This window comes from Schistocerca gregaria, chromosome 3 (genome assembly GCF_023897955.1).
Source record: "Schistocerca gregaria isolate iqSchGreg1 chromosome 3, iqSchGreg1.2, whole genome shotgun sequence".
NCBI classification, from domain to species: domain Eukaryota; kingdom Metazoa; phylum Arthropoda; class Insecta; order Orthoptera; family Acrididae; genus Schistocerca; species Schistocerca gregaria.
The window spans coordinates 774390513-774534691 of record NC_064922.1 but is presented as its reverse complement, the minus strand read 5'-3'; the positions used below and the strand labels follow the sequence as shown (position 1 = coordinate 774534691).

At 42.9% G+C, this 144179-nt stretch overlaps 1 protein-coding gene across 1 annotated transcript; it reads right to left on the bottom strand.

Moving 5' to 3' along the window:
• Positions 1-26930: 26930 nt before the first annotated feature.
• On the bottom strand, positions 26931-129210 carry LOC126354147 (uncharacterized). Its single transcript, XM_050003557.1, has 6 exons — positions 128892-129210; positions 112285-112379; positions 85602-86333; positions 71989-72040; positions 36833-37101; positions 26931-27212 (listed from the first exon to the last, which is right to left on the bottom strand). Exons 2-6 carry the CDS (start codon positions 112357-112359, stop codon positions 27159-27161), a joined length of 1182 nt encoding a protein of 393 aa, XP_049859514.1. The 5' UTR covers positions 112360-112379; positions 128892-129210; the 3' UTR covers positions 26931-27158.
• Positions 129211-144179: the final 14969 nt, after the last annotated feature.

Sequence of the window (144179 nt, the reverse complement as noted above, 5' to 3'; positions counted from 1 at the left end):
ACGTAGCCCAGGCCGTCAGCTGCGGCGTCCTCCATTAGGCCAGCTGCCGTGCTGGCTTTGCCGGGACTTCCGGACCCCGCGTGAAGGCCATCCCTGTAGTCTTCGAAAGAGACCGCCACTACACCAGATCTCAGCGACGTGGAGGTTCCCTGTGTTGCAACAGAATGATCGATTTGTGAAATACGTTACGTGGTCGATTATTATTGGTCCTATCCGAGGCGCTTGGGCGGTGTTCTCACAAGACATCTACTGCCGTGTGCGGGATATTATCGCAGTGTTAAAGTGTTAAGAATCGAACGGGGAGAGGCGACAGTCGGGACTGGTTGGAGAGTACCATGGAGTGTGCAACGAGAGAAGGGACTTGGGAGTGTGCCTGCAATAGAGATCAGAAACGGGGCGAGTACGAGTCCAATATTCGAGTTGCATAGTTCATAAATAAAGGCGCCGCTGTCACATCAGCTTCCCCAGATCAAGGCGCCCCTGTTTCATCAGAATTGATGGGCTTCATTCGTTCGCGTTCTAGTTATGCGAGTATGACCAGTCTGAGAACTGTGGCGATGCGCTCGGTTCATACTCATCGGCTCGTTCTCTCTTATCGAAGCACGCAGCAGTGTAAGACTATTCGTGATTTTTGCTTGAATAATAGGAGGGAAAGGAATGGAAAGGAAAGAAGAAAGGAAAGAGATAGGAAGGAAATCATGACTCTCAGCCGCACAGGGCATTGCGGAAATGTAACGGCGAGAGTTGAAAACGTGCTCGGCCGGGACTATAGTCCGAATGCTCCGATTCTTTGGAACTGTTGTATTAACCGCCTCAGCCATCCGTACGCACACTCTGCCAGACCCAAATTCCAGAATTCCCTCTCGCTGCATCGCAACGATCCCAGAAAATTAATCCCTTATTCCCAGATTTCGGATTGACATAGGAGTTCGGACGTTGGTTGTGCATCTGCACATCCGTTCATCAAACAGCCGTCGCGACCATAGAGTTATAGGTGCACTACTGGCCATTAAAATTGCTACACCACGAAGATGGCGTGCTTCAGACGCGAAATTTAACCTACAGGAAGAAGATGCTGTGATATGCTTTTCAGAGCATTCTTACTAGACTGGCGCCGGTGGCGACACCTACAACGTACTGACATGAGGAAAGTTTCCAACCGATTTCTCATACACAAACAGCAGTTGATCGGCGTTGCCTGGTGAAACGTTGTTGTCATGCCTCGTGTAAGGAGGAGAAATGCGTACCATCACGTTTCCGACTTTGACAAAGGTCGGATTGTAGCCTATCGCGTTTGCGGTTTATCGTATCGCGACATTGTTGCTCGCGTTGGTCGAGATCCAATGACTGTTAGCAGAATATGGAATCGGTGGACTCAGGAGGGTAATACGGAATGCCGTGCTGGATTCCAATGGCCTCGTATCACTAGCAGTCTAGATGACAGGCATCTTATCCGCATTGCTGTAACGGATCGTGTAGCCCCGTCTCGATCCCCGAGTCAACAGATAGGGACGTTCGCAAGACAACAACCATCTTCAAAAAAGTTCGACGACGTTTGCAGCAGCATGGACTATCAGCTCGGAGACCATGGCTGCGGTTACCCTTGACGCTGCATCACAGACAGGAGCGCCTGTGATGGCGTACGCAACGACGAACCTGGGTGCACGAAAGGCAATACGTCGTTTATTCGGATGAATCCAGGTTCTGTTTACAGCATCATGATGGTCGCATCCGTGTTTGGCGAAATCGCCGTGAACGCACATTGGAAACGTGTATTCGTCATTGCCATACTGGCATATCACACGGGGTGATGGTATGAGGTGCCGTTGGTTACACGTCTCGGTCACCTCTTCTTCTCATTGACATCACTTTCAACACTGGACTTTACATTTCAGATGCATTACGACCCGTGGCTCTACCCTTTATTGGATCGCTGCGAAACTCTACATTTGAGCAGGATAATGCATGTTGCAGGTCCTGTACGGGCCTTTTTGGATACAGAAAATGGTTGACTGCTACCCTGGCCAGCACATTCCCCAGATCCCTCACCAATTGAAAACGTCTGGTCAATGGTGGCCGAGCAACAGGCTCGTCACGATAAGCCAATCACTACTCTTGATAAACTGTGGTATCGTGTTGAAGCTGCATGGGCAGCTGTACCTGTACACACCATCCAAGCTCTCCTTGAATCAATGCCCATGCGTATCAAGGTCGTTATTACGGCCAGAGGTCGTTGTTCTAGGTACTGACTTCTCAGGATCTATGCACCCAAACTGCGCGAAAATGTAATCACATGTCAGTTCTAGTATAATGTATTTGTCCAATGAATACCCGTTTATCATTTTATTTCTTCTTGGTGTAGCAATTTCAATGGCCAGTAGTGTATAAGCGGCCGAGGCCGTTAGCATAGCCGTTCCAGAGCAGCGGAGCGATCGGGTTAGAGGATGGGATAAATTGTCAATTCTCGCCGTTGCAAAGCCGGAGTGCCTCATGTGGCTGGAAGTCATTATTTCCTTCCTACCTCATTCACATTCCTTTCATCCCGGCTATTCATGTATACGCATCATTGCGAGTGGTGTATGTTGTGTCGGACCATGTCAGATTATGGAAGATGTAAGACGAAAATTAGTTGATACAAAGTATACAACTGTAAATGTGTTTCGTACTGTAGTCCACTCTTCAGACGAAAAACATGCCAATTTTGCCGAACGCAAACAAAATTATTGAATTGCTTATTCGACCTCCATTATGAGAAAATATTTAGAGTGATTCACCTGCCCCGCATTGTCGTAGCTTGCCTTCTTAAAAAAAACGAGAGGTATTTTCATGTTGTCTCACTCGCTACGCGCAAACTACTAATCTCACAAAAAGAAATAAGCAGTACCTTTTTGTAGGAAATTTAATCAGCTAAATATTGTACTGGCATACGTTTTCGCTGGGGGTCATGGATTTCTAGCTATTCAAGAGAAACCTACAAAAGTGCCCTTATAATGCACTCAGGATTTTTAGTGTTTTCACCATGGCACTTCCTCTTACCACTGTACTCAAATTTCCGACTAGACGAAGTATTCACGATATTCAACGTGTTGTGGGCTCTCCTGATTGTGCTGTTACGCCACCAGGATAGTTCGCAATTTCGACGACATTATTAATTTAAATTTGAATTCTGGAAACGTTACACTAAACCTAATTATCGGACAATTAGATCCAATTACTTTTTTAGTCAGGAGGCCTGACGAATACAACAATGTAATTATGTATTTTATTCTGTTCAAATGGTTCAAGTGGCTCTGAGTACTATGGAACATCTGTGGTCATCAGTCCCCTAGAACGTAGAACTACTTAAACCTAACTAACCTAAGGACATCACACACACCCATGCCCGAGACAGGATTCGAACCTGCGACCGCAGCAGTCGCGCGGTTCCGGACTGAAGCGACTAGAACCGCTTGGTCTTTTATTCTGTTAAAACTCACAAAACACTTAGGTACAATTTACAAAAAGTCACTTTTAAAATTTGTAAGTTCTCGATTAAGATGATGGCGTAACAAAACTAGTCAATGAAGACTAAAAAAGTCGAATGTGGGAAATAATTCGTGCAGTCCCATATATTTGTTTAGTGGTAGGAGGGAGGTTCATGAACAACATACTAGTAATCCTGATGGTGGGTTTAAGTGTGGGAGTCGGGTTTCGTTCGAATGTTACTTTTGTATGTTTTCTCGAATGACTCGAAAACTACAGCCTTCAACGGGAACATATTCCAGTAAAAAATTATACTGGATTAAATTTCTTACGAAAATTTCGTGTTCGTTTTTTCTGTACGACTAATAGCTCGCGCGTAGCGAGCGAGAGAATATGAAACTCTCGGGCGTGGTTCATGAAGACCAACTATAACACTGCGGGCTGCGTAAAACGGCAGCGGTATGGGCAATTGAATCACACCGAAAGTGCTGCACGATCGAAAAAAAGCATGCTGTTCTGTATTCAGTAGCTCACGACAACCTGCGTTTATGGGCTAACAGCGAGTTGTGTAGCTCATCATTCATCCCCGCCGTACTTCATTTTAATAATTAACCACCATTTGCAGATTGCACGTCTTCCTCACAAGTTTTCTAGACTTTTTCTACGTAAATGTATATGTAAACGAAACAATCTTCACTGGTAACGGACCAGTGCTTATATTAGTATACGAGGTCTCTTAGAAAAGTAGCCGACCTTCGGCCGAAAAAAAATGACTTACTTTGAGTGTTGGACACCTAATCACTCTCAAAGTAGTTCCCTTGGATTCCACACACTTCTCACTGCGGTGCCGCAATTGTTGGAAGCAAGCCGAGAAAGCCTCTTTCGGAATAGAGTTTACTTCGGCTGCGGTTGTTGCCATAATGTGCTCTCCTGTTTGAAATCGCGTTCCTTTCTATGGCCTCTTGAGTTTGGGTAACAACGAGAAATCGTAGGGGGGCATATAAGGAGAAAAGGAGTCTATTTAAGCACAGGAATCTGGTTTTTCGCCAAAAAGTCTGAATCAGAGGCGAGGAATGTGCTGCAGCATTGTCGTGATGGAGAGCGCATTTCCTGTTGACCGCACAGAATTATGTAGGCGGTGGAGGACACTCCTTAGAGGTGTTTGGTGACTGACTTGTGGTGCATACTTTTGTTGTACCACATCGCGGGGGTGAAAAAACCAGTCAACATTGTTTTGACGTTGCTGCGCACTTGGCGGACCTTCTTTGGTCTTTGTGTCGAGGAATGTTTCTACAGTGACAACTGGGATTCGGTTTCCGGGTCGTACCTGCATATCTAGTACGCGTCACTAGTGATTACGTTCACGAAGTATAAGTCACTGTTTGTGGAGTCCATAATGTCTTGTAACACTTCAACACGAAGTTGCCTTTGCTCCTCTAAGAATAGTTCAAATGGCTCTGAGCACTATGGGAGTTAACATCTTAGGTCATCAGTCCCCTAGAACGTAGAACTACTTAAACCTAACTAACCTAAGGACAACACACAACACCCAGTCATCACGAGAAAATCCCTGACCCCGCCGTTTGATCCTCTGTCAGCAGATTCGGCACGAATGTCGCCGACACTCTCTTCATGGCCGATTCTTCGGTCACAATGGAATGTGCCGCAGGGTGCTGATGTCCACCTCTTGAGCAATTTCTCTGATAGTCACACGACGGTCCCGCATCACCATAGTGTTCACTTCGGCAGTGATCTGGTCGTTACGGCATATTGATGGGCGCCCGGAGCGTGGCTCGCTTTCCACCGACGTGCACCCTTCTTTAAACCGGTTGTACCAACCCTTAATCTATAAAATCAGAATTTAAGAGAGTTTTGGAAGCATTAAGATCAAATAAGGTGGATAGGATAAATAAGATTCCATTAGAATTTATAGAATCATTGGGGAAAGTGGCAACGAAACGCCTTTTCACCTTGGGGCGCAGACTGTATGAGTATGGCGATATGCCATCTGACTTTCGGAAAGAAAGCACCATCCACACAATTCCGAAGGTTGTTAGAGAGAGACAGGGTGCGAGAATTATCGAACAGTCGGCTTAACAGCTCATGTATCGAAGATGCTGACTAGAATAATATACAGAAGAATGAAAAAGAAATTTGAGGATGTGTTGGATGATGATCAGTTTGGCTTTAGGAAAGGTAAAGGCACCAGAGAGGCAGTTTTGACATTGCAGTTGATAATGGAAGCATGACTAGGGAGAAATCATGATACGCTCATTGAGTTTCTTGACCTATAAAAAGCGTTCGACAGTGTCAAACGGTATAAGATGTTCGAAATTTTGAGAAAAATTAGGGTAAGCTACAGGGAAAGACACGTAATATATAGTATGTGCAAGAGCCAAGAAGGAACAATTATAGAGGAAGACCAAGAACTTAATGTTCGCATTAAAAAGCATGTAAGACGGGGGTCAGGTATTTCTTATCTACTGTTCAACCCCACATCCGAGACACAATGACGGAAACAAAGGAAAGGTTCAGGAGCGGAATTAAAATTGAAGAATATCGCTGATAAGATTCGCTGATGGTATGCTGTCCTCAGTGAAAGTGAAGTAGAATTAAACGAAGTGTTGATTGGAATGAACTGTCTAATAAGATCAGAATATGAATTGAAAGTAAGTCAAAGAAGAAAGTAATGAGAAGTAGCAGAAATGAGAACACCGAGTAACTTACCATCAGGGTTGGTGATCTCCAAGCAGATGAAGTTAAGGACTTCTTCTAACTAGGCAGCAAAATGACCCATAACGGACAGAGCAAGGGGGAGATCAAAAGCAGACTAGCACTGGCAAAAAGGGCATTCCTGGCCAAGATAAATCTACCAGTATCAAATATAGGCCTTAATTTGAGGAAGGAATTTTTGAGCACAGCATTGTACGGAAGTGAATCATGGGTTATGGGAAAACCGGAACAGAAGAGAACGGAAGCATTTGAGCTGCGGGGCTGCAGAAGAATGTTGAAAATTAGCTGACCAGATAAGGTAAGGAATGAGGAGGTTCTCCGCAGTATCGGCGAGGAAGGCAATGTATGGAAAACATTGACAAGAAGAAGGGACGGAATGGTAGGAAATGTGTTAAGACATCAGGAAATTACTTCCATGATACTAGAGGAAGCTGCAGAGAGTAAAAACTGTAGAGGAAGGCAGAGATTGGAATGGAAATACATCCAACAAATAACTGAGGACATGGGTTCTAAGTGATACTCTGTGATGGAGAGGTTGCGTCAAATCAGTCAAGAGACTTAAGGGGAAAAAAAACGTCAGTGGCAAGCGAGGTAAAGATTCAGGTCAGTGCTGGACATGCGTAAATGCGTGGTAACCAATATTTTTCAAAGAACGCTTGCACATTCCAAGCCTTATATGGCCAGATTTCTTGTTTAAGTATGGCCATTCAGATGCCTGAAGAAGGAAATCTGTCGACAGCAGTTCAGAGTACGTTCAATACGTGGGAAGCGAGAATTGTAATCCATGTCTTGTCATTTGCTCGGTAAGCCACTAACCAACTGTACCATGTTAGACTCAACTGCCTAGGTTGGCTCTATCAGGTTTAAATCAGAGATTGGCTATACTTCCTGGTGCCTCGAGAAAAGGCAGTCACAGAAAAGGCAGTCACTCGCTCACCCTGGGGGCCATTGCCCCAAGTTGTGGATGAGGTTTGTTTAAGGGCGCGCATGCACTGAACGATAGCGACCTTCTCGACTGTTGAGGCGGGGGTCTGAAGTTACTTCTTCGATTATAGTTAGCTAATGAAGAGGGACGCACGGAGTGAATTCAGTTGCGACACGTATGTGCTTCAAATAAAGACAGATATTTTGATTTTGTTGTAGTTATATCGCCTTTTTGTAGTTGTCAGTCACACATTGTGCACCCACCGGTCTATTTAAACCTTCACGGATTTGGCGATTCATTGTGTTCCCCTGATTCTGTATAGGGACTGACGATGTATCAGTGTACGTCGTTAGTAGGCAGTTTTCCGATTATTTTAAGTTATCTGTTGCTATGAACCTGACTGTCCACTGCATTTTAATGTTGTTTTACAGTTACAGGGTTTGTATGAATGTGTCGTTGATGCACGGCTATCTTGTTGACTTGTAGATGACACTCTACTGTCATGCTGTGCTAAGAAGCCATGGTTTCCTGTTTGTAATAGTGAGTTGTTTCAGGGTAGTCTGTGACATTTCCTTATATTTGTTCGAGTTGACATTCACACTCTGAGAAACACGATAAGATAGAATGAGCGCTTGGGATCCAACTGACTGAAGTTACCGCTGACCTCACGATTCCATGTAAATTTAGATTTGGTACCCATCTGTTTGAAATTGTTAAAATGAGCATGTAGTTTTTGTAAAACAGAGTTAAACTGAAATTTTGTTGGATTTTAAAGAAAAGTAGCGGTTACCATTTTAAGAAGTTCTATTAGAGAGAATTTTTGTTAATATTTTATTTTTAATTTCTAAATCTGAGTAAAAATTGGGAATATTTGTTCCACTGGCCGTTAATCTTATGCCTTATTTCTTGTGATTAAATGCAGCAGAATTTTATTGAGTCAGAGTGTTTAAAACATTATTGCTGATCTCAGTTTGATTTCAGTTGTTGGGACAATTGGAGTGTTTGAGTAAAATTGTACTTTTGTACTGATCTTGACTCAAGTTATTACTAGTAATAAATGAAAAAGTGTTCAAATGTTAAGCTGAACTCAGTCGATTCCGCCCTTTTATCCTGTCAATCCAAGCCAGCACGCTACAATGTAGGTTGGAAAAGTCTGTTAATTGTCTAGCAGGTAACACCAAGTCATGGAGAGTTTATTACAAACCTATCACAGTTGCAGTGCATATATTTTGGCGACTAGTTTGAAACCGACTAGTTCATCCACGAGCCTGGCCAACTGAGGCTGCACTGAAATTAGCAATACAAATGGTTCAAATGGGACTTAACTTCTAAGGTCAACAGTCCCATAGAACTTAAAACTACTTAAACCTAACTAACCTAAGGACATCACACACATCCATGCCCGAGGCAGGATTAGAACCTGCGACCGTAGTGGTCGCGCGGCTCCAGACTGTAGCGCCTAGAACTTCTCGGCCACCATAGCCGGCTTAGCAATACATACATCACACAGTGACAGTAGATAAATATGCTCACTATCCAAGTCAGAATTCTGGTAGATTCTGACTAAAATGATACTATTTCTCTACAATATTTTTCTTGCAGATGCAATGCTAAATACAGTATGACAGATTTTATAAATTTGAGCTATCCTCGTGGTGTACGTTACTGAATTTTCTACTACTAACGCGACTAAATAGGGCAGATGGCTATCTTTCAGTACGGTCTGCAGTCGCCAGCCTAATCCAAACGATAAACTCATGCAATAAGAGATGAAAGTTACTTCGCACTGAAGTTTCGACCCACAATAAAGAGACTTTTTCGTTTTAAATTCGTATGTTATTTGTCAGAAAATTTATGATCTGTGAAATAAAATAAACGAATTACAGTTTTGTCTTAGTTGCTGTCGTCGTGACTGAAGCTTAAGCAGAAGCTTAGTAGCAGGAAGATGGCAGGAAGTATAACTCAGGTCATCTTTCGAAGGAACCGTCCTAGCTTCCGTGTAGAAGATTTTAAGGAAATATTAGTAAGGTTAAATTTGATTAATTATGTGCTTCCGGGGATACAGCCGAACCGTAGTTTCCACTTTTGCACAGTGTTTCGACTGCCTATGCAGTGAACTTCTTCAGATGCTGTTAGCTAGGAGTACGTGTACTCGCTCTCTCGACCGAACCGAGCTTGAAACTCATCCGCATACCCAGAAGCGCACCATTAATCAGTCATACCGAGAAGGTCTAAATCTGGATGGTGACCTTCATACCACGAATCCATTGTTATATCGGAAAGAGAATTGTTGCCATTGCGAATAGAACTCTCGGCTTTTGCCATTCCATTCATGCGACAGGAGACGCCGTGTTGAACAGCCTCAGGTACCCATCAGTAAACACTTCTGGGCTAAATTGCCGTGGTCGATCTGTAGAACTTCTTCTCCCTAACGTTTCGTTCTCAACTACGGAGAACATCTTCCGAGGTGAGTCGACGAATGGCTGCTAGGAGATTTTTTTTTTCTTTATTGTAATTTTAATCACCTCATACAAGGCGGGCTGGCAGCAGCATATTACCCTGCTCTTCAGCCTTGAGTGGTACAATAATATGACATATAGGTGGCACAGACAATACAATAAAAACGGCGGGCAAAAAATGTAGATACAAAAAACAATAAACATGAGGCCGTTCATGCTGGACGAGAAAAAACACTAACACTTGTTGACACAGCGCACGTAACACGGATGACTGCGACGGCACATGTGAACAATGGTGGCGTGACGGCGAAAGAACACTGAACACAAAACGAAGGCACACACACGAGACACTGATGGCGATGATCTCCGGCGCGCGAATGTTCACTGAGCGTGTGCAAGTCCGGGGACCTGCCAAGCGAGGGGGAGGAGGAAGGGGAGTGGGAGAGGGGAGGACAGATGCCATAGGCAAGGGAGATAGGGGGAGGGGAGGAAAAAATGGGGGAGCCCAGGGGAAGAGGGGTGGAGGAAGGGGATGAGGAAAAATAAAAGAGAAGGGAGGGAGGATGCCAAGAGGAGAGGACATGGGAGTGGGGGTGGGGAGGATCAAAGTTGATAGGAGGGGTAGATGGAGGGAAGGAGGACATCATCAGGGAGGGGGAGCCGGCGGAAGCCACCTTGGGAGAGGGTAAGGAGGATGGAGAGATTGAGACCGGGTGGGACGTGGGAATACAGGTGCGGCAGCGGGTGGGGGTGGGAGAGGATGGGCGATACAAGAGGGTGAGGAGGGTCGAGTTTGCGGGAGGTGTACAGGATCCGTACCCTTTCAAGGAAAAGGAGGAGGTGGGGGAAAGGAATGAGATCGTACAGGATCCGTGTGGGGGAGGGGAGACGGATGCGATAGGCTAGGTGGAAAGCACGGCGTTCAAGGATTTGAAGGGATTTATAAAAGAGGGGGGCGGGGGCTCCAGGCTGGATGGGCATAGCAGAAGATAGGGCGGATGAGGGACTTACAGGTGTGGAGGACGGTGGAGGAGTCCAACCCCACGTACGGTCCGAAAGGAGCTTGAGGAGATGGAGTCGGGAGTCTGCCGTGGCTTGGATTGTCCAGAGATGGGGGTCCAGGAGAGGCGACGGTCGAGGTTGACGCCAAGGTACTTGAGGGTGGGAGTGAGGGCGATAGGACGGCCATAGACAGTGAGATAGAAATCAAGGAGGCGGAAGGAAGGGGTGGTTTTGCCTACAATGATCGCCTGGGTTTTGGAGGGATTGACCTTGAGCAACCACTGGTTGCACCAAGCGGTGAACCGGTCAAGATGGGATTGGAGAAGGTATTGGGAGCGCTGCAGGGTAGGGGCAAGGGCAAGGAAGGCGGTGTCATCGGCAAACTGGAGAAGGTGGACGGGGGGTGACGGCGGCGGCATGTCCGCCGTATACAAAAGGTACAGAAGGGGGGAGAGGACGGAGCCCTGGGGCACACCGGCGGAGGGAAAAAAGTTGCAGGAATCCGTGTTATGGATGGTGACGGTGTGAGAGGAAGGAGCCAATCAGATGGACGTAGTTAAGGGGAAGGACGAAGGTTTCGAGCTTGAAGAGGAGACCGGAATGCCATATGCCGTCATTCTCGTTCGAGGTCCAGGGAAGGAGATAGCGGAGCGACGGGAATTAAGCTGGTCAGAAAGAAGATGAGTGAGGTGAAGGAGTAGGTCGTCGGAAGAGAAGGATGGCCGAAAGTCACACTGGGTAACCGGAAGGAGGCAGCGCTGGCGGAGATGCTGGTGGATGCGGCGGGTGAGGATAGATTCAAGGTCCTTGCTGAAGACCGAGGTAAGGCTGATGGGGAGGTAGGGAGAGACGGTGGACGGCGGTTTGCCAGGTTTAAGGAACATCAGCATATGGGAGGTTTTCCACAGGTCGGGGTAGTAACCGGTGGACAGGACTACATCGTAGAGCCTGGCCAAGGTGGATAGGAAAGAGGCAGGAGCTTCACGAAGGTGACGATAGGTGACACGATCGTGACCAGGAGTGGTGTTGCGTTTTGTGTGGAGTATAGCAATGAGATCCTGTGTAGTGATTGGGGTATTGAGTTGCGTGTGTGCAATCTTGTCCAAGTACTGGAAACCAGGTGTGAGGGGAGGGACAGAGGTGTCAGTTCGATCGCGGACATCTGGGAAGAGGGAGTAATCGAACTGGGGATCATCGGGGATGGAAAAGACATCAGACAGGTAGGAGGCAAAGTGATTGGCCTTACTAAGGGTGTCAGGGAAGGGGTGATTATCACGGAGAAGAAGATAGTAGGGGGAGGGTTTAGTTCCGGTAAGGCGACGGAAGGCTGACCAGAAGTTGGACGAGTTGATAGGTAGGGTAGCATTTAAACAGGTGCATGTCTGTCGCCAGTCCCGGCGTTTCTCGCCAGTGAGCAAATTACGAATGTGTCGTTGAAGTTGCCGGTGGCGTCGTAGTGTGTCCGGGTCAGGCGTGTGCAGGAAGGCACGGTAGAGACGGCGGGATTCACGGAGGAGGATGACGGCCTGTGGGGGTAACGTAGGACGGTGGGGGTGGATAGCGACAGTAGGGACGTGGGGCTCCACGGCCTCAGACAAGGTCTGCTGGAGAAAGGAGGCGGCATGGGTTACATCGTCAGGGTGACGGTAGGTGAAGGGGTGACTATCGACCTGGGTGGAGAGGGTATCCCGGTAGGTATTCCAGTTGGCACGGGAATAGTCATGGATGTACTTGGGGGGAGGGGGGTCATGACGAGGGTCGGGGCGGGGGCGACGACAGTCTGAAACGGTGAGGAGGACAGGGAGATGGTCGCTACCAATAGGCTCCAGGACATCCACCGTTATGCAGCCAAGGAGGTTGGCGGAGGAAAGGACAACATCAGGAGTGCCGCCAGCAATTGAGCAGCCAGTGCTAAGTAAATCTAGAGCACTAGCCTGGGGAGGGGCCCCCCACTCCACACTCCCCCTCCATCCCCACCACGGGTGTGCAATACAGCGCAGTATTGTGCATGCGCAACTCATGCGCTGCAGGTCACAGAGATGCCCAGAGGTTCCTCACACAGAGAGCATCCCAGAGTGCCCTTGAGAGCTAAAACACCAAGAAGAATCGCTTCTCGGCTTTTGGCAAGATCAATGTGTAGTTTTTTTTTTTTTTTAGATAAGGAATAAGGAAAGGAAAAACTTTGTTCAACTATGATAATAAACAAAAATATCACCCTGCAAATCAAATCTATTTTGAAACAGGCCTTCAACCTTGACCCAAATATAAATACCCTCACTGGCTGCAACACGCCGACTATTCCTGGTACGAAGACACAACGGTTTGTCACTCACGACATAAGAAGTACCATAATTCCTATTAGGTACCTCCCCAATACTCCATGTCCTGAATGCAATAATGTCTCTCTCGGGAAAAGCTTCAAGGCCACCCAACGAAGCATCACCAGTACGAACAAAGGCTACTGTCAGCCAACCAGAACCACTAAAAACTTCGGTAGTCTTAACACTAAAATCAAATCTGGCCCCCACAAAAGTAATTGGATCGACCTATTTTTATCGGAGGAGTGAGTCTGACATTGTACACAATCCTGGATGAGGCACCCCACCGAAGGTGCATCACTACCGTGGTAACGGCGACTGGGAAACCCATATGGTGGAGAACGGCCGTAAGGAACGAATGGTCAACCCTATCAAAAGCTTGACTAAAGTCCAAAGACGCAATTTCCCCTGAGAGGCGTTGTGTCTGGGTAACGGCTATCATATTCCTGTAGCGGCATAAAGCTGTGCTGATATTATTATCCCCTCCCAAAGATGCTTGATCTGGCGACACAACATATCGGGCAACGCTATTAAGTCGAGCCGCCAAAAGGCGAGTGAAGATTTTCATGTCACTGTTAAGGAGGGTGATGGGCCGACAATCACTGATATTGTTGCCACCATGCGGTTTATGTACAGGAATAATAATGCCTTCCATGAAAGCATCCGGCACAAGTACTTCCGGAGACATCAGTTCCCTACAGATGGAGGTGAAGGTGGACTCTAACAAATCACGGTAGGTGCGACAAAATTCGAGGGGAATACCGTCGGGTCCTGGGGAGCGATTGATGGTTCCTGCCGGATCGCATCGCGGACTTCATCATCAGTCACCTCTGACATCAAGTCAGTCGCCTCATCTCCTGGGATTCCACCGAAGTTGAGCTGTGAGACTTCCTCGATCAACTCTGGGGAATATGGAATTGCGGCGTAGAGCTGTTGGGCGTGAAGCACATTCCCTATTGCAGATTGGGTTACGTAGCGACGCCCTACTTGGTCTGTTAGGACGTGAATCGATTTTCGGGGTCGATTTTGGTGGTCTTGGATGATATGGTACATCGACGGATGTTCATGAGGCATGCGATCAGCAGTACGAGATCGTACTATTGCTCCTTCCAAATGCCTTCGCATGAGATTGGAGATTTGGGCCTTAGCATGGTTCATCCTTGTATGGCGCTCAGGGGTAGCTGGCATCGTGGAGCGTTCTCGTAGCATCCTGTAGTAAACGTCCATGGAGCTCTTCACCACTGAACCACAGCGCTAGCTCAGCTGCGCTGCGTATCCCTGTGCGCCTCACGGCCCATCCACATTACCATCGAGCGCCACATATCCGCAGTCCCTGTCAATTTCCTTTGTATTCGCTACTTTGAGATTCCTACAGGACGTCGGAGGTATTTGCGCATCCACACCGAAGAAGATGGTTTCATTGCACAGCTAGGCGCGTCAATTATACAGGAATGCATGGTGTCTGTTCTTTCGGAAAACAGACACCACGCCTTCATATATAAATAAATACTTGAAACGTGATTTATCGAACATGCCGAGAGTACGTGCAATCCCAATACCGGAACTCTGATTTCTGTTATCGTCAAAACCGTAAATACACGAGGAGCTCTGCATTTTAGAGAACTTCAGTTATTATGAAACATACAGTCCGCCTCAGGTAGCTGAGTGGTCAGCGAGACAGAACGTCACTCCAAAGGGCCCGGGTTCGATTCGCGGCTGAGTCGGAGATTTTTCTCCGCTCAGGTACTGGGTGTTGTGTTGTCCTAATCATAATCATCATTTCATCCCCATCGACGGGCAAGTCGCCGAAGAGGCGTCAAATCGAAAGACCTGCACCAGGAGAACGGTCTACCCGACGGGAGGCCCTCGTCACACGCCATTATTATGAAAGAGACACCTACCACAACCCGGGAATGATAACTGCGGGAGAATAGGGAGCAGGATCTCAGTCAGAGCTGACAAAAAAAGTATTACTACGGAGCTAGCCAGCCTGACAGCTTACCTGGTGTCGAATAAGTTGAGAAAATAGAGTTTTACGGTCATTTTGAGCAACTTTTATCATTCGTTATTTATTAGTAGACAGTTCATCAGTCCCATTACTGTATTTCGTATTATGTCACTTTCAGATCTAATTGTTTGTTTGAAAATGACGTCCACGTGGTGAAGCGAATTTCTGAAGAATTTTTGACAGTAGTACCAATGTATGGAGTTCATCGAACTATTACAGTGTGAACTAAAGCTCCACCGACAATATTTCAGAGATTGTTCAGCGGTACCCACTCCCACTTCACAGAGTGGACAGTCACAGAGTAATAATGTAGTTATTATTTAATCGGTTTGTAGCAGCAGTCATTCTTGTTTCTGTGAAAGTATCTTCATAACAGTGAAAAAAACCTGTAATACGCAATAACAGAAATGTGCAACACACAACGCGGAGCAACAACCCTCAAAAGAAAGAGTACTATGAACTGGTTGTCGTCGATAAGATAAATGGCCTAAGAAATCGAAATACAATAGATCTGTAAAGGACCGCAAAAATAGTCAGAGGGGTTCCCTAAAACACATCTGAAAGTTTGTCAGTGAAGTTCTCGATAATGCTGTATAAATCACTTTACCTGCAGCTGAGCTCATTAACGTCCGTTTGTGCAGTGACACTAGATATCGGAGGTAGCAGATTCGAATCCTGATGGTGGAGTAAGCTCCAGGACAACAACTTTAGCACTGATGTGCTGGAGTAAACTACAAGATTCTCGACTCGATCTCAAGAAGTGAAACCATTTGCGGCTGTAGATGATGAACCATTCAGTTAGGAGCATAACGTTAGGCATCACCTTGGCGCTATTTTAACAGAACAGACCTTGTGTCTGCAACGTGCTTATCTTTCTGTATTGTCTCTCCCCATCACAATCTGAGAAGACTTGGACGATGTGAGTAACATGAATAAAGAAACAAACAATAACACATGTGCTAGTGACAAATACAGACGTATACAGTGTGTGAGGGGTGTAGGTGCTGACACTTGTGTAGTTGACCGAGGATAGTGTACTGAATAACATTACATCAATATTACCATATTTGCGGATTAATATTTGTAGTTATTACAAGTTTTATATTTTCAGATCGGATAGTACGCCCAAATAAATGCGGCATAGAAAGCCATCAATGTTAAGTTTATACCTAGCAGCAGGTCATAAACACATGAAAAAAAAGTTTTGCATCACCCCGGTTCCCAGAACTCCTGAAGATAGACTTTGACTGTGGATGTTGTATCATAAACACAGTTACTTTCACTGTTCAGAGATGTCAGTAAACACGCCCAAAGATGTAAACAACCATGCATGAGCAGCGCCTATGAGACGTAGGGGGTCCGACATCCGATCAGTTCTAGTCATTCCACCAGGAAGGAGGTTCGCGGCTCGTGTTGTCTGTAGTTCAAACAAGCTTACACGGTCAATACCGCGGTTCGATCGCTTTCGCATTGGTACTTTGAGCCAGAAAGGGCCCTCAACAAGGAAAGTGTCCTGGCGTCTCCGAGTGAACCAAAGCGACGTTATTCGGACATGGAGAGACAGGAAATGTCAATGACATCCCTCTCTCAGGCCGCCCATGGGCTACTACTGCAGCGGATGACCGCTATCTACGGATTATGGCTTGGAGAAACACTGAACAGTAACGCCACCATGTTGGATAATGCTTTTCATGCAGCCGCGTGATGTCATGTTACGGCTCAAACTGTGAGCAAAAGGCAGCATGATGCGCAACTATACTCCCGACGTCCTAGGCGAGGTCCATCTTTGCAACCACAACACCATGCAGCGCGGTATAGTTGAGCCCAACAACATGCCGAATTGACATCTCCGGATTGGCCTCACGTTCTCTTCACCGATGAGTGTTGCATATGCCTTCAACCAGACAATTGTTGGAGACATGTTTGCAGGCAACCCAGTCAGGCTGAACGCCTTAGACACACTGTCCAGCGAGTGCAGCAAGGTGGAGGTTCCCTGCTGTTTTGTGGTGGCATTATGTGGGGTGACGTACGCCACTGGTGGTCATTGAAGGCGCCGTAACGGCTGTACGATACGTGAAAACCATTCTCCGACCGATTGTGCAACCATATCGGCAGCATAATGGCGAAGCATTCGTCTTCATGGATGACAATTCACGCCGCCCCCCCCCCCCCCCTCGCGCACATCTTGTGAATGACTTCATTCAGGATAACGACATCGCGCGACTCAGACATCAATCCTATCGAGCATGCCTGGGATAGATGGAAAAGGTCTGTTTATGGACGACGTGACCTACCAACCACTCTGAGGGATCTACGGCGATTCGCCGTTGAGTGGGACAATGTGGACCAACAGTGTCTTGAGGTGCTTGTGGACAGTATGCCACGACGAATACAGGCATGTGACATTGCAAGAGGACGTGGTACTGGGTATTAGAGGTAGCGGTGTGTAAAGCAACCTGGACCACCACCTCTGAAGGTCTCGCTGTATGGTAGCACAACATGCAATGTGTGGTTTTCATGAGAAATAAAAAAGGCGGAAATGATTTTTATGTTGATCTCTATTCCAATTTTCGATACAGGTTCAGGAACTCTCGGAACCGAGGTGATGCAGAACTTCTTTGATGTGTGCATATCCAATTGTGGATGCGTGGATAGAAAACGGGCGGTTTTCACTGCCTGCGTCGTTAACTTTGCGATCTATGTACAGCGAAGCAGAAAATATCAGGTCGTAAAGTTTGTAACGCGTTTGTGAGAAGACTGTTCGACGCAGAGGAAAAACTATCAACGTACTGATGTGTGTATATATTAAGACACATAAAAATATCTGTATTTATACCCATCAAACACTTCATTTGCGGCCTAATACAAATAAACGGACATAAAGCAACCATTCTACTATAAATATGAACAATATAAGAAACGAACATTTGTGTGAAAACTCCCCAGCTTTTGCTCCATCTACTGTACTATAAGGCCAGGAAAGAATTTCCTACATATATGACTTTGTCTGTAAGATTTAATTTTGAAAAGTGCTAGCGTAAACAAATAAACTTTATCAGAGGTTAAACATAGCTGAGTAGAACATATTAGATATTCCGGAAAAGCTGAAGTACAGAAACTCGTGGAAACAATACTTTATTAAGCGATTGACACATTAAAACGGGCTAAAATGTTGATGAATTGGCACTGTGTGACGTCGAACATAGAAAAGCTAGTCAAGGATTTCTGCAAAACATTCGGTGAGCTACAGTGCTGCAGTAGCTAAAATACGGGATGGTAGCGCTGTTGCTATCTCCGGCTCGCTCTTTTCTTGTTATAAACACGACGGCTGACAGTCTGGCAGGGATGTCTGTAGACTTTATCGAATAATATTAACAGCATGAGGCTACTAACAGTAGGCAGAATCTCTGACACTACGTCGAAACACTCTGACCAGACGGGGTTGCACCACTGCTCAAGGGCGGGGCGCTTAGAATCACAAATGTAATAACACAATGTGAAGAAGAGTGAAGTAACGTTTTGTAGCTCAGAGCATTTGCGTGCTTCCGAGAACGCACACATTGCACATTGCAAGTGTAGTCCGGCCTAGCAACCAGTGCTCGTGTCGGAGTGAGCTTGGAAACGCTGACAGGACAAGTATATGGCTAACCTACACGTTCCGCTCCGGTAGGACTGCTCCAGAAGTACAGCTATAAGCGTATAAGTAATTGAGTGTAGTGACTCAAGTGCTGTCTGCACCTTGAACCGGAGAGAAAGGAGGGCCTTTGCATTTCAGAGAAACCATGGCTACCACTGAGTGATGTATATCGGCCGGTAACATGTCTCATGTCTGCTGATAAACTCATCGAGTTCCGATAAGAGGCATCTAAGGTGTGGTGGTTGTAGGTTTTGGGAGGAATCTCATACATGTGGGAAGCTAGTGCCGAGCCAGCTTTCACTCTCCGAAAGACTTCTGCAGACGGACTGCATGCTGCCTATGAACCGTCAGGTGGAGGTGCGCCCTCGTGGCCTTCTAGCCACCAAAACATCACCGGCCACTGTCGTGGTCTACCGCTGGAGGGAGAAGGGAGGAGGGAGATGACTGGATCACTGCCGCTCTGCATCAGGATATCTGGTGTCACCTATTGCACCCAAACGCACGACATGGGGTCAACGAGTACACATGGGGATGATACAACCCCGGAGGGCCACTCTCGTCTTCGTCTGCAGGAGACCCAAAAGGCACCGCCCGCGACCCATGATAACGGACGTCACCGACGTAATGCATTCTGCAATCTGCTGCATTTATACACACACACACACACACACACACACACACACACACACACACAAAACACACACACACACACACACACACACACACACACACACACACACACACACACACACAAACAAACAAACAAACACACACAGTGCGGCCCTGAGCAGGACCGCAGTGCAGTGTACGGCTGTTTGAATAAACATCTGACAGTACTACCACTGCTTAACTGAACACTCCGGCGTGAGTCTGCTCTCTTAATAACCATTTCTTTCGCCCACCCTGATGAGTAGTGATAGAGAATAGGCCTGGTCACTGTAAAGTATTAGTCAGCCCCTTAAAAGAGAAAGCTGGTGGCTCGGGAACGCTGTACACGGTGTAGAGCTGTCCTCTGACCCTCCACTGCTGACGAAAGTGATGGCAGTGAAGTCATGTGTACATGCCAGCCAGTTGAATGGAAGAAGCCCAGTAAGGTGAGTCGATGTGGGCATCTAAAGGAGATACTCCGATTCGGCGTATCCATGACCAGAACGTGTATTTAGACGCCCGCTTTGTTAATGTGCCAGTGCAGACTGTGCAACATGTGCACAAGGAATTGAGCTCAACTCACAGGCAAATAACGGAGAGTAAGAGCAGCCTAACTGCATAGTCCATAGACGACTGTCACACCTTGTGAGTCCGGTCTGGAACTGCTGATGTGAACAGTTTCCGACCAAATATCGCAAACGGAACTGCATCCTGTGCGATTCGACTCGTGTACCTCGTAAATTGCGGAGCGTCACGTAAACCTGCAGTTCTTCATTGGGCAAAGAATACAGAAACTGGACAGTAGCTGGCTGGAGGCTTATAGTGTGGTCCAACAATTCTTGATTTTGCTTCTTTTCATATGATGTAAGGCGAAGAATGCACCGACCACCTTTGAGAAGTTCATCTTGTAGTGTGTGGAGGGTCAGGTCAGAAGCGGTACTGTCATGTTTTACGTACGTTTTAATAACATGACTTGGGTACATACATTGAGGTGTCATGATCACGAACCAGAATTAATTATAAAATCCGTTACAGTTGTAAAAATTATTTATTTCTAAAAAAGAGAGCACAACCCAGTTTCAGGTCGTTTTAACACATTTTAACCAATTTAAACATATTTAACCTATTTTAACATCAGTTATGCGTCCATTATAAGGCTCACAATTTTGTACGTACTTGAAGATGGGATATACACTCCTGGAAATGGAAAAAAGAACACATTGACACCGGTGTGTCAGATCCACCATACTTGCTCCGGACACTGCTAGAGGGCTGTACAAGCAATGATCACACGCACGGCAAAGCGGACACACCAGGAACCGCGGTGTTGGCCGTCGAATGGCGCTAGCTGCGCTAAATTTGTGCACCGCCGCCGTCAGTGTCAGCCAGTTTGCTGTGGCATACGGAGCTCCATCGCAGTCTTTAACACTGGTAGCATGCCGCGACAGCGTGGACGTGAACCGTATGTGCAGTTGACGGACTTTGAGCGAGGGCGTATAGTGGGCATGCGGGAGGCCGGGTGGACGTACCGCCGAATTGCTCAACACGTGGGGCGTGAGGTCTCCACAGTACATCGATGTTGTCGCCAGTGGTCGGCGGAAGGTGCACGTGCCCATCGACCTGGGACAAGACCGCAGCGACGCACGGATGCACGCCAAGACCGTAGGATCCTACGCAGTGCCGTAGGGGACCGCACCGCCACTTCCCAGCAAATTAGGGACACTGTTGCTCCTGGGGTATCGGCGAGGACCATTCGCAACCGTCTCCATGAAGCTGGGCTACGGTCCCGCACACCGTTAGGCCGTCTTCCGCTCACGCCCCAATATCGTGCAGCCCGCCTCCAGTGGTGTCGCGACAGGCGTGAATGGAAGGACGAATGGAGACGTGTCGTCTTCAGCGATGAGAGTCGCTTCTGCCTTCGTGTCAATGATGGTCGTCTGCGTGTTTGGCGCCGTGCAGGTGAGTGCCACAATCAGGACTGCATACGACCGAGGCACACAGAGCCAACACTCGGCATCATGGTGTGGGGAGCGATCTCCTACACTGGCCGTACACCTCTGGTGACCGTCGAGGGGCCACTGAATAGTGCACGGTACATCCAAACCGTCATCGAACCTATCGTTCTACCATTCCTAGACCGGCAAGGGAACTTGCTGTTCCAACAGGACAATGCACGTCCGCATATATCCCGTGCCACCCAACGTGCTCTAGAAGGTGTAAGTCAACTACCCTGGCCAGCAAGATCTCCGGATCTGTCCCCCATTGAGCATGTTTGGGACTGGATGAAGCGTGGTCTCACGCGGTCTGCACGTCCAGCACGAACGCTGGTCCAACTGAGGCGCCAGGTGGAAATGGCATAGCAAGCCGTTCCACAGGACTACATCCAGCATCTCTACGATCGTCTCCATGGGAGAAAAGCAGCCTGCATTGCTGCGAAAGGTGGATATACACTGTACTAGTGCCGACATTGTGCATGCTCTGTTGCCTGTGTCTATGTGCCTGTGGTTCTGTCAGTGTGATAATGTGATGTATCTGACCCCAGGAATGTGTCAATAAAGTTTCCCCTTCCTGGGACAGTGAATTCACGGTGTTCTTATTTCAATTTCCAGGAGTGAATATTGTCGAACGCTTTTTCCAGGTCGAGAAACCCTCTGAACGTGTCTTGATTTTTCTTGAGCCTTGCTTCCATTATTAGCCGCAACGTCAGAATTGTCTCTCTCGTCCCTTTACTTTTCCTAAAGCCAAACTGATCGTCACCTAGCGCATTCTCAATTTTCTTTTCCATTCTTCTGTATATTATTCTTGTAAGCAGCTTCGATGTATGAGCTGTTAATCTGATTGTGCGATAATTCTCGCACTTGGCAGCTCTTGCCGCCTTCGGAATTGTGTGGATGATGATTTTCCGAAAGTCAGATGGTATGTCGCCAGACTCATATATTCTACACACCAACGTGAATAGTCGTTTTGTTGCCGCTTCCCCCAATGATTTTAGAAATTCTGATGGAATGTTATCTATCCCTTCTGCGTTATTTGACCGTAAGTCCTCCAAAGCTCTTTTAAATTCCGATTCTAATACTGGATCCCCTATCTCTTCTAAATCGACTTCTGTTTCTTCTTCTATCACATCAGACAAATCTTCACCCTCATAGAGGCTTTCAATGTATTATTTCCACCTATCTGCTCTCTCCTCTGCATTTAACAGTGGATTCCCCGTTGCACTCTTAATGTTACCACCGTTGCTTTTAATGCCACCAAAGGTTGTTTTGACTTTCCTGTGTGCTGAGTCTGTCCTTCCGACAATCATATCTTTTTCGATGTCTTCACATTTTTCTTGCAGCCATTTCGTCTTTGCTTCCCTGCACTTCCTATTTATTTCATTCCTCAGCGACTTGTATTTCTGTATTCCTGATTTTCCCGGAACATGTTTGTACTTCCTCCTTTCATCAATCAACTGAAGTATTTCTTCTGTAACCCATGGTTTCTTCGCAGCTACCTTATTTGTACCTATGTTTTCCTTCCCAACTTCTGTGATGACCCTTTTTAGAGATGTCCATTCCTCTTCAACTGTAAAGCCTACTGCGCTATTCGTTATTGCTGTATCTATAGCGTTAGAGAACTTCAAACGTATCTCGTCATTCCTTAGTACTTCCGTATCCCACTTCTTTGCGTATTGATTCTTCCTGACTAATGTCTTGAACTTCAGCCTACTCTTCATCACTACTATATTGTGATCTGAGTCTATATCCGCTCCTGGATACGCCTTACAATCCAGTATCTGATTTCGGAATCTCTGTCTGACCATGATGCAATCTAATTGAAATCTTCCCGTATCTCCCGGCCTTTTCAAGTATATCTCCTCCTCTTGTGATTCTTGAACAGGGTATTCGCTATTACTAGCTGAAACTTGTCCCAAGCCCATATTCTCCTGTAACCTTTTCTTCTACTCCTTCCCCTACAACTGCATTCCAGTCGCCCATGACTATTAGATTTTCGTCCCCCTTTACATACTGCATTACCCTTTCAATATCCTCATACACTTTCTCTATCTGTTCGTCTTCAGCTTGCGACGTCGGTATGTATACCTGAACTATTGTTGTCGGTGTTGGTCTGCTGTCGATTCTGATTAGAACAACCCGGTCACTGAACTGTTCAGGCACGGCCGACTTCCTTCCCCGTCCTTCCCTAATCCGATGAGACCTATGACCTCGCTGTCTGGTCTTCCGCAAACAACATAACCTAACCTAAGAAAATAGATTAAGGAAAGTCAAACATACGTTTGTAGCATTTGTAGACGTAGAGAAATCTTTTTACAATGTTGACTACAATACTCTCTTTCAAATTCTGAAGGTGGCAGGGGTAAAATACAGGGAGCGAAAGTCTATTTACAGTTTGTACAGAAACCAGATGGCCGTTATAAGAGTCAAGGGGCATGAAAGGGAAGCAGTGGTTGGAGAGGGAGTGAGACAGCGTTGTAGCATCTCACCGATGTTATTCAATCTGTATGTTGAGCAAGCAGTAAATGTAAGAAAAGAAAAATTAGGAGTAGGTATTAAAATCCATGGAGAAGGTTCGCCGATGAGATTGTAATTCTGTCAGAGACAGTAAAGGACTTGGAAGAGCAGTTGATTGTAGTGCATAGTGTCTTGAAAGGAGGATATAAGATGAACATCCCCAGAAGCAAAACGTGGATAATGGAATGTAGTCGAGTTAAGTTGGGTGATGCTGAGGAAATTAGATTAGGAAATGAGACACTTAAAGTAGTAAAGGAGTTTTGATATTTGGTGAGCAAAATAACTGACGATGGTCGAAGTAGAGAGGATATAAAATGCAGACTATCAATGGCGAGGAAGGCGTATCTGAAGAAGAGAAATTTGTTAACATCGATTATAGATTTAAGTGTCAGGAAGTCGTTTCTGAAAGTATTTGAATGGAGTGGAGCCATGTATGGAAGTGAAACATGGACGATAAATAGCTTGGACAAGGAGAGAATAGAAGCTTTCGAAATGTGGTGCTTCAGAAGAATGCTAAAGATTTGATGGGTAGATCACATAACTAATGAGGAGGCATTGAATAGGACTGGGGAGAAGAGAAGTTTGTGGCACAACATGACTAGAAAAAGGGATCGGTTGGTAGGGCATGTTCTGAGGCATCAAGGGATCACCAATTTAGTATTGGAGGGCAGAGTGGAGGGTACAGATCGTAAAGGGAGACCAAGAGATGAATACACTAAGCAGATTCAGAAGGATGTAGGTTGCAGTAGGTACTGGGAGATGAAGAAGCTTGCACAGGATAGAGTTGCATGGAGAACTGCATCAAACCAGTCTCAGGACTGAAGACCACAACAACAACAACAACAACAACAACAACAGCAACAACAACATCTCGAGGATAATCCAACAGTTTTGTTTAGTTGCTGTGAGTTTTTCTGTTACGTGTCTTTGCTGCCTCAACGCCAACGAGACTGTGGACAATTGTTGATCTCACACCGCTATTTGAAGCCGAGCTCGATTCCCGACACACGCTATGCCCTCTGGTGCTGTTAAGAAAGATACATTAATTAGAAAAGACAGAAGGAAAAAGCAGGCCATCTGGTGTTAAAGAAGGGACTGAAAATTTTGAACAAAGGGTATAGGTGATCTATTGGCCAATAAATTCTTCAATGTTTGTGTAGGACCTTTCTGGGTATGGATAATGGTACACACAAATGCTGCAGTAGCTGAAACGCTTTGAGGTAAGGAACCACCCCGACTGCATCACATCTCGAACATGAAACCACTCAGGAAGTGCAGTTTAATAGAACAGGAGTTAGCCTTCATATTTATTTTCGGCTTGTGAAATGTGCAACCCCATTGAAATTGTATTCGGTTCAGTGTAAAGCATGAGAGAGGTATGTATTGGTTGGATTTTAAGGAATGCTTATATCATGTAGTGGTGCACTTGAGAATAGTGTACATGAGATTTACAGAATGGTCTGTCGAAGTGAATGTTGATTTAGTCGTGCACGCTAGCAAAGGGATATTTTATGCGTCTATTTAGCCCATATAGATATGCGCATGGAAGAATGGTGCTCATGGAGTCGTTTTGTTGCGCCGAGGGAACGCTAGAGTCGAATTATAGAATCCTGAGAATAGGGGGAGAATGAAAACAGAACAGGCAGACTAAGGTGACTAGGGACGAGAGAACGCTGACATAAGAAGATGCTTTACATGTTACGTTTCAGAGAAGAGTTTGTCGCAGTCAGTTCAACGTAAGGAACGAAATGCGATCAAAGGAAGCACAAATGATGAGTGAATAGCATTTAGAGGAACGACGGTGGTGTGGAGTGACCAAACCATCGAACAGCAGGGAAAATAAACATCGAAGTCAAATGTAATAATTAATAAAAACACACTATAACTACATCGAAGTCAAGTGTAGTAATCAATAAAGACGCCCTATAACTATGATTTAACTTTAGAAGGCGCGTGAAACAGTGTGTATCTTATTCTGATATAAACTAAAATAAATGTATTGCGACTAATTATGTGTGTTTTTGTCATCAGTAGGTAATGTCGCCTGTGTAACGTGTGGTGTAAGCGCAAATGGAAGTGCAATTTGAGACATTCTAGGAAAAGAAAACTGAATTAAGAGCCCCAGTGCTCACTCTCAGCCACGGTTTTCCTTCGCAGATGAATACAGAATAGAAGTGAGGACAGTGGAGGATGGAGATGAAGTACGGGTAACGATTCGTTACCAAAGGTCGGTCAGCAGAGATTGAGGAGGTGAGTATAGGTGTATTTTGTTTTATTGATGTGTTGTACAGCGCTCAAGTGGAATTGTGAGTGGACGTATACACATGTGGCAGTCGAACGAGTTTCTCTACACTTCTGGACTATTTCGTTATGTTCTGTAATTGCTTTCGTGGTACCAATGGTAAAGATTTGATAACTTGTGAATATGCGATGTATTTGTGAGCTGAGCAATTTATTTGAAAATAGATCTCTGTCCGAAACTAGTCATCGAATGAATAAAAAGTGGACTGGTTTTTCGTTCTATTGATTAACAGAAGTTGCTAACCCAAGCTACTCCAGAATTCTGGAAGTTTGCAAGTCGTTACTGTTAGCCAGTCCTCCAGGTACCTTTGCAAGTCCTCCCTAGCGATAAACCAGATTACCCCTGCCACCCTACCATTACACATTCTCGTAAATATTATTTCAGACCACTGAAACTTATGTTATTTACATGTCCTGAGTGTAATCTGAAGTTGTCAGTCTTCATATTTTAATTATTTGCTGTTTTTATTCATTTGTGCATCTTATGAGAATTGGCTTGTGAATGTTGTAGCTACCGTGAGCCGCCAGTTTTCTGTATAAAGTTGTCAAGAGTTCCTGGTACAATGCATCTACAGTCCTGGTGATAGACTCCATCACCTGACTGTAAATTGCCTGCGATCAAATTGTTGTTATAAATTCTCTTAAGGTTGCGGTTTTGCAGGTGATTATATTTTTGTATTTGTTGTTAAGCCTTAAATAGTTATATTCTGCAGTTTTATTTTTTTGTGGAGTACTGGCTTCAGTAAATAAAATAATTAACTTTTAGAACAAATATTTTCTTTGAGTTGCAACGTCTGCTATAGCTCCTCGCTCTCAATCTTTCAAGATTTTTTTTTCAGAAACATTCTTTTACATAGTAGAGAAGTATTACAATAGTTGCTGGAAATTAAGGATGCTACTTGCCAACATATTATTTAAAAGCTGAATAATTTTGGAAATGTATTTATTTAGTACATTGTATATGTTCTAAAATACAAAATAAACAGAAAAATAAATATTCTACAACATAAAAGAAATAGAAAATTGGTGGTGATTTACAATCCAATTCAGGTATCTCAGATATTGTATTCCTGAAATATGGAGACAGGTTGTCACTTGATACCTATAATTTGACACCAACATGTTGTTGTATTTTGATTATAAAAACATCAATGTCACCCCAGGTTGTTGAGGAGCTGATTTACTGAATTCAGCGCAGAAATAGGTATCTGAAAGAGATAAATGTGATGCTTTAGTACGAATATGCAGCGTTACACATGCAACAAAATGAAATAAAACAGATAAAATAGTGGGAGCTTAGGTAATACTGATTCATGCATTACGGTGTAAGCTTAAAACTGTCTTTCTCTTTTACTCTCTCTATTTCTTCCCCTGCATCTCCACTCAAAAATGATGATTTATGGCTGTAGTTAAGAAGAAGGACCGTCTACAAGTCAAATATTTCTTACCGGACCACAGTCTCAAATATCAAACAGCTATTCACAAAATTACAGAAAAAAATAGTTTTTATGAAATGTAATTTCTGAATACACTTAAGTGTGGTAATTGTATAGACGTTATTGACTTGCTTAACAAAACATAAATATTTATGATATTACCACGATAAACTAGTGTTGATGTTGGCCTTGTTAAGTGTTTGTTTCTGCAAGGTTAGCGCATGATTAATTTATTTAAATAAAATTTTGATTTTGATATAAATTGTTGCTAATATTATCTGTCAATATTTTTCAACAATGGTAATTAAAATTCTGTCTTGTAAGGCTCAGGTGCTTTAGAATTTACGTAATCGATTATGAATGTATTTATATTTTTCCATGAGGAGTTCTTAAAACCATTGCCATCGACTTTGACAGGCATGTTTCGCATGAATATACATTGAACTCAAGACGAAAATATACCAAGTGCCATGTATTGCAGAAAGCACTTTAGGATTTGCTATTTCTGACTCCACTAATGGCTTCACAATTTCATGCAGTGTCAAAAACTTATGGTGGTCATGTGACAATGAATTGGAATATGCGACGTGCAAAATATATTTTATTTGCTTATCAACATAAATCATGGTAGAAATTTAAGTGTATGGAATTGACTTAGAGGATGGTTAGTTACTTTTTCTCTACAGTCACATGGAGTGTTTCCTTCTTTAATGAACATTTCTTAATTTGACGTGCAGATGAAGACTTCAGCACTCATTACAGTGGCTTCCACATTAGAAGAGGTACATGACATTAACTCTTCCTTTAGTGGAGTGCTGAAACACTGACAGTATCTTTTAGTTCTCTGAAACTGTTGGGTTGTTTTCTTGAAAGACTAGGTTGTGAGCAAAATGTGGATCTGGATTGTTGAAAACTACAGAAATTGCTCTGGACCCGACACTTACTTCTTGATGTTTGCCATGCAAACCCTTATCTTCTTGTATCATACTGCGATAGGAACAGATGACGTAAGTGATATGTATGGTAACAAATAATTAGGAAAGGCATTGAGTCACTAAGAAGTAAGACATATCGCATAGCTAAACGCCACATTACATTTCTTTGTCTGTTAATTTCAAAGATTTTGAAGTTGTTATTTAGTCTATGGAACAGTATAAAATTCTTTCAAATAATATTGTGTGTTGAATCTTTTTTTTTTTTTTTGTGAAGTTCATGTGTTAGTCCCTTCCAGTTCCCCATTTATTTGATATACTGTGGAAATAACATTTTTGATTGGTGATCTGTGTTATATCTGTCCACCTAACAACTGATACCATATGTTTGTTAATGTGATTTGAAAAAAGAATAGCCCAAGGTAAAATGCTGAATCGATTTGATTATTACCATTCCCCATTAAGAATTTGTGGTTACTGTTATGTTTGCACAGGTTTCCCAACGATGTGAAAACCTGTTCCCCGTTATGAATTTATGGTTACACTTACATGGAAAATCCAGGGTAGACTAGAAACAATACGAACTAGAGTAGACTGCTGCTTACAGTACAGTGGAGGTCCCTCACACTCGCACAGTGAGGACTGCCACCCCTGTCCCTCAATAACCCAGGCCTCTTCTGTACTGCCCCCATGGAGTTGTAGACACTTGTGAGAAGCGACACTTGTGAGAAACTGGAATGTGGCTACGCTTGTGAGAAATCCGGGATGCTAAGGAACCGCCACAGGGTGTGTCGCAAATGCTGCGCCACTACCTGCTGCCGCTTAGTGACAGCGCTCGGCTTGCGCCGGCCTGGGCAGCTGCCGAGGGACATTCACACTCCTCCAATCCATCCAGGTTACCTTATTTCAGAATTTTTTGGGGTAGGGAAGAGTAACCTTAGTCAAATTAGAAATCGGAGCTGATTTTTCCCCAACAATATCATGTCAACCATTAGTTGCAACACAGTTATGCGTAAGACCTCTATCATTGGAATTTATGTTCTGATTAATCTTTCATAGGGCATAATTTTTGCTCTACCTCATACGTAACGATGTATTCTACAAAAACTATAGACACCGAAAATATTTTCCATTTTTCAACCACTTACCCAAAATCTGATATGATAGGAGTGGCAACCTTTTACCATATATTAAGAAGAACCAATTAAAGAATTAGGCTCTCGGTAGAGATTTTTCTTTAATTATTTCGAAACCTCAATTTTTTTGTACCAAGCAGGCAAGTGTACTGAGGTCTAATGTGAGTCCTGCTTGCAATTAACGTTAAAGAAAGCAATTTATGTTTTGAAACAAGATGTATTCATCGTCCATTCAAACAGACATTTTTTCTAAAATTCTCTGCACAAAAATGCTGGTGAGAATGTTAGAAAAGCTATCACTTTTCAGACTTCATTACTGAATCTTTTACAATTTGCGAGAGACATTTAGTTGACTTTGTGTCATCGATTTCTCACAAGTGTCGCCAACAGCGACAGTTGTGAGGAGCGACAGTTGTGAGCAGACCCGGCCGAAATGGTAGCGCGCGGTCTACAGGGACACCAAACAAGTATCTCTTTGGTAAATCGTCATGTCCTGCTGCGTGGAGAAGTTCGTAATTGCCTCTGCACATCCTCGTCTGACCGGAATCTTTGACTCTTCAAGGTCTACTTTAAGGGAACTAAGGCGTGATAGTAGCGTGGGGAGAGGTCAGGACTATAGGGCGGGTGTTCGAATGTCTTCAGCTTGTCGTAACTTCGGCGATACGACATTCACGGCATGGGGACTTGGGTTATCATGAAGCAACAGCACCCTCTGCGCACCATTTCATATCGGCAGACATGCTGCCCATACACATTGTTCATTCCCAGGTGGATGTCTACTGGTGTTTGTCCTTTGTCGGCCACGAAAAGAAGATCAATATGATGGTCCCGTTTGCGTACACTCGATAATAACGTCGTCTTAGTTCACCTCTCCGAATTTTCTGTATGCACGTTGGAAAGACAAGACTGCTATCCTAATCCCATGCCTACATGTCGGGGTTTATATACCTGTATCGGAGTCGCACTACGTTGCTTATACGCTGCAGAAACGCACTGAAACGGAACATTTCGGTCGCCCATTATAACACACATGGTGTAACGGATATAAGTGCAGATATTTTTACTGGAGGCTGAGGACGGTGTATTCAACATTATATAAGTATTTACGTCATTTTCAGACTAATAATTATAGCTCTTACAGGTCGTATTTTTTAGGTTGCTTATTACTTCCAAGTTCATGTGGCAAGAACAAGCCACCAATGATTCTATTTCCCTGGGCAGTAGGTCAGGTGCTGAACTGAGGAAATGTAGACCCAAAACTTTTAGTATCCACTGACAGGCATGCTCCACTTAGTGGTGCAATTAGAACATGGAGAAAACATCAGGTCGTAAAGTTTTTGACGTGTCTGAGAAAAGACTGTTAGACGCAAAGAAAAACAACCAGCGCATTGACGTGTGTACATATTAAGATAAAACATAAAAATATCTGCACACTTATACAAATTACGCCCTGAATAAAAACTCAAGATACGCACTCTTAAAGTCATGGAATTATATGAAGTATGTCAATGAATTATACATCCTGTCGTCTTAATATAAAAGAAAATTTTACCATGTGAAGATATGATGTACTGAAAGTTGGATAAAATTCTCATTTTATCTCACCGTACATTATGGTAAGTCAGTAGTTGGGACAGTAGTCTCTACTTTTCTGATCTGTCAGAGCCTACGACCGTGACCTCGAGGACTCTTTCACCAAAATAAAGCAAGATGTCGTGCTGTTCTTACTATCATGATGTATCTCGATACAACGAGTTTCTACTATTGTCCTAGCTAGCACGTCCTACAGATCTGTCACCCAATGAAAACACTTGGGCATGGGCTGCCGAGATACTGGCATACCATCACTCGTCAAGGCACTATTACTGATGACCTCTGGCAAAGGGTTGAGGTAACATAAAACCTGTCACCCAAGGACAGTTCAATTCGTTGCATAGATGGTTTAGAACCATAGTTGCTGCTAGAGATGCCTCCTCAATGTATCATATTTCGCACCCTCTACACCTCCAAGTCACTTACTAATTTTATCACGTATACTTCCGTCTATCCCGCATAGATACGATAAGCAGAACTTCGTTATTTGCAGTCCTTCTTGTTGTTGCAGTTTTAATGGCCACAGGCGTACAGTACCTTGTGAGCGTATGTGTCATGCGACTTGACATTAGTAACTTTGGAGGTAGCGTTGCTCACGTCCTTAGGTTTAACCTTAAAATACTCTACACGCGCATCCTGGGTGGTGGTAATTGAGCAACAATGATTACAAGCAGCCAGACTATCCATAAGATCTCCTGGCAATAACATATCAACTAAATAGCAGAAACACGTCTTTTCAGAGCTCATTAACAAGAAACATTGTACTATCAGACTCTTTCAACTGAATATCGAAAGCATTAGCAGGGCAAAGCGTAAAAACTTTTGCTGGACAACAACATCGATGTCGTCGAAATTCAGGAAACTCGCGTTTCCAGAGAAGAAATATTCCGAAGCTGAGGTCGAATTTCTGTATATTTTGCACTTGGTGTAACTTACAACGTGTATGAAATTGCTACATATGTCCTTAACAATATAAACGAAGATTCACTGATTTCTGTAACTGTGGAGGCAGATATACATACAGTTTAATAAAACTGCACGATATTACTATTAAAAATGTTTACAAACCACCCAAAACAACATGGCCCGCTTTTGTCCTACACACAGCAGAACATCCTGCAATTTACATTGGAGACTTCAATAGTCACCATGAACTTTCGCATTACTCTCAAAATTATGAAAATGGAAGCGTACTTGCAGAATGGATTGAAGAGAATAATCTTTATCTAGCGTTAGACGCCAAAGATCGAGAGACTTCCATTTCAGCTGCTTGGGGCAAGAAGTCACATCTTGACTTATGCTTTGTTAGCTGCAATGAAAGTGGCTTCCCCATCAACGCCACAAGAAGAGTGATAGATGCCTTTCCCCACAGCCAAAATGCACAGTTTCTATCATACGATCAACCCCCCATGCTTGATGGAATTTCCAGAAATTTGACTGGACGAAGTTTTCAATGGAACTGGGTAAGACCAGTGATAGATGCCTTTCCCCACAGCCAAAATGCACAGTTTCTATCATACGATCAACCCCCCATGCTTGATGGAATTTCCAGAAATTTGACTGGACGAAGTTTTCAATGGAACTGGGTAAGACCATTCACTGGATCCCTTCATCACATAAAAACTATCAAAGCTTCATTGGTGCAGTAACAGCAACAGTTAAAAAGTGTATGCCAAGAGGATACCGAAAAGAATATATTCCAGGATGGAATTATGAAAGTGAAACATTGTACCAACACTTCTAGCAAAGTGGTGACCTAGAGATAGCTAAGGAACTATTATCCAGTCTGGACATGTCTCGGAGGCAGAAATTGGCAGAAACAGTCAAAAATATGGGCTTTACCCACTCGAGCAAGGAATCTTGGGGTCTTCTGAGAAGACTAGGAGTAAGTGCACCAGCATGCAGAAAAAATTCTGAAGTAACACCATACCAAACTGCTTCCCACATCATTACTACCTCAAGAGTGTTTCCCAACAAGAAATATACAACACATATCAGACGACTGCTTCGTGACTTGAAAAAGACGGTATCTCTCTCATCTGAGTATGCCCGTCCCTTCACAGTTTCAGACAATGACTCTGTACTGGCTCCAGGATTCGATGGTGTCCATTCAGCATTCCTGATCGATATGGGAAGTAAAGTTAAGAAATGACAGGCAGACTTCTTCTCTGACTTCCTGCTCACTCGTCAAAATTGCAGTTTAAAAAGGCGAAAATTATATTTGTTCTGAAATCTGGAAAACCCAGAAGTATGGCAGAATGATATCGCCCCATTGCCCTACTTGGCTCCTGCTACAAGCTTTTTGAAAGGCTATTATATAACAGAATAAGTAGCGCTATCCTAGAGACTGTTCCAGCTGATCAGACAGGCTTCATACCAGGTGGTAGCTGCTGCAAACAGGTATTGTCTCTGACATCCTTCATAGAGTCTAGAAACCAAATGAAGCAGAAAACATCTGTTGCGCCTGTTGATCTAACTGACACCTTCTACACCTTGTGCAGGGAAGACCTTATCTACAATTTTCTCCACATCATACCCTTCAGAAAAACGGTTCGACGGGTTAACAGCATGCTAAGCGATGGGAAGTTCCAGGTAATCATGAGAACAGCATAAGTAAGGAGAGGAAGTTAAGCAACAGATTGCCCTGAGGATCAGTTCTCTCGCCATTACTGCTCAACCTGTATCTATTTGATCTATCTGACACTTCGTCCAGAAAATTCGGCTATGCCGGTGACCTGACTCTGGCTGTACAACACGAGGAAATGAAGACATCAGAAGAGATTCTAAACAACGACCTTTCTGTTTTGGACAATTACTTCAAAAACTGGAGGCTCCAACCCCGTGTGAGTGAAACAGAAGTGTGTTGCTTCCATTTAAATAATCACTTGTCGAACGTAAAACTGTAAGTAAGTTTCAGAGGCAAAATTCATCGTCATAATTGGAACCTAAAATAACTTGATGTCATCCTGGACCATACACTATGCTTCATGCAACACCTTCTTAACGTAGCTCAAAAGTTGAGGTCTCGAAACAACATCCTTCATAAGCTATGCGGAACTAGCTGGGGATGTTCAGCAACCACCCTGCGATGTTCAGTGCTGTGTTTGGTGTATTCATGTGCTGTGTATTGTGCACTTGTTTGTTATCATACAAGGCTTGTTGACACCCAGATGAATACGACAATGAACATAATATCTGGCGTAATCAGATCTACTCCAGTTTATCGGCTTCCACTATTAACTGGTATAATGTCTCATGATCTAAGCAGATGTGCTGCCCATATGCGGGAATTCTACAAGGTCTCCTTGAATTCTAACCTACTTTTGCATAGCGACCTGCCACTTTTAAATCGTAAGGGACGGAAGTCAAGCCATCCAGCCCTGTGCGATGCTGCTGACATGGTTGCTAAGGATTTCAAACCCCTTGAAGAACGGAAAAGTCGTTGGAAAGCAGTGACAGATGAGCACCTGCATAACGTCTTCTCAGGTGCTAAACTTCCAAGTGGATTCGACGTACCACGCAAGACCTACACTGCCCTCAACAGAATCCGTACCGGCCGTGGCCGATGCAGGAATGTTTAAATGTAAGAAGGTGCCTAATCCAGCCTGTGACTGCGGGGCTCCATGCCAGACTGTTCACCACATTGTCAGTGAATGCAGGATTCGGGCCTATCGCTATAGCAAGTCCAGATGCAGTGCGGTGGATTGAAGGACTGGATATCCAGCTGTAAAGCCAAACTTAAGTTTCTTGGTGTAAATATGTACATACGTTTATGTACTTTAATTTTATGATATGTCTGTATTAACCATACGCTAAATAAATAAATAAATCACTGACTTTGTAACACTTATGTTGGACTCAATTGTGTTTGCTTCATGTATATTTTATGTTTTCTTACGTGTAATGTAATATCTGTGTTACTTTCATTGGTTCAACATATCTGTTTATAACTTTTTATTTTCTGTAAAGTTATTTTAACAATAATTTATTTGTAATTGTACATTCTGTATTTACGTAATAAAAATATATCAAAGTATTTTGTGCAAAATTGGTTCATGCATAAGGCACGTAAGTTTCTACAGATTTATAACCTGACAGGAAGACCCTCCACCAGGGAAAAATGTAAGTGGAAATGTAACAGGTGGTTTGCTGCGGAGTACCACAAAATGTCTTTGCGACATACACAATCTGCCGTCAGCATTCATCCATTTAACACCTGGTATGCTAAATCAAGCAAGAATAGCAGCAAAATTGAATTAATTATCCCTCTGATGCAGATATATATTGGCTGTTAGATCATGAGATTTGTTCGTCTGCTGTGAATTAATATCCTTCAAAAGTATTAGTGGAAACAAAAAGTCGTAATTACATTGTTTAATTTTCATTCTTGTTAGAATCTTTGCGTAGTGCTAAAGGTAACAGACAGCTGTTGTCATTATAAGTAAGAATTATAGGCCTGCAACAATCATTCTAGAAACATTTACGTTCTTCTAAATCTAACAGTCTACAACTTATTGAAAACGTAACAGATTAAGATTGCTCTTATGCTCTATATAATGCTCCATCTGAAAACAAATACTAACCACGTTGGTTAGCATGACAGTTCGACATTTATTTCTATTTTACTGTCTTTCAATAGTAAAGTATTAAAGTCACCTCACATCTAGATTAGCCTGCACCCTCCTCACTAAGTGTTATTGTATAATGAACACTGTGTTTTTTGGTTTAGCACAGGCGGTTCACGTTGGTGGTTAGCTGCCTGTCACAATACTTGCTAGATTATATTGTTAGTTTCAAGTTCAGTTTACAAAGCAGATTGAAGACCCATGTAAACCTACGACAGTAGTTAGTTTTCTTTATTAACAGTGTATTTACTTGGAATCACATTGCTTAATTACCCTCTTTTAGTTAGAAGACAACAGTTTCACTTTGCAATCACAATAGCACTGGCTCCATTCCAGATAAATTAACTACCGCTTACTTTCTTTCTTTCGCTACTGCCTTTATCCTGCATTGTGCGCAGCGTCGGCAGGGTTGAGTACGGATTTGGCATGGTTAATTTTTAAGGGGTGGCCGGATTCCCTTCCTGCTGCCACCCCATAGCCCCCAGGAAGGAATTAGTGTACCCCAGCTGTCTGCGTCTCGTGTAAATCTTGACATAGTGTGTATGTGTTTCCAAATGTCTGCGAGTCGTGTAACTGAGGTGGAACATGGGGATCAGCCCGGTATTGACCTAGGAGGATGTGGAAAACCGCCTAAAAACCACATCCAGGCCGTCGGCGTTAATCCGCTGGGCGGATTCGATCCGGGGCCGGTGAGTCCACCCGAGTCCAGGAAGCACCGCGTTAGCGCTCTCAGATATCCTGGCGGGTCGTAAATTAACTACTGCTTACTATGAATGAGTAATCTTCCTGATAACGTAACGAAGTCCGATACCTTAACACCTGTACACGATTACTACCAACATAAAATCCTGTATCGAGAGTAACGTTATTGGCAGCTTGTCCTTGTTGTGGGAACAGCCGATAGTGTTATACCTGTTTTTTGTCTTAACATGAGTAGTAATAGTCGGCAGAGTTTTAACTTGGCCTGAAAAGCCCCAGACAGCAGAAACAATCAGCTTAAGAGGTGAGACTGTTTGAATCTTCTGTGATATTCCAAGGTAAACGTGTTTCCCCAGTTTCCCGTTACAAGGCTGGAATGAGGGGACTAGCAGAGACCGGTCACTCACGTTGAAGATGGCGTCGTAGTTGACGGGGTGGCCGCCTGCAGAGCCCCCTGCCGAGACCGACGCCGAGGCGCCGGCGCTGGACGCGGCGCCCGAGCGCGAGCCCACGGCACCCTGATGGCTGGCGCTGTTGGAGCTGCCCTGGCTGTACGTGTACGTCTTCTTCGGGTAGTGCCGTCCCGCGCCGCCGTAGTTGCCGTAGCGTCCGTAGTTGCCGTAGCCCCCGTAGTTGCCGTAGCCTCCGTATTTCACCACCGTCACCCCTCCTGAGGCTGCACAGTCCAACACAACGAAAAAATTTTTCAACTGATCCATTGTGACAAATACTAAATATCTAGGGCAAAGAGGGGTGTAGGGTGGGGGGAGAGAGCACAGTGGCGAAGTGGGGATAGGGTTGAAGTGAGGATGAGAGGGGAGGTTTAGATAAACGTGCGTACCAAGGATGAAATAATGAAGGAGGGGGTGTGGAGGGCTAGCTGGTAGTAGGTGGGAACGACGCTTAAATTACGGCGTTTCTCGAAAGATAACAAAGTAGCCATGAGGCTAGCTCATTGCCAGTTTCACTCGTCATAAATTAAATACGTCCGAGAAAAATTACCAGTTATTGATAGCCTGTAAAACCGCAGCATAAGATACCGTGACCACTTGAAACTTCTGTTTTCTCAGCTACACTCTTTATTGCAGTGCCACAATGCAATTAATTGTTTAACTAATGTACTGACAGTATGCTATTCTCGAGGTTACTTTGCTAACACTGAACATCCTTATATTTCTCCCCACGCTTCTGACATCCACTTATTTTGAGCCAATCCTCCCCCTCCCATACAATTATATACTTTTAAATGTTCAGTTTTTATATTTTTCTTTTCTTCACTTAACATGCATCTGTACAATACCGCATTCCTGAATACATACAGTGATTTGTGTAAACCAATTAAGATACATGATACAATGAGTAGATATTTAATGATTTCATGTAACTGAAATATGTGCATGATAGTGTCTAAGATGAACGATAGATAATAGTGGCTGTCCAAAATGAGACTGAACATATATGTTTTACAGTAATGTCACCAATTTTGTATTCATAATAGCAAAGTTTATGCACGTACATCTGAAGAACTTTGCAATTACATCTATTGGTTCTTGATTAATGTAAAGTGATTTCATTCTTTTTATGACTAAATAGTTTTAGGTAGTTGCAATGTGTCACTCTTTTTATAAACATTTTGAATTGTGGAGTCAGTTATATGCTGTGTATTTCCCACGCTGGCCGGTGTGGCCGAGCGGTTCTGGGCGCCTCAGTCTGGAACCGCGCGACCGCTACGGTCCCCTAAGTTCTAGTGGACTGATGACCTCAGATTTTAAGTCCCATAGCGCTCAGAGCCATTTGAACCATTTTTATTTTCCATCTGAATTTTTTTCTATAAGCAATGACATCTCTTTTTATGGAATGGAGATCCACGTAAGGTCACAATGCATTTAATTGTAAGACAATGTAACTGACAATGCACTAACCTCATGGCTACTATGTTATCTTTTGAAAACCCCTGTAATTTCCCCTTCTTTCCCGCCCCCTTCCCTCTTCTCTCTCCTTCATTCTTTTTCGTCACTGCTACCCACGTTTATCTCAACCTCTCCCATATCTCGTACTCAACCTCACCCCCACACACGTCTTTTCTCTCTCCCCACTCCCGCTACCCACCTCCTTCTTTGTCCCCCATTTTAACGATTTATTATGTCTTCCTTCCCTTCATTCCATGTACACATGAAACATATATGAAAATATACACAGTGATTAGTGCACACCTATTGGGATAAATGTAACTTTTAACGTTAACTAATGAATTTTATACACTTAAAGTAGGTTCATAATTTTGTCCATGACAAACTGCATATAGAATTTAATATTTACAGTGAGGTTACGGTCGTATACAGTTCATAAGTAAAGCAATAACTCTGTACCTGCACTACGATATTTTACCCATGTACATAAAAGACTGTGCTTTCACATCGGTCTGTTAAAGAACAATACACAGTTATTTTACTCATTTCATCACTGCACTTCTTGCATTTTCAGCCTGTCAGAGTCTTGTGTAAGTAAATTTAACTGAGAGATGTATAACGAGCTTCGTATTTACTATGTACTTACATGCTGTATTTTGTCACCATAAGCTATGTCATCTATCGGTTTCAGATGTAACTCTACTTAGCACTTATTCTCTAAATGCAACGCCCTCTATCCGTTTGTGTTTTAACTCCACTTACTTCTGTTAGAATGCAATTACTTGTAGGACAGATGTAATAGACTATTTATTGGTTTTAAGATTTTTAAAATTTTTAAAAATTTGTATACACAAGTGTATAGGTAATCGGCACATGTATCAGTGCACCAGTGCGCTCCAGCGGCAGACTTAAATTAAGTTCACGCAGCGTTGCGATCACTTTGCTCTTGGCTATGGTACACGACAGATAACGAGACAGAACGTACTCGGTTTCAACAGTATTTTTGCATGAACATTTTTTATATTTATAAAATTTCGGAAGATTTATCGATAAATTTTAGGAGATTCATTGTGACTTCATTGTGACATTTATGTAACCATTACTTAATTATGATACCTTGTATATACTTCTTTGTAGCCCTTGAGAAAGATGTAATATCGAAATGCCTAAAGCAATTTTCATCCAGTAAACTGTGTGACTGAGACAAGCGATGTTTCAGTGGCTAATTACAGCACCAAGAAGGACTCAGCTGGTTGGCTCTGCATCAGAGGAAGGTGTAGAGCAAGGTAAGATACCTATTTGCAGCATGATGGGTTAATAACGGGACAGCAAATTGGGTTAACCAGTTTTATGTAGAAAACATCCAAAGATATAGCTTTTGTATTTAATTGATGACAAGTTTTATGTTATCTGAACCCATTTTAAGATCATCTTGTGGGATCAGAATTTATCTAATAACTTGTTACAAAATGTAGTGCACACAACAGGATACGAAGCATGTCATACAGGATATATACGTACCAAATAGACCAACTGGTATATTCGATAACAGCATGCAAACAGTGTTATGATTCCAGAATGAGATTTTCACTCTGCAGCGGAGTGTGCGCTGATATGAAACTTCCTGGCAGATTAAAACCGTGTGCCCGACCGAGACTCGAACTTGGGACCTTTGCCTTTCGCGGGCAAGTGCTCTACCATCTGAGCTACCGAAGCACGACTCACGGCCGGTACTCACAGCCTTAATTCTGCCAGTACCTCGTCTCCTACCTTCCAAACTTTACAGAAGCTCTCCTGCTAACCTTGCAGAACTAGCACTCCTACTCACAGCCTTACTTCTGCCAGTACCTCGTCTCCTACCTTCCAAACTTTACAGAAGCTCCCCTGCTAACCTTGCAGAGTGAAAATCTCATTCCGGAAACATCCCCCAGGCTGTGGCTAAGCCATGTCTCCGCAATATCCTTTCTTTCAGGAGTGCTAGTTCTGCAAGGTTAGCAGGAGAGCTTCTGTAAAGTTTGGAAGGTAGGAGACGAGGTACTGGCAGAAGTAAGGCTGTGAGTACCGACCGTGAGTCGTGCTTCGGTAGCTCAGATGGTAGAGCACTTGCCCGCGAAAGGCAAAGCTCCCGAGTTCGAGTCTCGGTCGGGCACACAGTTTTAATCTGCCAGGAAGATCCAGTGTTATGATTGCACACACACTTACATCAACGTCAAGTTTTTCAGTAAACACCAGCAGGACAAACATACGATTGATGCTCTACTTCCTACACTGTTACAAGGAAACAAGTAGGAGGCATCCCATAAGGATGCAGTGAATTTTATTAGAATTGCCAAACATCAAGGACATAAAAATTAATACAATAAAAATACAAGTCAACTGCCACATTTCGGTATTTAAAAATTTTCCAGAAACAGCAAGCCTTTTGAAAGTTCTGTAAAAAATTTACCGTTAACAGAAAAACATTTAAAAGCGAAGAGCAGTAAACTACAACAGCGCTATTTATGGCTTACATAAACAAAAGTCGTATGCTATGAAGACATAACATCACTCTTTGTGAACCATAACTAATGTGGAAAGAAACATAGTATGACATTGAAAAAAGCATCACCTTTCGAATTACTTCACACTCACAAAACACTTCACCAGAAGCAAACCTAACAGAATACATAGCAATGAAAATATTTTTAATGACTTAATAGGTAAAACAGAAATTAAAACGCTATGGTCCATAAAGTATACAACATGATAGGGTGTCAGATGCGTAAAATACGTAAAGTGTTGAAACCAAAGAGCAACATACATTCTGGAGAGAGGCAAGAAATGTAGCACCTCCTGGGAAAAAATCTATGGGTGGGGATAGGTACAATTTATTGGAGAAATTGTAATTTTAACTGTCCGTCTCACAGGATGATTTGAAAATGAGTTCAGATAACTTGGATCTAGACATCACTTAAACAAAAAATTTAATCTTGAAATCTGTCTGTTTTCTACATCACACATCACCCATCACCTCTCAGAACTCATGAAGATATCAGCAACAGTCATAAAGCTACAGTTAACATCTCGAAAATTTGAAGTTACTTTATTAATTTTTTGCTCGTTTGCAAGAACATGTCTGCAGACCTGGTACATATTGAGATACGTGCGCCACAGTGCCTAAGTGCCTAAGTGGCGACGTCGATTGACATGATGCAGTATCGTGCTGCTATTCGTTTCCCGCATTTGAAGGCAACGCCGCTGCAACAGTTCCTACTGAACTGGTCGGAGTGCACCATTGAATGATATTGAGGTACAAACACTTCAAGCTTGGTCAGACAAGTATGAAAGATGAAGGGCGAAGTGGAGAACCATTCCTCTGTAAAGAAATGGGATTCGCAACGAAAGTGGAAGCCGAGGTACCCGAAGACATGTATATCAAAGTAAGGACGACTGTGGAGAAACAATCATGGGTCAGTTCTCAGCACTTCGACCATGATGGAGGTCACCGCTCGCTGGGTTCCAAGGCTGTGTGGGCGATTCAAACAGCCAGACGAGCCGAGAATGCCACAGAAATGTTGCAACTGGATCAGAACAGTCCGGGTGACTTCATAGTCGCCTAATCACCATTGAAGAATGCTGGATATTACACTCTGATCTCGAGACAAAGGGGCAAAGCGAACCAGTGGAAACAGGTGGTTTCACAACTACCGAAATGACGCAGAGGAAACCATTATCGGGCAACGACTTGCTGAGTGCTTTATGGAACTGATAGGGTGTGTAACTGACAGTTATGCTGATAAGAGGCAAACCATCACAGCTGCATATCACCGAAATCTGACGATATTACGGAAGGCGTCACGGAGAGCTGCCAACAGCTCCTGAACAACATCCAAGCTCGTTCTCTCCATGACACAGTCACATATGCTGTTTCTTTGGACTATCAAATTTTGACTCTTCCTCCCGTATTTTCCTGGGATGCTGCACAGCAACTTCTTCCTCTTTCTTTAGGTGAAGGAACTACTCAATGGCAAGCATTTCCAGAGTAATGACGACGTCTTGTTTCTGATGGGCATTTCCTAAAGGTAGACTTTTACGAAGTAGGTGATCGTCGTTGGGAAAAATACGAAGCATCGAAAGGTGCATATGTAAAGAACAATTAACATCGTCACTAAAGTTAATGGTCGCCTTGATAAGTATAACTTTATACACTCCAGGAAATGGGAAAAAGAACACATTGACACCGGTGTGTCAGACCTACCATACTTGCTCCGGACACTGCGAGAGGGCTGTACAAGCAATGATCACACGCACGGCACAGCGGACACACCAGGAACCACGGTGTTGGCCGTCGAATGGCGCTAGCTGCGCAGCATTTGTGCACCGCCGCCGTCAGTGTCAGCCAGTTTGCCGTGGCATACGGAGCTCCATCGCAGTCTTTAACACTGGTAGCATGCCGCGACAGCGTGGACGTGAACCGTATGTGCAGTTGACGGACTTTGAGCGAGGGCGTATAGTGGGCATGCGGGAGGCCGGGTGGACGTACCGCCGAATTGCTCAACACGTGGGGCGTGAGGTCTCCACAGTACATCGATGTTGTCGCCAGTGGTCGGCGGAAGGTGCACGTGCCCCTCGACCTGGGACCGGACCGCAGCGACGCACGGATGCACGCCAAGACCGTAGGATGCTACGCAGTGCCGTAGGGGACCGCACCGCCACTTCCCAGCAAATTAGGGACACTGTTGCTCCTGGGGTATCGGCGAGGACCATTCGCAACCGTCTCCATGAAGCTGGGCTACGGTCCCGCACACCGTTAGGCCGTCTTCCGCTCACGCCCCAACATCGTGCAGCCCGCCTCCAGTGGTGTCGCGACAGGCGTGAATGGAGGGACGAATGGAGACGTGTCGTCTTCAGCGATGAGAGTCGCTTCTGCCTTGGTGTCAATGATGGTCGTATGCGTGTTTGGCGCCGTGCAGGTGAGCGCCACAATCAGGACTGCATACGACCGAGGCACACAGGGCCAACACCCGGCATCATGGTGTGGGGAGCGATCTCCTACACTGGCCGTACACCTCTGGTGATCGTCGAGGGGTCACTGAATAGTGCACGGTACCGTCATCGAACCCATCGTTTTACCATTCCTAGACCGGCAAGGGAACTTGCTGTTCCAACAGGACAATGCACGTCCGCATGTATCCCGTGCCACCCAACGTGCTCTAGAAGGTGTAAGTCAACTAGCCTGACCAGCAAGATCTCCGGATCTGTCCCCCATTGAGCATGTTTGGGACTGGATGAAGCGTGGTCTCACGCGGTCTGCACGTCCAGCACGAACGCTTGTCCAACTGAGGCGCCAGGTGGAAATGGCATGGCAAGCCGTTCCACAGGACTACATCCAGCATCTCTACGATCGTCTCCATGGGAGAATAGCAGCCTGCATTGCTGCGAAAGGTGGATATACACTGTACTAGTGGCGACATTGTGCATGCTCTGTTGCCTGTGTCTATGTGCCTGTGGTTCTGTCAGTGTGATCATGTGATGTATCTGACCCCAGGAATGTGTCAATAAAGTTTCCCCTTCCTGGGACAATGAATTCACGGTGTTCTTATTTCAATTTCCAGGAGTGTAGCTAGTCGTCATAACATTATTTAGTATTATGCAAATACGTGCAGAGCAATTTAAAATGTTGTGTAGCGGCACGTTTAAAATGCGCCCAGTTATCCTTAGTTTTCTGCTATCCAAATTTCACTAATATACAGGAAATGCTGAAAAACCTCAATTCGAAGACGACTGAAGACAGACGACAGTTACCCCGCGAAAAGCTACTAGCAAAGTATCCCTATTAACTGAAACATCTAGATCTATGGCTCAGCTCGTCGCATACTGCTTCTGAATGTACCACGAAAAACGGTTTGACGTTTGGAATAAACTCCTACACATAATCTTCATCCTTATTCTTAGCACCTTGGACGATATCTGTCCTAGAAAGCTACAATTACTATCTTAATTTGTTCTATGTACGGTTGATAGTTAGGTAAGTAAATAACATGGGCTACAGACAATATGCAGTCACGTCACTCATTTCTGCCTTCTTATAAAGCATGCGTCTATTTTTATGAGACACAGCTTACGCAAAACAAGATTTTCAACCTTAAATTACGGCGTAATTTTCTTTAATGAATAGTACAGTCCATGGACTGTTTGTACATTGATGTACAGGAAGTACAGTAAATATATCGCAGTGAAACAACACAATCAAGGCACAAAATGCAGACATCAGACTCCGAAACCTGTTGCTTTAGAAGACAACGAAGTTGACAAATGAGCACCATGACAATGCCACGAGATCACGCCAGTATCAGAACTGACCGTCAGCCGATCGATGAGGAGTTGTCGTGTCTGGTGAAACCTCTTTTCATTTCACCATTTTTTTGCTTTTTATTGGAAATAATCACAATCGTAAAATATCTGATACGCATCCGCAACGATTTGCGGTAGGACATGAACATGAAACCAGTCGCAAGAACTGCAGTTTGTCAACAAAGAAGGAGGCTCACAAAACTCTTGCTCGATCTGTTCTTGGTTATTGCCTGGTCAGCCTGGCTAGTATAACAAACGAGAGAACGTTGCCTATTGCATGGCTACAACAGGAACACGGCGGCTTTGCTCATTCTGATTCCAGTGATAGATGGTACAATGAAAGCAAAGTGAAATTAAAAACGTTCGTGGACTACTGTAAAAATTCCAAGAGCTCGTTTTTAATAAATAATCAAGCAACATATTACTTCGTCGCACATGTGCCTCACAAAATGGTCCACACGGTAAAATCAGAAAAAAATTCGGATCTCACATAGGTGTGGCCAAACTATACTTGCTTTCAAACTGGCTCGAGATTGCCAGATATGCCACAGCGGTTGATACAGTATCGAGCATGGACGAACAGTGCAAGGGGCGTGCCAGAATCTAAGAAGTAGATACAACAGGTTGTATTTCTATTTAGAATTGCATAATTTCATATAGAACACAGGAGGAAATAACGTTAAATTCTAACAGCGTACAAACTTCTGTTGTACTCGTATTACAACAAAGAGTTCTCGTATAGTACAGACGGATAGCCTGTAAAATGGTGTCCCAGGAGGAAACATCAATATTCAGGGATATGACAGGCACGCTCATCTGCAGCAAAAAATTTTATAATGGCGTATTGCCCTATTCCGAAGGCTTTCCAATATAGAACACATTTAATATACATTTGTTTCTGTGATAATATCGCGCATTTGTGTTTCTTACCAGCCCAAACTCTTTAACATTTTGTTCCAGCCCACTTTGCCTTGTCGATTTCAACTTCTTTGCTCGAGATGTGTTTCTGCCTTGAAATTAGCCCGTTAACTCTCAGCTTTCCGTGGTGTATTGAGAGTAAAGGAGTCCGAGGAATTGAGTGTGTACCAGAGAGAAGCAACGGTTAAATGTGTCTGTACACGAGCTTGATAAAATGCCACGCATTTACACTAATGAAGACAGTGCAGGTAGCGTGCATGGTTACTGCTTCTACGGTGGAAGTGCTCCTGGTGCTATGTAAGAATGTTGTTGTTGTGGTCTTCAGTTCTGAGACTGGTTTGATGCAGCTCTCCATGCTATTCTATCCTGTGCAAGCTTCTTAATCTCCCAGCACCTACTGCAACCTACATCCTTCTGGATCTGCTTGGTGTATTCATCTCTTGGTCTCCCTCTACGATTTTTACCCTCCACGCTGCCCTCCAATACTAAATTGGTGATCTCTTGATGCCTCAGAACATGTCCTACCAACCGATCCCTTCTTCTGGTCAAGTTGTGCCACAAACTTCTCTTCTCCCCAATCCTATTCAATACTTCCTGATTAGTTATGTGATCTACCCATCTAATCTTCAGCATTCTTTTGTAGCACCACATTTCGAAAGCTTCTATTCTCTTCTCGTCCAAACTATTTATCGTCCATGTTTCACTTCCATACACGGCTACACTCCAAACAAATACTTTCAGAAAAGACTTCCTGACACTTAAATCTATACTCGATGTTAACAAATTTCTCTTCTTCAGAAACGCCTTCCTTGCCTTTGCCAGTCTACATTTTATATCCTCTCTACTTCGACCATCATCAGTTATTTTGCTCCTCAAATAGGAAAACTCCTTTACTACTTTAAGTGTCTCATTTCCTAATCTAATGTCCTCAGCATCATCCGACTTAATTCGACTACATTCCATTATCCTCGTTTTGCTTTTGTTGATGTTCATCTTGTATACTCCTCTCAAGACACTGTCAATTCCATTCAACTGCTCTTCCAAGTCATTTTCTGTCTCTGACAGAATTACAATGTCATCGGCGAACCTCAAATTTTTTGTTTCTTCTCCATTGATTTTAATACCTACTCCGAATTTTTCTTTTGTTTCCTTTACTGCTTGCTCAATATACAGATTGAATAACATCGGTGAGAGGCTACAACCACTGCTTCCCTTTCATGCACCTCGACTCTTCTAACTGTCATCTGGTTTCTGTACAAATTGCAAATAGCCTTTCGCTCCCTGTATTTTACCAATGCCACCTTTAGAATTTGAAAGAGAGTATTCCAATCAACATGGAAGAATACCATCGGCGATTTCCGACATGTAGTCTGGAACCGCACGACCGCTACGGTCGCAGGTTCGGATCCTGCCTCGCGCATGGATGTGTGTGATGTTCTTAGCTTAGATTTAAGTAGTTCTAAGATCTAGGGGACTGATGACCTCCGATGTTAAGTCCCATAGTACACAGAGCCATTTGAACCATTTCCGACATGTCGAATTCCTGATCGTAGAGTGTTTACCAGGGTTTTCAGTACGTTTCGTGAAACATGTGTTCTTGTAAGTTCACGTTTTCATCTGAATGTGTAGTTCAACAAGCTGTGCAGGAACGCACTGTTGAAATGGTGCAGTGTAGCCCTACAATCAGCACACGGCGACTTTCCCACGAACATTACATCCAAAAAACTTTGTAAAACGGATGTTGTAATGCTTACTAACTGTTGTAGATTCATGCTTATGTAAATCTGACAATGTGCAGAATAACAGAGAAAATAAATAACAGCTTTCTATACATTGAATAAGTTCGGGATGTGGCATTTGCTTCAAATGATAGTTCCTGTTATTCCCCTGAATACTGAACATTCCTCCTGGGACATGCTGTACCCAATGTTTACACTCAAATGGTATACTCAATACCTTCCAACAAACTTTACTCAAAAATTCACGCATTTACGAAACGTTGTCCCTCAGACGTCGCCCCACGAAATGATGAAAGAAGAAAATTTGATCGCTTATTGCATTTTCGCTGCCCAAGCAGCAAAACTTCACCATCATGCATTAAGTTTTAATTCATAACCTCTTTACATAGCTCTTGTTTTACAGAGCGTCAGCGACAACAGTACTTGTTGACACCTTTCATTAATGGAACAGTACATATGGGGTGGGGGAGGGGGAGAAGAAGGAATGGAAAATGTGGGTTAGTAAAGGAAGATGCGGAATGCATTGTTCTCTATTTAAGCACCGCGTTGACTCTGTTTAGACCATTACCACACAGTTTAGCATCTGTTGGGTCTATTGAAGGATGATGACTCCAGACACGCGTGACATTCTACCAGCAACTTAGACTGTCAGTTCGTCTGTAAAGCATATGATGTTCAATGTTCGCTATTACCTAGTGCTCACCACACAACTTGACAATGCACTGTCTGACGGAAGGTACCCTCACACTTACTACCGGACATTAATATAGGATGTGCGCACCATTCGCCTTAATGACCACCTGAACTCTGCTGGGTGCATTTTCAATTAGGCGTACGTTTGTCCCCAAGAGCCGAAACAAGAGAATAAGGCGATGTTGGACGCTGAAATTAGGAGCGAAGTCGACGTTGTCACTCAACCCAAAGGTTTTTCATTGGGTGTAGATCGGATCTCTGGGCAGACCAGCCCATTTCAGGAATGCTATTGTCCACAGACCATAGCTTCACCACAACAACTTTATGACAGGGTGCACTGTCATGCTGATACAATCATCATCTCCGAAGCTTCCCTCATTTGAATGCAGTACACATAAAATGCTGTAAAACATGTTCATATCCTTCGGATCCTTCGGGGTTCAGCGTTCTCCAAAGCACAACAAGGAGACCACAGCCTAACCAAGGTAAACACCCCCACACAATAACACCGCCCACTCTGCTTTTCACTGTTGGAGGAAGAGGAGGAGATTAGTGTTTAATGTCCCGTCGAAAATGAGGTCATTAAAGACGTAGGAAAAGCTCTCATTAGTGTCTTGATTTGTCTTCAGTATTGATGCCATAATAGAGCGCAATGTCATGCCTGCCTCTCTGGTGTCTCTACCTTTTCTTAAGCCAAACTGATCCTCATCTAACAGATCCGCAATTTTTTCCCTTTTTTCTGTATACATTATTCTTGTCAGCAACTTTGATGCATGTGCTGTTAAGCTGATTGTGTGATAGTTCTCACAGTTACAAGTTGTTGTTGTTGTTGTGTGGATGATGTGTTTTAGCGAATGTCTGCTGATATGGCGGCAGTCCCATAGATTCCGCACAACAATATGAATAGTCATTTCGTCGTCATTCTCCCAAAGGGATGGATGTTATCTATCCCTTCTGACTTACTTCATCAATAACTATTCCAAAACTTTTTTAAATTTCGATTGTAATACTGGAGCCTCCATCTACCTCTCACCGACTACAATTTCTTCTTGTATCACGTCATCACACAATTCCAAACAATACCTTCCCTTTGTAGAAGCCTTCAATGTACTCTTTCCACCCATCCACACTCTCCTCCACTTTTTACACTGATATTTTCATTGAACCCTTAATTTTAACTTCCTTGCTTCTAATTTCACCGAGTGTTATTTTGGTTTTTTATATTCTATAGTTGGTTTTTCCGACGATCAACTATTTTTCTGTTTCTTCAGATTTTTCATGTAGACACTTCGCCTTGACTTCCCCTCACTTTCTGTTTATTTCATTTGTAAGTGATTTACATAGCTGGTTTTCCGTCTTTTCATCAACATTTTTGTTCTTCCTTCTATTGTCAGTCAACTTAAGTAGGTTACTTCTTCTGTCACCCGTCACCCAATTTTTCTTCATAGTTACCTTCCTGGTATCTATGTTTGCCTTTCCACCATGTGTGACTGAACATTTTAGAGATAACCGCTCCTCTTCAACAGAATTGCTTACTGTGGTGTTTCGTATCGCTGTGTGGACATTTTTAGGGAGCTACAAACGCGTCTCATTCTTGTGCATGAGCTCAGTATGCAACTTACTTCCACAATTATTCTTCCACACGATTCTCTTAAACTTCAGTCGTATCTTCATAGTTACTAAATTGTGATATGAGTCCATATCGTCTCCTTGGCACCCCCTACAATCGATAAGCTTATTTCGGTATCTTTGTCTAGCCATATTGTATCCAGCTGAAATATCTACTCACGTATCCAGGCCTTTTCGGCGTATACCTCCTCCTCTTGCGATTCTTGATCAGAGGATTCACTTTTACTACCTGAAAATTATTGCAGAATCTAATTAGTCTTCTCTACCACTGCTGCTACCAAGCCCATATTCTCCCGAAATTCTTTCTTCTACTCCTTGCCTTACAACCGCTTTCCAATGCTCAAGATTATTAGATTTTGAACTCGCTTTACATACAGAATTACCCGCTCAATATCCTCATATACTTCACCTATCTCTTGATCTTCTGCTTTCGACGACGACATGTATACCTGGTTTGCTGTCGATTCTGATGAGAACAGCCCAGTCACTAAACTGTTCACACTAACTTGTTCCCTGCCTTATTTTACTGTTTACAATAAATCCTACACACGTTGCACCACTTTCTCCTGCTTTTGATACTATACAATAGTCGTTCGACACGAAATCCTTGTGTTCGTTCCCCTGCCTTTTATCTAGACTGAGGATTAACATTTCCCGTTTCAGATTTTTTTATCTTCTCTGCCTCGCTAAAACTTATGACATTCCACTCCCCGGCTTTTAGAACGTTACGTTTCGTCGTTTATTCCATTTTTCCTCACAGTCACCTCGTCTTGGGGAGGGGGGGGGGGTGTCACTCCCGGATATCAGAATGGGGAAACTAATCCGCCGGAATCTGTGGCCAATGGACACTTTTTCAATTACAGGACACATTTCTTCTGGGTACAATTTATTCGTCTTTAATGCAATGGTTTCCATTGTCTACTGCATCCTCACACATTTTATTGTAGCTGATTCAGGTGATTCTTTTGAGCAGTGTTCCACCCCAAGGGCAAGAGAGAGAGACGTGAACATCTGTCCACTCCACCGACCTCTTTCATGAGGCTAGTGGCTTAACATGGATGAATTCATATAGCGGAAGTCTTCGGTCGCCCTTGCTGATGATATTATTCAATATCTAAATAGTGGCCTGTTTGATACCAGGGGCTAGGACATTTTAATTACTAATAAAAAATGCTGTCCCAAGGCCGGAGCTCTCGGAACATACCCACGCTCAAAAGGATGCAGCGATGTATTTCATTATCGTTCCTGTTGCAAGAGTCGCGGTCGCAGTTCAAAGGATGAAAGCTACGTAGCTCGTAGTCAGGCGTCGGAGGAACAATAGCGCTCTGGAAAAAGCGATGTGAGAATGTGGTTGGCCGCGGCCTTCGCAACGCGGCCTCGGTGTGGCCTGGCGTGCCCACACTGGAAAGAACCTGCTCTGGCCGACCAGGAAGCCTGATTGGAGCTCCAGCGCACGCCGCACCCGCTGACAGACGAATGCGTCAAGAGTGTTTTCCGTATTGTCGCCTGGTTAAGAAAATACGAGCTTAGAGAATATCGGCCTAGCTATGTGACTGGACTAAGGGATTCCCAGTAGAGAAAACTTGACAAATCGTTGTTGTAACGAAGAAATGGTTAGATGTTAAACTAACTTCAGGCGGCCGGCCGCGGTGGTCTAGCGGTTCAAGGCGCTCAGTCTGGAACCGCGCGACTGCTACGGTCGCAGGTTCGAATCCTGCCTCGGGCATGGATGTGTGTGATGTCCTTAGGTTAGTTAGGTTTAAGTAGTTCTAAGTTCTAGGGGACTGATGACCACAGTAGTTAAGTCCCATAGTGCTCAGAGCCATTTGAACCATTTTTTTTTAACTTCAGGCGTCCCATGACAGAGTGATATAGGGCGGCTACCCCTGACGATGTGTATATGGAAACCCATCGACATGTCGGAAACTACGTGAAGTTGTTCGATGATAATGCTATCGTTTACAGAGAAGACGCAATGCTAGGAAACTGTAGTGGACAAACTATTAATGACCCCTTAAAACTCATAATGGTCTCCTTGGAGCGCTGTAGATGACTTAGAAGTGACCCTCCTTCACCAGTGGCGTACTTCATAGCAGTGAAATAATAGGTACACTGATGAGCCAAAACATTAAGACCACTTGCTTAATAGCTTGTTTGTCGTCTTTGGAACGAAATATATAAATTGATCTGGATATCAGGGATCTGACAGTTTGTTGGTAGGTTTGTGGAGATGTGTGGCATTATATGTCTACGCAAACGTCATGTATGTCGAGTAAATAACGGGCCACTGATTTCCGTACGCGGTGATGACGCCTGAAAGCGACTCAAATGGGAGCTACAGGATTTACATCAGGCGAATCTGGTCGCCAAGACACCAACGTGAATTCTCTATAATGCTCCTCAGACCACGTTAACACGGTTCTGACTCCGAGACATGGACACTTGTATTGCCGGCCGCGGTAGTCTCGCGGTTCTAGGCGAGCAGTCCGGAACCGTGCGACTGCTACGGTCGCAGGTTCGAATCCTGCCTCGGGCATGGATGTGTGTGATGTCCTTAGGTTAGTTAGGTTTAAGTAGTTCTAAGTTCTAGGGGACTGCTGACCACAGCAGTTGAGTCCCATAGTGCTCAGAGGCATTTGAACATTTTTGACACTTGTATTGCTGAAAGATAACATCGTTGTGGGGGAAGACATCAAGCATACAGGTGGGCTGGCCAGTGTGGACGAGTGGTTCTAGGCGCTTCACTCTGGAACCGCGCGACCGCCACGGTCGCAGGTTCGAATCCTGCCACGGGTATGGATGTGTGTTATGTCCTTAGGTTAGTTAGGTTTAAGTAGTCCTAAGTTCTAGAGGACTGATGACCTTAGATGTTAAGTCCCATAGCGCTCAGTGCCATGTGAACCATAGAGGTGGTTCGCAGCTGTCAGCGAGTCTTCGACTACTATCACAGGTCCCATTCAAGCGCAGAAGAATGTCTCCAATAGCATAATATTGGTCCCACTATCCTGCACTCGTGGCGCACTGCACTCTTCGAGCCGCCGTTCACCTCGGTGACAGCGCTTGGGGAGACGACCATCGATCTACTGTAGCAAAAATGCGATTCACCCGAAGAGCCGACACGTTTCCACTGATCGACGGTCGAATATCTATGGTCCCGTGCTCACTTTAATCGTAATTGGCAATACCGTTGAGTCATGCATGTGCTCACGTAGGGATCTTCTGCTGCGGTGCTCCATGTTCAGCAATGCACGATGAACGGTGTGACTTGTGCGTGCCCCAGCATTGTGCTCTTTCGGCAGAGATGCCAAACATCACCATCTGTCCTGCTTTACAGAGTAGACAAGCCTGCGAATACCACGTTCTGTGAATAGTCGTGAACGTCCAACCATTTAGCGCCTACTGGAACTTTCATTATCTTGCTACCTCTTTCCGTAGGTGCTCACGACAGTAGCACGTGAACATTCGACCAGCTTTACCGTTTTCGAGACACTCGTGCTCAGGCTGTGCATAGTAATAATTTGCCCTTTGTCAAAGTGGTTTATTTCGATGTATTTTCTCATTTGCAGCCCGTATCATTGCTAGGATGATCCACATCCGTGTCTGCTTCGTTTATATACTTCTGATGCCGCCTCACGTGCCAGCAAGGGCACCAGGATCGATCCAACGTCTAACTGGGAAGTGGTAATAATGTTTTGGCTGATCGGTGTATGTGACTGTTGTTTATGTGGAATCAGATGTTAATAAAACGGTCAACCTGGAGACGTAATAAAATGGCAGAAAGAAGTTACCCTGATTAGGCTTTCCCATGACTACACCATGAATGAAGTAGAGTGGCCAGATTTGTTTGTGAACCAACGCGGATTTATCAACCTGTCTACAAGTAGCAGTGTACCACTCGCAGCCATGGAGTAAGAACAGTGGTCGTAAAGAGTCCACAATCGACAGGGAATCGAGACATCCCTTGTCATTCAAAAGAGACAGAAATTTTTTTCTGGCAGTGAATTCAGGTCCATTTCTAGCTGTTTCCGAGGAAACACTGCTATGAGAACTCCGGTCAGTGGAAACTTTTGATTTGGGTACTTTGAGAAACGCTATTACTCACGGCGAAAAATGAAAATGTACTTATTCAGCGAGCGAAGCAACACATAAATCGGCATCGAATGACTGTAGATGTATAATGTGTTACTAAAATACGCCGTTTTCCCACTTTTTAAAGGAGAAAAAGCGTCAGACATGCCCGCGGCCCAACGATCACACTGGAGGTTGTTCTGTTATGTTTTGCGAGTGTTCTCCATACCAGGAGTTGGGCTCACTCAGTGCAGTTACCGTGAACATGAACCGGAATGCTTCTCGGCAACCAAGCGTTGCCCTTACTTCTGCATATTCATGATGAGAATGCTGTGAATCCTTTCGTCTTTCAGGACAACAACGTATATGTTAGCAGAGCTTTAGGTCTACATTCCTGGTTGACGAACACTCATGTAGCCGGTCGCAACTCGATTGGCCCGCTAAATCAGCCGATCTTATTCCAATAGAAAATGTCTGTGCCTATTTGGAACAGTAGGTCGAGCTTAACAATGACAATTCTCCTAATTTTGTAACCCTAAGGGATATAATACACTCCTGGAAATGGAAAAAAGAACACATTGACACCGGTGTGTCAGACCCACCATACTTGCTCCGGACACTGCGAGAGGGCTGTACAAGCAATGATCACACGCACGGCACAGCGGACACACCACGAACCGCGGTGTTGGCCGTCGAATGGCGCTAGCTGCGCAGTATTTGTGCACCGCCGCCGTCAGTGTCAGCCAGTTTGCCGCGGCATACGGAGCTCCATCGCAGTCTTTAACACTGGTAGCAAGCCGCGACAGCGTGGACGTGAACCGTATGTGCAGTTGACGGACTTTGAGCGAGGGCGTATAGTGGGCATGCGGGAGGCCGGGTGGACGTACCGCCGAATTGCTCAACACGTGGGCGTGAGGTCTCCACCGTACATCGATGTTGTCGCCAGTGGTCGGCGGAAGGTGCACGTGCCCGTCGACCTGGGACCGGACCGCAGCGACGCACGGATGCACGCCAAGACCGTAGGATCCTACGCAATGCCGTAGGGGACCGCACCGCCACTTCCCAGCAAATTAGGGACACTGTTGCTCCTGGGGTATCGGCGAGGACCATTCGCAACCGTCTCCATGAAGCTGGGCTACGGTCCCGCACACCGTTAGGCCGTCTTCCGCTCACGCCCCAACATCGTGCAGCCCGCCTCCAGTGGTGTCGCGATAGGCGTGAATGGAGGGACGAATGGAGACGTGTCGTCTTCAGCGATGAGAGTCGCTTCTGCCTTGGTGCCAATGATGGTCGTATGCGTGTTTGGCGCCGTGCAGGTGAGCGCCACAATCAGGACTGCATATGACCGAGGCACATAGGGCCAACACCCGGCATCATGGTGTGGGGAGCGATCTCCTACACTGGCCGTACAGCTCTGGTGATCGTCGAGGGGACACTGAATAGTGCACGGTACATCCAAACCGTCATCGAACCCATCGTTCTACCATTCCTAGACCGGCAAGGGAACTTGCTGTTCCAACAGGACAATGCACGTCCGCATGTATCCCGTGCCACCCAACGTGCTCTAGAAGGTGTAAGTCAACTACCCTGGCCAGCAAGATCTCCGGATCTGTCCCCCATTGAGCATGTTTGGGACTGGATGAAGCGTCGTCTCACACGGTCTGCACGTCCAGCACGAACGCTGGTCCAACTGAGGCGCCAGGTGGAAATGGCACGGCAAGCCGTTCCACAGGACTACATCCAGCATCTCTACGATCGTCTCCATGGGAGAATAGCAGCCTGCATTGCTGCGATAGGTGGATATACACTGTACTAGTGCCGACATTGTGAATGCTCTGTTGCCTGTGTCTATGTGCCTGTGGTTCTGTCAGTGTGATCATGTGATGTATCTGACCCCAAGAATGTGTCAATAAAGTTTCCTCTTCCTGGGACAATGAATTCACGGTGTTCTTATTTCAATTTCCAGGAGTGTAATTTATATGAGGCTTCAGATGGACATGGGATACCTAAAGTAACTTATGCACTCTCTTCCTCACCAAACCGGGGCGGTATTACACGATATTAGTGGGATATCTTCTGCAGGTGATTCATTGCTTGTCCGGTGTGACTATAAAGCAAACCCTGCAGAAGTTCGATACTTTCGCCAAGGAATGGCAACTGCCAGTCAACCTAAATGAATACTGGGTAATAGGTCAGTCACGGAATACTAATAATCGCGCACTGTTGGACAACACGGCGCGGTCATTTATGGGAATTTATAACAAAAGTCGCTAGGCATTGAACAAGTTTTCACTCTCATGTCGCTACTAACCTTGTCTCAGAGTGTATTTCATTGCAGGTTGGCTCTGCTGTTGCCACGTTGTGTTGTCTTCCACGTTCTTAGTTGTGCATTGTGAGATGTTAACTACGAGCGTTACGTTTTATTTGCCTACGGCCTTGCCACCATGGTAACACCGGTTCCCGTCAGGTCCCCGAAATTAAGCGTTGTCGGACTTGGCCAGCACTTGGATGGGTAACCATTCGGTCTGTCGAACGCTGTTGGCAAGCGGTGTGCATTCAGCCCTTGTGGGACCAATTAAGGATCTAATTGATGGGGACGTAGTGGCTCCGGTCACGAAAAGCGACAAGAGCGGAAGAGCGGTGTGCTGTCCACATGCCCCTTCATATCGACGTCCAATGGTGATGAGACGGCGGTCAGTCGGTAGCGCTGGGCCTTCAAGGTCTTTTGGAAGGAGTTTAGTTTAATTTAATTCACTATGTCTTATTTAGTGCACAGAAGCAGATAGCGTGCTTCATTCAGTCCTGTCAACTACCGATCAGGCTACGTTAGCAGCGAGGAATCACTGTCAGTTTCGATCGAGTACCCTTGATTGGTATCGATTCAGTTAACCACCATCATCCACGCTACCGAGTGCCTTGATGGAGTGCGCGAACAGTGACAGTAGTGTATCTGAGACTTTGTGTACGGAAAGCAGATGCAAGGCTCCTATTGATTATGAGACCCTTAAGCTAATGTACTCATTCACGGAAGAGGCACCTTATAAAACCCCCATTAAGCCAAATCCTGGGTAATGCTGTTCAGTATGGGACTTTTGCCAGGTATGATTATTAAAGGAGACAGTGAAGGTGTAAGGAAGAGCGGAGTGTTTCTTCACGGGGGCGCTCAGTAAGCGCAAAAGCGTCACGGATGTGCCCAACAAACTGCAGGTGGCAGTTACTGTTAGAGAGGCATCGTGCATCACGAAGGGGTTTCGCTGCCACGATAGCGAGAGATTGCATTAAAGAAGAGTGAGACAATATGTTTCTTTGTCCCTAATACATCCAGAAACTGGAGCTCATACCGATGCTTACCGACATAATTGACGAATATAATCACAAAGGGGGAGGGGGATTGATAAAGGCATCCGATGTACCCTCTTTACGCTGTACACTGGCTTACTGGGTACTGAGGTTAAAGTGGATATAGAAAATTATTTTTATTTGAACAGTGTTCTCATAAAGCAAATGCTAAACAAGCAGATGTGTGGAGAAGATGGACGAGTGTAGCTCTTCAATGGAGATGTAAACGGACTGAACTTTAGTCATCTAGTTTCTCCCTATACGGCTGGTATGTCTTACGTATGTCTTACAGCAGGTATTGAGGAAACCTACGTTATCAGCAATGCACCAGGAACTGAACGGGTAGATAAACACTAAAGATTTCTTGTGGAGAAAAAAAATTACAGTTACCAAGTCAGTTTCTCCTTCCCTACCGAGCGAGGTGGCGCACTGGTTAGACACTCGACTCGCATTCGGGAGGACGACGGTTCAATCCCGTGTCCGGCCATCCTGATTTAGGTTTCCCGTGATTTCCCTAACTCGCTCCAGGCAAATGCCGGGTTGGCTCCTTTGAAAGGGCACGACCGACTTCCTTCCCCGTCCTTCCCTAATCCGATGAGAGCGATGACCTCGCTCTCTGGTCTCCTTCCCCAAACAACCCAACCCCTCTCCTTCCCTAACTCGAAAACAATTTGAACTTAGTACTTTTACCATCAGTGGAGCACTTTAAAAAAAAATGTTTTGATTATCGAAATCTGATAGGCGTTTTGCCTGATATTTGAAATAATTTCCGCATTGGAAATAATTCATAGACTTGATAAATGACAGCCCGTTTCGTCTTTAGAGTTCCACCTTGGAGTGTAGGTTTCATGTCATTACAAGGACCGTACCTAGTGAGGCACTGTAGTCCGTCAACCAACTCTCAGTATGTCACTTGCTTTTTTTAAGATCTTCTCTTTAGTGAAACAGCATATACATTCTGTCTCCATCGAATGTCATGCTTTATGGCAAGACTGTTCGGCTCATCTTTCATTTTACACCTGGATTTGTTCTTGATTTCATATTTTAGTATTAATTTGTTTAATAAATGGATTCTGGACGGACGATGGTTTTTTAACAACTTCATTAACAGGGAGTCCTTCCACAACAATCCTGAAATTTCTGGTTGCAACTTCATCTCCATTATTTCGTCTGAGAGTGTTGCGATGTCATCTATTTCTTGGACAAAGCAAATAGAAAGGTGCCCGTCGATCACCATGTCACTGCCACCCGCCTACTTCTGTCTTGTTACTGAATTCGACACAAATAAAGCAGATGTAGGACTGATTACAAAAGCGACTCTAATGTAAGGTTGGGTTGTTTTGGGGAAGAGACCAAACCGCGAGGTCATCGGTCTCGGGAAGGGTAGGGAAGGAAGTCTGCTTTGCCCTTTCAAAGGAACTATCCCGGCATTTGCCTGGAACGATTTAGGGAAATCACGACTCTAATGTAGTTTCCTCCAACAATGATACAGATGATGTACTTGCGAAGCTGTGAGGAAACACAAACTCTATCGCCCCCTGTTGATTTTTGTTTCATACGAAATGTATTTAAGGGGGGTAGGACGTCAAACGGGCCAACTTGGAGCAGGAGAGGCATTACAGGGCTTTTAATTTCCAGCGTTTATACTTTTACAAATAAATTCATAAAAATTTGTCAAAATCACCAGGAAGGATTCAGGATTCACACTCATTGCAGTGAAAGTTCGAAAACATAACAAAATAATTTTTTTCACGTGTGAAAATTCATTTTTTTTTCTCTTACTAATGGTTGTATTTGTTGCTATAGCTACACTTTTCTTCATACGTTAAGAGAGATTCTTCGATGAATTTTGCACAGCATACATACCATACCTACAGGTGTATGAAACTCTAGAATTTATTTAATTTATGAAAAACGAGTGATCTGTTGTATTTTAAACTTCATGTTTAGAATAAACACAAATTTTGTAGTTAATTACCTCGATTTTTACCACAGAGAAAATTCTAGAGTTTCTTACACCTTTAAGTATGGTTTGTATGCTGTGCAAAATTCATTGAACCATCTCTCTTACTTATGAAGGAAAGTGTACCATAGCAACAAATGCTGCCATTAGTAAGTGAAAAAATGATTAAATTTCACATGTAAAAAAAAATTACTTCGTTATGTTTTCGAACTTCCACTGCAATGAGTGTGAATCCAGAATCCTTCCTGATGATGGTGACAATGTTTTATGAATTTATTTTTAAAAATATAGACAGTGGAAATTAAAATGTCCTGTGGTGCCTCTCCTGCTGCAAGTCGGCCCGTTTGGCGTCCTACCGCCCTTAAAAGGTATAACTCTTATAGGATATCCTAAAAATTAAAGTAAATAAATCCAACGAGGTTGCCTTTCATCTTGTATAAAGCTGTGTAATGGTAAAAGTTGCACATAGATCGAACTGACCCTTATCATAGACAAATGTAATGTATTGCGAATACATAGAAAGAAGGATCTTTTATTGTATTATTATATGATAGCGGAACAAACACTGGTAGCAGTAAATTCTGTTAAATATCTGGCAGTATGCGTGCGGAACGATTTGAAATGGAATGATCATATAAAATTAATTGTTGGTAAGGCGGGTAGCAGGTTGAGATTCATTGGGTGAGTCCTTAGAAAATGTAGTCCATCAACAAAGGATGTGTCTTACAAAACACTCGTTCGACCTATACTTGAGTATTGCTCATCAGTGTGGGATCCGTACCAGATCGGGTTGACGGAGGAGATAGAGAAGATCCAAAGAAGAGCGGCGCGTTTCGTCACAGGGTTATTTGGTAACCGTGATAGCGTTACGGAGATGTGTAGCAAACTCAAGTGGCAGACTCTGCAAGAGAGGCGCTCTGCATCGCGGTGTAGCTTGCTCGCCAGGTTTCGAGAGGGGTGCGTTTCTGGATGAGGTATCGAATATACTGCTTCCCCCTACTTATACCTCCCGTGGAGATCACGAATGTAAAATTAGAGAGATTCGAGCGCGCACGGAGGCTTTCAGACAGTCTTTCTTCCCGCGAACCATACGCGACTGGAACAAAAAAGGGAGGTAATAACAGTGGCACGTAAAGTGCCCTCCGCCACACACCGTTGGGTGGCTTGCGGAGTATGAATGTAGATGTAGATGTAGATGTAGAATGAGGTGATCAGTAATGATACTGTGTGTATTGCCTCGAAGGTGGCAGAAACATTGGGGGAAGTACTGTAAGACTGATATAAACTAACGACGCTGATTTATAGTCCGCACTGGACTGCAGCTTCAACACCTTATCGATCAAAAATCAAATGCTCTTAGAGATTTCGGCCACATAATCAGTTAAAATTAAACGAACACCACGGCACCCGGCCCATCACTTTCCTCTCCGTGGCTGTTAAGAAGTAAGCGCTTTGAGGTAGAAGTTGGCTTCATATATTTGCGATAGATCATTTATCTATCATCAAATGCTGAGATCATAATCACGGCTGCGAGAGCAACAGCTGTTACTGTCAAAATCAGAAGAAAGGGATCGGGAAGTAGATATCTACCTGCAAATACTAAACTGCAGGTGTATCACCACTTTTAACAACAATAGCAATTTTTTACTGTCTTAACGAGACGATATACACTACTGGCCATTAAAATTGCTACACCAACAAGAAATGCAGATGATAAACGGGTATTCATTGGACAAATATATTATACTAGAACTGACATGGGATTACATTTTCACGCAATTTGGGTGAATAGATCTTGAGAAATCAATACCCAGAACAACCACCTCTGGCTGTAATAACGGCCTTGATACGCCTGCGCATTGAGTCAAACACAGCTTGGATGGCGTGTACAGATACAGCTGCCCATGCAGCTTCAACGCCATACCACAGTGCATTAAGAGTAGTGACTGGCGTATTGTGACGAGCCAGTTGCTCGGCCACCATTGACCACACGTTTTCAATTGGTAAGAAATCTGGAGAATGTGCTTGCCAGGACAGCAATCGAATATTTTCTGTATCCAGAAAGAGCCCCACAGGACTTGCAACATACAGTCGTGCGTTATCCTGCTGAAATGTAGGGTTTCGCAGGGATCGAATGAAGGGTAGAGCCACGGGTCGTAACACATCTGAAATGTGACGTCCGATGTTCAAAGTGCCTTCAATGCAAACAAGAGGTGACCGATACGTGTAACCAATGGCACCCCATGCCATCACGCCGGGTGATACGGCAGTATGGCGATGACGGATACACGCTTCCAATGTGCGTTCACCGCGACGTCGCCAAACACGAATGCGACCATCATGATGCTGTAAACAGAACCTGGATTCATTCGAAAAAATGACGTTTAGCCATTCGTGCACCCAGGTTCGCCGTTGAGTACACCATCGCAGGCGCTCCTGTCTGTGAAGCAGCGTCAAGGGTACCCGCAGCCATGGTCTGCGAGCTGGTTGTCTATGCTGCTGCAAACGTCGTCGAACTGTTCGTGCAGATGGTTGTTGTCTTGCAAACGTCCCCATCTGTTGACTCAGGGATCGAGACGTGGCTGCACGATCCGTTACTGCCATGCGGATAAGATGCCTGTCATCTCGACTGCTGGTAATACGAGGCCGTTGGGATCCAGCACGGCGTTCCGTATTACCCTCCTGAATCCACCGATTCCATATTCTGCTAACAGTCATTAGATCTCGATCAACGTGAGCAGCAATGTCGCGACACGATAAACCGCAATCGCGATAGGCTACAATTCGACCTTTATCAAAGTCGGAAACGTGATGGTACGCATTTCTCCTCCTTACACGAGGCATGACAACAACGTTTCACCAGGCAACGCCGATCAACTGCTGTTTGTGTATGAGAAATCGGTTTGAAACTTTCCTCATGTTAGCACGTTGTAGGTGTCGCCACCGTCGCCAACCTTGTGTGAATGCTCTGAAAAGCTAATCATTCGCATATCACAACATCTTCTTCCTGTCGGTTAAATTTCGCGTCTTTAGCACGTCATCTTCGAGATGTAGCAATTTTAATGGCCAGTAGTGTATTTTTAGATTTCCAGAAGGTATTTGAAACCGTTCTCCACATGTGACTTACCAACGCTGTTTCAATACTCTCCCCTAATGAGGGACGAATACCAGACTGATTCTTTTCGGAATATGCTGATATTTAGCAATGATATTCAATCGCTCACTCGTCGAAAGAACCGTACCTAAAGGCTGGAAGGTAGTACAAGTCACACCAATACCCAAAAAGGAAATAGCAGTTGTACGCTATACTACAGACTTACATCAGTAATCTCGATTTGCAGTAGGATTTTGGAACATATAGTGTGTGTGTGTGTGTGTGTGTGTGTGTGTGTGTGTGTGTGTGTGTGTGTGTGCGTGTATATTATGAATCATCTCAAAGAAAACGATTTATTGACAAACAGCCAACACAGATTCAGAAAATTTCTTTCTTGTGGAACACTTATAGCTCTTTATTCTGACGAAGTAATGAATGCTATTGACAGGGGATGTCAAATTGATTCCGTAGTTTTAAATTTCCAGAAGGCTTTTGACACCGTTATCTACAAATCTAATCATACTGCGTGCCTATGGAGTATTGTTTCAGTTATGCGAAACGATTCGTCATTTCCTGTCGGAAAGGTCACAGCTCGTAGCAACAGACGAAAGGCCATCGAGAAGAAAGGAAGTAAAATGTGGCGTTCCCCTAAAAACTGTTGTAGGCCCCCTGCTGCCCCTCATCTACATAAACGATTTGGGAGACAATATGAGCAGCCGCCTTACATTGTTTGCAGATGTGCTTGTTATTTACGTCATATAAAATCGTAAGATAATCAAAACAATTGCAAAACGATTTAGATAAGATATCTGAATGGTGCGAAAAATGGCAGTTACTGTGAAATGTGGGATTCGCTTCTGATAGGATAGACGGAGAACCTGGGAAAAGTTCAAAGAAGGGCAGCTCGTTTTGTACTATCGCGAAATAGGGGAGAGGGTGCCACGGATATGGTATTTAAATTGGGCTGGCAGTCATTAAAACATAGGCGTTTATCGTTGCGGGAAGATCTTTTCATGAAATTTCAATCAATAACTTTCTTCTCAGAGTGTGAAAATATTGTTTTTGGCACCCACTCACGGAGAGAGAAATGATCATCATAATCGCGTAAGAAAAATCAGAGTTCGCACGGAAAGATTTGAATGTTCGTTTCCCCCTTGCGCTCTTCGAGAGTGGAACACTAGAGAAATAGCTTGAAGGTGGTCCAGTGAAACCACTGCCAGGTGCTTAATTGTGAATTGCAGATTAATCATGTGAATGTAGGTAACTACGGCCCGTTGTCGTCGTTGACAGATTCTGTGGTTCTTCCCTGACATTCTCTTGACAAGGACCTCGTCTGCTCGGTTATCAACTGTAGATGTTCCATGTATCACAACGCTGATAGACGTGCAGTTCATAAACTTGACGTGATACAATTCCGGTGCCTGCTCGCACGCTTTGGAACAAAGGAATGGACTGCGACATACACCTTATTAGTAGAAATTGTTGAACCTCGATTGTATATTAGATGTCAGTACTTGGCGAGAAAACTTATTTAGAAAAAATCAGCAGCCCTCTAATAATTATCCTCCTATAAGAAATGAGAGATAATCATCCGCTCATAAGATCTACCCGAGAAAGGTACGAACTTTGCCCTTTACTATTGGCCGCTACAAAATCCCATTTTGAATTCCATTGCGATATTGGTTGGAAAATACCGATAATCACTATTACAGTTTCATGAAGAATTGCTTTGGCACCATCATTTACAATAATCTTTACCAGCCGCACTTTGTTCAGGTGTACACTAATAGCTCCCGTCAAGAGACATCAACAGTAAATGTGCGTTTATTGCCCTAAGCCGAAATACTTCAAGCGATTTCGTCTGGCCCCAAACTGCTAAATTTTACATGGAAGCGATAACACTTCGACAGGCTCACAAGTTTGCTTGTTACACGTGGTACCAGAACCTGCCGGTAGTGTCAGCGTGCCGCGCGGGGTAGCCGCGTGGTCCAAGGCACCTTGTCCCGGTCCTCGCGGCTCCCCCGTCAGAGGTTTAATGGGTGTGAGTGTCGTTCTTAGCGTAAGTTAGTTTAAGTTGGAGTAAGTAGTGTGTAAGCTTAGGGACCGATGACCTCAGCAGTTTGAACCAATAAGACCCTACCACAAATTTCCAATTTAGTGCCAGCTTAATGAAATCTACTGAAAACCAAAAGTGGAGCAGCAAAATTGATATAGCAGTTCTGGAAATTATACGAGAATCATTTCTAAATTAACGAAGAGGTATGAGTGTCTCCTGTCTGAAAAAAAAATCAGCCAACTGACGCAGGAAATCTGGGCTGTGTGGCCCTACAATGAATGTCAGTCTACCATCACCCGATGAAAAGTTACGGACGATAACTGGTTGAGGAAGAAAATGATAAAGAATGACGCCTTTCAACCTGACATAGAGGTCAATATTGCGCTGCGATCCAACCAATAATTAGAAGCTCCTTTACCTACCCCCCCCCCCCCCCCGGGGCTTCGAACATTTAAGGCTAACAGGAAGATGCTAACAGCCTCGGTACAAACTATAGTTCAAATCATTACCACTTACAACAGACAGGCTTCACGCGTAAGCTTTTCTGCGACAGTCAGACTAATGAAGAAGCGTGTCTAGAGCACATGCTGTTAACAGCAGATTCTTCGAATCACATTAAAACCGTTAACTGGCAAATCTAGTGAAATGGAAGGCAAAGTGCTATTGTTTTATTGTGCCATGAATATCACCAAACATATAAAGCCATTTTTGATTTATACGATAAGCTAGTGTTCTGTTTGTGGCTACGTAATCACTCTGATCTCAAAGCGTATGCTTTTTTAATTGCGTTGAAGTCTCTGATTCCTTAGCCATATTGCACCTACAAGGAGATTGCTCGTAATTTAAAATCATCTTTCAAACTGTTTATGTTGTGATTGCGCTTTCCACACGGTTTCATATTTGTATCAAGCTGGCAGCAGTGTGCTTCAATAGACCCAAGCTAAATAAAAGAAATGTAGCAACTTAATGATACGACGGCATCATTAGTTGCTGGGTCTACTAGACAGAATCCCGGGACGCTGAGAAGTAGGTAACAGGTAGACCGCAGTGCCGGTATTGTTGAATATACCGCAATGAGTGGGTACAAGGACTTCTTGTCGGTTTCGACGAAACACGGGAAATATTCTTCATACGTAAGTAACGTGTAGACCAAGTATAACCACTCCACAGGCCCCCACTTATGGCTTTAACTCGTGACAAAATTCAGCTATGCATGCAAACATTATTAGACAGGATAATAAATTTTTTAATGTGTTACACAACTTTTTATTATCTTAATTTCACATGACATACTTTTCGGGTTACAAGCCCGGTTCTCGCGTTACGCTATTGTCTTGAATGCGAAATCAATGTCATGTGAAATTAAGATTTCAGAGTAGTACGAATTTGTATGTTTACATGAACAATTATTTCAATGTTATTTACTAAGATCTCAAATACAATCAACCAAGATGTACGCAAGCAGCCATTTGCAATACCTATAGCCACCACAAAATGTGCAGTTCCAAGGTACCAGATTTTCAAAGCAGTTTATCTGTATCCCAATGTCTGGAAACATCAGTAGTGGAGGACTCATTTACAATAGACTGTGCGACCTATAAATTGGACCACAAAGACCGGAAAAATCTGCTCCTAACATACCTGCCAAGGTCTAGTTATCGGATTCTCATCGCATATCTAGTGATATCCCAATTCTGTATTGGCTTGTACCAAACATTAGCGATTAAGTGTTTAACTTCTGGTGTTCTAAGGTATCGTGTTTCAAACACATACGGAGCTCCATACATCGCTGGAGAACGTATGTTAAGCCTCAAAATTATTGAGATGAGGCTCTGCGACCAGTTTAACGTTTCCACAAGCGCAGCTGGCTTCTACTTCTCTTCATCAGTGATAAAGACTGACAACTCGCACCTGTTCTAGTTGTGATTTTTTATTTCTGGAAATATCCACAACAAGGACTGGACAGCAGCCTCTTTAGATCTAAATCGTGTAGATATAGCTAGTCTGCGTTGCATTGAAGAGGTGGACTACAGCCTCTCCGCCACTACCAAGCACTCTTTCACAACTAAGCAGTGTTTTTCCTCTTGCGTCACGTCATACTGTGTGCGTCATATCGCTGTACAGAAAGAAAACAGACTGGAGTTCACAGTATCCTTTATTAAGCGTGTTATTTTTCTTACGTAGATTATCATGTCTTGTTACTTATTTGTAAAGGTGTATCTTATGTTAAAGTGCTTATTTTAACGCACTTTTTGGATACCGCGTTAGAGATATATCTTCATCTAACTTTTATCTAGTTGCGCTGCCCTTCAACAACCTGTTCAGAAAATTCTCTCTTCTTTCTGGATGAAGCCTAAATTTTGCATATTAGAGTAGGTATTTATTTCATTACTGATATTATCTTGATAGTGTCGTTTTAGGTCAGTCTGATTACGACTGAATACGAAGAATTTTTCGTGCTTTATGCGTATTGCCATTATTATTTGAAAGGCATCATCAGTGTCAAATTTCATAATGCTGCTCTACTTGTGTTCCATTCCCGGTTGTAGAGCTGTCCCTCTGCTTACTACCATTCGAAATTTCATTTGTACAGCACTAGTAAATGAACACAAATTTACTTTATTAATCGGTTTGGATCCGAAATCGGAACAATAACACGTCTACGAAATTTGTAACAGATGTTGCTTTACAAATAATAAAGGCGAAACGCGTGTGGCACGAGGAATTGCTTTAATTATACGTCATTAGATGGATCAGAAGTGATAATCATCCAGATAATACTACACGCAACTGAGAGCGACAGAACAACGGAAGTTAAAAATTTAATCGCTAATGTTTGCTACAAGCCGATACAGAATAGGGATATCACTAGATAGGTGTTAAATTTATTACATGCGTAGCAGAAACACCACTCGTAAAAAATGGATGTTATTTGACACCGAATGAAATTTACAAAAGAATTCATTTGCGTCAATGTATTTTATTAGACATCCTTTTGATTTCCTCTCATTTTAACCGGACTTCACAATTTACTGTAAGTGGCTTCTTATTGTTATCTTGTAACGCTACCCCGTACGTCCTTCATCGGGAAAAGACATCGCAAGTAGGCTTCGGACATTTCAGTTAATAAGTAAACGAATATTATCTTATTTGATCGCAGCAGTCATAAAGCGTCGAACGTGAATTCCAAATAACACATTCATCGCGTATTTATTTGAGCTACAGTGACATTAAAGATACATAACACAATCTGTCCCTTTCTATAGAGTTCATTTATTTCAAACCTGTCTCCTTAGCCGAGGAACTTCACTGTAGTACGATATCATTCGATGAGGCAGTAGTCGCTTCGAATATCAATCGCGGAAGAAATTTTCATCCAAACGGTATGGAAGAGTGATTCACAGCTCACGATTATTAGCCTGCGTTGGATGCCAAACCAATCCTTAGTGTCTTCTAGAGTGAACTTTTGATAGTGATTCATTGAGCCGATTTGGTGCAACATCGGCTACCCATTTGGTGCTATTTAAGATGATCATGTCGCTTGGCGACATCAGGTTTCGTCCTACAGTTTCCTGTCATTCCATTCCCATCTAACAACACGAATGTAGTAGTACAGTCCATAACAGTCATCGACAACCACAACCACAACCTTATTCTTTCAAGATGTGTATCGGAAGGTGTAATAAGAGTAGCTGCATCATAACCTAGAGCAGACCAGTTGTGCCGAATCTCCGTACACTACCCAACGCTCGCTTAATATTCACAGGATGGTTGCAATTAAGCTTTCGCTACTTGAGAGGGTCCCCAGAAAAAATGAGTGAGCCTATGACAATTAAACTTTATGGGAACATTTTTAACGACATGAAAAAGAGAAATAACGAATAAACCATTTAAAGAAACACATTTCAATTTCAAGAGGGGAGGGTACCGTTTGTTAATTGCGTACCACGTTTACGTTCGAGGTAGCACACTTTGCTCAATGTGACGAATACTTACACACACGACAGCCTGCTCTACTGTTGCCCGACCCGTCTCAGGTGAAGAGTTGGCTACCTCTCCTCTGTGCTCATCATCAAGCTAGTGTCCTGAACTCTCAGTCAGGGCGACAGTAACTTCAACAACTTGTGGCAAAATTGGCCATTGGCCTCCCCCACGAGCAATTCCAAAATCGCCAGTCAATTCGAACTTCCGAATAATGTTCTTCAACCCACATACGGAAAGAGAACCTGTCCGTACTCCTTTACTGCGTATATGCTCAGGAAGGGCAGCAGACTATTGCTGTCGTTTTAATAAAATAGCTTTACAAGTAAAACCCTGCCCTCCTTTTCCATGTTGACTGTCGGCAACTGCAACGGAAACTGATGCTTGTGTTTCATCCCTGTGTCGTCGTACCGGTATCGGCACCTAACGACAAATCATGACACTAACACTACTAACAACGCAAATCGCGCAGCGCATACTCTGAACAACATTCCTATAAGGTTGGTTACCCATTGTGTAAACAGTTTTCCATCTACACTTGTTTAAGAAGTGAACGTTTAATTAGTACCATCCTGTGGGTCGCAATTGACTCCATTACAGTTTTATTTGTAGGTGAGAACGGATTGTAATATTATACAGCCACACATTTCTCTTCTTCCATATGTGCTAACAGAAATACACTTTCTATGTCTAGAACGAATGCTGCGAGGAAACGTAATTCTCTCTTAAAATGTGTTTCATTTATGAAGCGCATTTGAACGGCGCTACTGTTTCTGCAACAATAAAATTTGCTATTTCCTGTCTATTACAAATGACTGCTGCAATTCTGCAACAGTAAATAAAATTTTAAAGTGTAATGCCACTCAGGATTTTATCTTGTGCAACATTTGTTCCACGAATTAATTAGCTTTAAATAAGGAAGCACTTCACCGAACAAACTAAATCCATACAAGGAAAACGGTGAAAAATCTGCAGATCCACTGGTATTGCTCGAAATCAGAAGTCAGCTTCTTAAGCATAGAACTTGAAAGCAAATTAATAAATTTCTCCACATTCTTTGATAATGTTGTGAAATAAAAATAAATAAATAAATAAATAAAACAATAAAGATAGAAAAAGTAGTCATGTATGTGCTACATAGTAAATAATTTTTATTTTTATGTTGTTACTGAAGTGTACCTTTTCTGTAAAGTAATATTTACGCTTTATGGCGACTTGTAACATTATTTTTCCCTATCTTTCTTATTATGGTTTTCTGTGAGCGATGATGGCCAGAAGTGACTTTCTGCAAATTATTTACACAAATGAAATATGCTTTTACATTGCTAGAACCTACTACAAATGACTGTTGCAGTTCTGCAACAGCAAATAAAATTTTAAAGTGTTATGCCACTCAGGATTCTATCTCGTGCAACATTTGTTCCACGAATTAATTCACTTTAAAAATCGAAGCACTTCACAGAACAAATTAAATCCGAACAAGGAAAACGGTGGAAAATCTGCAGATCCACTGGTATAGCTCGAAATCAGAAGACAGTGAAATTACGAGGTCGATGCTACATTTCACGCACAGTACTTATCATTAAAATGTAAGATATAAAAATAGCTGAGAATGGGAATTACTTTCCATAACGCATAGCACACAGGACAAACTAGATAAGTAATAAACCTTACTGCCAGCAGTGTGTTATTTTGAAGTCGGCAACACGTTAGCGTTAAGAAAACAAAACGTATAACTCAACATTAACGACAGACTAGCATCGATTGTGGTTCTAGGTGTCTTTCAGTACTCAATCATGAAACAGTGTAAGTGCCACCGCCAGTGAGGTATTCTTCCGTTGTTAGCCATGATGAGAAATTTCGCTGTTATTTGCAACTGAATAGATCAAGCATAATTTTTATCGCCTTACAATATTTAATAAGTGTGTCACTGAACTGTTAATTATATTGACAGCCAATTTGCATACTGGAAGTGTTCATAAACCAACAGGATACGTAAAACGGAATATGCGGGTGCTTACAGCACAATGGATGTTTGAAAACAGTGTACAGTAATACTCAAAGACATTACTTAAGAGTATTAAACATATTGGATACTTGGTGTACTCCAATATTTACTTTTCAGTTTTCAGGTAAATAGTTTCAATTTTTTCTTAACGTATCTAAGTTGTTAGTAAAAATAGTCGTTTACGTTGGTTCGTAACATTTAACATATTCTGAATTAACGTAACCTTTCTATTTACACATACTTACAACAGATCCAATTAGTTGTATCCTATACTACCAACAGGCGACACAGTCAACACACATACAAAGGTACAGTTTGGTTTAAACAAAACAGAACAAGAGTAGAGGGGAAAAGGACGTGCAGTCCTAATTTACAACAACCTCTTATCGTCTACGAACGTACAAAAATATTCACTGGGCGAAAATCATGCACATGTTCATCGGAAGAAAAATACGCAAGTGAAGGACACAGGGAGAGTGAAGTAGTGCTTTGGCACTTGGTAAATAAATGTATGTATTTATCTATGATGTCCACACCCACCCGTCAGTTTTCGCTACTATTCGTGATACGCACTGTATGACAATATTGCAGTTGAGCAGCCCTGGCGCCCCTCTCAGCTTGTCGCTCCAAGCGGCCGCTATTAATTATGATACGTCCTCTATGGAAATCTTAGAGTCGTAGCGCCAGACGACGCTTTATGTCACGTGTACCGTAAGTCGACCCTAAGTAAGTGTAACGAGCATCGTTGTCAATACATGGCTAGTGTCATACTACACAATCTGATCCTGTCAGATGCGCAGATGTATTTGATATGGGTGGGCAATGTGTGGTCTACGCTAGGCGACTCTAGAAATGCTTACATGTGTTGGCCTTAAATGGTTGATGCATTATTGTGTTGCCTTATAACAATGTCTTTAGCAACACATTTGCCCATTTTGGAAGACTTAGCGTCGGTGTTTAGACAGTCTTTTCAAATATGAAACTAATAACTGACCACAACCTGCATCTGTGTAACTGAAGTGTAAGGTTGTGTTTAGTGAGGTACCGTACCATTAACAGTGACTTTACTGTAGTTCAAGCTTTACATGATTTATGAACGAGCGGCCAGATTTGTCAGGCGAACTATTCATGTTCATATCTCCGACTTATAACCTATCTATCATTTCCGTAAAGTTACATCTTAATCTTGGTGGGATTATTTACAAGAAGTCGGAAAAATGATCACTTAAGTTCCATAGGACACGATTGGGAAAGTTTGGAAGTGTTTAATGTCGAAAGAATGACGACGTCCGTCGTTTCATTATTTTTATTAAACTAGATTTAACGTAATTTTTTCTATACAAGTCTCATATTTGAGTATGGTCATCATTTGGCTAGACATGTTACTGCTTTAATACAGACTTTCAGGGAATTTTGGGAAGTTACGTAGAAAACGTTTCACGATTGTTGTAATGGTTGGTCGAAGACTAAAATCGAACACTTTCGGTTACTGTCGCAGGTACAATCTTCAAGGTGTTGACATAAAAGTTTAGGTAGGTAGAAGACCCAACATACGTAACATTTTATTTGAAAGAGACAGTCACATTCCGCAGAGAGCTGTCGATTTCTCAGTACTATGTTGCATATAATGACCAGTGGGAGCGTTGTGCGTTGTGTGCAAGGAAATTATAAGATCTACGATTAAGTATTGTATACTGCAGTAAAGTGGAAAACAATCATGCAGGAAATACAACAATTCAAGAACAGAAAGTCTAATTCCCATGCGGAGGGATAGGAACGAAGAGCGTGCTCTTCACTTGTCATGACCACAGATCTCAGGCCTGGCTACTTGCCCTGTTTATTGTTCAGCATCTGGTTCACGGCTTTCAGCACAGATGTCGGGATCTGGAATAAAACAAAAGGAGTCAATTAGAGGAATTAGAGGTAATGCTATGATAGCGAACAGGCGAACGGAGCAAAAGAGGAACGTCGTTTGGCAGCTTAAAGTGAAACTAGTTTATTGTAAATCGATCTTAACACACACACACACACACACACACACACACACACACACACACACACACACACATTATATATCAATGTCAGTGCGAAGAGCGAACGCGTGTATCTACCGGGTGATCAGGATAGAGAGGTAAAATATGACACACTTGCTTGGAATGACATGGGGTTTTATTAGAACCAAATGTCCGACACATGATACTGGATAGCAAAACGTCAGAGACTGCGCATGATAATCGTGTATAAAAGGAGCTGTAATGAGAGAGAGAATCAGATGCGGCAGCAGTCGCAGCATGTCCGTTGACAAATGCAACTGTGGCGAGAATGATTTCGAAGTTCGAAGCCACGGACTGTTTACACGATAGACCCCGTAGTGGCTGACCGAGCACAAGGCGTAATGCTGTTGAGACAGTGCAGCAAGAAATGGAGGCTGTAGCGGGTTCGTCTATGCACGCGGAAGTCAGCGCTCGTGCAGCCGCACGTCGCACCGGCATTCCATACACTCCTCTTTGGTTGGCACTTAGGCGTACCCTCCGATGCTATCCGTACAAAATCCACAAAATCCATCGGCATCGTGAACTGTTACCTGGCGATTTAGTGAAGCGGAGGGCATTTGCTGTGTGGGCATTCCAAAAGATGGTTGAGTAACGTGTTGTGGACCGACGAAGCTCATTTCACGCTCCGAGGGTCTGTCTACGACCACAACTGCAGAATTTGGGCTACCGAAAATCCTAGAACTGTCGTGGAAACTCCATTGCACGACGAGAAAGTCACGGTATGGGTTGGATTTACCACATAGGGCCTTTTTTCTTCGAGGAAATGCTTGATTCTGGTTTTGTAACTGGTACCGTGACGGGTGAGAGGTACGCCGATATTTTACAGAATCGCATCATACCCAGCCTGGCTGATAAACACCTGCTGGAACGTACGATGTTTATGCGGGATGGCGTTCCACCACACATTGCTAGACGCGTGGAAGATCTGCGCGCGTCGTTTGGTGATGATCGTGTGCTCAGCCGCCACTTTCGTCATGCTTTGCCTCCCAGGACCCCAGGCCTCAGTCCGTGCGATTATTGGCTTTGGGGTTACCCGAAGTCGCAAGTGTATCGTGATTGACCGGCATCTCTAGGGAGGCTGAAAGACAACATCCGACGCCAACGCCTCACCATAACTCCGGACATGCTTTACAGTGCTATTCACAACATTATTCCTCGACTACAGCTATTGTTGAGGAATGATGGTGGACATATTGAGCATTTACTGTAAAGAACAACATCTTTGCTTTGTCTTACTTTGTTATCCTAATTATTGCTATTCCGATCAGATGAAGAGCCATCTGTCGGTCATTTTTTGAACTTTTGTACTTTTTTGGGTCTAATAAAACCCCATGTCATTCCAAGAATGTGTGTCATTTTGTACCTCTCTATCTACATTATTCCGTGATTTGTTCAGTTTTCAAATTTATACTGACTTTTTGAGCACCCGGTATATACGCTCGCTCTGACACTGATGTTTTTAATTTTTAAACGTAATAACCTTCAACTAAAGTCAAATGACACTTAACAATGATTGCAGTGATTATGCTAGTAATTTGAGTTCATACTGGCACTACTCGCTCTTCAAGTCTGGAACAATTTTGTGACTAAACTGTCATTTCAACAACGTCCAAACAAACAATACGTTGGTGATATTCCTGTCATATTACAGCTCCTCTGCTGTTGTGGTAGCGTTTCGGAAATTTACCTCATGTTACACGCATTTGAAATAATTGAGGTCAATTATACTGTGATCTCATATACCGGGTGTTTATAATTAATTTTTCCCTATTTAACACGCTATAATACGGAAACTAATTACTGTACGAGTACCAAACATGGTAGAATTAATGTCCAGAGCTGGGATACATGACTTCCTTGCGTCACAGCGCCACCGCCCAGTTCCAACTATGGCCACCAGGTGCCGTGATCAGTCATCGTGATTCATAGTCTCTCCCACATCTGACACAATCCAGTCCATTGTATGAAATCATATGGGTCGTAAGTGGTAAGCTCATTAGTCCCTAAGCTTACACACTACTTAACCTAAATTATCCTAAGGACAAAGACACTCAGCCATGCCCGAGGGAGGACTCGAACCTCCCCCGGGACCAGCCGCACAGTCCATGACTACAGCGCCCAGACCGCTCGGCTAATCTCGCGCGGCATCTGACCAGTCGCTGTGCACTTGTTGACGTGTGAATATGAGCTTGGATAAAAGGAGCAGGGTATTATTGGTAAAGCCCTGTTATCAAAACAACAGCAATGCTGCTCCTGCACTTCGAGAATATCGCCGGCTGAAAGGATTCAGAAAGGGTCCCCTATCTCCATCTGCGGTGCGGAGCATGATGAACTCCAGGAAGAGGCTGACAACCGGTTGCATCACACGTGGTTCATAAAATCGCTGTTGCTATGGCAGCAACGCTGCGCGGAATTCCCGATCGTCAGACAGTGAGTCTGCTGTGTCACGACAGTTGAACATCCCGTGGTCCACTGTACAGAAGGTGGTTCGAACCATTCCCAAATGGTAAGCTTGCACCACAGGACGCACAATGACGGGTTGGCTTCGTTCTCCACTTTCTCGCAAGGGTTGAAGTTGTGAGGGATGGCAGTGGACCATCCTATGGGCAGACGATGCTCACGTTTCTCTGACGGGAAAAGTGAACACACAGAATTACCGAGTCTGGGCATCGTCACGTCAAGTCATTGTGTGTGAAGTTCCTCTTGTGGTGAACGTGTCACCATACGATGTGTCTTCAGGACTACGTTCATCATTGGATCAAAGACGTGCAGTGTGACTGGCCACATTACTGGCATATGCTTCGCCAGCATGTCATACCCGCCCTGAAGGTCAGCATATCAAGAGAAGTAGCAGCATACCTACGGACATGCTTCGCTCTGCTGTGCAGAATGCAATCCAGCGCTTTCAGTATCCTCTGGACACTGACGGGAGCTTTACTGAAGCCCTCTTGTAGCAGTAATGGAACCGGTACGTAATGGTATGTTTTACCGTAAGAGCACATTAAAGTGTTTCAACTGAAGTGGTTCTACTTTATTTCTCTTCCCCATGAACATAAAATTAACGCTACCAAGTTTGGTCCTCGAACGGTAATTGGTTTCCACGTTATAATTGACCCACTTAAGATTTGCAGCTCATATCCACATGCGGGCAATTGCTTTTTGAGGGGTACTCCACTACTTATGTTTATTCGATGCTTCTCAGTTTTCTTTCTGAAATGGATGAGACAGACCAGCATTCACAGAGAACAGTAATTCCCATTGTACTTCAAGCCGACTGTCACTGTCAAGGCTTGAAAACCGTCCCCGGTCGCTATCAGCTAGCATCTTTTTACGACCGCTGCTCTTACGCCGTGTTACATAGTTGCGAGTGGTACACCATTCGTTGTAAACAGGTTGGACAGCTGATGTCCATACACCAACAAATCGAGCAATTTCATTCTCTGTGTGTCGTATGGAAACGTCTGAACACGATAGCTCTTTTTCGCCATTCTGTTACTTTTACGCCGATAATCCAAACCATTATGACTGCCCACCGCAACGGTGGACGCCGCCTGGAGGCAAAAGTATGCTAGCTGGGCAGACAGAGATAGGGGATCACCCTAGCGAAGATATGGCCTCCAAATGGGGAAATCTGTTGAGATAAGCGAATTTGACAAGGAGCAGAATATTATTATTACGCAAAGCCTGGGAACGAGCCTCTAGAAAACGGCGAAGCTAGTCGAATGTTCACGTGCTACTGTCGTGAGCACCTACGGAAAGAGGCAGAATGACAGTGAAACAACCAGTGGGTGTTTAATGATTGGACGTTCGCTATTCTTCACAAAACGTGGGGTTCGGAGGCTTGTCTGCTGCGTAAGGTAGGATAGATGGTATTCTGTGGCATCTCTGCCAAAAGGCACAATGCTGGTTCGTGAAATTCTAATACGCTTGCGTGGGACATGCGGTAGTCATTGAAGACACGCTGACAATAGGGTAACCACCTGCATCCCCTCATACTTGATATCTTTCCCGAAGGCAATGTCGTCGTTCAGCAGTATAGCTGTCCGTGTCTCAGAGCCAGAACTGTGCTACAGTGGTTTGAGTAGCATTGTAGTGATGTTGATGTCTCAGGGACGACTTTCGCCTGATTTAAATGCTTTGGAACCCAGATGGGTCGCTAACAGGCACGATCACCCCATACGTAAATTAGTTGCACGTTACTGATGCTTATTACATGAACTGGGGGAAGACATCTAATGTCACCTACCTCTACAAACATACCCACAAACTGTCGCATTCCTGATACGCTTTACGAGAGAGGCCACCTTAACCGCTTTTGTTATTCATCCACGACTCACGGCCAGACCAAAACTTCGATATGTCGTCGTTACTACGTCATAACATATACTCGCACACACGTTATGTAATTACCATACACAGGAGAGTATTTTAACTGAGTCCTAGCCTAGCATAGGCGGATGAATACGATACTGCGGTGCATGAGGTGTTATTACGTTCCCAGACAACACTATGAATGAAATCGCTCTATTTGTTGGTGTATCAACAAATATTGTTCAACGTATCTACAAGGCATGGTGTACCACTTGCGGGAGTGTAACACTGGGTAGAGACAGCATGAATGTCAGAAAGAATATTGGCTCAAATGGATCTGAGCACTCTAGGACTTAACATCTGAGGTCATCAGTCCCCTAGAACTTAGAACAACTTAAACCTAACTAACCTAAGGACATCACACACATTCATGCCCGAGGCAGGATTCGAACCTGCGACCGTAGCGGTAGCGAGGTTCAAGACTGAAGCGCCTAGAAGGAACATTACATCGTTCTTTTTAACAACTCAGGCACTGTAATATCGTAATATTTTATCCCGGGAACCTAGATTAAGCTGCAATTTCAAGGCCCAATGAGAAATACGTTGATGGTACTATTCGCGTAAAACTACAAGTACTTTGCAGTTATGATCTTTTTCGGTAAGTACCTCATTCTTGCATTCATTAGTGTGAATTTTTTATGGACGTCAAGAATATTGCTTTTATATATGTTTGGGTCAGAGTATAAAGAGTTGTCGATATCTTGATTATCACTGACGAAGTGACATTTGGGCCCACAAATCGTCACAGATCTCATAAAATTATTACCATAAAATTTATTTGTTTGTTATTTATCTCATCTCTCTCTAAAAAATCTTATACTTGTTTACAAAACCAATTATCAGAGGTTACACAAAAATCCGAAAATTTTCGCAGAAAATTCGCTATAGCGACTTAAGGTCAATCGTAATTAATGGTACTGCGATGAAACCATTTAATATTTTACTTCATGTATCTGTGAAGTACTACGAATGCATTCTTCATGATTGTTGTGTAATAGATCATAACAAGGAAACGGTAATATATAAGTGAAACTTGAAGCATCATGAAGGAATCGTACATTTACAGCAGATACTACAAATGAGTGACACACAATTCTTAAACAGAATATCAACAGGAAAAAATTAGTATTTTATGACTAAAGATTGTGAACTGAGGATCATTTACATACAAATATACTGTCTCAGGCGAATCAAATTGTAGTCAACAGTTCGAGTCTCGGAACGTCAGAGTTACTTCCTTCAAAATAAGGTTCTTCAAATCGTAGCGGCAAGATGAACACAAGATATTTACTCAAATTCCTGGATCTGAGGTATCTTTGTGGTTTCATTAGCATCAACAGTGGTCCAAACATCTACAAGTGCACACTCACGGAAACTATCTGTGGTGTTATGCAACATTATGTTAGCTCTGAGGATCTAATTTTCTTACGTCATTTCGTTCCTCGCGCTTTCCCTTTCTTGTTAGCCGTTCTGTGAGAAGTTACAGGACTTACGGGTATGTATGCGAGCGTGGTTGGCAGGGATTCGTTAGGTTTCTGAGAGATGTAGCGACTTAATACGCTTCGCCGTCGTGATTGATAATGGCTTGAAACACTATTTTAGAATATATAAAGACTAGTCCAAGACTTGACATAAAAAAGATCTAGGTGCAATAATAATAATAAGGAATTTTGATTTTTTTGTGAAATATGATCTAGTTAACAAATGTACTGTTTCAGAAGATTTGGAGGGTGTGATACAGAATCCAAGATAAATAAAGCCATTTATCATCAGTACAATGAATGCATCTGACTTCTTAGATATCAAGTTACCCGGCAGGTGTGGCCGAGCGGTTATAGGAACTTCAGTCTCGAACGACGCAAACTCAACGGTAGCAGGTTCGAATCCTGCCTCAGGCATGGACGTGTGTGATGCCCTTAGGTTACCCTACTGCCCATTAAAATTGCTACACCACGAAGATGACGTGGCGCCGGTGGCGACACCTACAACGTACTGACATGAGGAAAGTTTCCAACCGATTTATCATACACAAACAGCAGTTGATCGGCGTTGCCTGGTGAAACGTTGTTGTCATGCCTCGTGTAAGGAGGAGAAATGCGTACCATCACGTTTCCGACTTTGATAAATGTCATATTGTAGCCTATCGCGATTGCGGTTTATCGTATCGCGACATTGCTGCTCGCATTGGTCAAGATCCAATGACTGTGAGCAGAATATGGAATCGGTGGGTTCAGGAGGGCAACATGGAACGCCGTGCTGGATCCCAACGGCCTCGCATCACTAGCAGTCGAGATGACAGGCATCTTATCCGCATGGCTGTAGCGGATCGTGCAGCCACGTCTCGATCCCTGAGTCAACAGATGGGGACGTTTGAAAGACAACAACCATCTGCACGAACAGTTCAATGACGTTTGGAGCAGCATGGACTATCGCCTCGCAAACCATGGCTGCGGTTACCCTTGACGCTGCATTACTGACAGGAGCGCCTGCGATGGTATACTCAACAACAAACCTGGGTGCACGAAAGGCAAAACGTCATTTTTTCTGATGAATCCCAGTTCTGTGTACAGCATCATGATGATCGCATCCGTGTTTGGCGACAACGCACATTGGAAGCGTGTATTCGTCATCGCTATACTGGTGTATCACCCGGCGTGATGGTATGGGGTGCCATTGGTTACACGTCTAAAAAAATGGCTCTGAGCCCTATGGGACTTAACATCTTTGGTCATCAGTCCCCTAGAACTTAGAACTACTTAAACCTAACTAACCTAAGGACATCACACATATCCATAGCCGACGCACGATTCGAACCTGCAACCATAGCAGTCGCGCGGTTCCGGACTGAGCGCCTTAACCGCAAGACCATCGCGGCCGGCGGTTACACGTCTCGGTCACCTCTTATTTGCATTGACGGCACTTTTAACAGTGGACGTCACATTTCAGATGTGTTACGACCCGTGGCTCTACCCTTCTTTAGATCCCTACATTTCGGCAGGATAATGCCCGACCGCATGTTGCAGGTCCTGTACGGGCCTTTCTGGATACAGAAAATGTGCGACTGCTGTCCTGGCCAGCACCTTCTCCAGATCTATCACCAACTGAAAACGTCTGGTCATTGGTGGCCGAGCAACTGGCTCGTCACAATACGCCAGTCACTACTCTTGATGAATTGTGGTACCGTGTTGAAGCTGCATGGGCAGCTGTACTTGTACACGCCATCCAAGCTCTGTTTCACTCAATGCCCAGGCGTATCACGGCTGTTATTACGGCCAGAGGTAGTTGTTCTGGGTACTGATTTCTCAGGATCTATGCATCAAAATTGCGTTAAAATGTAATCACATGTCAGTTCTATTATAATATATTTGTCCAATGAATACCCGTTTATCATCTGCAGTTTTTCTTGGTGTAGCAATTTTAATGGCCAGTAGTGTAGTTAGGTTTAAGTAGTTGTAAGTTCTAGGGGACTGATGACCTCAGATATTAAGTCCCATAGTGCTCAGAGCCATTTTAACCATTTTTGAGACATCAACTAAGCAGCAGATTGAAATCTAAACAAAGCAAATCTAAACATATCCACAGCACAGTGAGTATGGTTAGACAGACACAGGCATCGTGTAGTTAACAGCAGGAGAATCTTAAATGAAATTGATGCCTGGGAAGGTATCCCCATTTTGATAAAAGTGGTACGAATATAGGACATTAGGAAAATTCAGCTACCTGCCCTGGATGTCTATGAAGGAAAGAAGAGAGATTTGATGGAAATGATGCAATACCTGACAAATATCGACCACATGAAGTTTTACGAAAGTAGAATAACGGTTTACTATCTTTTTGCTGATGTATGGCATTTAGAGCTTTCAATTGCATTTCCACGTTCAGTAAATTTTTCGTACTATTACAACAAAACATTGTCATTTGCTTTTCTCATAATGACAGAGTGAAACGTTACGACATGACACAAATTTGTCAATGGTATCAGGGTGCCTTTTTAGTTTTGTTATATTGGTACATGGTGGGCAATAACCTAAATAAGTTGTTCTATTTGAATGCGCTGTATTTATATTGTTGTGGGTGATCTGCAGGGATGACGTTAAGCCAAAGGCGGCAACCACAGATGACAAGATCGATAGAGTACACAGTCTGGTACTAGACGATTGGTGGTTGAGATGGATGATATAGCTGACAGCACAGTCGTACCAGGGTGTATACAATGGTGGATTGTACATGAATTTCTCAGCGATTTAAACCCTTTAGTAAGTATTCAATTAACGTAGCCCTCGGAAATTAAATGGGGAAAATATTACATTGTTACTACAATATTGCAAATTTTACTATTCCATATTTTATTAAAGGAAAGACATAATTTACAGTTTACGCACTGGTTAGTTACAAGGCCCCCAATGGATGTCACCTACAAAGTAAGTACAATAACAGATTGGCGGGAACCGCGAACTGGTACGATCTGCAATCGTAAATTCTACGAGGGTTTAGTAATCTGGAGTTGATACTCCGGTTTTTGACAGTATTTGAAGTACACCATTTTAAGTCAGGAGCGAAACAAAATTCAAGGCAGCGAAGACCGCAATGAAATGCAAAAAAATCTGCAGAGAATCGACGATTAGTGCAGGGATAGGCAATTGACGGTGATAATAAATAAATGTAACGTATTTCGCACAATTTGTCCAAGATATCCATTACACTTCAAATGTGCTATTGGCGATTATTCACTGGGAACAAAATAGCTGGTATTAGCCTTCTGGTTCGATCTAATGTGCCCAGCTATTCTTAGCACATCAACCCAGTTGTAGGAAAAACAGACGCAAGGCTAAGATATTATGGAAGGCTGTTAAGGAAATGTAGTTGATCCACAAGAAGGATCACATAACGTAGTTGTAGGCTATGCTCTAAGACTCATAAGGAAACTCATCTATGAAAGAAGAATCTTACAAAAAAAACCTTGTTATAGCGGTTCTTGAGGAATGATCATTAGTTCTCAACCTTCGTCATGGTGTGTTAATAGAATAAAATTGGTTATCGAAGGGGCTTGATAGAGATGCTCAACAAATACCAGCGATTGTTGGTACAAGATAGGCGTGAATCTCGCAGAATTTTACCGTTGAAAGTCTGAGTTCGTACGTCCAAAGAACAGCTGAGCAAGATGTTACTTCCCATCACATATGTCCCCTAAAAAGGGAATTTAGAGCTCATACGGAGGCTTACCGCTGCGCCATTAGCAACTGGAGAAAGAGATAGTGGGGGAAACGATAGTGGTATCACAAATGTCATCAAACGTACACCACAAGGTCCAATAGCTTGTGCAAAGTAAATGCAGATGTAGACGTGAACGGAAAGAAAAGGGCGAAGTCGCTATTAATCTTCCGAAAAGTTATGACCAGTATTTCCTGGGAATTAAGAAAGATTCTCCAAACTGATTGTCTCCCAAAAAGCAGCTACGGATAGCACCAAAATTTCCTGTACCAACAGATTAAATTGGAAAATGTCAGGTAACGTTGAATGATGACGCTAAAACTGTGATTTTTCCAGTTAAGATTATCTCTGTTGATTCTCGGACTGCAGGTGTGCTCAGTATTGTCAAGTCTTTGAAGGAAGCACTCGAATAACGAATTCAAGGTATCCAGATACTGATGGATGCTAACATCGATACACCTGATTGCCTGCACATGAAGTGCACATGGGCCCTGAAACTGGTTGTCTAAATCGAAAAAAAAACTTACAAAAACGTACGGCTGCTTGGTGAATTTTATTCGTAACAATTAAGATTATGCTTGCACCAGCCTTATGCTAATGAACATCAACAAAAGTTGAACAAGGGTAACGAAATGTAGACAAATTAAACCAAGAAATAGTGTTAGAATTATATTAGTATATTGGGCGGCGAAGTAACTGACAGTGGCCGGGGTATAGAGGGTGTAAAGCGCAGACTGGGAATGGCAAGCAGACCATTTCTGGAAAAGAGAAATTCGTTAACATTCAACATAAATTAAGTGCAAATACTTCCTGAAGTATTTTATTTGCACGGAAGTGATAGTATAACAATCAGCAGTTCAGCGTCGCTAAGGGTTAAAAAGCGACGCCATTAATAAATGGATGAATGAATGGGAATGAGTGATTTAGAGTGATTAATCACGTCATATTCCTTGGAAATCCGGCTGAATGGTTTGAGTGTGCCGAATGCTTGGCGAACGTTATCTCCCATCATGCTTAGTGCCAAATGGGCGAGATAGCGTAACGACATGAGTGTGTTTTTCGTGGTTAGGTCGTGTTCCGCTTATTGCGCTTAAGGGAACTATAAAAGCGGAAGGCTATGAACGTAGGGAGGATAACCCCGTCTCAATGCCTGTATCCACGATGTCAAGGACCAATTACAATAATGTAACCAGCAATAAATACATTAAAAACTGTATTTTCATCCTTGATTTATTCCAGAGATATCCAGTTTCGGTATTCCATTATGCCATCATCGGGTTCTCTATGGTGACATAGTGGCTGAGCTTGTATTGCCAGACGAAATATCATCCAAAAGCGAACCAGTATCAGTGCCAGCTTATCTAAAAAGCTATACACTCGTAAGAGACCTGAGCGCTCAGATTGTTTATGAGTGTACAGTCGTGTTACATACTATGGCGCGGATACTGTTTCGCTTCTGCATGATATTTTGTCTGGTAATACAAGCTCAGCCACTGAATACAAGCAAGGTGCCTCCCCGAAGATCACTCCGCTGATAAAATGCTGCTCCCTGGGAAATGCTTGCCGTTATTCTAACGGGAGAACCTTCTACCATTAGGACACAACAACAACAACAACAATAGCTCAGCCATTATGAGCCATAGAGGGCCTTATGGCGGTACAATGGAATGCTGAAACCGGTTGCATCTTGAATAACTCAGAGATGAAAATACAGCTATTGGTTTACTTATTGCTATTTATACAGAGTGTTACAAAAAGGTACGGCCAAACTTTCAGGAAACATTCCTCACACACAAATAAAGAAAAGATGTTGTCTGGACATGTGTCCGGAAACGCTTAATTTCCATGTTAGAGCTCATTTTAGTTTCGTCAGTATGTACTGTACTTCCTCGATTCACCGCCATTTGCGCCAATTGAAGGAAGGTAATGTTGACTTTGGTGCTTGTGTTGACATGCGACTCATTGCTCTACAGTACTAGCATCAAGCACATCAGTACGTAGCATCAACAGGTTAGTGTTCATCACGAACGTGGTTTTGCAGTCAGTGCAATGTTTACATTTGCGGAGTTGGCAGCTGCCCATTTAATGTGTGGATTAACACGGGGCAATAGCCGTGGCGCGGTACGTTTCTATCGGGACAGATTTCCAGAACGAAGGTGTCCCGACAGGAAGACGTTCGAAGCAATTGATCGGCGTCTTAGGGAGCACGGAACGTTCCAGCCTATGACTCGTGACTGGGGAAGACCTAGAAGGACGAGGACACCTGCAATGGACGAGGCAATTTTTCGTGCAGTTGACAATAACCCTAATGTCAGCGTCAGAGAAGTTGCTGCTGTACAAGGTAACGTTGACCACGTCACTGTATGGAGAGTGCTACGGGAGAACCAGTTGTTTCCGTACCATGTACAGCGTGTGCAGGCACTATCAGCAGCTGATTGGCCTCCACGGGTACACTTCTGCAAATGGTTCATCCAACAATGTGCCAATCCTCATTTCAGTGCAAATGTTCTCTTTACGGATGAGTCTTCATTCCAAAGTGATCAAATAGTAAATTTTCACAATCAATATGTGTGGGCTGACGAGAATCATCACGCAATTGTGCAAACACGTCATCAACACAGATTTTCTGTGAACGTTTGGGCAGGCATTGTTGGTGATGTTTCCATTGGGCCCCCTGTTCTTCCACCTACGCTCAATGGAGCACGTTATCATGATTTCATACGGGATACTCTACCTGCGATGGTAGAATATGTGCCTTTACAAATACGACACAACATGTGGTTCATGCACCATGGAGCTCCTGCACACTTCAGTCGAAGTGTTCGTACGCTTCTCAACAACAGATTCGGTGACCGATGGATTGGTAGAGGCGGACCAATTCCATGGCCTCCACGTTCTCCTGACCTCAACCCTCTTGACTTTCATTTATGGGGGCATTTGAAAGCTCTTGTCTACTCCACTCCGGTACCAAATGTAGAGGCTCTTCGTCCTCGTATTGTGGACGGCTTTGATACAATACGCCATTTTCCAGGACTGCATCACCGCATCAGGGATTCCATGAAACGGAGAGTGGATGCATGTATCCTCGCTAACGGAGGACATTTTGAACATTTCGTCTAACAAAGTGTTTGAAGTCACGCTGGTACATTCTGTTGCTGTGTGTTTCCTTACCATGATTAATGTGATTTGAAGAGACGTAATAAAATGAGCTCTAGCATGGAAAGTAAGTGTTTCCGGACACATGTCCACATATCATATTTTCTTTCTTTATGTGTGAGGAATGTTTCCTGAAAGTTTGCCGTACCTTTTTGTATACCCTGTATATGTGTTGGTTGTCGTCCTGTCGTAACTCATGGTAAGGATGAATGAAGTTACACTAGTTGTGAGCCAGCTTGTCTAAAGGTGAGGAGGGGCTTTACGACTGTCTTCCCAATCGAACCACTGCATGTGTCCAGTCCAGAGGGCTGGAATAACGTCAGGGAAATTTCAAAAAATGGTTGAAATCGCTCTGAGCACTATGGCGTTTAGCATCTGAGGTCATCAGTCCCCTAGAACTTAGAACTACGTAAACCTAACTAACCTAAGGACATCACACACATCCATGCCCGAGGCCGGATTCGAACCTGCAACCGTAGCGGTAGCGCGATTCCCGACTGAAGAGCGTAGGTCCGCTCGGCCACACCGGCCGGCAGTGAAATTTCATTTCATTTGCTCGTCCCTTTCTCGGCACTTCAGTTTGTTTGTCGTATAATGTATATGGCTTAAAGTTAAAACTTTGGTTAATACAAATTGCTGCGCCATAAACGTACGTTGAATATATCGTCGAACAGGGTCCTTCCAGGCTGCTGATGGAGGACCTTGCCGCCGCCGCCTCCGCCACCAGTAGCGCCAACACCGTAACCGCCAGCGCCACCACTGCTGCTGCTGCTGCTGCTGCTGCTACTGCTACTGCTACTGCTACTGCTGTAGCCGCCCCCGCCACCACCACCCCCGAGCCCGGCACCGGCAGCGGGGCCGCCGCCGCCCACGCCCGCTCCTGCGTGGAGCCCGCCGCCTGCCTTGTAAACGACGCCCCCGCCGCCGCCCGCGGAAGCTCCGCCAGCTCCTCCAGCCGCTGCGCTGGGTCCGCCGCCGCCCACAGTCGCCCCGGCGTAGAGGCCGCCCCCGGCCCTGTAGCCCAGGCCGTCAGCAGCGGCGCCTCCCCCTAGTCCGGCCGCCGCGCTGGGTCCTCCGCCGCCCACCGTGGCCCCGGAGTACAGCGCTCCGCCCGACGTGGAGCTGCCGCCTGCGTTCGAGGCGCTGCCACCGAGTCCAGCGGCAGCGCTCGGTCCACCGCCGCCCACTGTCGCTCCTGCGTGCAGCCCACCGCCTGCCGCTTGTGACGACCCGGAGGACGCGCCGCCTCCCAGGCTGGCGGAGGCGCTCGGCCCGCCGGGAGTTCCAGCCCCCGCGTGGAGGCCTCCGGGGCCGATGCCGGCGCCTGCCGTGAAGCCACCGAAGGAAGCCGACACTCCACCAGCCCCCAGCGAGATAGATGGGCCCTGTGTTGCAACACAGTGATTGGTTCAACTTACGACAGAGAGAAGGAGGGGGAGAGAGAGAGGGGAGGGGGAGGAAGGGGAGAGAGCGAGAGAGAGAGAGTGAGAGAGACACTGTCACCTGCCTTACCAAGAGAAGGTATGAAGTAAAAACTTGTGTGCGTTTGGAATATTTTGTAACCTGTAAAATGTGTTTGTGTGTGTGTGTGTACGCTATGAAATGTAGATTATTTTCATAGATAGTGATAAAATAAGCCCGTATGTTATCTCCAAGAGAACATACACTGACCCAAAAAGATTGCGACGCCAAGAAGCTGTTCGCGATCTAAACTAAATTGGTAGGCGTGTTCTTACATCTTAAAAGGGATTTCGTGTACGAGTGGAACTAGTAGCGCCACTACATCTACATTTATACTCCGCAAGCCACTCAAAGGTGCGTGGCGGAGGGCACTTTACGTGGCACTGCATTACCTCCCTTTCCTGTTCCAGTCGCGTATGGTTCGCGTGAAGAACGACTGCCGGAAAGCCTCCGTGCGCGCTCGAATCTCTCTAATTTTAGATTCGTGATTTCCTCGGGAGGTATAAGTAGGGGGAAGAAATATATTCGATACCTCATCCAGAAGCGCACCCTCTTGAAACCTGGACGGCAAGCTACACCGCGATTCAGAGCGCCTCTCTCGCAGAGTCTGCCACTTGAGTTTGCTAAACATCTCCGTAACGATATCACGCATACCAAATAACCTTGTGACGAAACGCGCCACCCGTCTTTGGATACGCGACTGGAACAGGAAAGGGAGGTAATGCAGTGCCACGTAAAGTCCCTCCGCCACGCACCTTTGAGTGGCTTGCGGAATATAAATGTAGATGTAGATGTAGTGGCGCTACTAGTTCCACTCGTACACACTCTGTCAACCCGACCTGGTACGGATCCCACAATGATGACCAATACTCAAGTATAGGTCAAAAGAATGTTTTGTAAGCCACCTTCTTTGTTCATGGACTACATTTTCTGAGGACTCTCCCAATGAATCTCAACCTGGCACCCGCCTTACCAACAATTAATTTTATATGATCAATCCACTTCAAATCGTTCCGTACGCATACTCCCAGATATTTTACAGAAGCAACTGCTATCAGTGTTTGTTCCGCTATCATATAATCATACAATGAAGGATCCTTCTTTCTATGTATTCGCAATACATTAACTTTGTCTATGTTGAGGGTCAGTTGCCACTCCCTGCACCAAGCGCCTATCAAGTGAGGATGCAGATCAGGTTTGACTTAAATACACGTTGTAACAGACGCGAGCGGAACTTACCTTTGCGATTGGGCGTGATGAGTTGTTGCGGGTCAAGAATGCCTTTTAAGGCGACAAAGGCTCCGTTATTAGCGCCTCTCTGAATCTGAATGAGATCCTGCAATATGGCTACCAGAAGCTCGATATTCCACTTGCGATATTGTAGAAAGGCTTGGCAGGAATGTAGGCACTGTAAGTAATGGGTGGTACCGACGGTCACGTGAATGTACGTCGCAAGAAGACTTGGCTCCGGATGCTCACTTGGCACTACCGAGAGGGAAGAACGTTGTGTTCGGCGTATGACTGTGTTGCATCGGAGTGCATTTTTATTTATTTATCTATCTGAGTCATTAGTTTTCTGACAAGTTTGATGGGCTCGCCACCAATTCCTCTTCTCTGACAACCCCTTGATCTCGGAGTAGCACTTGCAACCTACGTCCTCTATTGTTTCCTGGATGTATTCCAATCTCTGTCTTCTTCTACAGTTTTTGCCCTCTACAGCTCCCTCTAGTACCATGGACGCCATTCCCTGATATCTTAACAGATGTCCTATCATCCTGCGCCCTTTCCTTGTCAGCGTTGTCCACATATTCCTCTCCTCTCCTATTCTGCGCAGAACCTTCTCATTCCTTATCTTATCAGTCCAACTAATTTTCAACATTCGTCTGTAGCACCACATCTCAAATGCTTAGATTCTCTTCTGTATAGGTTTTCCCACAGTCCATGCTTCACTACTATATAATGCTATGCTCCAAACGTACACCCTCAGAAATTTCTTAATCAAATTAAGGCCTATGTTAGATACTAGTAGACTTCTGGCCTTTTTGCCAGTGCTAGTCTGCTTTTTGATGTCCTGTCATTGGTTATTTTGCTGCCTAGGTAGCAGAATTCCTTAACTTTATCTACCTCGTGACCATCAATCCTGATATTAAGTTTCTCGTTGCTCTCATTTCTGCTACTTCTCATTACTTTCGTCTTTCTTCGATTTTCTCTCAATCCATACTCTGTACTCATTAGACTGTTCATTCTATTCAGGAGATCCTGAAAGTCTTCTTCACTTTCACTCAGAATAGCAATGCCATAAGCGAATCGTATCATTCATATCATTTCACCTCGAGATTTGATTCCGCTCCTGAATCTTTCTTCTATTTCCATCATTGACTGTTACGCGTACAGATTAAACAATACGGGCGAAAGACTAAATCTCGCCTTACACACTATTTACTCTGAGTACTTCGTTCTCTCTTGCCCTCTCTTATTATTCCCTGTTGGCTGATGCACATATTGTGTATTATCCGTCACCCGCATCTCGTGGTCGTGCGGTAGCGTTCTCGCTTCCCACGCCCGGTTTCGATTCCCGGCGGGGTCAAGGATTTTCTGTGCCTCGCGATGGCTGGATGTTGTGTGATGTCCTTAGGTTAGTTAGGTTTAAGTAGTTCTAAGTTCTAGGGGACTGATGACCATATATGTTAAGTCCCATAGTGCTCAGAGCCATTTTTTATTATCCGTCTCTCCATATAATAACCAGAATTTCGAACAACTTACACCTTTTTATACTGCCGAAAGTTTCTTCCAAGTCGCCTAATTCGAAGTCCTATGAACATGTCTTGAGTTTTCTTTAGGCCTGCATCCATTATCGACTGCAATGTTACAATTGCCTCTCCGGTGCCTCTACCTTTTCTAAAGCCAAACGGATCGTCATCTAACACATCATCAATTTTCTTTCCCATTCTTTTGTATATTAGTCTTGTTAGCAATTTGGGTGCATGAGCTGTTAAGCTGATTGTGCGATAATAGTCGCACCTGTGACTCTTGCAGTCTTCGGAATTATGTGGATGACATTTTTCCGAAAGTTAGATGGTACTTCGCGAGACACATACATTCTACACACAGCGTGAATAGTCGTTTTGTTGCCACTTCCTCCTAATGGTTTTAGAAATTTTGATGGAATGTTATCTGTCTCTCCTGCCTCCAAATCTTTTTTAAACACTGATCCTAAAACTGGATCCCCTGTGTCTCCTAAATCGACTCCAGTTTCATCTTCTATCACATCATACAAATCCTTCCCCGTGAGAGAGGCCTTCAATTTACTCTTTCCACCTATCTGCTCTCTCCTCTACGTTAACAGTGGAATTTCCTTTCCACTCTTAACTTTACCAGCCTTTCTTTGTATGTCACCGAAGGTTGATTAGACTTTCCTGTATGCTGAGTCAATCGTTCAGACATTCATGTCTTTTTTTTATTTCTTTACGCTTTTCCTGCGCCCTTTCTGTCTTAGCTTCCCTACACTTCTTATTCACTTAATTCCCCAGTAACTTTTAATTCCTTCTTCTATCGATCAACTGAAGTATTTCTTGTGTTACCCCTGGGTTCTTCGCAGACAGCATCTTTGTACCCATGTTTTTCTTTCCAACCTCTGTGATTGCCCTATTCAGAGACGTCCACTCCTCTTCAAATGAACTGTGTACTGAACTATTCATTAGCGCACTATCTATAGCCTTAGAGAACTTCAAGCTTATCTCGTCGTTCCTTAGTACTTCCGTATTCCACTTCCTTGCGCATTGAGTCTTTCTGAATAATTTCTTAAAATTCAACCTACTCTTCATCGCTACTGCAGTGGGATCTGTGTCTGTGTCTTCTCCTGGGTACACCATACAATCCAGTATCTGATTTCGAAATGTCTGTCTTTACCGAGCGAGGTGGCGCAGTGGTTAGCACACTGGACTCGCATTCCGGAGGACGACGGCTCAATCCCGTCTCCAGCCACACTGATTTAGGTTTTCCGTGATTTCCCTAAATCGCTCCAGGCAAGTGCCGGGATGCTTCCTTTGAAAGGCCAGGGGCGACTTCTATCCCCATCCTTACCTAATCCGATGAGACCGATGACCTCGCTGTCTGGTCTCCTCCCCCCCCCCCCCCCCTGTCTTTTCCTAGTATACGTCCTCCTCTTGTGATTACTGAACAGAGAATGCGCTGTTACTAGCTGAAATTTATTACAGAACTCAATTCGTCTTCCTCCTCTTTCATTCCTTATCCCCAGCCCATATTATCCTGTAACCGTTTAACCGTTTCTTTTACTCCTTCATCTACAACGCAATTCCAGTCCCTCCTGACCATTAGATCTTCATCTGCCTTTACGTACTATACTACCCTTTCACTATCCTATGCTTTCTCTCTCTCTTCATCTTCAGCTTGCGACGTCGCATCTATACCTTAACTATCGTTTTTGGTGTTTCTTTTCTGTCGATTCTAATAAGAACAACCCTATCACTGAACTGTTCGCTTAACACACTCTTTGCCCAACCTTTCCATTCATAGCGAATTCTACTCCCGTTATACCATTTTCTACTCCTGTTTATGTTAGCCTATAATCATCTGACTAGAAATCCTTGTCTTCTTTCCATTTCACTTCACTCACCACTATTATACCTAGTTTGAGCATTTGTATTTCCCTTTCCAGATTTTCTAGTTTCTCTACCACTTTCAAGCTTCTGAAATTCCATGCCCCGACTCGTATAACGTCATTTTTTCATTGTTTATTCAATCTTTCTCTCATGGTCACTTCCCCCTTGGCATTTCGTTTCAGGGGATCCGAATGAGAAGCTATTCCGGAATCTTTTCCCAATGTAGAGATCATCATTACACTTTTTCAATTACAGGCAACGTGTCCTGCGGATAGACGTTATGTGTCTTTAATGCAGTGGTTTCTATTGCCTTCTGTATCCTAATGCAGTTGATCATTGCTAATTTCTCCGTGTTTAGGGGCAGTCTTCCACCCCAAGAACAATGGAGTGTCCTGAACCTCTGTCCTCTCTTTCAATCTTTTTGACAAGGCCATTGGCAGAATGTGGGTGACTTTTTATGCCGGAAATCTTCGGCTGTCAGTGCAGATTATTAATCAACATTTAAGCCGTTGCGGGTATCGAACCCGCAACCGAGGATGGTTTGATTACTCTTCGAAGACACTACCTGTAGAATACGGGTGAACAGCATACGGGCATATGTGGCAGTAATTTCAGCAGCAGTTCTCATCCAGTGTTACAAGGAACAGTTACAAATCTTTTACTTCAAGGATAGCTTCTAGCCAGGCGCCGTGTTTCGTGCATTCCACAGACCTTAAACCAGGGCCATTTTCGACTTCCAGGGTGTCAAGTGAGAGCTCATTGGGTGGCAGGTCGAAATAACTGTTGTGTTTTATGAATAAAGCTGGTTCTGCCTCGGCGTCAGTGATTGTCATATGTTGGTTTGAGAAAGGCCAGTTAAGTTCCTGCAGCAGAACCACTCTCTTGGTTCGTTTGACAGCAGAACCTATCTATTGGTTATCCCACGCAAATCTGTACGTCAAGTGTTCTGCTTCCATTCACGAACAGCACACCAAGGGTTTTTTCCAACAGTATAACGCTCGTCTATATGCCGCTGTTGTAAACCAACATACTCTACAGGGTGCTGACATGTTGTCTTTGCCTGCCGCGATCACCGACCTGTCTCCAATTAAGCTCATATGGCACATCATCGGACTACAGTTCGAGCGTCATCTACAACCAGCATTAACCGTCCCTATAGTGACCGATCAAGTGCAAAGTCATGGAACTCCATCCCGCAAACTGACATACAGCATACGTATAACTCAATGCATGCACGTTTGCATGCTTCCATTCACCATTCTGGCAGCTACAACCGTTACTATTGTACCATAATTTCACATTTGCAGTGGCTTACCTCTTACATTAACCTGAGATCTTACAATGTTAATCACCTAGACAAACATATTCCCTAAATTTCATTACTCTACATCGATTATTGTTTTGTTTGCGACTTTTATGCGTAAATGCAGTAAGTGAAGTGACCCGACGGCAGAAAGTATGGAAAATAGTAAAACAATACATTTGCCTTAATTCAGATCAACATAAAGAAAAATGAACATACATATCGACGTACAGTGTAAATAACAGATAATTTTCGATGTGTTTAGCTTTCCATGTACAGCGTCCAGTGGGCGATGTGGTCGTTAGATACGGAGCCTATGTTAGGATTGTGAAGAGGAATGTCCCTAAGGACACCTGAATCTGATTGATCGGGAGGGAATTTGAACTGTCGTCCTCCCAGATGCGAATCCTGTATATAATACTCACGGCAGAGCCGCACTATGGATCGAATGGTAGACGCTAGTAGATTCATACTACGTGCAGTTCTTCAGAATCGAATGAACAACACGAACGAAATTTTATTCTTTGCTTTGTCTACGCGGCCGAGTACCCGCTCTTTCCTGCAGTCCTCTTCTACCCGCCGATTCCACACACGTATAGCTAACTTAGTAGATGCTATCCCGATTACCCTTCGTGTAACGAATCTGCACCTACCGAGCTTGGCGCACTACCGGTCTCTCCTATCACACGAAATACTGAAGGGAGTATCATCTCTGTATATAAAGGGCAATGTCCTGACTTGCTGACTGACTCATCATCGCCCAGCCCAAACCGCTAAGGACAGAAACTTGAAATTTGGAGAAGATATGGATCGTATAATGTAAGCGTCGTTTAAGAAGGGATTGTACAAAAAAAATGGCTCTAAGCACTCTGGGACTCAACTTAGAACTACTTAAACCTAACTAACCTAAGGACATCACACACACCCATGCCCGAGGCAGGATTCGAACCTGCGACCGTAGCAGTCGCACGGTTCCGGACTGCGCGCCTAGAACCGCGAGACCACCGCGGCCGGCGATTGTACAAAATTCAAGCCTTAAATAGAGGATGATTTTTTTTTTTCAAAAATCTGTATTAAGGCAATCTTGAAATTAAGAACTACTAAAATCAGTATATGGTTTCTCGGTCAGAAATAAAGAAATACGTATTCCAACAATTTTGGAAATTTAACCCTATGGGAGCGAAATAATGGGTGAAAGCTTCTTTCGAAAGTATTTCAGAATTAAAGAACTACTAAAGTTTTTTGAAAGCAACTTCTGTGAACATCGGTATTTACCAATAAAAAAATACGTGTTTCAGGTGAAATAGGGAGTAAAATGTTTGTGGTTCAAATGGCTCTGAGCACTATGTGACTCAACTGCTGTGGTTATTAGTTCCCTAGAACTTAAAACTACTTAAACCTAACTAACCTATGACATCACACACATCCATGTCCGAGGCAGGATTCGAACCTGCGACCGTAGCAGTCGCACGATTCCGGACTGCGCGCCTAGAACCGCGAGACCACCGCGGCCGGCTAAAATGTTTGTGAAAATATTTGACTGCGAAAGCATTTTTGAAGCTAAATCTTTCAACATTATTGTTTGGCTTCTCGGTTAAAGATGAGAAAACACGTGTGTCACTGTTTTTGGAAATTCATCCCCTAAGAGAATGAAATACGGTCAGACTTACCTACTGATTCATCATCGCCAAGCCCAAACTGCTAAGGATAGAAACTCGAAGTTAGTAGAGATTGTGGATCTTATACCGTAGGCAGAGTTTAAGAAGGGATTGTCCAAAATTCCACTCCCAAGAGAGTGAAATAGGCTTTTTGAAAGCATGTCACTATTAAGGGAATTTTGAACCTTTAACTACGAAAACTGGTGTTTCGTTTCTCACTCAGAAAATAAAAAGAAAAACTTGTTTCACCTTTTTTGGGAATTCAGCCACTAAGGGGGTAAAATAGTGAGTGAATGCTTTTTGTAAATAAATAGTTGCTAAAGAACTCCTAAAGGATTTTTAAGGCTACATTTATGACGACTAGTATTTGACTTGTCGGTCATAAATAAAAAAATTACACGTTTGTGTTTCTGGAAATTAAACTCCTAAGGGAGTGTAATAGGGGATGAAAATTTTTAAGAAACTATCGTTACATTAAAAAATTTAAAGCTAAACTTATGAAAATTTGTATTTCACTTTTCTGTTAGATATAATGAAGTATTTGTGAGGGGATTGAACTTGCTATGGAAATATCTCCAGAAGAACGCAAAAGCTATGATAAACAAAAACCTTAGACTCCAGATAACAGAATCGCTTTGTGGTCAGAAGTACATTCGGGGAAGACCACGCTTATACGGCCATAATCGACGTGAAAAGCTTGGAAGGTGTAGCAATTTGTGAACAACGTAAAAATTCGATTAAATGAAAAATAAAAGAACTCTGCTGTCCGTACAGTCTACGAGAGCGAAGCAGCGGGCGCCTAAGCTAGTCACTCTACAGTTTTAGTCACTTAATGCTTGTATCCTGTCCAGCACAATATCCCAGACTGAATTAACTCGTGAGGGTTTTCCCTGGTACAGTATGTAGTGTATTTTCTATGAGAAACTGAGTAAACTAGACATGTTGATCTTTCAGAATGTTCTGTAAGCGGAGTCCAGAAAAAAGAATAAATGTACTGAGAGGCGGAAGGCCTTGTAATGAGGTTTCCTCTTCAATGAAGAATTTTTTGAAATTTCAAATTCTTGACATCAGTCGACCATGTTGTTTGTCAGAACATTTTCGATCTCTGAAAAATAATTGGGTATTCACATTTTTATTGTAACTGTCAATATCATTGGAGCCAAATCAGTATCTCAGTAGGAGGAAGACAGAAGTCATTGACTACGTACTTTTCTGATGGTAAAGTCCTGGTATTCTTGTAGAACCTCTTAGGGTTTTGAGGAAACATTGGTAAACGTAAAGCTGGGTGACTAGACGGCGATTTGAGGCTCGTTCCTTCCGACCACGAATCCACTGCCATGACTAAATGTGAATTTCCGTCACTGCGAAAGAGAAATAACTTTTACCATTCTTTCACATACTCTTCAACTCAGAGTAGCTCTTGCAACCTACGCCCCGAATTAGTTGTCCCATATGTGGCAATCTTAGTCTTCCCCTACAGTTTTTACCTCCTATATCTCCCTTTATTAACCAGCAATGTCTTCAGACACAAACTGCCATTCTGTCCCTTCTTCTTGTCAGTGTTTCCCGTGAGTCCCCTGTCTTGCTGATTCTGCAGAGAACCTATCTATCCCTTCTCTTAACAGTCCACCTAATTTTCAACAACCCTGTAGAGCACCACATCTCAAACGCTTCGTTTCTCTTCTTGTCCGGTTACGCCGCAATCCATTATTCATTACCATGCAATGCCGTGCTGTAAAAGCACATTTTCAAAATTTTCCTAAAATGAAGACCAAACTTGCAGAGCTCACTTGGCCTGTCCTAATCTCCTTCTTATGTCCTCCTTGCTTCGTTCGACATGTGTTAATTTGCATCCTAAGCTACAGAATTCCTTAACTTAATCTATTTCGTGGTCCTCAGTTTTGCTATTAAACGTCATGCTATTCTTATTTCTGCTACTTATCATTACTTTTATCATTTTTCCGTTTGCTCTCAATCCACGTTCTGTGCTCATTAGACAGTTCCTACCATTCAACACGTTCTGTCACTGAGGATAGCAATTTATCAGCGAATCTTATTATAGATATCTTTTCACCTTCAATTTTAACCCTATTCTTCAATCTCTTATTTACGTTATCGCTTCATCGACGTATAGACTGAACAGTATAGAGGTGAAAGACTACATCTCTACCTTAAACACGTCAAACTGAAGTCTTGGCCTGCCATTCTTATTGTTTCCTCTTGGTTGTTCAATTATCCATCTCTTCCTGTAACTTACTCCAGCCTATCTCAGTCTTATTAATATATGCACCATTTTACATGGTCGACAAATCAAATTCTGTTAACTTGTTTTATTGTTTCTTAACTCTTTCTTCCGTTACCAACTGTAACATCTGAACTGCTTCTCTTCTTTTTCATTTTTCAGCAACCTGGATGCATGAACCGTTTAGCTAATTGTGCCATAGTTCTCGTACATACCTGCCTTTCTTATCTTCTTGCTCGTGTGGATGATATTTATCCGAATGTCCGATGGTATGTCTCCAGTTTCAAAGTTCTGCACACAAATACGAATCGACAATTGGCTGACACTGCACTCAATGATTTAGCAAATTACGAAGGCATATTACCTACCCCTTATGTCTTATGTGATCTAAAATCTTCTACAGCTCTATTTGACTTTGCCACCGGACCCCTATGCATTCCATATCGACTCGAATTTCTTCCTAAATCAGACGAGTTCTTCCCGTCGCAGAGACCTTCAGTTGGGTGAAAATATGGAAACAACAAAAACACATTACTTTACCTTGTATAATGCGCTGTTGGAAAATCAATGGCATTCAAAACAGTTTGAAATCGTTTCGGAAAGGATAAACATAGGTCCAGTATGGTTTTCAAGGGATCCTCATACCATCCTCATTGCAAAATATTGGTACGCATCCTTCTCTCAAAAGTAAAGTACCGCTGTTCACTAAGATTGAGACCTGGTAACTCTGGTGGCCATGGGATATGCGACAATTCATCCTTGTGGTGACAAAACCAGTTTTGGACGGTGTCAGCTGTGTGAACAGAGGCTCTGACGTCTTGGAGCACAGCATACCATTGGCAAACAGTCATTGTACTACGGGGTGCACGTGATCAGCCAAACTGATCGCATCATTATTGGCGGTAACACAACCTTGCAAAGTAGCTATGGGGCCTATGGAATACCTTCACAGGGCTGCTAAAATCATTACCGAAACACCGCCATTTTAAATTCTTTGTACGTAAACTCTGCGAGAAATTGAAATCTTTTTGAAACTAGACCTGTCCGACGAAATTACTGTCTTCTACTACTCCATAGTCCAAGTTTTATGACTTCGGCACCATGTTTTCCTGTCGCGAACATTTGCATCTCTTATGCGTCGTTTTGGAATTCCGTCTCGCCCTGTAATTCCCTGCTTATGGTGCTCCTTTTGTGTTGTTTTGGTGCCGTCAAGATTTAAGCGCGATATTCAGTTCTACAACGACTTTTTCCACTATCGTCCTCGTATTTTTTTGTCAGATGTCTCTTCAATAGCTGTTAGTCTAGATCACTCAATACAAACTTCCATTCGCTATCTTCGACACGGTCCGTCTCGAAACACCAAATGCATGGGCCCCCTTGGCTACGGAAGCACCCACCATACGAGAACCAACAATTTTCCCATGTTGCAATTAACGTAGCTCCGACGTAATTCACCCGCTACACAGAATACTATCCTGACCAAGATAGACACTTGAATAGGTGCCATTCGTGGTCAAATACAACAGCACAACCTGCAGGCTTGGCTGCCATCTGCATTTATGTTCAAGCATGCTCTTCTCGATGTGTTTACATATATATTTGTCCAACCCCCACATTTCCACCTATTGTCTCTCTCCTCTGCACTTCAGTGGCACACCCATTGCCCTCTTCGCGTTGACGTCCTTGCTTTTAATTTCACCGACGGCTATTTTGATGTTTCTGTCTGTAGAGGCATACCTGCGAAAGACCATATTAGATTATTTGTGCAACCATTTCACCTTGACTTCTCTGCATTTCCTATTTATTTTATTCCTAAACATTTTATATTTTTGTATTCCTGAATTTTTCTTAACATTTTTGTTCTTCCTTCTTTTGTCGATAAAATTAAGTATTTCCGTTACCTAAGATTTATTCGCAGTGATGTTCCTCGTACCAATGTTTATCTGTCTAAATTCTGTGATTGACCTTTTGATATGGCTGTTCCTCTATAGCTCAACTGCCAACTGCGATCATTATCACAGTAACTACAGTCTCAGAGAACTTCAAACGCATCTCATCACTCCTCAGTACAGCAGTATCCACTTTCTTTCCACACTGATGCATCCAGCTTAGTTTCTTAAACATGAACCAATTTTCATCACTATTGAGATGTAATACAAGTCTATATCAAATCTTGGGTACCCGTTAATATCGGTGTCTGATTTCAGAATCTTCATGTCATCAAGTTGTATCGACTGGAATCTCTCTGTAACTCCAGGGCTTTCCCACTTGTTTCTTGTCATTTTTGAACAGTGTTTTAGCTGTTACTAGCTAAAATGTATTGCAGAACTCAATTACTGTTTCTCATTCCTACCACAAAGCCCATATTCTCCTTTAACTCTTTCATCTATTACTTCTTCTACTACCGTGTTCCACTCTCTCCTTGATTATCACATTGTCTCCTTTGACATAGTGAATTACCAGTTCAGTATCCTCATACACCTTCTCTCTCTCTCTCTCTCTCTCTCTCTCTCTCTCTCTCTCTCTCTCTCTTCACCTTTTGCTGGTGATGTAACCATTTATAACTGAACTGTTGTCGTTGGCTTTGATTTTATTTTAATTCTGATGGAATTCTATGCCAATTATCATCATTTGCTAACATTTTTGGTGAGAGTTATAGGCCACAGATTATCAGCGTATCAGTTCACTCTTTTTTGTAATAATTACCTACAAAATTTGTCCAGATCGTATTGTGTTTATCATTCTTCGTGCGTTACGTCCAAAGCCATCACCAAGAAATATCGATAAAGGGACCGCACCAAATATTGAAGCAAGGCTTTGAATACGGCACTTCAGGGTAGGCACAAACTTTGACTGGTATAGGAGTTTCAAAAACTGAGGAACATCGACATCTACTAACATCCCAACAACAAAAGGTTCATGAAGTGAGGAATATGCGGCGCGGGATTAGCCGAGCGGTCTCAGGCGTTGTAGTCATGGACTGTGCGGCTGGTCAGGGTGGAGGTTCGAGTCCTCCCTCGGGCATGGGTGTGTGTGTTTGTCCTTAGGATAATTAGGTTACGTAGTGTGTAAGCTTAGGGACTGATGACCTCAGCAATTAAGTCCCTTAAGATTTCACACACATTTGAACAAGTGCGGAATATGATTCTCCTAACGGAGACAATCCAAGACCTCTATAGCCGCTGGGGGACAAGATGTGCTACACATGAAAGTACTCTGACAGAAAAATTGAATATATGACGAATTGGGATGAAGACGATACAACTTTCAGACATTATCAGTAAAGGGGACAGTGGTCTTCAAGCAACTTACTAACAATTAAAAAATAATTTTTACTGCTTGGGCCACAATTTACTTTGGACAATTAAAACGCGGTGACGAGTTTCAGTTTAGTATAACAACCATCTTCAGAGTTTGCAGATCGCAAATGCAAGTAAATATGCACTGATCAATATTGATAGTAAACATCGTGCAAAACATGCATTCATATTAAAAAGTGGAAGACTATGACAGTACTGATGTTAAAAGCATCATCAAGTTCGAATTACGTTGTAGCTCGTAGTCTTGCGTGATGTAGAAATATAAGGGGAGGAGGTGGGGGGGGGGGGGGGGGGCGAGCAACGGCACAAATAAAATTCGACTCGTCATCCATTACACTCATTTGTAACAGGTGTTACAGCGAGAAAGCTTTATGCAACGGCAGCAAGAATTAAAATATGTTCCCCTGGTTGAGTTTTCCATCGTAACATACAGAATTGCCATCGTTGTTGACAGAAATTATAGAATGTAACACTGGCTATTTTATATGTTAGATGGGCTTCTCTCTTGTAAACAAGGGCGTGGAACAGTTTTAAATTCTTGTTGTTGTTGCATAAAGTTTTTCACTGTATCACCCGTTATAAACGCATGTAATGATGACTAATGAACGCCATCCCCCCGCGTTTTCACAGTATCTCGGGATCTCGCAAGATCATAGCCTACGACCAGGTTCGCCCTTAATGATGCTTTTAACATACCTATTGTCTTGGTCTGACTGTTTCTTAAAGCGAATGCATGTTTTTGGATGATGTTCGCAAGTGGTACTGTTAAGTGCATATTCAACTGCATTTACGACTTGAACGATCTGAAGATGACATTTTTGGGAAACAGAGATCTTGTAAGATGTATAAAATCAGTAAAAACACTTATTATGACGCAACGGGTCATAGTAATAAAATAATCATCGCGATCTAGACTGTTTTTTCACTGAATTTATGCTCTGATGATGGTTGTTAGACACAACAGGAAATAATCGACATGTTTTAATTGTCTAATGTAGATTTCGGTGTAGTCAGTACAAGGTTTTCTGTATAATTTTGTTTTTTAACATTAATACGATACAAGCTTTCGTTGAGGTTTGCCACTGGTGAAGCAAGCTAGGTTTGTGGTTATGATCCTGAAATTAAACAGCACTCCTCGCAACGGAAGAGTGCTTCTCCAGGTCGACCTTCACGAGTGAAAGGTAACATTCAGCCTTAAATTTTCTCGTTTTTTTGTATTATGTCATGTTTATATGATGAAGTGTTCGTCTCTTCTGGTCAGAAGGGAAGTAAGGAATTCTTTTACGATGTACTGAAATTTTTGAGGGAGGAGATATGGAAGAAACAGAAAAAAAAGGAATTGATCATATGGAATTGTTGGCCGGGAGGCCCCATGCGGGGAAGTTCGGCCGCCATATTGCAAGTCCTTTTTAGTTGACGCCACTTCGGCGACTTGCGAGTCAATGATGATGAAGAAGACACAACACCCAGTCATCACGAGGTAGAGAAAATCCCTGACCCCGCCGGGAGTCAAACCCGGGACCCCGTGCGCAGAAAGCGAGAACGCTACCGCAAGACCACGAGCTGCGGACAAACAAAAATGACATATGATTGACTTGATGCTCCAGCATGACAATTCATGAGATCATATTGCCTACTTTAAGCAGGAGTTTTTCAGTAAAAACATGAAGATAGTTGCTCCTCTGTTCCCATACTTACCATTACCTTTGTGTGATTTCTTTCTCTTCACCAAGGACAGAAGTAAGTTGAAAGATGGGTATTTGATGAAATGGAGGAAATTTAAACGGAATCACAGAGGGTAATAAATCCCCTAGAAAAGACAAATTACCAGAATGCATTTCAAAGGGGCATAAACGTTGGTGACGGCATAGTCACTCCTAAGGTGACTATTTTGAATGTTCCGATGCTGAATAGCGTTTAGGTACCACGTAAAATTTTAATTAATACATTTCCAGAGTTTCTGGATCCCACTGACGGATAGGTTACGAAATACATTGTATCTGTCCTAACATTTATATTTTTTACCTGGTGATAGCTGTGGCAGGAATGCATCAGAAGAGGTAACAAACGCATTGGGGTCTTGAGAAAGTCTGTGTGTAGATGTTGGCTCTAATGGCCGATCTCTCTAATGATTTCCTATCCTGCGTCGTAATATGGGTTCTGTCCACTCTCTCGAGGTTTACATTTTCTTGTAAATGATTGATTGTTCTTCAAGGTCAGGAGTTCTCTTGGAACTGATGATACAGACGCGACATCGGAGCAGCTGGTCTGAGACCGGCAGAGGAGAGGGAAACTCACGTCTGCCACGGACAAACACTTGCTATGAGCGCAACGCTGGAGAGCACCTGTCTCACGGTAGCCGGTGGCCTTTCCCGGGGGTCTCGTTACACGTAATGCGCTGATGAGCACGGAAGTGAAAGCCACATTAGCTCGCGGGATGAGTCAGTTGCTCTTAAGAAAATCTCGCTCCGCTAACAACACTAACCAACACATTGCATCATGATGAAGCCGACCGCTATGGCCAAGCGGTTCTAGGTGCTTCAGCCCGGAATCGCCCTGCTGCTACGGTCACAGGTTCGAATCCTGCCTCGGGCATGGATGTGTGTGATACCCTTAGTTTAGTTAGGTTTAAGTAGTTCTAAGTCTAGGAGACTGATGACCTCAGATGTTAAGTCCCATAGTGCTTAGAGCCATTTTACCATTTGAACCATGATAACCAGCGAGGCGGCAGAGTTGTAAGGCATTTGGAGTCGCATTCTGGAGGATGACTGTTCAAATTTGTTTTTGGTCATCAAGATTCGTATGTTTCATGGTTTCCTTAAATCACATACGCTAATTCCGGGGTGATTCCACGTCGAAACCTTCTCAGTGATGACATCGTCGCCGATGTGGCTTTAAATCTTATTCTGGTTTCCTTCCGTACATTTGCCACCCGGCATGCATGATGTCACTTTATATCATTTCCTCCTAAACAGTAAATCGAGTTTCGAGTGCCCATCGGGAGTGAATGTGATTTAAATATGTTGTGATTGTGCATGTCCTTTTTAGCTGCAGAGAAGAAAAAGCACTGTTCAGGTAATGCGGGTGATTATCTATGTTCTTATCTTCAAGCAAATTTTGAAGGTGGTAAGGAGAAGGAATGTTACTCACAACTTCTTTATAATCCTGGTAGCAATCATAAGAATCGACGGAAATTAAAAGCAAGAATTAATGAAGAAGCTGGTGAGACAGGTTTGGAGTGTATTCCCTACTTTATTCAATATCTACAACGAGTAAGATGAAAAGGAAATCAAGAAGAAATCTGGAAAGGGAATTAAGATTCATGGAGAAGAAATAAAAACTTTGATGTTTGTTGATGACAATTTCGTCTGAAATGGCAAAGGTCTTGGAAGTTTAGTTGAAGAAGTTATCAATATGAACGGAAGTATAACAAGTGTAGTGGAATGTAGGTTAGGAAACGAGACTCTAAAAGCTGTAGATGCGCTTTGATATTTGGGTAGCAAAGTAGCTGATGATGGCCGAAATAAACAGGGTATAAACTGCAATCCGGCAATAGCGAGGAAGGCATTTTTAAAAAAAAGAGCATCTCGTTAACTTCGAATACAAGTTTAGTATTAGGAACACTTTTTCTGAACTTCTTTTTATTGAGTGTAACCTCTCACGAAAGTTAAACGTATAGGATAAACAGATGAGATAAATAGGGACTAGAAACTTTTGAAATGTGCGCTACAGAGGCATAATGAAAATGGGATTGGTAGATCAGATAACTAATGAAGTACTGAATCAGCTTGGGAGAAAAGAACCTTATAGCAGAAATTGACCAGAATAAGGGCGTTTATAGGATAAACTCCATGTTATCTACGAATAATTAATTTGGCCGTGGAGGGAAGTGTAGGGGTAAACAGAGTAGATAGATACCAAAGATTCAATGGAGTAAGCAGTTTCAAATGTATAGAGGTTGCACAAGATAGACTAATGGGGAGACACGTATCAAACCTCACAACATCCTCTCCGAAGAACAGTACTATGTTGGTAGGTTTTCCAATCAATTTCGAAACAGGTTCTTTCTCTGGACATTTATTATGTAGCATATCAATGTAATTACGAAGAGATAAGAAGATATAATATGTAGAGGAAGAAAATCATTTATGGACATTTATAAGTTAACCAGACATAACTCACTTTTTTGGGTTTGTTTAATCATACAGTTACTGATTTAGTTGTCTATTTTCAATTGTAAAGTATAGTTCTTGGTTGACAAAGCAATGTGTAATGCGTCTAATCCGGCCATAAGTTACGAATAATCTTATGTAAGGCCACCGTCCAGTTGAACGTAGTGAGTGTTCTTAAATCACAGTGCAAATCATCCCAGAAAATGTCTGAGCGGCAGTCGCAAAAGCTTCCAGATACCATCTTCAGTTTTTTTGAGGATGAGCAGCAGTGAAAATGTGGCACAGAACATGAAGTAACGTGACAGCAAAAAGTTAAATATGAGAAAGTCGATGAGGTAAGTAAGGGGGACACTGTTGCAGCGCTGTATACGGTGTAGAACTGTCACCAGGCTGTTACGTAGCCTCTCCACCTTTGATGAAAGCCATGACAAACAATGATGTGCTGCGTAGGTGCCAGTCAGCTAAATTGAACCAGCACAGTATGACAGATCACCGTGGGAAAGTGATACGAAGGCGTGATGAAAAGTAACACCTCGGAATTTCATTCTGTTCTCAATGTCGGTTGAGGTATTACATGCAATGCTTATTACTCGGTAGATTTCCTGTTTCACTAACACAAGTTACAACCCTCTCCGGTAGAGGGCTACGAACTCCAGCGTGAAACACGTAGGTGTGTAAAGTAATCATGTCAGTGTGGAGATCTACTAAAATATAGGCCGCGGCGCTTACATCACAGCATGTGACACTGCAGGTGTTAAAGAGTGCCAGCAGCCGTCTCCGGCAGGGAGCGACTAACTATTTCAGACTCGTTTAAATGCAATCAAACTCTCGACAGCACACGAAAAAGTTAACATCTTTGGTGGGTACATTTTCAACAACGTGTCGATTCCCCGTGGGCCGCGCACGGAACCGACAGTTCTGAAGTGTGGCGAAACGGCGACGAGTGTGACATCACAAGTTCGTTGCGGGGACCGTATTTCTCTTGAGCCCCTGTTGGTGCGAGACAAGCAGCTGGCTGTTGTCGAGTCTCTAGCAGCAGAACAGCTCCTCCACGCATGAACCATCTTGTCCTTCAGCTTGACAATGTCGCATCACACATGGGCGCTGCAGTATCTGTAACAATACGCTGCCTTGGGTTCACCGCCGTCGATCATCCTCCAGACAGTCACGAGTTCGACCCATCCGATGTTCATTTATTTCCAAAACTCAAAGAACATCTTAGAGGACTTCGCTTTGATAGTGATGAATTGGTGCAAGCAGAGGTGAGGTTGTGGCTTCGTCAACAATGTCAAAGTCTACAGTGTCAAAGTCTACAGTGTCAAAGTCTACAGTGTCAAAGTCTACAGTGTCGAAGTCTACAGTGTCGAAGTCTACAGTGTCGAAGTCTACAGTGTCGAAGTCTACAGTGTCGAAGTCTACAGTGTCGAAGTCTACAGTGTCGAAGTCTACAGTGTCGAAGTCTACAGTGTCGAAGTCTACAGTGCCGAAGTCTACAGTGCCAAAGTCTACAGTGCCAAAGTCTACAGTGCCAAAGTCTACAGTGCCAAAGTCTACAGTGCCAAAGTCTACAGTGCCAAAGTCTACAGTGCCAAAGTCTACAGTGCCAAAGTCTACAGTGCCAAAGTCTACAGTGCCGAAGTCTACAGTGCCGAAGTCTACAGTGCCGAAGTCTACAGTGCCAAAGTCTACAGTGTCAGTGTCAACAATCTGGTCTCTCGTTGGGAGAAATGTGTTCGTCACCTCGGTGACTACCTGACGGAAAAAATGTAGATATTGATAATAAAGATGTGGAATATTATATAATTGGTTTTATTTAAAAAGCATTCTGGGGTTTGCACGTAAAATATTCTGAGGTGTTACTTTTCATTGCGACTTCCTAGAATGGTGGCAAGGAGCTACCATGAACGGTCATGTCTAAGAACATAAAGTAAATTTATTTGCCCGATTTGTTAGCGTATCAGGCAATAGTGTACCATTCGCACCTACGTAACACGACTTAAGAACGATGTTCGTATGAAGATTCTAGCTGCTAGCGACTGAAGACGGGTGTCACGCCTCGACAACAGCAGTCGGTTCGAAATCCGTCTGGAATTGTTACTGTCAGTGAATGCAGGTGCATCTTAGTTTCCGACCCAATATTGCGAAGGGCTCTGCTTGCATTGGTTTACTGGAATCCCCGGTAACGACCATTGGTCATAGTCGCTAATCAATTTGCACATCTAACGAACACCGGAACCGGCTAGTAGTACTGTGATCCGACGAATAGTGATTTTCTCTCTTTTCGAATTATGAAAGGCGTCGATTGCAGCGATAGTCCAACGAAGCACTTGACCGCGATGAGTGGAGAGTGTAGTTCCAGTCGGAAGTGTTTATGTGTGGCTGATGTTTATCTTACCGCGAGTTGGTTCCAGTCACTGAGGTTATCATTAACACGAATCAGAAGGTTTATTTCAACAATCTCTGTGGAGTAGTGCTCACATTTCTTCTACAGCTTTACAGCCATTATTAAGTGGACACTCTTGTCTTCAAAAATGACAACAGGTGTGTTCAGAGAGCTGCACGCATACTACGCTAGCAGTATCGTACACTACCGACAGCATGCCAGGCAGTCAACGTCGCGAGGTTGGCAGCAATTCATGTCACAGCCCTGCCAAACTTGTGTCCAGATTATGTATTGATCTTGTGTCTCCTCCAGCTGAATAGATTTTCGTCTGGTGTGCTGATACGAATGATAGCTCTCCTTTGTGCGAGCCAGTAAACATTACTGAGTTAGTTGTCTATTGCCAAGTAACTTATCGCATATACAACGAAATGTAATGCAACAATACTAGACATACAAGTTACCGGATCATTATGTCAGAAACACATAACAGAGTACAGGCCATTTAACTGCATTAAACAGTTTAGACAAGAAGGGAATGAGGGCTTTGGAAATGTGGTGCTGCAGTAGATTGCTGGATATTATATGGGTACATCACGTAACTAATGACGAGGTACTGAATAGAATTTGGGAGACAATAAATTTGTGGCGCAACTTGACTAAAAGAGGTGATAGGTGATAGGACACATTCTGACACATCAAAGGATCACCAATTTAGTATTGGAGGGGAGAGTGGTGGGGAAGGGTAAAAATCGTAAAGGCAGACCAAGAGATGAATACAGCATGCATATCCAGAAGGACGTAGGTTTCAGTAGTTATTTGGAAATGAAGAGCCTTGGATAAGATAGCGTAGCAAGGACAGCTGCATCAAACAAGTCTTTGGACTGAAGACCGTAACAACTACAACAACAACGTCAGATTCCCTTTCATTGTACTTCTATTTTAGAATGACACGAGAGAATGCTAAAAGTAATGACCATAATTTTTTTCATGAGAAGACTCTTAGAGCTTTGAAAATAAAACAAACGCTACTAACAATCTACATCTTTATTCTTCATGTTTCAAAATAGTCGCCTTGACGATGGACATATTTCCCCAAACAAGAGGCTGGTTCATTGATTTTTGACTTTGTTGACGGAGCCAAAACCTCACCTCTGCTTGCAACGCTTCATCACTATCAAAGTGAAGTAGGAGAAGGTATTTTTTTAGTTTTCGACGCGAATGAAAATCGAATGCTGCCAAGTCGGAACTGTATGAAGGATGATCTGTTACAGTGTCGTATTGTTCAGGATGTCACATGGCTCGTGTGGGTTCTATCATTGTCACACTGAAGGAGAGGGTGCTTCATGTGTGGTTGAACTCTTAGAAACTCGATTACAGCACGCTGTTTGTTAGGCACCGACACAGTTACGTTAAGCACCGCCCTCTTACATGCTACAATTCGGAGCCATCTGGCGGCAGAGGTCTGCAAAAAATGGCTCTAAGTACTATGGAACTTAACATCTGAGGTCGTTAGTGCCCTATACTTAGAACTACTTAAACCTAACTAAACTAAGGACATCACGCACATCCATGCCCAAGGCAGGATTCGAACCTGCAACCGTAGCAGCAGCGCGGTTCCGGACTGAAGCGCCTAGAACAGTTTGGCCACAGCAGCCGGCCAGAGGTCTGCAGATATGCTCAATAAAGAATAAAGATGTCGAATGTTAATATCGTCTGTTTTATTTAAAGATCTTTCCGAATTTTCACATAAAAAAATCGGGGACAGTACCTCTTAGCGTGCTCTCGTATACCATCGCTCCTGGAAATTATCATAAAACACAGTTTATTGACAGAGAAACATAGCGCTTTTAATTAGTATATATGTACAATCAATTCAAAATTGTAATAATATTTGCATCATGGCACAGTAGTTAGGTAAGAGGTCAAATGTCAAGAACAGGAAGTAAATGTACAGGGTGGTCATAAACAGTCTGAAAACCTTGTAAGGGGTGCTGCGGGGTGAGCTGTGCAGAGAAATAATTGTTAAGAAAAATGATCGATATTTCACGCCGTTTCCGAGATGATTATCATTGAAGTTAGCCAATCAGGCCGTTGCTAGCAAATTCAAGCGTAGACGACAGCGCAAAAGACTGATTCGCCTTTGACTCGATTTCGATCCTTAGGATCGCCTCAAATCTAATTCTTGTAATACCCTCTTGTTCGGTGTTAGGAAACCAAATGAAGATCGTCTGAAGACACTGTCTCTGGCGGGACCCTTGAATGAGACAAACTGTACCATGAAGAGGATCCTTGGGTGTCATAGTGCACGCATAATTCCTGGAAAGATATGTAACGATTTGCACACGTTCTATCCTTGTAGTGTATTTTCATGATGAAGTTTTGAAGGTAGCGGAAACTTACAGTATGATCCATTCGACGACTAACGAAGTGAATGAAACAACACCTTATTTTTACCGCATATCTGCAACCGCTTTAAGAAAGAATGCCACGACTTCAAGCATAACTTGAGCTCTTCTGTCTTACAGAGCTTGCTTTTATTGCTGTTCAATAAACTCTTTTCTTATTGCTTTTATGTACTTACGCTTAGTATTCTTACCAATGAAAATATTTCTACAGTACATTGTGGTTGTTGTTGTTGTTGTTGTTGTCTTCAGTCCTGAGACTGGTTTGATGCAGCTCTCCATGCTACTCTATCCTGTGCAAGCTTCTTCATCTCCCAGTACCTACTGCAACCTACAACATTCTAAATCTGCTTAGTGTATTCATCTCTTGGTCTCCCTCTACGATTTTTAACCTCCACGCTGCCCTCCAATGCTAAATTTGTGATCCCTTGATGCCTCAAAACATGTCCTACCAACCGATCCCTTCTTCTAGTCAGGTTGTGCCACAAACTTCTCTTCTCCCCAATCCTATTCAATACCTCCTCATTAGTTACGTGATCTATTCACCTTATCTTCAGCATTCTTCTGTAGCACCACATTTCGAAAGCTTCTATTCTCTTCTTGTCCAAACTAGTAATTGTCCATGTTTCACTTCCATACATGGCTACACTCAATACAAATACTTTTAGAAACGACTTCCTGATACATAAATCTATATTCGATGTTAACAAATTTCTCTTCTACAGAAACGCTTTCCTTGCCATTGCCAGTCTACATTTTATATCCTCTCTACTTCAACCATCATCAGTTATTTTACTTCCTAAATAGCAAAACTCCTTTACTACTTTAAGTGTCTCATTTCCTAATCTAATTCCATCAGCATCGCCCGATTTAATTTGACTACGTTCCATTATCCTCATTTTGCTTTTGTTGATGTTCATCTTATATCCTCCTTTCAAGACACTGTCCATTCCGTTCAACTGCTCTTCCAAGTCCTTTGCCGTCTCTGACAGAATTACAATGTCATCGGCGAACCTCAAGGTTTTTACTTCTTCTCCATGAATTTTAATACCTACTCCAAATTTTCTTTTGTTTCCTTTACTGCTTGCTCGATATACAAATTGAATAACATCGGGGAGAGGCTACAACCCTGTCTTACTCCTTTCCCAACCACTGCTTCCCTTTCATGCCCCTGGACTCTTATGACTGCCATTTGGTTTCTGTACAAATTGTAAATAGCGTTTCCCTCCCTGTATTTTACCCCTGCCACCTGCAGAATTTGAAAGAGAGTATTCCAGTCAACATTGTCAAAAGCTTTCTCTAAGTCTACAAATGCTAGAAACGTAGGTTTGCCTTTTCTTCACCTTTCTTCTAAGATAAGTCGTAAGGTTAGTATTGCCTCACGTGTTCCAACATTTCTACTGAATCCAAAGTGATCCTCCCCGAGGTCCGCAACTACCAGTTTTTCCATTCGTCTGTAAAGAATTCGCGTTAGTATTTTGCAGCTGTGACTTATTAAACTGATAGTTCGGTAATTTTCACATCTGTCAGCACCTGCTTTTTTTTGGGATTGGAATTATTGCATTCTTCTTGAAGTCTGAGGGTATTTCGCCTGTCTCATACATCTTGCTCACCAGCTGGTAGAGTTTTGTCATGACTGGCTCTCCCAAGGCCGTCAGTAGTTCTAATGGAATGTTGTCTATTCCGGGGGCCTCGATTTGATTCAGGTCTTTCAGTGCTCTGTCAAACTCTTCACGCAGTATCTTATCTCCCATTTCGTCTTCATCTACATCCTCTTCCATTACCATAATATTGTCCTCAAGTACATCGCCCTTGTATAAACCTTCTATATACTCCTTCCAAATTTCTGCCTTCCCTTCTTTGCTTAGAACTGGGTTGCCGTCTGAGCTCTTGATATTCATACACGTGGTTCTCTTCTCTCCAAAGGTCTCTTTAATTTTCCTGTAGGCAGTATCTATCTTACCCCTAGTGAGATAAGCTCCTACATCCTTACATTTGTCCTCTAGCCATCCATGCTTAGCAATTTTGCACTTCCTGTCGATCTCATTTTTGAGACGTTTGTGTTCCTTTTTGCCTGCTTCATTTACTGCATTTTTATATTTTCTCCTTTCATCAATTAAATTCAATATTTCTTCTGTTACCCAAGGATTTCTAATAGCCCTCGTCTTTCTACCTACTTTATCCTCTGCTGCCTTCACTACTTCATCCTTCAGAGCTACCCATTCTTCTTCTACTGTGTTTCTTTCCCCCATTGCTGTCAATTGTTCCCTTATGCTCTCCTTGAAACTCTGTACAACCTCTGGTTCTTTCAGTTTATCCAGATCCCATGTCCTTAAATTCCCACCTTTTTGCAGTTTCTTCAGTTTTAATCTACAGGTCATAACCAATAGATTGTGGTCAGAGTCCACATCTGCCCCTGGAAATGTCCTACAATTTAAAACCTGATTCCTAAATCTCTGCCTTACCATTATATAATCTATCTGATACCTTTTAGTATTTCCAGGATTCTTCCATGTATACAACCTTCTTTTATGATTCTTGAACCAAGTGTTAGCTATGATTAAGTTATGCTCTGTGCAAAATTCTACCAGACGGCTTCCTCTTTCATTTCTTAGCCCCAATCCATAATCACCTACTATGTTTCCTTCTCTCCCTTTTCCTACTGACGAATTCCAGTCACCCATGACTATTAAATTTTCGTCTCCCTTCACTACCGGAATAATTTCTTTTATCTCATCATACATTTCATCAATTTCTTCATCATCTGCAGAGCTAGTTGGCCTATAAACTTGTACTACTGTAGTAGGCATGGGCTTTGTGTCTATCTTGGCCACAATAATGCGTTCACTATGCTGTTTGTTGTAGCTTACCCGCACTCCTATTTTTTTATTCATTATTAAACCTACTCCTGCATCACCCCTATTTGACTTTGTATTTATAGCCCTGTATTCACTTGACCAAAAGTCTTGTTCCTCCTGCCATCGAACTTCACTAATTCCCACTATATCTAACTTTAACCTATCCGTTTCCCTTTTTAAATTTTCTAACCTACCTGCCCGATTAAGGGATCTGACATTCCACCCTCCGATCCGTAGAGCGCCAGTTTTCTTTCTCCTGATAACGACGTCCTCCTGAGTAGTCCCCGGCCGGAGATCTGAATGGGGGACTATTTTACATCCGGAATATTTTACCCAAGAGGACGCCATCATCATTTAATCATACAGTAAAGCTGCATGTCCTCGGAAAAAATTACGGCTGTAGTTTCCCCTTGCTTTCAGCCGTTCGCAGTACCAGCACAACAAGGCCGTTTTGGTTAATGTTGCAAGGCCAGATCAGTCAATCATCCAGACTGTTGCCCCTGCAATTACTGAAAAGGCTGCTGCCCCTCTTCAGGAACCACATGTTTGTTTGGCCTCTCAACACATACCCCTCTGTTGTGGTTACACCTACGGTACGGCCATCTGTATCGCTGAGGCACGCAAGCCTCCCCACCAACGGCAAGGTCCATGGTTCATGGGGAGTACAGTACATTAGGGCGCTCATATTAAAATGAGACGCTAAATATCATGGCAAGATTTTTTTGATATTCTACTCGACGCAGCCGTGAGAGTGAATTACGTCAAAGATCATACCAACTGCTCAGCTATCACGTAACGAAGGGAATCGCATAAGATCAGAAAACAGGTTATGAGTGAGTTGGAGCTACAAGTGCAGCAGTTAGACTAATACAAGTGTGAGTTACAGTGGTGAAGAGCGGAAATGTAGGTACTCACCCCTGGTATGCCAATAACAGCATCTTTGGCGGCTGCTGCCGTCACTAAAAGCAGCACTGTCGCGATTCTCGCCATGTCGGCTACTCGGTCAGTCTCTGGAACAAAACGCGAGCTTGGAGTCAAATATCTTGGTACTGTCAAACTCAGAGCAATATTTCAGTAACACACGGAACAGCTGGGTGAGATAAGTACCTGCTTGGCCTAAACATATGTTCGTTTGTCTGAAGTGAAAAAAGTAAATAAACAGAAATTACGCCTTCACGAGAATTGAGCGCAAGTGACATTTTTCTGGGAACCTCATCGTGTGGGAGTCTCCGGAATGATGGAACTGTTGAGGTGGTGAATTCTTCTTCACTTTCATTGAGGAGAGCAATGCCATCAGCGAATCTTATCATTGATAACCTTTCACCGTGAATTTCCATACAACTCTTGAACCTTTCGTTTTCGCCCTTTTCTGTCCGAGCGCTTTGTTCTTGTTCCTCCTAGTTCTTGTACATGTTGTGTATATCACCCGTCTTTCCTTATAGATTTTATCCATTTTTGTCATAATTTGTAACATCTTGCTTTTATTCGTATAACGATTTTTCTTCAGCCTTGCTTCCATTGTCAGTCGAACGTCAGAGCTTTTTTGTGCCTTTACTTTTCCGAAAGCCAAATTAATAGTCCTGTAACAGATCCTCAGTTTCTTTCCATTCTTCTGTATATTTTACTTTCAGCAATTTGGATGCATGAGCTATTAAGCTGTTTGTGCGATTTGTACTTACTATATTCAGCAATGGGTGGATGGTATGTCTCCAGACTCATAGTTCCGACTCGCCAGCTTGAATACTCGCAGGATTGCCGCTTATGTCAAGGATTTATGAAATTTAGAAGAAATATTATCTATCCCTTATGCCTTATTTGATTCTAGTAACTCACTTTCTATTATGACTTCCTCTTCATGACGAATCATACTCCGGTTATACCACTTCCTGCTGCTGATGATATTTCCCTACACTCGTCTGACCAGAAATCCTTGTTTTCATTCCATTTCACTTCACTGCCTTTCACTATGTCTCGACTGACCCTATGCATTTCTCTTTCAGGTTTCCTAGCATCCCTAAAAATTCAAACTTCTGACATTCCACGCTCCAATTCATGGAACATCCTTCCGTTGGTTTTCCAGCCATTTTCTCATGGTCACCTACCCCCTTGGCAGCTCTCTCCTGGAATTCGTGTAGAATAGACATTATGTGTCTTTAATGCAATGGTTTCAATTGTCTTCAGCAGCCTCAGGCCATTGATCATTGCTGATCCTTCTGCCTTTAGGGACAGTTTCCCATCCCAAGGGCGAGAGACTGCTCTGAACCTCTTCCGCTCCTACGCCCTCTTTGACAAGGCCGTTGGCAAAACGGGGGAGACAAGCGCACGTCATCGAAAGCTACTGCTGATGATCTTCATTCATAATTTATGTTGTTGCTGGCTTCGTACCCTGAACCGATGACGTTTTGATTACTTGTCAAAGACGCTAGCGTTTTTTTTGTTTTTAATGCTGGTTGCTCAGTTGAGTTACAGAAATAAATGTTTCTTATCTCCATGCTTATAACTATAGAAAAGTTTTATTTCTTATTGTACAGCAGTAAACAGTTGCTTGATATGTACGAAGCTCTAACGAAAGTGAGAAAGTCAAGGGACACCTTTCCTCTTCTTGATGTTCTTACATATTTCCTCCCTTTTTGTCTTTCTTTTAAGTATCTTTTCTTTCTTTTCTCTTCTTCGTCGTCTGTATCTTTCCCCTTGACGATCAATTTCTTTCTTTTGTCAACAATTTTTCTGTCATATATGCCTGTGTCATCAAGCTTGACCTCTGTTCCTCTCTTAGTAACAGACACCTATGTGAATAGCAATCGCCGGCCCCGGTGGTCTCGCGGTTCTAGGCGCTCAGTCCGGAGCCGCGTGACAGCTACGGTCGCAGGTTCGAATCCTGCCTTGGGCATGGATGTGTGTGATGTTCTTAGGTTTGTTAGGTTTAAGTAGTTCTAAGTTCTAGGGGACTGATGACCACAGATGTTAAGTCCCATAGTGCTCAGAGCCATTTGAACCATTTTTTTGAATAGCAATCCCTTTAACATCTAGGTGATGCTGTTTCCGTTTTGAGTTCATGACAGATTCACCCAGGTACCTGATTTGTTGAACCTTTGTGGTGTTATCATATCTTGACGTGAGGCAACACATGTCTGCGTGTTTGGAGCCCATGTACTGTTTTTCCTCGTAAGAGGAGAACAGATAGCACGAAAGGACGAATTACGATTATCAAAGACAATCTTCGCCGTCATAAACGGGCCCCAAAAAACCTTGATACGATGGCCAGCCGACACTCAAGAGGATCTTAGTGTCTGATGACACACTCCGAAATGCATTGGAGATCGACTCTTACATGCTCACCTCAAAATATCTAAAATAAAGAATTGAGGAACTCAAAAGTGCGCAGGCACTACAACAGACCCATATTGACACGAAAAAGATTAAGAGGAAAACAAGAAAATTAAAGGCAATTACTACTTCTTCTTGCTCCAAAGCGCGGTATCAAATAACAATAAATTAACTTTACACGAACTGGTAATTATAAATAACTCAGCTTTAACGACATGTGATTTATGGGAACAGTGTGGTGGACAGCAGTATGAACTTTATACTTATCGAATCAGAGTCCAGTGCGTTAGCCACTGCACTTGGTCTTTCGGTGTACGTGAAATAATTACGTATTTTGATGTAGGAGATGGTGGTTATTGTTAGGGAAGGTGATATATTTAACGTGTAGAACTGATTTTTCCGTATATAGGTAGTGCCGGATTAAGCTATCACCACACTGTGGTGATCAGTCGAGGTCCACGCAGCATCACCACACAAATCCGATGCTCAGAAAAGCAGCCGAGAAAACCTCAGCATGGCGTTTCGCCGGTCGTTGGGCGTAGTGACGACAGTGTAGGAAGTGGCGAGTGGCCGTCTTGAAACTGTACGAGGAAGAACGCCAGGGTGTTTTGCGTGTGGGGGGGGAGGGGGGGCGGGGGCGGGGGGGGGGGGGAGGTGAAGGGGTAAAGGGACGGGGGATCCGGGGATGTCGGGTTACGCCAGAGCCGAGCGGATGCGTGCTCACGCATGCGCGGTCACACGCAACTGTGAGTGTCTTGCAGCTGCAATTAACAACCGCAATGGCAACGTGTTGCGAATGAGACTCCAGCCATTCTTTTGTCTTCTTTATATGACAGCGGCTGATCTCATCACAACCACAACTCGCTGTGCTTCTGGTGACATCTTGATGGAGGCCAAATGAGGCAAAGAAAGCTTATAATCTGGTTGAACGTTTATTTATGGCAGTTCCATATTTCATTTTCGCCTTCCCCGTTCGTGATTAACTGCTGTTTGTCCCATATATGTGACGACTTTAATTGTCTGTAATTTGTCTTGCACTGTATTTTGATTCAACAGTGAACGAGTCTCATGCCTGAGGCATCAGTTGACACCAACACGCATTGGTGCCACATGATGCACTTCCACATTCCAGGAATGTGCACAAATTCCGTACACATTTGCAGGAGCGCGTCGCATGTAAGAACGTGAGCGTTCCTCTTCACTCTTTCGCTATATCATGGCGGAAATATGATTGTTTACCTTCTGCTCTATTTTGCTCTCTGTGTTTGCTGTACTTTTCCTTCTGTATAAACCAGGGATACAGGAGATTTAGTGACGTATATTGCGTATTTCTACTGGGAGTGATTGGATAGGTCGCTGAATGAGTAAGTGTCGGACTGTAAGGCGAAAAGTTCAGTATTTGTTATAATGCTATTTTGTGCCATGTATCGCTTCTTTCACTTGTGACAATGCCTTGTCAGTATGTAAAAATGACGAGTAGTACCGTTGAACAGCCTGGGTAAATCAATTCAACGGCCAGAGAAAAATAGGAGCTTAGCGCCTTTAATACAAGAGTGCCTACTAAAACACTGTGGTATCCAAAACAAAGGATTAAGCAGAGGTTAGTTTTTCTAAACGGGGAGAAACGTTATAATATCAAAATAAATAGCGTTTTTCAGAGTAATGATGGGAAACTAGCATCGCACATCTGCTCAATACTGAACTACGTAATCTCCGTAGTTGCACACTCTTCCTAGAGAACGTGTTAGCATGGGTTATCAAGTGCCAATTGGTAACGATGCCTTCCCCCTTTAGCTGTAAATCGGAGATTATACTGTAATTTTTCCCGCATTATACAAAAGTATCAACAATTGTCACAGAAAAATGTTAGGCATTTCTGATATTTAGTCTGGTTTAGCGGACTGTGCATAGGATGTTGTTCTTCTCCCCGGATTAATTTCCTGTAAAAGCTATTTGTCAACAACAAGTTATTTTAATAAGGCTCGAGCTCATTGTTTCAACATTTGAGAAGGTATTGCTAATGTGGTCTACAGTCTGAGGCTCATGTGTTGTTATTCTTGATGTCTGAGACAAATCGCTCATGTACGCTATCCTGTTTGAGTGAACGTCCTTCTCAGAAGCATTTTCCTACAGACGTTATGGTTTCCAAGTAATACTGTTGCAACGCGGCCAGCCAACGTACAGTGTGAGTCACATTACACATCTCAGTTCTCCGAAGTAGTTTCTCCACACGTTGACAAATGCCTTAAAGGTTTTTCCTAAATACATTTAATATGAGGAACAGATTTCAATCTTCAGTAATCCATATGCTATGTACACATTGTCCTAAAAATTTGCAATCGTCGACGAATAACTATGTTCAGAAAACTTTTCTTAAAACAAAAACAAAAGTAACTGCTGGAAATGTCGATAACCACCGGTGCACATTTAGTCCCACACATACGTGTAGTAGGAGATCACTATGACATATTTTCTAAATTACACTATACTGATTTTCTATACAAGCATTGTAACTCTGTTAAAAGCAAGATAGATAAAAAGGAATAGAGTTTGAACAGCCTCTTCTGAGTAGATCCACTGAAAAAGATCTTGGAGCTCAGCCATGGGAAGTATTACAATGTTGAACGCATGGACGGGTTTTCACAACTCACCATTATGAACCAAGGTCAACAGAGGCAATTGTAGTCGAGGAGAAAATGTAATGAGGCAGCCACAAGGCAAAACGCTCATATAGATATTCATCCGAGCAGGAGATACAGCTGAAGATTTGTGGTCTTCGAATATGATGCTAAAACGACGAAAAGTAGGAGAAACACATTACGAAAGGATAATTACAGGCACTGACCGGAAACCATGGCGGAGAAGTAGACAGGAAGAATTTATCAATGGGGTTGAAATGACGAGTGAAGAAGGAAAAACATCTTTACCAGATTCCTGTGAGCCGCTTGAGGGACTGCTACGATATTCCCTCCGAATGTAGAATGAATGGCACGAAGTCCTTAAAACTTGGTTCCATGCAGGCTATAATTCCTGTGTTTGTCAGGGAGTACTGCTATCTTCGACAGCAAACATCATTATCCGCTGTGTCGAAGCTTTTTTAATATGACTGGCTGATTCTACTTGAGAGCAAAGGAAACAAATACTACTGCGTTTATGTGCCGACTGTAAGTGAAATGACTGAGGCTATATAGAACAAGTCTGTTTTTATCGATGATAATCATTCCCCTTACGTTATTTGGATAACGACGATAGTACTTAACTCAGTAACATCGAAACGTAAGGTGTTCGGTCTTCAAGACGAACTGGGAAAATTTTAATCATAAGACATCATCTTATCGTCCAGTCTAGACGTTATCATCCATCCAAACGTCCGGGTCACGAGTAAAAACTTGATCAAAAGGCTGAGTTAGCCATGTGGGAACAGCCCTAAATCTCTAAATAGATTTCATTCTAAGTAGTACCAGATGTTAACTATTAATATTTTGACAAACTGCTTATTTGCTTCTGTCTCTGGTTCTTCGGCCGACGTTCGTGTGATGATTTTGCTGACGTTTCGCCAGCACGAGTGGCTGGCATTGTCAAAGCTTCACCCTCCATTGCCGGAGGTGAACTGGGCAATGGAGGGTGAAGCTTTGACAATGCCAGCCACTCGTGCTGGCGAAACGTCAGCAAAATCATCACACGAACGTCGGCCGAAGAACCCGAGACAGAAGCAAATAAGCAGTTTGTCAACAAGTGGCCACGAAAGTCTTAACAATTTTGTATTAATATTTTCATTAGCTTCTAAGAATTATTTATCAGATCATAAAAATAAGTTGTTTTAGGCAGTTCCGAACGTTTTAGAAAGTTTAGGATTCGCCCTCACTTTGCTCACTGTGTGAGATATCACAAACGTAGTACGTTTTTGTATTGTACAAAAAGCTGTGTTCTAATTAGAATAACTATTTGCTAGTAGTCAGTTCAAAAGCTCGTTTATTAAGAATAATAGCACACAGCCAACAAAATTGTCTAATATAATTGTATATAAGCCAAGATAAAAATGCAGCAAGGTTTCATGTATGCCAGAACCACTGTACTCAAAATTCTTCATTGAAACCAATTTCTGCATGTAGAATCATCAGGATCAGGGGCAAGTGTTGGCCACGTCTTCGGCCAAATTGAATTTCTTCATTTTGCCTGACGTTATGAAACTCGCTAGCAGTAAGCGTTGTAGGATAGTCTCAGTATGTGTAATGAAAAATGCTGAGCAAACCTTACGATGAAATGTAGATGCAATACGTAAACCAGATTTAACTCCGGTTACAAAAGCAGAAAACGATTAGCGTCCTCTAAAAACTACCAACTGTCAGCTGTATAACTCTTCGTGTCTCATGTTAACGTTTTCTGTTTAACAATTCATGGCATACATTTCACTCGTAAGGGTAAATACTGGCGGAAGAAGCTCAACAGAATAAATTGCATTACGTTTCAATAGAAATGAAGTTGATTATTTCACAAACGTCAAAGATATAGGTTATAGAGAGTTGTGTAGAGTTTTTTTCCGGGGCGATTTATGGTAAAAAAAGACATAAATATGTTCGTGGGAACGCAGATTCCGAACTGGGATTCGTCGGGAGCACTCTGAAAAAATATAATATATACACGAAGGAGATCGTCGACAAAGATGTTCATAGATAAATCCTTGAACGTTTTTCATTAATTTGAGTCCTTCTGAATTTGTTGTTGTTGTTGTGGTCTTCAGTCCTGAGACTGCTCTGATGCAGCTTTCTATCCTACTTTATCCTGTGCAAGCTTCTTCATCTCCCAGTACCTACTGCAGCCTACATCCTTCTGAATCTTCTTAGTCTATTCATCTCTTGGTCACCCTCTACGATTTTTACCCTCCACGCTGCCCTCCAGTACTAAATTGGTGATCCATTGATGCCGCAGAACATGTCCTACCAACCGGTCCCTTCTCCTAGTCAATTTGTGCCTCAAACTCCTCTTCTCCACAATTCTATTCAATATCCCATCATTAGTTATGTGATCTACCCATCCAATCTTCAGCATTCTTCGGTAGCACCACATTTCAATAGTTTCTATTCTCTTCTTGTCCAAACTATTTATCGTACATGTTTCACTCCTGAATTTAGAATATAAAAAAGGAGCGAGAGAGCATCCCACTAATGCTCAAGTAACCACTTCGGAGGACTAAATATATGTAATTTTGTTAGTTATGTCTTGTTGTTAAAACTCCCAATACTGGTTTAAACAATTATTGCCATCAACAGAGGGTGCTACCCTACCAAACTTACGATCTGCTCAAAGACGTCATCTCACACGTAAAACACACGGTAGCCAAATAGTGCCAGTCATGAACTAGCAAACTATATTCAGTTGCTATCGATCTAAGACTGAGATGTGGTGGTAATGAGTACTTCAATGGATAGTGTGGTAAAAAACGGCTGCCGACAAGTGTAAATATGACAAATCAGCTTAATAAGTCATGGCAAAATACTGACGCGTACTATTTGCTGAAGAACTGAAAAACTAGTAGAAGCCGGCCTCAGAGAAGATCAGTTTGGGTGGTGGTGAAATATAGGAACAAGAGAGATATTAGAGACCAAACGACTTATTTTATAAAATACATACAGAAAAGCATACCTACGTAATTAACATTCGTACATCTAGAAAAGGTTAATGACAATCTTGACTGGAACAGATTGTTTGAAACAGTGTAGGTGGCAGAAATGAAACACAGAGAGCGAAAGAAACCAGATTGTAGATATATGAATTGAAGAACATGGAAGCGAAATAGTAGTTGAGGGTGGCGTATTACAAAATTTCAGCAATCCTCAATGTTATTTGATTTATTCACTGAGCGAGCAGTAAAGGAGTCAAAGTATTCGAGGAGAAATTTGGAAAGGTAATTAATGTGCAGGAAGAAGGAGTAAAAACTTTGAGGCTTGCCAATGACTCAGCAATTCTGTCAGAGACGGTAAAGGTCTTGGAAGAACAATAAAACGAATTGGATGGAGTCTTGAACTTATCAGATGAATAGCACCAAAACAGAGGTAGTGTAATGTAGTCGAATTAATTCAGGTGATGCTGATAGAATTGATTCGTTTTTCTATCTGGGCAGCGAAATAACTGACGATTGTCGAAGAAGAGGGGATATAAAATGTACACTGGTAAAAGCAAGTATAGCATTGCTAAAAAAGACAATGATAACATCTAACATGAATTTAAGGATCAGAAAGTTTTTCTAAAGCTATTAGTCTGGAGTGCAGGCTTATGCGGAAGTGAAAAGATGATAAAGGTGACAAAAAAAATTCAGGCAAGAAGTGATTAGAAGCTTTAGGAATCTGACGCTAGACTGCTGAAAATTATATGGGTAGATCATGTAACTAATGAAGAGGCACTGAACTGAGTTCAATGGAAAAGAAATTATAAAGGTACAACTTCACAAAAAGAGGGGATCGGTTGATAGGGCAGATTCCGATGAATCAAGGAATTGTCGGTTTGGTACTAGAAGAAAAACGTGGGGGCAAAGTTATAGAGGGGGACTTAGCCTCGTCTACAGTAGTAACATTCAAACGAATGCATTTTGCAGAAGTTATGCAGAGATGAGACTTGTGCAGGATGTCCCAACATGAAGAGCTGCCTCAAATCGGTCTACGGACTGAAGATCGCAACAAAAGGAACAATAACATCTGAAACTATTTCCCCATAGAGGAATATGAATAATGTGAACTTCAACAACAGCGATGTAGGTTCTGACGTGTTACATTAATGTGATTTAAAAGAGATTACAGACACGACATTTGTCGTAAATCTTCCAATCTCTGGCGTTTCAAAAGTCGGGAGGGAAAAAGCGAAGTATACAGGGTGGAGGAAAATTCCGCACTTAGCGATCGACATGCGATTCTTCATCCCATTTCAAGACGAAAGTGTATCTTGCGAAACCTAGCGCCGCCAACAGTTTTAATAGAAACGCATTTTAAGAAAACGAGGCTGTTACAAAGCCGTAACCTCGTGCAGCATGGCCGAAAACGGCTAACATGAACTCTGCACTATCTCATTAGATTAGTGAGACGAGGCAATGCCGTGACGAACGACATGTAGACTCGCCGACCTTTGAGTAGCATTGGCACTTAAACATTTCTTTTTTTTTCAGTTAAAGCCCAGAACTTTATCCACTTTACGCCTCTACAAAGTGATTTCTTGTGTATTTATTTCTGTTACTGTTACCCTAATTTAAGCATTAAGACATAACATGACGTAAACAAACTGTTTCGTCCGTGACACAATTAAAACCAACTGAAGTTAATAATGGATACAGTAACAAGGTATGTATCAAATTAGGTACAAAAAACACAACAGGACGGCTACACTAGAATCCACATTCTGCTTGGCCAATAATTCCATTCTGTACGTTTGAGATCCAGGATTATCTTCATAGAACCGGTACATACACGCATGAGCGATGTTCACATTAGAGAAGATGTTCAAGGCGACCACCTTGCATTTGCAAGCACTTAGATACTCGCTGTATCATGCTATTCTGGACCCTACACAACATACCTGCATCCACCATTGCCGACATGGCATGCACGCGAGTTATTAGGTCGTGTACATCCATGGGTGGAGTACTAAGATCTTATTCCTTTAAGTGTCCCCAAAAATAAAGGTCTAGTATATTAATGTCCCTGAGGACGTGGAGGGAAGAACACTGGGCCTCCACGATCAATTAGTTTCCCAGGAAGCACCTCATTTAAACAGTTACGCACATTATTCTAAAGTGTCCCGGTAATCATCATGCTGAAACCACAGCTGTCTCCGAACCTCAAATGGAACGTTCTCAGTGTGTCGGGAAAAATATTGAAAAGAAACGTATGATACAGGGGCGCATTCAACTTGTCCTGCAACAGGCAGAGGCCCAAAAGCACTCGTTGTATGATTCCAGCTCGCACTTTTAGCCAAAGCGTGCGTGAAAGCCACGTTCACAAGTAACATGTGTGTTGTGTTCCCACCAATAACGGCTGTTGTGGAGGTTGAAAATACCGACACGAGACAAGCTAGATTATTTTGCCTATATCACTTTATTTATAAAATTTCGTTGTCTTCCACTTGGTGTAAAAGCCATTCCCAAAACTATTCTTGTCGAGTGCGGTTCTCTGGCCTCAGCTGTTGAGTTAACATGCCATTATATGGATGCTGTTCTTAATGGTGCAATACATCCACAACCAGTCTTTGAGGTGTCTGAAACTGCCTTGTGATACCACCGACACTTTGCCAAAGTTGTTGGTGAACTGTTACAAGAACCATGTCTTCTGTTTGTGGAGTACGCCTAGTTCTTGGACTACATCTGTCCATTACTTGTGGCGAAGATTACCGGATTCCCGAAGGCGTTGCTCCAGGCGATGAAAAAAGTACTTATCGGAACAGCGTCTTTGATGGTATCGTGCAGCACACACATGAACAATAAGAGCAGCTTGGTTATCAGATGAACCCAGCACCAAAAGCATATGGACATAATCACCATTTGTATACTCCATCGGGAAGCCGTCTTATATGAACCTTACAGGACCCGTTATGGTTGTGATAGACACATGGATCCAGTTTCATGGATCCGTCATGTGACAGGCTATTACACTACTGACCATTTTAAATTGCTACACATGGAAGATGAAGTGCTACAGACGCGAAATTTAACCGACAGGAAGAAGATGCTGTGATATGAAAATGATTAGCTTTACAGAGCATTCACACAAGGTTGGCGTCGGTGGTGATCTACAGCGTACTGACATGAGGAGAGTTTCCAACCAATTTCTCATACACAAACAGCAGTTGACCGGCGTTGCCTGGTGAAACGGTGTTGCGATGCCCCGTGTAAGGAGGAGAAATGCGTACCATCACGTTTCCGACTTTGATAAAGGTCGGATTGTAGCCTATCGCGATTGCGGTTTATCATATCGCGACATTGCTGCTCGCGTTGGTCGAGAGCCAATGACTGTTAGCAGAATATGGAATCGGTGTGTTCAGGAGGGTAATGCGGAACGCCGTGCTGGATCCCAACGGCCTCGCATCACTAGCAGTCGAGATGACAGGCATCTTATCCGCATGGCTGTGGCGGATCGTACAGCCACGTCTCGATCCCTGAGTCTACAGATGGGGACGTTTGCAAGACAACCACCATCTGCACGAACAGTTCGACGACGTTTACAGCAACATGGACTATCAGCTCGGAGACCATGGCTGCGGTTACCCTTGGCACTGCACACAGACGTACTAAACGACGAACCTGGGTGCGCGAATGGCAAAACGTCATTTTTTCGGATGAATCCAGCTTCTGTTTGCAGCATCATGATGGTCGCATCTGTGTTTGGCGACATCGCGGTGAATGCACATTGGAAGCGAGTATTCGTCATCGCCATACTGGCGTATCACCCGGCGTGACAGTATGGGGTGCCATTGGTTACACGTCACGGTCACCTCTTGTTTGCATTGACGGCACTTTGAACAGTGGACGTTACATTTCAGATGTGTTACGACCCGTGGCTCTACCCTTCATTCCATCCCTGCGAAACACTACATTTCTGCAGGATAATGCACGACCGCATGTTGCAGGTCTTTCTGGATACAGAAAATGTTCGACTGTTGCCCTGGCCAGCACATTCTGCAGACCTCTCACCAATTGAAAACGTCTGGTCAATGGTGGCCGAGCAACTGGCTCGTCACAATACGCCAGTCACTACTCTTGAGGAACTGTGGTATCGTGTTGAAGCTGCACTGGCAGCTGTACCTGTACACGCCATCCAAGCTCTGTTTGACTCAATCGCCAGGTGGATCAAGGACGTTATTACGGCCAGAGGTGGTTGTTCTGGGTACTGATTTCTCAGGATCTAAGCACCCAAATTGTAATTACATGTTAGTTCTAGTATAACATATTTGTCCAATAAATACCCTTTTATCATCTGCATTTCATATTATTGTAACAATTTTAATGGCCAGTAGTGTATTATTTGACAATAAACGACGAGAAGTAGGGAACAGACATCGTTTCCATAAATGTGTTTTTGAAACAACTTATTTGATTTTGCTAGATAAACTTATGTCTTGATTTGAATGAGGAATCGCATGAGATACAGAAACTTTTCTTCACCCAGTGTGTGTAATACAGCTACCGTGTGTGAAATGCTTTGGACGTAGCAGCTGAAACCGCATAACTACGGAGGAAGCTACATGTGGCTCCTTTACTTCTGCATTAGCTGCAAAATATTCCAGTTTCCGTCTAACGACCGGCCATTGATAGGTGTGATAACTAATAGCTGGGAAACGGCGCTGTGGGGGCCACTGGCACTCCGCGTGTTTTGCCTCACCCGGGACATCGTAATAAAATGACGAAACAGTTCAAGAGTACGTGTCCCGTCACACGTAGGCTTACTTCGAAAACCTCATTAAGAGAGTAAGTTGCATAATGGATAGCGGGATTCTAGGGAAGGAAGCTGAAGTACGTGAAATGTTTCCTCTATTAATATTCACCTCGAATCGTGAGACACTTGGCCTGGCTCGCTTGCTACCAACGATTGCCCTAAGACTATATATAAAAAAAAACAGGCAATCCTGGTAGTCATGAAAAAAAACCTTACTGTTATACCTGAAATTGAAACCAAACGTTTAAAAGCAATTGATGGTTTTGAGGTAAATACGTATGTTCCGCAGCTGCTTCTAATAAGTCTATTGCCGATACTAAGCCCATCTGTGTTAGTGTATATGACCTTCTTTCAACATATGTTCAGTAAACTTGTTCAATCTGCAGCAGTGTGCATCCTCAGTCAGTCTAGATGCTACAGTCCTGCCCCGTTTGACTATAATATACACACAGTCAGTGCAAGTGACTTTATAAACACCTCTGGTTGCAAGTGATCATTTGCAGCTGAGAAAATCTCCATTCTTGAGCTTCACTTAATTCAATCACTTAGCCATACACTCCCAGGCCTCAGTCCGAATTCGCATTCATATCCACAGACTGGTATCACAATAGAATAGTCACGATGCCTTAGTTTGATTTTCCTAAGAACCTTTAAAAATTCTTCAGTACAACTTATACAGTTTACAGTTTCATTTTACGTAATTTTGTTATATAGTGTGGTTGATACTACCAACTCTTAAATTGTAATTTAGCATTGTAGTTTATCATGTTTGGTGTGTAATATTCTGTGGGTGTTGACAGTACCTTTGTTACCTAACTCTCTAGCGTCTATTGTGGACGATACTCTGTTTTTTTTTTTTTTTTTTTTTGCTGATGATTTTATAAGCCAAAAACCAGTTCGAAGTAAAAAAAATTGTAGAACAAGAATTCAATTAGTATGTTTTTCAGTCTAGAATATGAGATTGTTCTACCAAGAAGTGAGGGAAGAATCCTACAAAACATGACATTGCTTTACTTTGGAAGTTGCTACAACTGATGACTTTACTTGATCATCAGCGATACAGTCTTTCTCATACAGTATCTAGAGTGCCAAGGTATCACACTTTGCTAAATGTGGCTGATAGTGTCAAAGGACAGAAGGGTGACAAATTTCTTGTGTACGTTTGAACACGAATTCGCATCTTTTAGGAGTGGAAAATGTTGGTTAGGATAATAATTGGAAGGAATTTTTCTATTTGAAAACGTGTATTGCAGCTTTATCATTGTTTTTCTACTTTATTTAAATAAATGTGTAGTTTGCAGTAGATTTACTTTAAATAACGAAATAAAATATAGCTGACTTTCTATAGAAATTCATGTATGGGTTCTTTTGTTCTACTAGTATGTACTTCTCATTTTCGTACCGTATAAACGAACATCTACACAGCGAAGGAATGACGTCCTTTTGCAAGAAATTCGTGACGGAAAACATTTAATCACAGAAGAACAAATTAAAAAAAAAGACTTATTCGCTAGGAACAAATTCATATTTTTGGGATTTCTGAATTTGGGGTATCTCAGTGTTTACTTCAGTGTTTACTGAAGAAGGATGATAATGTAGTTTCTCAACTTGGTTGAGAAAAAATATTGATATTTTGACGACCTAATTTTGAGTACGTACCTATGTGACGACGTGAGCTTAAGGAAAATTGACTGTAGCTAGTTAAGGAAAAATGAAATAAATGCAGAATTTTTCGTATAAAAGAATTTATATCGACAAACCTAGCAGTCTGAAGTTTCTGTATTCGCGGAAATTGTTTCGAACTGTAGGTGAAAATTGCATTAATTATTGCAATTAGTACTGTCGTTTTCACTGTTCAATGACAAATGAAAGTTCGGATTGTAACGAATGATGGTCAGATTTTGGGTAGGATTTTACATTACGAAGACACTCAACAGGATCTTATCTACATTTGAAGCCGTATAGTAATCTGTACATTATCATTCTCTCCATTGCTTTTATTACTTGCTATTTAATTTACCATTCTTCCGGCTAAAGTAAGGAAAAAGTGTAGTACATCTCACTGTTTTCCAAAGATTAATGCTCGCTGTATCAACTACCTAGCTCAGTCTTCTACAGACACAGAGCATCACTATTTCAAGCAACGTTAGAAGCATTCGTTTTCTATGTGAGGGATAACACGATTACGGCAGTAAATGTACTGCTTTTAGAGCATTTCTTAAAGAAAATAGCTTTTCCGTAAATATGTTAAATAATATTTTAAAGGATAGACAGAGAATAAACACGTCACAAAAACTAGAGTTATGTACAAGATTTATAAATTTAAAACAAATTTTACATAATCTCCGGTTACCAGTATAACAATATAATTGTAGCAGCCGAAGTTTTCTTCTTTCCAACAGAGGAAACATTTGATGAAGCTAAACAATTAGTAAAAATCTTGCATAGCTGATAATTTTCCCTAATCTAATACATATGGCTCCAAAACCCACAAGTAATGACAGGGAGGGTTAAAAATTCCTGAGTCCTTGTTCTGTTTACAGGAACTTATTTTGCTTCCCATGGGGACTTTCAGTTTTTCTGCAGAAGCCATAGCTATATGTGTAGCTCCACATTACTTGAAGAACATCGCAGTAAAAAACACTATTATTTTACGGAATTGTAGAAACTTGCTCCAAGATATGTAACCGCCACCCGTTCTCATGAAAAGTGATCCACTGGTAACGAAGATTATAAAAGACACTAAGGAAAAAGAAAATCACGGGTAGAACATAAAGTTTGTGTGGATTAAAGGACACGCTAACATTAAGTGTGATGAATTAGTCGAGGACTTGGGGAAAACAGACGCTCAAAACGGCGCATTAAAAACATGTTGTTACAGACATAAAAGTTGCGTTATATAGAAGGGCAAGACGCCAACGGGGAGACGAATATCAATCATCGATACGCAACAATGGGAAATGATATAGATAAATATCGCAAAACATTTCCTCGATGTCCTGATTCCCTGGTTAAGGAAAATAACACTTCTCATGAGATTTATTCACGAATCATTTTCCTGTCATCTTCGCTAAATGCATACTCTAGAATGTTAATGTGATATAGTAAGATACATCTATCAGATTTTTTAAAATGTAAATTACATGCAGCCGGCAAAGTGATTTCATGCAACAACTAATAGGGTCCCGTCAACGATCAATAACTAATATGGCAGCTCTCTATCAAAATAATATATTTCTTTTAAAGTAGCTGTGGAAATTGTAAATAGATGTAATCTTACCATGTAAATCCCTAAACAAGTCCTAAGGCATTATGAGATGGCTGTATCCTTTGAGCCCAAAAGGCAACAAATAAATAATACAAAAGTGTTTTCGCATTAGTTAAATAATGCGAAAATTGATGAGTTTGCTTATTCTACAGTGTGCCGCTACTGAAAACTGTCAAAGAGAGAAAAGCCAAGATATATGAAAAAGAAGATATATTTGCAGCGTTGAAATTAGCTCCATTTTTAAGTAGACATATCAGTTCCATTTGCGTAAAGTTAATGACATGCATGCACCAACACGCCAGAGTAGCGCATAGTACGTTCCATTAGATGCCGTTCTGTACTTCATAAATACGTGGTTGGAGCTCAACAGATATGTGTTGCAACTCGAGACAAGTATGCCTCCTTTAGGTCTAAAGTATAATGTACCACATATAAAAGAAATAAGCCACTGCTACCACTCGAGGTATTATAGTACACTGTAGGTCCGGGAAGCCTGCCGCTGTGGCACCTACCTGCTGTAGTATCTGCAGTGTCCGCTAGAGGATGCGCCCGCGGTCGCAGGCGGCGAGCAACTGACTGAAGCTCGCGGCCGCCTCGCTATATCCCTGCGAGGCCAGCAGCAACCGGTGTGTTTACATCTCATTGCCACGCGGCTAAGCCGCTCTCGTGACCGTCACGGCCGAGCATAGAACGCAGAAGCGGAGGCTGGACTTCGCCACTGGTCACAATATACGACACGGAGGTGATAAAAGTCTTGGGATAGCATAAACACATATACAATTGGCGGTAGTTTCGCGTACTCAAGGTATAGTCCCTTGTGCTCAGGTGATTTTGTGCACAGGTAAAATGTAAATGTCCTGTGACTAGGGCCTCCCGTTATGTCCCCTCCCTCCAACGGTTCCACCCTTTTTATCCTTTCCTCTCGCCCCCTCCCCCTTTTTCCCCCTCATCGGTCTGGATCTTCCCCTCCCCCACCCCATCTGCCACTGTGTCGCCTGTATAATGCTGTTTCAGTGTAGTGCGTCTCCTGTCAGTGTTGCGAACAGCCACCTTCTGTCACTAGTTGTGTTTTTTTTATCTCGTGCGAACAGAAACAAGACTGTCACCGTGTTTTTTAATTGTGCCTGTCTTTTTACTGTGTATTAATCAGCATCGCCGACCGTCTTGGTTTTATATATTTCTTCGCATCTTTTTCTCCATGTTTCAGTTTTTAATAGTCACAGTTTTATCGTCTGCTTTTGTTTTGTTTTTCATATCTCCTAATTCTGTTTTTTAACTTGTCTGTACGTTGCAGAGCGGCGTATTGTGCTGCTGCCAGCCACCCCACCCCTATAGGGGGAATAGAAATCCAGTACAAAAAATGGCCTCCTGTCCGGTAGACCGTTCGCCGGGTGCAAGTCTTTCGAATTGACGCCACTTCGGTGATTTGCACCTCGGTGGGAATGAAATGATGTTGATTAGGACAACACCCAGTTCCTGGGCGGCGAAAATCTCCGACCCAGTAGAGATTTCTTTTTAGATCTCTTTACTGTTCGTTGAATTTGTTCGTGACATCCGATGACAACCATTCAGGTCCTTTGTTGATCCGTTCACTCAGTTTTCTTATTACAGAGGGTAGCTAATGCTCTGACCGAGCACGCTGAGCTACCATGCCTGTGACCACTGAGCTACCGAGGGCGAACTGCTCACAGGTGATTCAGATGGAAAGGTTTCCAATCTGATTACGGCCACACGACGGGAATTTATAGACTTTGAACGCTGAATGGTAGCTGAAGCTATACGCATGGTATACTCCATTTCGTAAATTGTTAGCGAATTCATTATTCCGAGGTCAACAGTGTCAAGAGTCTGCCGAGAATATAAACATTTAGGCATTTCATCTCACCACGGAGAATGGCCGATGGCCTTCACTTACGACCGAGAGAAGCAGTGTTTGCGTAGATTTGTGCTAATATACATACATGAAATAACCGCAGAAATCAATGTGGGACGTATGACGAACACATCCGTTAGGACAGTGCAGCAAAATTTGGCTTTTATGCGCTATGGCAGCACGCGACTGAAGCGAATGCCTTTTGCCAACGAAACGAAATCGCCTGAAGCACCTCTCCTCTGCTCGTGACCATAGTGGTTGGACCTTAGACAACTGAAAACCCACGGCTTGGTAATACGAGTCCTTATTTCAGTTAGTAAGAGCTAATGGTAGTGTTCGACTGTAGCGAAAACCCCACGAAACCATGAAACCAGGTTGTCAACAACGAAATGTGCAAGCGGGTGGTGGCTCCATAATGATATGGGCCGTGTGTACATGGAATTGGGTCCTCTGGTCCAGTTGAACCGATCATTGACTGGAGATGCTTTTGTTCGGCTACTTGGAGGCCATTTGCAACAAACAACGATGGAATTTTTATTGCTAATAATGTGCTATGTAACGGGCCATAATTGTTCGCGATCGGTTTGGAGAACATTCTGGACAATTCTAGCGAATGGTTTGGCTATCCAGATCGCCCGACATGAATGCCATAAAGCATTTACGGGACATAATCGAGCGGTCTGTTTGTGCCCAAAGTCCTGCGCTGGCAACACTTTCGCGATTATGGCTGGCTACAGAGGCAGTATGGCTCAGTATTTCTGCGAGAGACTTCCAACGACGTGTTGAGACTATGGCACTTCGAAGTGCTGCACTATGCGAGGCAAAAGCGGGTCCGACACTATATTAGAGGAGAGGTGTCCCATGACTCTTGTCGCCTCAGTGTATGTTTCATGAAGATTCATCCGATTTCACTAATTTGAGGAGCTGTTAGCCGACGTTAAGTTTGCCTTTAGGGAAGGAGAGGCATTATAGAGACAGTTACGGCTTTGTGCTTGATAACAGAAGAAAGAAGTAAGAAAAATCAAGCGCTTTCGTATATCTGTCGACCTAGATAAGACGTTCGTGAACTTAAAACTGTGCAAGATGGTTGAAATCTCCAGGAAAATAGTTGTAAGCCTTAGGGAGAGACAGGCAACATGCAGCATGCGCAAGAACCAAGAGCAAGAACGAAGTTTCTGGCGTAGAAAGGGTTTAAGACATAAATGTAGCCTTGCGGGTCTTCTGTTCAGTCTATACAGCGAAAAAGCAAAGACGGAAACAAAAGCAAATTCAAGAGTCGTACTGAAATTCAGGACGAGGCAATAACATTGATAACATTTGCTGATGTCATTGCTATGCTTAAGGGAAGAGAGGATGAACTGCAAGACCCATTAAATGGTACGAACAGCCAGATTAACACACGGCGAAATGATTGTAAAACCGAAGAAAAACAAAAGTAACGAGGAATAGCACAAATGAGATTAGTGGTAAGCTTATCATCATAATTAGAGGCAACGAAGAAGACGAAATGAAGGAATTCTGTTACCTTGTAACATAGACGAACAGTGCATTCTTGGCCAAAACAGGTCTACTACTTTAAAAATTGGACTTATGCTGGGTTAGAAGTATCTCAGGAAGTACATTTGCTGCACAGCATTATGTGAAAGTGATTCGTGGACTGTGGGGAAACTGTTAAAGAAGACAATCGAAGTGTTTGAGATTTGGTACTGCGGTCAAATGGTGAAAATTAGGTAACTGGTAACTTATTCAGAGTTATTCCTACAGAGCTGTGCCGTCCATAGAAGGAAATAACGCCGAGAATTTCCAGCACTGATTTCTCGATTCTAGTCGTTTTTGCGAAATATTCGCCTAACAGGGAAGCTTTAAAAAACAAAAAACAAAAACTATAGGAAATGTCTGTGCACTCACGCTACGATCATTTCATGACATGAGGTGATGGTGGTCAACAACATGATATGGTTTAAAACCTACATAAGATATTTTATAAGGACTTCATGTTTGGAAGCAGAAGCAAACGTGTCGTGTACTAACTTCCCTAATTGTTTTCTGTTGTGTGCACCTAAGGCAGGTTTTCAATATGAAGATAGCAGATAGCGAACCCTAGCCACACATGTATGAGGCTAAATGGAAGTGGCCTGCTGGGACACTACCTACACGCTCTCCAAAGGACAATATCTCTAAGACAGAATCACTAGAGGTAACAAGCAAGTGCACTAACAATCATTTGTTGAAAGAATATACATCACAAAGTTGATATTCATCGTTTGCTTTGTGAGAATGTGTCGCACTGCTGAACCTAATCAGAATTAGCACGTTAGATGATTTATAGTTGTGATAGTTTGAGTGCAAGGAGCTGGGAAAAATATTTTATTTGGCACTGCATGTACCAACTGCCGTGGAGCTTAACTGTAAATACAAGAAATTAATCAGATGTCAAAGAACTAAGATAGAGTGTTTGTGAACCCGAAACCGACAATATATGAAAGAATTTTAGGGTCTTGGATTGCTAATGAAAAACCTGTTATGGAGGTAAACACACGTAAATGGGCGTCCTCTTAAGACAAAGATAAGAATTAGCTTGCTGAAAATCTGCGTACAACTCGTAGTATTGTTCAATCGCTAAATGAAAAACTGACACCGACTCTCAGCTGTCTATCACTCTAGTCGCAGATTAAAAAATGTCTGTATTTGGTACTATCGCGAGTACTACTTTCAGCTACCAATTAAACAATTATTGCTATTGAAAATAAAGTGTTAAAGCAGAATACAATGCAGGGTGATTCAAAAATAATACCACAACTTTAGGAATTTAAAAGTCTGCAACGACAAAAGGCAGAGATAAGCACTATCTGTCGGCGAATTAAGGGAGCTATAAAGTTTCATTTAGTTGTATATTTGTTAGCTTCAGGCGCTTTTGCCTAGGCGTCAGCGTCAGTTGATGCTAAGATGGCGTCCGCTCAACAGAAAGCTTTTTGTGTTATTGAGTACGGCAGAAGTGAATCGACGACAGTTGTTCAGCATGCATTTCGAACGAAGTATGGTGTTAAACCTCCTGATAGGTGGTGTATTAAACGTTGGTATAAACAGTTTACAGAGAATGGGTTTTTGTGCAAAGGGAAAAGTTCTGGACGGCCGAGAACGAGTGACGAAAATGTAGCACGTATCCAGCAAGCATTTGTTCGCAGCCCAGGAAAATCGACTCGCAGAGCTAGCAGAGAGCTGCAAATTCCAGAATCAACTGTATGGAGAGTCCTACGAAAAATGTTACCTGAACGTCAACTACCCGAGGCGATGGATCGGCCGCCAGGCAGCCCGTGACAGAGCACTTCATCACTGGCCTCCAAGAAGCCCTGATCTTACCCCCTGAGATTTTTTCTTACGGGGGTATGTTAAGGATATGGTGTTTCGGCCACCTCTCCCAGCCACCATTGATGATTTGAAACGTGAAGTAACAGCAGCTATCCAAACTGTTACGCCTGATATGCTACAGAGAGTGTGGAACGAGTTGGAGTATCTGGTTGATATTGCTCGAGTGTCTGGAGGGGGCCATATTGAACATCTCTGAACTTGTTTTTGAGTGAAAAAAAACCTTTTTAAATACTCTTTGTAATGATGTATAACAGAAGGTTATATTATGTTTCTTTCATTAAATATACATTTTTAAAGTTGTGGTATTCTTTTTGAATCACTCTGTATATTTCGTAAGAAGCTTCCGTTAGATAACGTTTTGAACCATATAATTTATCCAAGAAGGACATGACTGGGATGACGTTGTAAACATGTATGGTGGATGAAGCTGGAGCGCTAGAACATACGGCATGAATTTTAAATGGAGCAGATGATTCCGTTTCATATCCGCTTTTTATATCGAAGTATTCTCTTATTGGCAGCATCAGATGACTGGCTGTCTAGCATACAAGAAAACGTAAAGGACAGAAAAGCGGAGATCATCGGGATGATTAATTCGCAATTTACAGTTTGGGTCCTCCAGAAACGTTAAGAAGGAAAATGAGAAACAAAAGGAAATAACTAGGTTTTCAGGGTTCTTTGCCTGTCCTCTTGTTGAAGTCACCGCAATGTTCACGAAAATATTGCACGTGCTAATATGTATCGTTGTATTATGTCACTGCCTCACTGTTCTGCGCTAACGAAATTATTGTCTGTAAGTGTGTACAGAAGATAAAGGGAAAATGATAACAGCAATGTATATGCTGTAGAATTTAGTTCTTAAACGTTATATTGACATCAATAAAACTGAAAAATGCAAAGACAAAAGAATATTCTAATGAAGACGATCCTAGTATATTAATGATTTTTCTGTTACGTCTGTGTGCAACTGAATTAATTATGAAGAATATTCAGTGGTATAAAACACAACGTCAGTCCAAAAATTCCAGAGACTGATTTTAGTCCTGGCGCCTAAGCGATTTCAGCGCAGTAATTACCCTGGCACCTTCAACTAACAACTCTAAGCAACAGATGTTCATTCTACTGGACGTGCTCAATAGTGCAGCGCTGTTGTGTCGCGAATTTCAATGGAACATCTATCAATAAGGCGCTCGAGACATATTCTAGCACGTTCTTATGAGTGGGAAAGTGTGTGAAATTTGTCCCGCACACCTTGACTCCCGAACAAAAACCAAGCGTGGACGCCTGCCGCCACTTAATCAAAGTGAAAAACGCAGACAATTATTTTCTGCAAAAATCATCACCTTATTAACAATATGAAGCTACTACAAAAGACAAACTGGAGTATTGATTCTGATAACTCACCAAGACAGGTAAGGCGTGAGTTTGACGTGCGAGATGAATAACATCCCAAAGAAGGCATTTTCTGACGGTTTCAGGTGGTTGTTTGAACGGTCTGTGTGTTGTATGCACTACTTGCAGTGTTTTTTAGTTGTTGGAGGTTGCTTTTCCGATGGTGAAACTGATATAAATATCATTGTCGTCGTCAACGGCTTGAAATCCTTTGCAGGATAAAGGCTTCTCTCTTCCATCCCTTTTTATGGTCCTCAGGTGGTTAGGAATCACTGTTGTTCCTGCACGTTTTCCAATGTTATTTAGCCACGTTCCATTAGGTCCTCGTCGCGGCTTTCACTGGTCAATTCGGAAAAAAAAAAAAAAATATGGTTGAAATGGCTCTGAGCACTATGAGACTTAACATCTGAGGTCATCAGTCACCTAGAACTTAGAACTGCTTAAACCTAACTAACCTAAGGCCATCACACACATCCATGCCCCAGGCAGGATTTGAACCTGCGACCGTAGCAGTAGCGCGGTTCCGGACTGAAGCGCCTAGAACCGCTCGGCCACCGCGGCCGTCAATCTTCTGTTCATTCAGCCACATGTATGTCTCACCCTTCTCTATTTCGATTAATTACAGTCAAGATTAATTTATCCACTGTTCTCTAATGTGTTATTTTTTGCTTCATGGTCCCTCAGAATAATTTCAAACGTGCGTGTACACCTTACTCAGCGAACAAACCTCAGCTTTTCTATGATTTTTGCATTTAAACTCAACGTGTCAGCACTATAACAGAAAAACGAGAATGTACAGTAAATGGGATGATTTGTTTTCATGTAGCTCGGAAATTTAGCTATGTAAATCGTATATACGAAAAGCGCTTAAACTATTTTTTCTTCCGTTTATTTCTCTAACTGTTGAGTCGTCTTTTTACAAGTTAAAATCGTAACATTATCAATACGTTCTATGACGTAATTGTTAGCTTTTTTAGTTTTCTGTTCTATGTGATCGTTGAACGTCAGTTTAGATTTAATACAGTTGATTTTTCACGCCTGTATTCAAATGTACTCTTCTGTTCTTCTCTTCGTCGTTGTCTCGTATGTGGACTTCGTATGTCTGCTTGTCTTGGAAATCATTATTTCCTTGAAAAACGTTCAGATAGCCTTCAGAAGATGTAAATAACAAATTAATGAACTTGAAGCAAACAGTACATAAACTAAACGGAAATGGTTGCCATATGTTCTATTAGCACGTATTGCTTTTCGTTTAACCATTTTCAAGGTCTTAGTTCCTCTATCGGTGCTGAGATAACATTTTTGGATGGAAGTCACTTGTCTGTCTCCTTCATAATTTCTCGATTCCCACTGTTCTGACTGACGTATACATATTCCTGAGTGTGTTAACGCGTGTTGAATCAAAATTTTGTTTTTCAGGACCTGTTTGTTCAGATCTTTTTTCTCAAAATTTATTCATCCTAAAGTGATGATTCATAGACACTGTTCCGGTATATATCTTCGACCGCGACAGGCAAATTGTCGACAGCGCTGTATCCACCTTTGCACACAGCTTGTTTCTTTGTCAGAGCTAAACCGAATGATTTTTCAATGCTGACGATAATAATTTTAGTCAGTGCCTTGTACACTGCGGAAAGCAGGATCATGAGCGCCTAGTTTTTTTTTTTATTTCAGTTGTTCTCTTCCTTTTGAAGTGGAACAGTTATACCGTTGTTTTAGGTTTGGTATATTGTCTCACACAAATTCTGCAAACGATTTTCCGATTTCTGTTTTTATCACTATGACTCCAAAGGCTCCTTTCGTCCCCCTATACTCTGACTGACATTACACATTTCATTTTTCATTAATTCTGAACTGTCATTATGTCCGTTATGTATATATTTTTTTCTGATTCATCTTCTTAACTATTCAAAAACTTAAGGATAACTTAAAAGAGCTTGTAAAATTTTCTCTGTCTTTAGTTTCTGTGCCCTGTGCCTTCTGCTAAGTTACCAGAAGGAATTTGTTGTCCACCCAACGGAAGTTTCTGTTTTTTTCCGTCAGCAAACTTTTAGTTTTTCAGGTATTTCTCTTACCAAATTGTCATCATATCTTTCACATTGGAAGACATTTACGAAAAGTTTTTCTTCTTTTTTTTTAAGAGTATATAATAGGCCTACACGATGTAAATATAGGTACCAAAAGATGACAGCATGTTTGCTGCCAAACAATTACTAGAAATAAAAACGAATACGTTGAATTTTTGTAAATTTTGTATGAGAGTCATAGACATTAAGTATTCCTGTTGCAGCAAGGATGTGTTTTAGAAAACTACCTCTGATAATAATATTTAAATTAGATTTAAATATCTTGAAATACGATGACTTATAAATGATGTTGGTCTGTGTATGGCTGTGAAGACACTGTAATAAAACGCAGTCAAACAAGCACTGTAAAACAAACAAAACTTTTAACAAGTCAAACATGTACACATTCGACTGTCGTGAAACGGTATGAGAATGTTTATCTTCCCCAGGGAGTTACTTACCGTGTGGGCTGAGAGGCTTGCTCAATCACGTGAAGCTGAGGGCAGTGCCGGCTGTTGTGCAGGCTGGACAGGTTGGTTGGTTGGTTGTTTGGGGAAGGAGACCAGACAGCGTGGTCATCGGTCTCATCGGATTAGGGAAGGATGGGGAAGGAAGTCGGCCGTGCCCTTTCAGTGGAAACATCCCGGCATTTGCCTGGAGTGATTTAGGGAAATCATGGAAAACCTAAATCAGGATGGCCGGACGCGGGATTGAACCGTCGTCCTCCCGAATGCGAGTCCAGTGTCTAACCACTGCGCCACCTCGCTTGGTGGCTGGACAGGCTTCAGCTGATGAACCAACGAAGAGTGTCCCACAACGCCTCATCTCACTCTTATGTCGGGCGACCTCCCTGAGCAATTATCGTAGTGTTGCGTGGAGTTCCATGATGTCGACCGAATAGATCCCCAGTTCTCTTGGGAGCAAAATGGAGAACACTGAAAATAAAACTGATACTGAGGGTCTTGATCATATCTCAGACACACAAGCATCAGGGTTATCGTTGATAGAAGTTGTTTTTGCGATTGGATGGGACGATAGTCCAGTCCAAGAAGTGGAAGCTGTTGCTGCAAAGTTGGACAAGCTCGAAATTAAATTCTTGTCTAGGGGTCGGAAGAGGAAACTTCTCAAACAGCAAAATGAAAAGGAAGGCCCAATGGATTGCTAAACATAAATGGAGGGAATTAAAACGTCTTGAACCTAAGACCTCCAAAAAAGGATTGGCTCAGAGTGAAGGGGTAATCAGAATCCTTCTATTTCTAAGACAGTAAACCAGAGATCAAGGGAGCAGTCTAATTCTACCATCTCTCAGGATAAACGGATCCAGAAAAAACTGAAACAAGAAAAAGGGAAACAGAGCTACAGCACTGTAGTCTCAGTTTTCAGGATGGAGATTATCCAACAGTGATATCCGCTGGTCAGTATAGCTTCGCGACAGGTGGTGCTTGCTTATGTGACTCTCTTTAATAAGACTGGGGAGAATGCAAGTCCAGGCCCCAAATTCAGGCGGGTCTATCTGGACAAGGGCGCTCTTATACTTGTGTGTGAAGGAACAGAAACTACATATCTGGATCAGGGACTAGCACGCAGAACATCGGACTGTAATTCAAAAACAGAAACACTGCAAGCTAATGATGCCAAAACCATCTTTCGAAAGAAGCTGTGTAATCCTGAACTTGAACAGGAGACAATTCAAAATAATGATAGGCCTCATGACTAGCCATGGGAACTTTAAGAAACACCTACACGTGATCGATATAGAGAAGAAGAGCCTAGAGTAGATCATGTGATGGGGAGGATGAAACTGTACCAAACCTGATCTTCCATTGCGAAGATAAGGACGTCAAGAGATACAGAATATTCTGGTTATTAAACCCTGAAGAAATCATGTCTAATAGGTAACTAGCAAACGGTCTCCTAATATTTTAAGGATATCTTTACTAGAATCACAGGGAGTGAAACCGCCAATAAACTTAGTTTTTGTGTGGACAAAAGTGGGCTAGGACCACTGTTGTTTTTTCCTCCCTGAATTAATCAAGTAAAATAATATCAGCTTTATTTATCAAATTTCCAGAAATTCCGAATGAAGCAATAATATAAAATCACACAAGCTCTTTTATGGCCTTCTGGCCTTTTGGATTATAGAAATGAGGTCGTTGGACAAACTGCGGATTCACAGTCTGCTGTTACTTTCACTTGTTCTTACTGAATACAGGACAATAAACGAAGATAGATTATTGTCCAGATGAGAAATCTTAAAAAATTTGATAACGATAAGTTACATTTGTAACTTTTTGAGCAGTGTAGCAATATTCATAACAACGGTTATGACTTTAATCTAAATGGTGCATGACTGAAGGAAATAATAAAAATCCTACATAATGATATGATACAAACTTTAATGTTTTATTACCGTATGATGTCATACACCATACATATTAAAATATTAGTGAATTTGAAATCAACGACAACTGTCAAGTAGTGTTCTTTTTTCAGTTTTCAGAGTGGTACTACGTTGAACTTAAAAATATGGAGCTGAGGCGGGGTTCGGTGGTTTATACAAAAGAAAGAAATGTGGAAGGTGGTTAGCGTTGGGGATATACGATTACTGGATCACTCTGCACTGCTGCTAGATTTCCGATGACGTCATCCAGTTATGTAATTATGCACTGTTGCCAGATATACCCTCAATCTGCCCCCACCCCTCTGGTATTATAGGCCAGTTGCCCTATGTGTAAAAGAGTGGAAAGTTAAGAAAAAGAAAAGAAAAGATAAAAGGCAAGAAAGTAAAAAAATCAGGTTTTCAATACTCCTCTGTGTCGAAGTGTTTAAGTAGAAATTGGCAGGAAATGCAAAACTCAGCAATTATCCAAGTGTTTGACTCTACAAGCTAGCAAGTACAGAGATATTTGCGCAGCCTATGTAGTTGTCAGACTTACTCAAATGACCATCCAAGGTCGCGACCTGTTGGTACTAGGATAGTCAGAAGTGTCGTGTTGGTCCACGAATTCAAGCTGGTGAACCAAAATGGCCACTGGGTTTTCTGCTGATGCCACATCCTCTCCTACGTTTATGTCCAGTCCTCTTAAATTTAAACAACCCAACTCACCTTCTGAAATCATAGCTTGCACATTTAAACAATTTACACCACCTTTTCTACCTTGAAACCTAAGAACTGACTTGCCCTATGTTTAAGGCCTTTGAGCTGCGCTAAAATAATTCTTACACTCCAAATTCCAACACGCTTTTGCTATGTGGTAGGAATGGATAGGAGTGTTTACGTCCTCATTTAAACAAATACTGCTCATGGCGGGCCACAATTGCTGCTCTCCAAGTCCTGAATCACGCCACTCTTTGCTGGTGTTGGGTGACCAGCAACTCTTGCTGACAGTGCCTCGCCTGCTGCTTGACTGTTCCTGGAGCTGGGCCATTGCACACCCCGCCACCTCCACAGAAGAGCATCGGTTCCGAGTCTCAAGTGTGGGATCCAAGAATGCATCTGCCTGTTAAAAATTGAGGGAAAATCAAATATCGAAGACAATATATCCAACTTTTGACGTTAGTATACCCTATGTGATGGTACTACACTAGCCTCCCACAATGCCTCTAAAATCACAGCACCAAGCTTCGGCAAAATGTGCGTTCCTTCCCAGCGTGGCATTTGTTAAAAAAAAGACCAAAAATTCCTATCCTGTTCCTATTACACAGTAGAAGTGAGGTGGCAGCTGAGGAGAAAAGGGAGATTGTTTAAGCAAAGGGCAAATAGGCTTAGGGCAAGTCAGGTGTTGGTTTCAAACTTAGGGTAACTGAGGTGAGATAAATTATTTTAACTTGCAAGCTGTGACATGGAGGGGGTCTTGTAGAAAATTAAGACAACCGGACTTTAACTTATGCCATATACATACTTAGGATGCCCTACTTTGCCCAGGTTGCCATACTGGATCGCCATCTTAAATTCTGACAATGCGTATCCACTATGTTGGATGTTCAAATAGTACGTCAGTTGCCTCTTTTTGAAATTCCAGCGAATTTATAATTAGCATAGTTGGATTCTGAGCTGCGACATTAGAGCAGTGGGGAAAGCCTATGAGCTTTTAATTTCCCACAACATTTTAAATTTCCTTCTATTTTATAAGTAGGGTAATTGACATGGCTGGGTGAGGTGGAAATCTGGCAACAGTGCTATATGGCATCATCAGTGATATTATCAGAAATTTGGTAACGATGCAGACTGCACCAGTAAAGGTACAGCCCCATTACTACGGTTGACGTAAAGTGTGTATACCTAAAAAGAGAAAGGAGTGATATGTGAATTGTAGCAGAAGTGGAGATATAAGGTCCTATACTGGTAATAGTGACTGACAACTCTGCCATCGGAAATGGGGGAACGCTTTGTGAACCTCTGGTAATAGTCTGGTTCGACACCACATTTGTAATGTGGAAACTTTCTGTTTTGAACATACATTTTTCTGAAAAGCCTCATACTGTTATCACACTATTCTTCAATGACTATTTGTCTCCGGCACAGATATGCTGTGGAGCAGCACGGTAAATGTTTGAGTTTCTCGGTAAATACGACGGCTATGCTCACGTAAACTTGTACGCAGAAAGTGTTAATTCCCGGAAACACGTATCTCCGTTGATGAATAAGGATCTGACATTCTCTTCAGTTGGCACAATGAAATAATGTAGACTGTAAACGCCGCACATTAATCAGATATGTCGATAAGTAAATTTCTTGGAGATAAAAAAATGCAGAAGACGTCTACAAACACGTCTTCTTAAATTTTTTTGGTAGGAACTATGCATTAGCAGAAGAGAGAAGTCGGAAAACGTGTTTCTTTTACTTTTTTCCCATAAGTATCCTGACTAGGCACTTGCTCCCCCCGTCTTCTTCTACTGTGCCAGTATCTTCATCTCAGAATACTAAATGTTTTCGGTTAGGTGCCTCACATCTCTTCTGTTTAACGGAAATCTGCACTGCACACTGGTCGTTTTGGCGGGCACTGGCATGCTGAAGAAATTCAGAGCTTTTGGAATGAACGCCGGCCGCGGTGGTCTAGCGGTTCTAGGCGCTCAGTCCGGAACCGCTAGACTGCTACGGTCGCAGGTTCGAATCCTCCCTCGGGCATGGATGTGTGTGAGGTCCTTAGGTTAGTTAGGTTTAAGTAGTTCTAGGTGACTGATGACCATAGATGTTAAGTCCCATAGTGCTCAGAGCCATTTGAACCATTTTTATGGAATGAACAGTTCATCATTTCATTCGATCTCATAAGTATCTGAAAGTGAGGTGATAGAAATATAGGAACCCACTGATATGGCTGCTCGATGTTTTAATGCTTTCAATTACGTCTAAATTAAACTATTGATTTATATGAATCGTTACTTAAACATTTAATCAACATTTTAAAACGAGTGATCTATTCGACGTCCACTGTTAATTTCAACTCATACTTTGTTCTCTACAGTTTCCAGAAAAATGAGGTTCCGAATATCCTTTCCCAACAACCTTCGCACGAAGGATATGCAATCCAAAGCTTTGCAGACAGCTCGTGAATTCCTTAACATTCTGCGAACTAATTACTGTTTCAACGAGGGGTAAGTTGAAGATCAGAATATGCCACGACCGCCTTGCGCTTGTATCGACAGACTTTTTTGTGTTATTAGTTATGGCATTATCCCGCCTTCTATGCCAGATATATCAGGCAAGCAAAATACCTTCAGACTTCAAAAAGAATGTAATAATATCCATTACCAAGAAGGCAAGAGCTAACAGGTGTGAATATTACAGAACCATCCGTTTAATAAATCGTGGTTGCAAATTTTGACACTAATAATTTACGGAATAACAACAAAACTGATAAAGGTGACCTTGGGGGAGAACAGTATGGAGTCCGCTGAAATATAAGAATTTGCAAGTTAATGCTGACCCTACGACTTGCATTAACTCACGAAGGTCAAACCTATGGTATAACATTTGTAGATTTAAGAGAAGCTTTGGCACCAGAGCAGTTCAATAAGTAATGCAACACACTTTCTTTTCTGAAAGCAGGTTGGTACTATTCAGGATTGCAGTATACAATTCCCTACACTTTTGGCTAAAAAAACCCTATTTTTCAACATAATTTCCGGCCTTATACCACATTACTGGGAAAGCCATTATGCCTGCATAGCATGACTCTGCTGGTCGACGTCGAAGCCAACGTCTTGCTGAATCAATAACCTCGTCATCATCTAAGTACTGATTCCCGTGGAGTGCATCCTTCATTGAGCCAACCAGATGGAAGTCGGAAGAAGCGAGATGCGGACTGTGAGGTCGATGAGGGACCTTTGATTACCTCAACTGGTGGACGAGTGTGTCAGCAATACGAAGAGAGACGTCCAGCTGAGGTGTCTGATTGTGATCCGTAGATCACCTCGAATGAGAGTGTCTGCACGGTCTAACACTGCTGGACCCGAAACTGTGTGCGACCGACCAGCGCGCCGGAGATCGAGCAGTTTTACGCGACCATGTTGTGATGATGACAGACACCTCGCCCACCGACTCAGCGTACTCTTGTTCACCGCTAGGTCTCCGTGGATAATCTGCCAGCGAATATGAATATCTGCGAAGGTCTGGTTTTCCGGCAAAAGAAACTATTTTCATGGAACGCATCTCCGCTACAAACGCCATTTGTAGGACTATATACAGTGTCGCTACCTATCGCAACTTTACGGAAGTGTAGGTGCTGAAGCAGGAATTTTCCACGATGTCCCACAATAAATTCCGCATTTTTCAACCTAAGCTGGCCGAGAAAAGGAATTGTTGCATTAGTTATCGAACCACATATTAATACTGACTGGATTACTTTCTTTAAAATTCTAAATGTAGCAGGACTAAAACTCAGGAAACAAAAACTTGTGGGCAACTTGTAGGGAGACCATTCTGCAATTGGGCATGAAAGGGAAACAGCTGTTAAGAAGGTGTGAGACACGAATGTGGGGGGGTCTTCCCGTCGTCATTCGGTCCATAAACTGAGCGAGCAGTAATGCAAGCCAACGAGAAATTCGGAAAGGAAATAAAATATCAGCGAGAAGAAACAAAAACTTTAGGGTTTGTCGAC

Bases quoted from the DNA above. Each gene is read 5' to 3' on its own strand.
- LOC126354147 (XM_050003557.1), bottom strand. From the start codon at position 112,359: ATGGCGAGAATCGCGACAGTGCTGCTTTTAGTGACGGCAGCAGCCGCC. The intron at 72,041-85,601 runs GTACGTTTATGG...GTTTTATTCCAG, and splicing joins TGTTCGACGATATATTCAAC to ATCCCGACATCTGTGCTGAA. The intron at 27,213-36,832 runs GTGAGTGACCGG...TATCTCTTTCAG, and splicing joins ACTACGACGCCATCTTCAAC to ATACCTATTTCTGCGCTGAA.